Source organism: Tasmannia lanceolata, unplaced genomic scaffold, assembly GCF_043159265.1.
Source record: "Tasmannia lanceolata isolate RefF3 unplaced genomic scaffold, GAP_Taslan_0.1 ptg000007l, whole genome shotgun sequence".
NCBI lineage: Eukaryota > Viridiplantae > Streptophyta > Magnoliopsida > Canellales > Winteraceae > Tasmannia > Tasmannia lanceolata.
In genome coordinates, this window is record NW_027518684.1 from 10659623 (window position 1) to 10796047 (window position 136425).

At 38.9% G+C, this 136425-nt stretch overlaps 5 protein-coding genes, 1 long non-coding RNA gene and 1 pseudogene across 18 annotated transcripts; 4 read left to right on the forward strand and 3 right to left on the reverse strand.

The window, feature by feature from the left end:
* Positions 1–14420: 14420 nt before the first annotated feature.
* On the forward strand, positions 14421–73520 carry LOC143881850 (histone deacetylase HDT1-like). Of its 11 annotated transcripts, none has more exons than XM_077385160.1 (22): positions 14421–14504; positions 16984–17054; positions 17192–17251; positions 17353–17407; positions 17528–17544; positions 17717–17781; positions 18029–18106; positions 18344–18383; positions 19077–19149; positions 58042–58112; positions 58251–58465; positions 58586–58601; positions 58769–58839; positions 59091–59153; positions 59395–59431; positions 68845–68901; positions 69003–69054; positions 69320–69416; positions 69716–69818; positions 70987–71080; positions 71383–71515; positions 71842–72209. In XM_077385160.1, the coding sequence occupies exons 1-22, from the start codon at positions 14492–14494 to the stop codon at positions 71906–71908; spliced, it is 1548 nt and encodes a 515-aa protein (XP_077241275.1). In that variant the 5' UTR covers positions 14421–14491; the 3' UTR covers positions 71909–72209. The 11 variants fall into 11 exon arrangements, with proteins under 11 accessions (XP_077241275.1, XP_077241276.1, XP_077241273.1 ...); XM_077385161.1 differs by lacking the exons at positions 14421–14504; positions 71842–72209 and adding exons at positions 14547–14723; positions 73246–73520; XM_077385158.1 differs by lacking the exon at positions 14421–14504 and adding an exon at positions 14559–14723.
* On the reverse strand, positions 26859–32032 carry LOC143881852 (uncharacterized). The gene is made up of 3 exons (XR_013252030.1): positions 31616–32032; positions 27294–27364; positions 26859–27156 (listed from the first exon to the last, which is right to left on the reverse strand). It is a non-coding gene; the product is annotated as an uncharacterized LOC143881852 (long non-coding RNA).
* Positions 73521–76009: 2489 nt separating the features above from the next.
* On the reverse strand, positions 76010–79666 carry LOC143881853 (F-box/LRR-repeat protein At1g67190-like). Of its 3 annotated transcripts, none has more exons than XR_013252031.1 (2): positions 77621–79661; positions 76010–76040 (listed from the first exon to the last, which is right to left on the reverse strand). XR_013252031.1 is itself a non-coding variant. In XM_077385170.1 (2 exons), the coding sequence occupies exon 2, from the start codon at positions 78695–78697 to the stop codon at positions 77681–77683; it is 1017 nt and encodes a 338-aa protein (XP_077241285.1). In that variant the 5' UTR covers positions 78698–78720; positions 79552–79666; the 3' UTR covers positions 77452–77680. The 3 variants fall into 3 exon arrangements, 2 of the variants coding, with proteins under 2 accessions (XP_077241285.1, XP_077241284.1); XM_077385170.1 differs by lacking the exon at positions 76010–76040 and having other exon boundaries at positions 77452–78720; positions 79552–79666; XM_077385169.1 differs by lacking the exon at positions 76010–76040 and having other exon boundaries at positions 77452–79661.
* A 2818-nt stretch (positions 79667–82484) lies between these two features.
* On the reverse strand, positions 82485–89001 carry LOC143881854 (iron-sulfur assembly protein IscA-like 1, mitochondrial). The gene is made up of 3 exons (XM_077385171.1): positions 88767–89001; positions 83315–83432; positions 82485–83147 (listed from the first exon to the last, which is right to left on the reverse strand). Exons 1-3 carry the CDS (start codon positions 88954–88956, stop codon positions 83030–83032), a joined length of 426 nt encoding a protein of 141 aa, XP_077241286.1. The 5' UTR covers positions 88957–89001; the 3' UTR covers positions 82485–83029.
* Positions 89002–90400: 1399 nt separating this feature from the next.
* Positions 90401–100268, forward strand: LOC143881855 (cell division protein FtsZ homolog 2-1, chloroplastic-like). The gene is made up of 8 exons (XM_077385172.1): positions 90401–90712; positions 91167–91930; positions 93256–93555; positions 93986–94076; positions 97175–97299; positions 97496–97588; positions 99709–99774; positions 99861–100268. The coding sequence occupies exons 2-8, from the start codon at positions 91277–91279 to the stop codon at positions 99996–99998; spliced, it is 1467 nt and encodes a 488-aa protein (XP_077241287.1). The 5' UTR covers positions 90401–90712; positions 91167–91276; the 3' UTR covers positions 99999–100268.
* Positions 100269–103601: 3333 nt separating this feature from the next.
* LOC143880563 (protein BIC1) lies at positions 103602–104009 on the forward strand. Its single transcript, XM_077383559.1, has one exon. It carries the CDS (start codon positions 103602–103604, stop codon positions 104007–104009), a length of 408 nt encoding a protein of 135 aa, XP_077239674.1.
* A 9686-nt stretch (positions 104010–113695) lies between these two features.
* LOC143881856 (ferredoxin, root R-B1 pseudogene) lies at positions 113696–120664 on the forward strand (annotated as a pseudogene).
* Positions 120665–136425: the final 15761 nt, after the last annotated feature.

The window sequence follows — 136425 nt, forward strand, 5'->3', positions numbered from 1 at the left end:
ACTCTGATTTGGCAGGTTCCATTGGAGTTTCAGGGAGTCTTTTAAGTTATATCCTTTTTTTTGTCTCTTGTTATTCTTCGTTGAGGTCACGATGTTTGGGATGTAGCCAGTGCCTTGGTGTTGGCTCTTTTCTAGGCAATGATGTTTGCTAGGACCACAATTGAGCCTCCATGGATTTTGACGGCTTGCTAAATGTAGTCATGTGGGTTCAACAAGGAGAAAGATTTTGTCAGCTGATATTTGGTTAGAGGAGATCTTAGAAGTCGAAGCTCAGGTGGTCTGGTCCTTGCTTTCTACAGTTGAAATGAAAGAAATAAGGCTGAAGGGTTGGCAAGGAAAGTTTTTTTTCTTCCTTTGTGCTAATGGTGGTTTGGCAGGGTCATCTAAACTATCTTTTAATACCAGAAAGGGACGTGGTTAATGAAGATTTTCAAGGCTCTGGCGTCTCACTTATTTTACACGTCTTTTCTTAAACCAGGTGCTTTTCTATAACAGCCCGAGCCTACATTTTCAATAATTGATATTCTCCCGATTCTTAGGTAAAGTAATTTGATATCATTGCATCAACAGGGTGGCGCTTGACCTGGGATTTCTCCTCCAAATTAACTGCCAAGTAGATGCTCCATTATCTCTCGAAGCATTAACAGGTTTGAAATGGCGCTGCGAGGAAAGCATATCCTGAGGTATTTAGTTACTTGTTTGTTGTTGATTTTACTTTCTACTTTTCAACTTTTTCCAAGGCATTCTAATTCGTATGTCATCGATTATATGCTAGCTCTTTTAGTTACCTGTTTCCTTTTTTTTGCTGTTTGAGATGACAATATTTACTACGATATGGAGTCGAACATTCTTTTAGGTTGTGGGCTCTTATTTATGTATGGGCTGATATCCCTTACTGTTGGTTTTAGTTCTTTATCCATGTCATGGAATTTTTTTGGTGTGTCTTGGTGTGGGTGTGGGTGGGTTTTGGGTTCGGGGGAGGGGTGCTCTTGTTTGTATATGGACTGATAACCCTTATGGTTGGTTTGAGTTCTCTATCCAGGTCATGGTTTTCATTATTTAACTTTTTGAGCTATACTAGTCATTTATAAAGGCAGGAATTGCTAAAAGAAAATTCATGAAATCTCATATTGGCCCAAGTAAAACAAAAAGAAACACTCAACAAGAGGAAAAAACAAAAAAGTGAAAATGAAATCAAGAACATGCCATATCTGGGATTGCGCTATTGAAAAAAAAATGAACAAATGGCGGGAGGATTGGCAGTGTCACCATTGCCAGTACCAGAACTTCAGTTGGAGAAAAAAATGCAGAATATGTAATCAAAGTATCAAACCACAAGGAACTTGTTGGTGGGAAGGAAGGGGTTTGATCATAGAAGAAATCAAAAAGCAAGTAATGGGAACTGGTATTGCTCCCCCTGACGGTATCTCAATTTCGAATGGAGGAAAAGCTGTCGCTGGAACAAATTTCCTTCTAGATGGGTGCCACGGCCTTTTGGCCGTTCCCTAGATCCGGACTTGGCCCTAGCTGAGAGCGACTTATGGCCTGACTCTGGCTCCATCTCTCATAGGTCTGAAGGTTCTTCGATCTTGTGTATCTCGTGGAAGGAAGTGGATGTACGAATGAAGACCCTAAAAGCCTGCCTGATTGGGACAAGAAAGAGCCCTTCTGGTTCCCTAGAGGAAATTTGGCTTTGGGCTCAAAAGAGTTGGAATATCCCATCCTTGCAGTGCCCTTGTATCTTGTCGGATGAGGAAATCCTTTTTATGTTTGAATCAGAACTGCAGCTGTTAAGGTTCTGTCTAGTAGTCAAGAGTTTTTGGAACCTCACATACGCTCGCTCACTAACTGGAATAAGGAATTTATTCAAAGTGAGGAAGCCCTTTGGGTTAAATTCTATGGTATCCCTTTACATGCTTGGGCCGTTTCAACGGTGGAGGCGATAGGAAGCCTCTTTGGTCGGGTACTGGAAATAAAGATGGAGGGGAATCACCAGCAATGCATGAGCTTTGTGTCGGCAAAAATTCAAGCCCCTCGGAGGTCCTTCTCAGACTCCTGTGTTAGAATTAGAGTCTTGAACCTTGTCTACAGAATTGGAATTGAAATTTTTGAGCCTTCTGTTTGATCTGCAACTTCTGGGCCATCTGCCTCCTTGGCTCGGCGGTTGCCTGTTGCCCGTTCGGCTTCGGTCCCGGTTGTGGGGCTGAGTCGGGCCCCCGATTTCTCTTCCATTCCTCGCCTGCTTTCAAATTTCAAATCTCCCATCTCTGGCGCTCTGCCCAATGTGGGTTTTGAATCATGTTTTATGCCTGGGCTTGGCAGGCCCTTAAGTCAGGAGAGCCCGTAGGTGGAGCCCGAGGCGCTGGCTTCCCTTGCCCCTAAGCGAAAAGTTAAGTGGTTTGATGATGAGGGCCATCTTGGTTCAAATCCTTTAGTCAGGGTGGGCCCTGATCCTCCGTCTTACATCTAGGGTTGGCTTCTGGAACCTTGTAGGGGTTAAGACAAATTTCTATCCCTTTTGTAGGTAGATTTGACCTTATTTCTGTTTGGCTTGTCCCGTCTCGTCCTTATTTATTATTTAGTCTTTTGAGGTGGGACTCATTGGTTCTATCGCATAGGTTTAATTTTTTTAGGTCTCGAGTAGCGGATAGCGGATAGCTGTACGGTCACTTTTAGGTTTTTATTATTTCTGTTCGGCATATCAGCGAGTGAGCTTCTCGACTTCATTTGTTTGTTTCTTTGGGCGTTTTTTGGTCTCCTGGTTGATTTTAGTTCTGGACATCTAAGTCACTCTTTTGAGAATGGAGGATCAAGGCGACTCTAGTAGCCCATCTGCCTTCTCCGATGGAAGGAGGAGACGCTTATCCATAGAGGTACTGATTGTAGAAAACATCCTTAGGAGGATTAAAGCGATGTCTTATGATGAAGAAAGGGCCTCTATCATGGACCCTTTGCCCAAAGAGATAGCCGATGATCTGCTTCGGAAGCAGTGGGACATTTTTAGACTAGATGCTCAGGACTGCCCTTTCACCTTAACTCGTCTCACTGGGTCAAGTGAGGTCAGGGAAACCCAATCGCCACTTTTTGCGCATTCTTTCTTTAAATTCCTTTTGGCTGAAGAAAGGGATTTGAGGAGGCTGAATTGGGAAGCTAATAAAATCGTTGGTATCCGGCAAGTGGAAAAGAGGATCGCTGATGGAAAAATCTCTAGCAGCTTGGAGCGGGTTCCGGAGGAGCATCTCATAGAAATGCCGGACTTTCTAATCCTGCATATTCTGGACGAATTGGAGAAGTGTGCGTAGGGTTGGCAATGGGGCGGGGCGGGCCGGATGTTGCATTCCGCGTCCCTGTAGGAAGGAAAATACCCCGTCCCTGCTTCGAGGATGGCGGGGAATCCCCGCCCCCGCTCCGCGGGGAATATCTAATCCCCATCCCCGCCCCGCACAAAAGATCCTCACCTTGAAGGCAAAATAAGTTTCCTATTTTGTTGGAGAAATGAGGTTCGACTTCTCTTTGTAAAAAAGAGAGAAACAGTTAATGAAGCAAGCTGAATTCCATTAAGGAGATGGATGATCTTTGAATCGGTCAAACCCTGCTCTCTTTTTAGTTACATTTTGCATCATTTTGTCTATATTTTAAAGTTAATTTCAATCAACTAGAAATTATCTTAACAGCAGGTATGAGAGCCATGTTACGATATCTGTGACTGAGTCGAGATTTTTGGAGATACTAATATTGTTGTGATAGCTGTGATGGAGACGAGATTTGTGTAAATCGCATAAATTAGTTGCGCATAATCATAGAAGCAAATATGTGATAGGTATAGAAAGTCCTATAATTTTGGGATCTGTTTGTATCTTGTATTTATATAAATATCTAGTGGAAAAGGGAAGTAAGTGTTCCCACGTTTTGTACTCTTATGTTTTCCTTTCTTTGGAAATAGTAACAATATTTTTTCTCCTAAAATTCCTAAGAGTTTTACATGGTATCATAGCAAGAGTAAATACGATTTCCACCTTAGGGCCTTCTCATATTCTTCTTCCTGCTTGCGTTTTTCAAATCTGATCTCTTTTTTTGTGTCTTCACATTTCATCCAAAATGGTAGCTCCAACATAAAACATCACTTCGGTGCAGCCTGGATTTGGAGAAAACGTGAGTGGGACTACTACTCTTTCTAACGTTGGAACGACTTCAACTGGATCAACCCTTGACTATTCTTCACCCTACTTTCTGCATCCTTCAGATAATCCATGGGTAAGCCTTGCCCCTCAACCTCTTACGGGAGAAAATTTCCCTTCTTGGAAACGTGCAATCAAAGTTGCTCTTGCAGCAAAAAACAAGCTTTGTTTTGTTGACGGAACACTCCTTAGGCTAGAGTCTCCATCAACTCTCATCATGGCTTGGGAATGCTGTAACAACATGATCATTTCATGGTTACTCGACAACGTTTCGGCTGATATTGGCAATAGTGTTAGTTGTGCTGACACTGCTAGGGAAGTCTGGATTGATCTTGAAGAGAGATTTTCCCAGGGCAATGGCCCGAGAATCTATGAACTAAAACGTTCCATTGCAACATATCGACAAGAAGAATTATCTGTTTCATCCTACTTTACGGCCTTGAAGACATTGTGGGATGAATTGGGTTCTTATGTCAAATTGTCTACATGTACATGTGGGGCTACTAAAGACTTGCAAAATCATTTGCAATCTGAACGAGGCTATCAATTTCTAATGGGACGGAGTGATACTTTCGGTACCATTCGAACCCAAATACTTGCTATGGAACCTCTTCCTAATATTAGAAAGGTATATTCTTTAGTACAACAAGATGAAAAACAAAAGTGTCTCCAAAATTTGTCACAACAATCGAATGAGGCTGCTGCCCTCATAGCTAATCGCCCACGGAACCAGTCCCAACAACATGGAAATTGGAAAGGAAAAAATATAAATAATTCTATATGCGAACATTTGGATTTATGGGTCATTTGGATACGTGAGGATTTTAGAATCTTGGATGTCATCAAAATCTTGGATGGGAAAGAATAGAAGAAGAAGACTATCCGTTTCGCTTCTCTTTAGAATCTTGGATTTTAAGTAATAAAATCCAGGTTTTAAAAATCTCTCACCCATACTGAGATTTCTAAAACTTGGAAACATGGGATATATCCTACTCTCTTGCTGACGGAAACGGATGATGGTCTCCTTGATTTTTAAGAAATCCAAGATTCTAAAATCTTTGTATCCAAAAGTCCCTAAGATTTAGAAATGAAATTTTTCTGGAAAGAAATTTACCGAAAAAACGGCAGTGCCCACAAAAGGGATCGATGAGATGTGTCGTGTGCTCCTCGATGATATAGAGTGGAAAAACATTTCAACTTTTCTCCGTTATTAACCACGTACGGTAAATATGATGCGTCTCATTGTCGGGGCTGTTTTCATGGAATAAAATTGACATATTCTCCGACCATTCTCCACCAAATAACAGTATATTTTCTCCAAAAGTGCCCGAGTAATCTGCAGCGCATTTTCCTTCGATGGGGAACTTTTCGAAGGTAAAATAATCTGGTGTAGCGTTTCTTTGTAGGCAGTAGTGATGAAAATCGATTGTGCGATGTAGATTTTCTTTTCCTTCTTCGTCCATAGCTGAGGGGGAAAAAATAGAGGGCAACAACAGAGGAGAGAGAAGAATGAGTGGGAGGAAATAAAATGAAAGTTCCCTCCTCGCAAAAATGAAAGGCAAAGTGTTACGTGCTTAGAATAGAGATTAGATTAGTTAATCAGTATTTGATAGGATCGTTTTAGGAAGATATGATAAGACTAAGTAGTTAGAAGGACTATTTGTGATAAAGATTGTGGAAAGTTTTCATTGGCTTATATTTTGAGTTGGTCCTAATTTTTTGGAGTGATAGGTTTGACCGTTTGAATCCTAGAAGAGAGAAGAATGAGTGGGAAACATTTTAATGAAACCATACTTTTAATAAAGTGACGATCATCAAAATACATACAGTGGTGTTGATAACATTTTTCCTTTATCATTTAATCAGATCCCTAGTCATTTCGAGAAACTATGGGATAGAAATTTTGTCTGTAAGTCTCAGCATATTGTCTAAGAGAGACTGGGGGTGCAACTCGGGTCGGGTTGAGGCCAACCCTAACCCAACCTGAGATGGCATTCTCTCAACCCTAACCCAACCCGCCTCCAAATTGTGTCGGGTTGGGTTCGGGTTCATCTCGGCCCAAATAAAATAAAATAAATACAAGGAAAAATAGCATAATCCTAGAAAATCATGAGAAAATTAGTCTTGGATCAACCAATGTCTAGGTCAAGCTCCATTCATATGCCTCAAAGGTCGGATCCTTTTTCAGAGTTTGTTTTCAGATCCTAGTTTCTAGTCTGGGTTGTAATACATTTCGAATTGGACAGTACATCCAGTGTATTTTTCAGATCCTACTTTTTGAGAGTTTGTTTTTCAGATCCTATTAACTGAGTCGGTTTAATTAATAAAGAAGTCTTCTTCACGCTTTCCTGATGATTGGCACTTCGTACGGAGTCACAGATAATGATGAAATACACCGAAGGTTAGTGTATAGATGCTCGATTGCAGATTATAGAAAAACAAGGGTTAAATCTCAAACGACTAAAATACCCTGGAAAAGGTCAATCACATGTTTTGTCTTTTTTGAGAAAGTCGGGACATTATTTTAATTATCAAGAGGAAGTGAGGGTAGTTACGTCTTATTCTATGTAATATATTTACATAACAAGGGCTTTTATAATCTACCATACAAGCCTACAAGCTAACAAACTTTACAGTAGCTTAGCTATCATCTTCTTCAAGACAAATTAGCTTATCATGCCACAAAATTAAAAAATAAGAAAAAATCACTGACCAATAAATTGCTTCTCCAATTTTCTAATTTCAATCAAGAAATTGGTAAGCTTTCAAATCACCCAACTCGCAAAAATCACTCACCATGATTTCAAAACAAAACAACTTCATGGATATATAAAACAAGGCAACTGTGAAGCTGTAAATCTAAAAAAATCTAGATACAAGGCAACCTAAAACAGAAGCCAGAAATATCAAAACGGGCGTTGGTTTACATAAAATGGCCCTTTTTATCTTCCAAAGCAGATAAATTATTAAAAAAGGGAGTATACCTTCCAAAAATAAAAGGGAATGACTTGCAATGAGCCATAGAATTCAGCTTAACAACATAGAGAATAATAAAAGGCTACTGATGTTGACACTACCATTTTTTGATAATTGCACAACTCAGCTTTATTATTATGTAAATAGCTGTCAAAGCCAAAAAGTTATTACAGTTCCCACAACGCTCTCAGAAGGTTATTAAAAAGGAAACGACAAGCTGAGTTTCTGCAATTATCAATAACCTACTTAAATAAGAGAAGATTACAAAAACACTCCGGGAGGGAAAGACTGCCCCAGTGATCATAGCCATCTGATCTATGGAACTTTGTCACATTCTTTAAACCTTCTCTGCAGCACTTACTGCACTTTTTTCTTTGCGGAGAATAGAAATAAGCAGGGAGGATGGTGTTTGGCATATCCATCCCGTCCTGCCCATTTCTATAATTTCCACAATCTAACCATCTTTTTACTTTTGGAGCTGTAAATTTTGCAATCAATAAAATTTAGCACAATGCTATGCTAAATATCAAGCCAGGAAAAAAAAATTAGTACATGTGACATACAATCTACATCAAGACGAATGAAAAGATTAATAAGTAACATGTTTTCCAACAATTCAACATCTACAAATAGATGTTTCAGAATTGAGAATGGTCTTAAAGTTTCAAGGGAACTCTGTCGAAGTGACAAAAAGAAAATCTATAGAATGAACAATTCTCTTACACAGAAACTAGGAGGAAATGCAGTAAAAGTGTGGCTAAGGATAAATCAGAAATACATCCCCAGGAGAGCTCATCCAATTGGAACCACCATCAAGCTGAATTTCAACAATAGCTTTTGTGGTAATTGGGCCCTCCTGGGGTTGGTTGAAATTTACGAACTCGGACGGACTGATTATTGAAGACGAGAAGGCTCCAATAAGTGAAAAGGTCATCCGTAACGAGAAAGCATTGGTTCTTTCAACCAGGTTGCACATTTTCAAAGATCATTTATCAGGTCCACTATGGATTGAAGGGTACTAAGTGAATATTACTGCCTGGGCGACCCAAGCTAAACCCTGGTAAGCACATTCCTAGATGCGCTAATGAGATGACCAATAATCTCTACAGAGAAGGGCTGAAAGGACTACACTTATAAATGATCGTTGAAAATGTGCTAATGAAGTTGTTTTGTTTGACATAGATAAAAACAACCAATTGTTGGAAGATAAAAAGGGCCATTTTATGTAAACCAATGCCCGTTTTGATATTTCTGGCTTCTGTTTTAGGTTACCTTCTATCTAGATTTTTTTAGATTTACAGCTTTGCAGCTGCCTTGTTTTATATATCCATGAAGTTGTTTTGTTTTGAAATCCTGGTGAGTGATTTTTGCGAGTTGGGTGATTTGAAAGCTTACCAATTTCTTGATTGAAATTAGAAAATTGGAGAAGCAATTTATTGGTCAGTGATTTTTTCTTATTTTTTGATTTTGTGGCATGATAAGCTAATTTGTCTTGAAGAAGATGATAGCTAAGCTACTGTAAAGTTTGTTAGCTTGTAGGCTTGTATGGTAGATTATAAAGCCCCTTGTTATGTAAATATATTACATAGAATAAGACGTAACTACCCTCACCTCCTCTTGATAATTAAAATAATGTCCCGACTTTCTCAAAAAAGACAAAACATGTGATTGACCTTTTCCAGGGTATTTTAGTCGTTTGAGATTTAACCCTTGTTTTTCTATAATCTGTAATCGAGCATCTATACACTAAAATACTAAAGCATATACACGCTTCAAGTTGCTGCTACCAACCAACTCCTATCTATGGCAACATTCCAATATAAATAAACTTTTATCTAGAGTAACTAAAATAAAATCTTATTGTAGCAAACCAAGTAGAACATTTATCTTTCATATTAGCTTAGATTCTCGCTCTCCTTGTTTGGACAACTTACAAATTAGGAACATTTCCTCCCTTGCAAATTAGGAACATATTCTCCCTTGCAAATTATGAATATATTCTCTCACTCTTTTTGAACATCCTGATTGTTAATTTATCTTTCAAATTTGATTGTTTGGATTTAGTATTTTTATTTCCTAAATTTAATAACTATAGTCTTTATAAGCAGAAAATCTTGACTCTCTCTATATATCTGTTAAAGTATAAAAGATTAAAAACACCTTTCTCCAATAGCTTAAGCTTTTGCAGTAACTGGTTGTTTCACATGGTATCAGAGCAAATGCTTGGGTTCAAACCTCCCGGATAGCAAAATTCCACATGCAATGGCCAAACCCAAAAGAGGGGCCACATATAGGCCAACCCAAGAAAGAGGGGCCACACGTGAGGGGGAGTGTAAAGTATAAAAGATTAAAAACACCTTTCTCCAACAGCTTAAGCTTTTGGAGTAACTGGTTGTTTCACAATATCTGTATGTGTGCGTGTTGGTGATTTAGTTGGTTTGCATTTTCGTTCTTAAAGCTAGTCACTTTAACACTTGAATTTAGCTTGTAAAACTATCTATCACCTAAATCTAAACTGCTAACTCAATTTTGGCCCGTATCTACTAAATCTCATCTGCCTAAATTTCTCTCTTGAATAGCTATACTCACCATCTATTTGCCTTGCATTCATATTTTTCTATTTCAATTTGTTTTCTAATCTTATCATTTTTTAGTATTTTTGTTTGCAATTATTATATTTTTTTGCGAGATTTTCAAGTTCCATTTTTTTCCATAGCATTTCCTTTGATGGAGGCTCCATCTTATCTCGGTTCTCCCTTTGATTGATTGAATTGTCAATTGTGTGGCTTGAAGATTGATTTTTCCTATGGGGATTTCATTTTCCACTTGTAGGTTGGAACAACCATCTTGTATCCGAAAGACGGTATAGGATGATAATCCCGGCACCATCTGATTGGAATAATGTCGATTCCAATCATTTGCTAAGTTCCAACACATGTTTACTACATGGATTGATTCACAGCAATGGCTTCGGCCATCTACTTTATGTCAACGGTCTATCGCCGCAACTACGTGGAAAAGAGATCATGAATATGTGGGAAAGGATATGCACTTAATTTATTAAAGTCAATGTAAGCGAATTTAAAATTACATTATCTTTACAATTATGCAACTGAAATATATGATAAAAATTTTATATCTCCTGTGCAGTTAACATTTTTTTCTTGCTACAGTTCTAATCAAATTTATTCTATTGTATATAGTTTATATGGCTCTATGATGCGTTTAGAATACCAATAAATAGTCTGCTCGCATTTTGTGCACTATAAGGGACCTGACACCATCGATCTTTATGGTGTGCTATAGGTTGAGCAATGGTCTGTTTGTGTGGCCAAGCAGCACTACAAATAATATCAATCTCAAACTCAGGCTTTTGCCTTTAGGTTTATGGGTTATATTGGGAGACTTGGTCGTTGGAAGCGGTTTTTTTTTTTTTTTTTTTTTTGTCTTTTTTTAATGATTGCAGTTGGTTTTTTTAAGAAAAAATCATTATCTTGAACTTTTCCATTAACCATGTGTAAATACAATCATTATCCCACGTGCATCGCATGAGATTTCTTTTCTAGAGAAAAAATTGAATATAATGGTGTTTTATTTTCCAGGGAAATCACAGTTTATGATCATTCGATGAGGAGGGGTATGGCGCTTCGAGTGTTCAACACTATTGCGGAAAGACAATCATGGTTCGGCAAATGGGGATATAAAGTCCTTAGCAATATGGGGACCAATATATATGACATTTCAATCAATAAGCTTCAAGCTGCAAATGTCGAGAAATGCTTAGAAAGATTGACTGATGTATATTTACAGGACAAAATGAGACAGATTCTTGATGATTACGTTAGAATATTAGGAAAGAAAGTGTGTACTTTTCATGATCTGAGAAACTATATAATGGGGGTTTTGGCATTCTTGGACCTATTAATGAGTTGGAGGAGCCATCGCTGAATGCAATCGTATTAACTACAAGGCCTCATGACAATGTACCATCATTATTGACTGATGGCGCAAAGATAATTGCAGCTGCATTGAAAAATTATCACAATCAATGGGTGTCCCAAGATACTGTCCTTGCTTTGGTAAGTCAAAAATTTATGAATGCACGCTGGATTCTCAGTACTATACTAAACAAGAGCAAGAGTAGAGTTGTGGGAGACTACATACTTAGGCAATCACGAATGCAATACAAGATAAAATCTCGTGAAGCCATTTATGAAGATTTGTTATTGTTTATGAAGATTTGTTATTGTTGTATGGAGTTTTAGAGAAAACATGTCAAAATGATACCAATGTGATTCTTGAATATCGACATTTCATTAAAAAATGGGAACCGGTCAACAATAATAGCACGTTACTATTTCAAGTGACTCCAGGAGGGGCAGGGGCGGAGGCGGAGGTGTTCAAACGAGGACCATTACCCCCAGAACTACTCAAGGTTCCAGCAGTTCACTCAGAGGATGAAGTGAAATCGAAAGCTCAAGATTCTCTAAGAAATACCTACATATGCATGGAACATTTTGTAGTGACAGGAGCGAACATGGATGAAGATAACCATTGCATAGTGCAAATAGAGGGGATTGGGATGGGTACAAATTGCAATAGGAAATATGAAGATGGCTTTGATTGTGTATGTAACGACACTGAAGAAAGTCGGGACGGACAGACGAGGATTTGTAGTCAGTGCATGCGCAGGAGCCATCTGGCTTGTCACGAACCGGTGTGGCCAACCCAAGAGCGCGCAAGATGCACAGATATTCTCTTCTAGAAATTGAATGACACTGCGTTAAACCACATCAAGTGGTATCAGAGAAGAGAAAGCAACTCTCTAGAAAGTAAGACGTTCGGACTTTTTAAGGATTCTTATAAATTCTGACTCAGGTGAAGTTTTGTGACTTATCCATCTTTGATTACTTTACTATTTTGACAGTTGGTTTCCATGTTTAAGGATTCTTGTAACCTTATCTCTTTTCGTACATGAACAATGGACATGATTTTTCTCATGAAGCACAAGTTGTTGGTTACCATTGGTACAGATACATGGCATAGTGCATTGGTAAATCAACAATCTCTTGAATCTGTCCGAAAAAATGCCAAGGCCCTGTTCATTTTGGATTTTGAGAATCGATTTCAAGTCCAAAACTGATTATTGGACTTTTAATTTTGAGACCAATAATCAGTTTTCGATTCAAAATCATTTCTCAAAATCCAAAACGAACAGGGCCTAAGCATTAGCATCAGATATCGGTGACCTTGCAATGCAATATTCATATCAACTGATCTGCTATCGCATCAACTGATACTTGGAGGCCCTGTTGGCTACAGGCATTGCTCTAAAAAAAACATACAACAGACTGGGATTAATGGTCATTTGTAGCTCTCCCATTTGTCACATGGTTTTTTAGCTAGCATATTAAAATTGTAGTAGGTCAAATATACATTCAATCTGCTTATGTGAAATCAGTCTCCAGCTTGCTTTACCTGAAAAAAGAAAGAAAATAATTCTAAAGTTAAGGAATGGGTTGTGTTACAGACATGCTCAGAGAGTATTTCCTTTCCTAAATCAGCATAATCCTTGAGCAAAGACCAATAAAATACAGAAAGAACAACCATTTCAAACCAAAGCCAAAACACCCAAAACACAGAAATTTTCTTAAGGGAAAAATACACTTAGACCCCCTGTGGTTTCGAACACATTCAACTTAACCCCTAATGTTTAAAAAGTTACAAGTAAACCCCCTGTGGTTTCAATTTGCGTAAGGTAGACCCCCTCAGCTGATGGTTCGTCCGCAGATTGAAGGGTTAGGATGATCCGATGGAGCTGATTTTTTGGGCACACCCTATCTATGTCAGGGCCCATCAAATGAACGCTTTGGATCATCCAAACAATGTGGGCCCACTTTGTTTTTAGTAGTGTTTGGATTCGGGTATGGGGTTTGGAGGGGTGTATGGGGTCTTCATTAGCATTGATAGTGTTTCAAAAGAGGGGGTCTACCTTATACAAATTGAAACCAGAGGGGGTCTACTTGTAACTTTTTAAACATTAGGGGTTAAGTTGAATGTGTCATAAACCACAGGGGGTCTAAGTGTATGCAGCGACATTAAAGAAAGCATACAAGCCTAATTCCTTGGCGACATTAGCATGTCTTAATGTAGCGAGTCTATGTTCTTGCTTAGCTCCTCCAGTTTCTTCATTCTCAGCTTCTCATTCTCACTCTCACTCTATGGCGACATTAAAACCCACCACACCTTTATGGGGCGAATGGGTGCCTAACACTTACTCCATTTGTAAGCAGGCCCGAACCCATCACTTAGGGGCGTCGACATGGCTTATGCAGTACAAAGTTTATATGAGTCCTAGGCCGTCCATATTAGATGGCGAATCTTTTCTTCAATCCCCATCGGAAATCTTATCCGTGTGGGGACATCATTCAGGTAAGACTTGTTTTCGGGTCACTTGACCCCAAATCGCACCATTGTTCAGATTGTGATAGCGGCAACATTGAGAGCCACACAGAGCTCTCCATATGTGGGAGGCCGAGGCTGCCGCCCTCGTGCGTCTCGTTTCCCTCGAGGTCCCACACTAGCAGACATCTTCACTAAGGCTCTTGGGCGGGATCAATTTCATGGTTTACTTGGCAAGTTGGGCAATTTTATCGTTTACTTCATGCTCCTAACTTGAAGGGGAGTATTGACGTAACTTCTATCCCTACTTATATGGGATTTTCCCTATCCTACTATCTGTGGGATATATGTAACTTATACCACAATGGGTCTCACTGTGAACAGTCAATAGCCCCAAAACCAATTAGACAATCCTCATAAACCAAAGTGGTCCTCCCAAAGGGTCCATATGAAGGGGTCCTGAGGTGAGCTGTGTATGGAATTGGGCATAGATCATAGGACCCACTACATGAAAACATGAAGGTGTAAAATGGTTGGCCCCACTCTTTGTATGGAATTGAGCATAGTACATCAAAACATGAAGTAAAATGGCCCCCCCAAGGCCAATGCAAGGATTTGGGTAGAGGTGGTGGGTCCCACCCTACCAAAAATGTTTAAATTGTGGGCCTTATCATATCAAAGCATGAGCCGTAAAATGGCGTGCCCCACCCTTTTTGTAGCACCATACATTTCTAACCATTTTGATGATCCAAACCATTCATTTAAAATGCCGCATAATGGCTGGGCCATAGCACCATACATTTCTAACCATCCGAATTTTATGATGTTCCTTTTCTCTTCATTGTACAGCCAATACATGAATGGTTAGGATGATGTTTGAGGTGGGATACCACGCATAGAAGGGACTACCTCCCAAAAGATCCTATTCCCCGTCGATGGAGTTTTGGGGTAAACATTTCTTCCCTTTCTGCCTTTTTTCCCATCGAATTTCTCTATTTGTTTTTTTTATTGCTGTTTCAATCTTTGAAATGGTTAACCTATGACGATTTTTGTAGATCTGTTAGGTTAAACAATCCATTTCAAAAAAAATTAAAATAAAATAGATATAAACAAGATCAATGGACTCTATGGGTTTTTTTCTCTTCTTTGATTTACCTTCTATTCGGCGTATGGTCTTTGATTTTGTCTTCTTCCTTATTTTCTTATTTTTATTCTTTTTTCAATAGTATCCACTATTATTTTTTCTTCATACCGTCCGTAGGGTATTCTTGTTCTTCTCTCTTTGGGCTCAATGTTCTTACTTTTATAGATTTTGAAAGGGTGTTCTCACTTATATTTAATTGATTTTCTTTACGTGCCTGCTTGTTTTTATGTTACTGCTTATTGTATTTTGAATTATTCTGTTTTCTTTATGGCTTTTGTTGTTGCTATTATTCTGTTGATGTTTGAGAATGGTTATACTGGTCTCTTCTTCTTTTGATGCATTTCAGCCTCATTTTACTCCTAATTTGCACCTCTGCCTTTTTTCTTCCAACTATTTCATCACTTTTACGCCATCCGGCATCCTTTGTTCGCATAATTTCCCTACTTCTGGTTGCTTACTTCCTACATCGTATGCCTAAGAGTTGATTTTTTCTATTTTTCTCCTTTTCCTCAAAGAAGATTCTTGCTTCTTCCTACACGTCCAATTTGTTTGTGCATTTTATGATTATTTTTACAGTCTTCGTCGATAGGAACATTCTTTTCCCCCATTTCGTAGAGGAGTTTTTTTTACTGCTACTTCATACTGTATTCTCTCTGACTTTCTGCCCTAATTTCCATATCATTGATTGTTTATTTTCTGCTCATCTTTGTTTTCGTTGTTACTCTTGAAATGTGTGCTATTGAGTATCTATTATTTGTTAGCATTCTGCATCACTTCCACATTTTTTGCAGCTTACATTGTTCTGCAATCTGGATTTTGTTGTTGTTACTTTCTGAACCTTATCCCTTGAGATGCATGCCTTTTAAATTGGGGTTGACTTGATGTCACTTCATCTAGTTTCGTTTGTGTGTACACTTGTGATAATGTTGTTGTTATTTGTAAGCTTTAGTCCTCAAACACAAGCATATCTTTTCTTTGTTATTCATTTCATTTTCCATACCTTCATCTACCTTCCTTTGTGTGTGCACTTGTGATAATGTTGTTATTTATCAGCCTTAGTCCTCAAACACTAGCAAATCTTTTCTTCGTTATTCATTTCATTTTTCCTCTTATGCTGTTTTACATATTACCAACTCTCTTTCTAAGTGTTAAGCTGTGTATTTCGGTCAAGTGTCTATCCAGAACATGTGCGTTTCATTGTTTTCTGATGTGGGTTTTCTGCTCAAAATGTTTCATCTATGATATCCTTCTCAATGAATTGTGAAAATGTAGATTGGATTCCATCTATTTCAGTCGTAGAAATGCTTCTCTTCCACTGGAGTTGTAGAAAATGAACCAGAATCTGGCCATTAAAATTAGAATGAGAATGTCAGATTCAATTTTCTTTTCTAAAATGTCCGAAAAAGAGATTCCATTTACATCGTGATTAATATATTTTTGAACGAGTGGATATCTTCATCTAGATTAGGATTTTTTCTTCTTTTATATGTAGTTCATGTTGCTAGAATTGCCGAATTTAATGAAAACTTGGCATATCGTTCATTGACTTGGCCGAGTCGGCTTGGTTTTACTTTGGCTGAGTTTTTGTCTGAGTCCAAGCTTTTATAAACACGACTCTTCCTCAAACTTTACTGCTAGAAGATTTCATAGTAACATTATTTTTCTTTCAGCTTATTTTCTGACTGGTCATGAAGAATCAATGCTTATTGTAAATTTGGCCATAAATATTTCTATATGTTTTCCTACTTGTTTGGGTTGCTTTCACCTCCTGTGCTCAGCTGTCCTTAAATTGGCAACATTAAAGAGCTGATAATAAAACTGTGAGATGTTCGAATGGATTCCTTTTTACTTTCCATGTCTTCAAGTTAGTTCTGTGATATCATTAGTCTGCATTATCTTATTCACCCTATCAAAAATGCTAAGTGCTGTATTATATGTACAAGAAATATTTTGAGAGATATGAATCCCTGAACTCAAAACTTGTGGGTTCTATCAATTTATCTAATAAAACCTAGTTAAGGGCCTGATTGTTTGCTAAAAGAATATTTAAATATATATCTGGGAGCTCCACGTTTGTGCTGCCCTTTCTCGCAGTATGTCAAATATCTGTGGGCTTGGAAAAATCCCATTAATCTAAGGAAGGTGTCCCTGTCTTCTTCTGAAATGATTTGTTTCCTCATGTACATGTAAAATGGAACTTACTGATATTTGTAAATTTATGTTTTTTAGTTATGGTTCTTGTTGCTGAAGCTATTTATCTTGTAAACTTGTTATGATATCTAGGTGTTGAAGTTAAAGCCAGGGAGCCCCTTAAGTGCGAGCCCCGTCTTGATAAATGTGTGCATATCTCACTGGTAGTTATCAAGTCTGACAGTTTTTCTTTGATTCTCTAAATCAGCATTCATTGCCTTTACTAAATATGCGGCCTCCAATTAAACATTCTCCTGGCTATTAGAAAAAAATAATTAAACGTTCTACTGCCATTATGTAGGCATCTCTTGGGGAACCTAAAAAGGAGAAGGAAAATGTGCCCATTCGCCTCTATGTTAAGGTTGGGGATCAGAAGTTAGTCCCTGGAACTCTTTCGTCAGAAACCTGTGCTCAATATTCATTTAATCTGGTCCTTGAGAAAGAATTTGAACTATCTCACAGTTGGAAAAAGGGGGAGTGTCTGCTTCTTTGGTTACAAAACCAGCATTCAGAAAGAATATCCTTCGTATTATTTTCTTCAGTTAATAGTTTTGGTGTCTTAAATACTTACGTTTCACTGTGTACTTCTTTTATTCGTTGATCGGTTTCCTTGACTGTGGTCTCTTCTCTTTGTCACATCTGATGTTTTCACTGGTAAGTCTTGAAATCATGTATCCTATTATTCCAAAGTTCTGCTTTCAATGATACACCATATGCTTTCAATGATACGCCATATAGTAAATCTTTGTCTATTGATTGGATTATGTATATTTAGTGGTAGTTTTTTTTTCTGGCAATAACGTTTGTTTTCTCTTTCACCGGTTAGGGAAGCCCAAATCCAACCAGGAGCAAGAACAATATGATGATAAATCTGTGGAACTTGAATTTGAGGTATACAATTTTTTTTTTCTACAAAAAACAAAGGAAAACCTTTTTGGTTTCAAACTTAGTATTATTACTGGACTATTATAATCACTAATAATCCTCTTTTAAATGATTGTTAGCTGCATTCATCATAAATCAATATCATTCAAGAAAAAACACTTAGCTGGTTCGTTAATTACTTATAATGCCCGTTGAAAATATGAATTGTTCATCTACTAAATGTCTTGCTTTTGATTGGATGAGCGTTGTACAGAGAAATCTTGAAGAGGAACTCCATCGTGATGATGAGGATGATCGTGAGGAAGGAAGCTCTGAGGAAGATGAAATTGAGGTATATAGATTTTTTTCTAGAGAAAGAACAAAAGAAAATCTATTTGATTTCAAGCTTAGTATTATTACTGGACTATTATAATCACTAATAATTCTCTTTTAAATGATTGTTAGCTGCATTCATCATGAACCAATGACTCCCTAGTTAAGCTCCTTGTTAATTGAATATTTGGATATTATTAAAGCTTCTTTTTCATATTCCTGTTTTCAACCTGCTGCAAAAACACCTGTTCCTAAGAAGAAGGCCAAGTTGGTTACACCCGGAATCCAGAATACAGGTATGCTACCTCACCTTGCTTGCATGTGGCTCTTTAACAAGATGTTTTTTTTCTTGAAAGGTAAACAAGATGTTTATTTTATATATTGTAAAAATGTTGCACAATTACCATTTTGCAAGAAGAGTACGCCTATGAAATCTAAGCCTGTGGATGTTTAGGTACTTTTGGTCACTACAATTTTTGGGTATTAAAATTTAAAACCACTTTTAGATATCTGATATTGGGTTTCTATAATGAGAAAAGTGTATCTACTCGATTGAGTAGATAACTTATTTACTCCATCGGCTTAAAATACAGTGGGGTCCCACATTGTTTTGGGGATGCAAACCATTCATCTGATGGGCCCTGACATAGATAGGGTGTGCCCAAAAAATAAGCTCCAACGGATCATCTCAGTTTCTCAACCCTTCGATTTGTGGAGGTTAAAATGGACCGGTATAAACCTTCACAAATCTGCCCATTTTTTACCTCAACTTTTCGAAGGGTTAGGATGATCCTATGGAGCTGATTTTTTAGGCACACCCTATCTATGTGAGGGCCTATCAAATGAATGCTTTGGATCATCCAAACAATGTTGGCCCAATGTGTTTCGGGGCGATGGAGTAGATAAGATATCTACTCATTTGAGTAGATACACTTTTCTCTTCTATAATATGTTCAGTTCAAAGTTATTGACCAACTAATAAACTGTAGGTGGGAAGAACGGTGGTGACAATTGGACGTTTATACCCGGATTTTACAAACATGCTTGCCTTCCTTGTAAAGTGTATGCTTTCATATTCTATTCCTTTTTGCATTTTGTTTGATTGTAATCAAGTTATTGTATTTTAGTGGCTGTTAGTTGCAAAATTCGAGATAATGATTACTGCGAAAGGTTTTGGTAAATCTGTATGGGATTTTGAAGTGACCATATTAATATGCTATAGATATCAAAGAAATCAATATCGGTTGTTTTGCTAAAAGTTCATAATATAGATGGGTGCTGTTATTCAAGTTTCTAAGACCCCAAGTTTCTGAGCCCCCAAAAAATACCCTTATATTTGTCTTAACGCGTCCTCTCAAAAAACATAAGGTTAACGGTAAGTAACTAGCTTCTTATAGAAAACTGGTTGTTCCTGGCAGGAAACATAAGGTTAACGGTAAGTAACTAGCTTCTTATAGGAAACTGGTTGTTCATGGGAGGTTCCTATCGTTTTATTTTGTTTACAATGACTCTTTGATAGGCAAGGGTTTTTGGTTAGTGTTGTTGTATTTGTTGAAATGGATTTCACAGAGTGAGGTTTGTTCTCAGATTTTTAAGATGATCTTGTAATTCCATAGCATTGTTTGCATGTTCAAGTCTTCTCTCTCTCTCTACCAATCTTGAACCCTAGACCTCGTGGCGTACCCTATCAGCATTCCTTTTGGCTGTAGAGATCCTTTTTCTGTATATTTTCATTAATCCACTAAAGAAAACCCTAAAACCAGAAGGCAAATATATAAATTAAGGTTTAGAGAGAACCAAATGTAAGGTTATTAAAGATAACATTCCGAGATTGTTGTAAATGCAGAATCAAGCCAGAACAGCCCGAATGGAGGATTGGCAGTGCTGCGTTTGCTCCTACCACAACTTCAGATGGAGAAAAAGGTGTAGACTATGTTCGTGGGTTAAGCTAGCAATAGCTCCTCTCCATCAACAAGTCAGGATAAGGAAAATACTCAATAATAGGGCTTCCTGGAAAAATAAGAATGATCCTGCTGGGTGGCTGTGCTCTCCGTGCAGATACTTTAACTTTATATGGCGTGATAAATGTTGATGGTGCCATCGGACTGAACAACCATCCAAATGGGTTGCTCGTGATAGATTTAAGATGGATCTGTCGGATAAAGGGGAGGCAGAGGATCGTTGGCCAGATTCAAGAACAATTTCTCGTCACAAGGATAGTGGGAGGCTAGCATTCTCCGTTTTAGGCAAGGAAGTTTTTACTCGCATGGATTCCCTGAAAGAATGTCTAATAGGAAAAACAATTGGTAAATCCCAATCCCTGAAGGCCCTTTGGTCTTGGGCACAAAAAGGATTGGGACTCCCCTTCCTTGCCTTGTCCTTGTATTCTTGCTGAGGACTTAGTTCTTTTCATGTTTGAATCTAAGTCCCAGGTATCTAAAATCCTAGGCATGGGATCTAAAGCCCTGGGGAATCAACTAGTTTCTCTCTTACTGTGGGATAAGGACTTTATTCAAGGGGAGGAAGCTCTCTGGGTCAATTTTTACGGTATTCCCCTTCACGTCTGGGCTGTCTCCACAGTGGAAGCCCTAGGAAATTTATTTGGAAAAGTCCTAGAAACCAAAATGGAAGGTAAGAGTGAGCATTGTATGAGCTTCTCCTCTGCTCCACTGGGAGCCTGACCCCTTCTTCTATCTTATCTACTGCTTTGCTCCTCGGCTCCCTTACTGCTCCAGCCGCTCGCTGTAATAGCTTGCTTCTCGGATGGCTCGCACCCCGGGTGGACCAAGAGGCCCGTCGGCTTGGGCTGAAGCTGGAGCATGACTGACGCAAGATGAAAGCGGTGAACTCAGAAGTTAGGCCTATAGCTGGGTTGGCCAAAGATGCCCTTTGAAGATTGGCGCCTGGTCAGGAGTGGCCAACCTAATGGCGGTACCCATGGGATAGACTAGATGTGATATGGAGCAAGGCTTGGTTAAGGGGATGAATGCTCACAATATGAAGATTGACGAGACCTATTCGACGAATTAAAGAATAATAAAAACGTGTCAAGATTCGAGTTCTGGATAAGGTTTATGCAATTGGGGTAGAGGTTCAGAGACAGAGTAGTGGCTCACAACTCGATAGTTCTTCGGGTCTTACTGTTTCGTGTACCACTCTACCAGGAGGGGATCTACCGCCGATTGGGATCTCCGGGCCGGTTGTGGATAAGCCTCCTGTAGATTCAAATTTCAAATTTACAAAAGGCGTCCACAATGGTTCTGACACAAGCCAGGTGGACCCGGTCTTGATGATTTTGAATCAGAGGAGCAAAAACCAGGACAATATTGCCCCTAGGAAATCAGTGTCTTGGACGGACCTTCCAGGAAAAAGTCCTCTCCATGACACAACATATGGAACCCCTCACTCTTCCTCTAAGATCCGTACTTACACACCTAGACGTAAGAGATAGATGGGGCATAATTATTACGGCGAACCTGCATGGCCCAATGATCTTTTATATATTTTTCCAGTAGTAATTCTAGGTACTATTGCATGTAACGTAGGCCTAGCAGTTCTAGAACCGTCTATTCTTTGGGCACATTCTCCAAGTCGGAGAACCTCCTTTTAAAAATCAGGAAACTGATTATTTCTCGAGAAGGGAGAAGGTATGATGGCACAAAGGAGGTGACTAATCATTTTGGGCCCCACAGAACTATAAGAAGACATCTGATGAGTGCCGTTTGGAATTGATTCGGTGCCCTAGGAGGGGTGGAACACCCAAGATCCTAAAGGCGTTAGGTAAAAGCATTGCGCTTTGATTGGCCTGGTGATTCTATTCAACTAGGTCAGGGCACAGCTTCCTTGGTAATTTTTGGGAAGACGTTTTGTTTTTTGGAAAAGGTTGGGTGGTTGGAAAATAATAAATAGTACTAGTACGCCTTTATTTCTTAGAGCCCTCTGGAACCTGGGGTAGGTACTTATAAGCTTCCAAGACCCTTTTGGTTGAAGATATGGATCCCACCGACCCCCCCTGAAGCCTCTTCTTGCACTGGTAGTCGAAAGCGACACCTCTTCATGGAAATCATGGTATTAATCACGATTCTTCAAAAAATAAGAGGAATGACTTATGTTGAGGAGTTAGCAGTTGCTAACGGTTTCAACTCTAGGCCTGATGATCAGCTTGATCGGCCCGAGGATAGACTGAATCAAATCAGAGTATGGCTTGACACTACGAAGTTGGTAATTTCTGTTTTGGAAAGAGAAATCGCATCTCGATCTTCTCCAGGTTTCAGGGGTAGGCCCTTAGGTGCTGAAGGTGAGTGCTTGCCGATCTCCCTTCTCCAAAGCTTCCTCAATGAACTTGGAAAGTGCTCATACTAGTTTGGAGAGTATCTAAGATAGTTCGGGCTCAACTGATGTTGTTGCAGACATGGCTCTTCAATGTATTTTATATCTGCGGGAATGCTAGCAGGATCCCGATTAATGGAGGGAGAAACCAAATGATAACATGGAGAAAACCCCTGTTTATCTCTCTTGTTTCATCGGTTGAGGATGGGCTTAGGAAGATCTGGATCTTTTTGAAAGGCTGGGGTGGTGGTGGTTACTCGTAGCCTGGTTTCGAAGAATTAACGAACCTTCATGCCCAGGGATATAATCCTGGTTCTTATCTATTGACTCTATGTTATGCTGTAGGGACTCCTGGTCCCCATTGTAAATTTCATAGATTCAATAAAACTGTCATCTTGCAAAAAAAAATAAAAAATGGAGAATCAAGCCATTGCATTATGGATATTTGACCACACATTTCGACTGCATGAATTTCGTCTTTTAGCTCTTGAGAATTGATTGGCTCTGGGAGTGGGAAGAAGCAGATGAAGAGCCATGGCTGTCTTCAGTACTATCTTCTTCCTCTCGTCGGTGCTATCTTCTCCCTATTAATAACTTTAATCAAATGCCCATTAGCTTCCGTGGTTCTTCTTTCGCTTTCACCCAATTCATCAGTGTATATAGTAAATCTCCCCTAGAAATGCCGTACCAGAAAAGATACAACCAAAGAAATGGAAAAGAGAGCACCCTAGTTTTTCTTGAATTTCACTTAAAATCCTTTCGAGGCTTGGTCTCACCTTCTCTTGGATAGTTTTCAACAGAAGAGAAACAAGGTCAAAATTAGTTTCCTTCTTATTTAAACCATCTTCTTGCATGTTATTCTAAGAGTCCCAACTGACTAAGAACTCTACTCTCTGGCTTGAGTTTTTGACTTTTAGTCACGGGTTGTGTTGGATGGATTCGGATTCGCATGTCGGGATCCGACACGGATTCGAGGTGTCGGATTCGGCAAACCCCCAAAAGTAGGATTCGGATTCGGTAATTTTTAAATAAAATAACATTTTCAAAATTTAAAATTTAAATATATATATATATATATATATATATATATATATATATATATATATATATATATATATATATATATATATTGTGTGTGTGTGTGTGTGTGCGCGCGTGCGCACGCGCGCTCATATATATTCATGAAAATTTTGAGGGTAGAGGGTTGCGGTGAGTTTTGTATTAAGAGAGTTGAAGGAGGAAGGGGGTTAATGTTCGAGGGTCGGGGTGCTATGGTTTTTATTAAAAGAGTACGGGTTGTGCCTTCATATAAAAAAAAATTAAGAAGAAAATACGTTGAAAAGGGAAAATATACAGGATTCACATTTCAAAAGAGACAACGATGAATCGGATTCGCCCGAAAAAAGAGAGGATTCGTGCAGGACACGTCTACGACAAGAATCCGGGTGTGTCCCACGTGAATCAATGTCCGATTCGGATGCGGAGACGTGTCGACACGGATTCGGCATAGGGGGGCAAAGAATCCATGCAACATAGGTCACGGGCTAGCCACATTATATTGAACTTCGTTTTTGTTTACATGTATACAATATAAAAGTGAAGAAATATAGATTTTCATTTGCTTTACTTTCAAAGAGAATGGAAAATAAAAGCTGCATATCATAAACTTCTCAGCACCATGCAATCTCACACAGAACATATGCAAATCAATTTTCTGCTGTTGTGAGTTGGCGAGGGTAGGTAGGCAGCCCGAAAAGCATCCGAGTTGGTAGCTTCAGGCGAAGGTTGCCTTTGTCAGCGTCTGCCGTTTGGGGGGGGGGGGGGGGGGGGGGGGGTGTTTGTCTCGCTCCCTGCGTTTGGCCTTCTTTCCCCGTTTTCTTCCCATCTTTCCTCTTCTCCTTCTTCTTCTTCACTTCCTTCCTTATCTGTTTCTGTACTCGCCGAGTCTGAAATCTCTGCTTCCATAATGCCAGCAGACTATTTATTGGTATTCTAAACGCATCATAGAGCCATATAAACTATATACAATAGAATAAATTTGATTAGAACTGTAGCAAGAAAAAAATGTTAACTGCACAGGAGATATAAATTTTTTATCATATATTTCAGTTGCATAATTGTAAAGATAATGTAATTTTAAATTCGCTTACATTGTCTTTAATAAAGTGCATATCCTTTCCCACATATTCATGATTTCTTTTCCACGTAGTTGTGGCGATAGACCGTTGACATAAAGTAGATGGCCGAAGCCATTGCTGTGAATCAATCCATGTCGTAAACATGTGTTGGAACTTAGCAAATGATTGGGATCGACATTATTCCAATCAGATGGTGCCGGGAATATCATCCTATACCGTCTTTTGGATACAAGATGGTTGTTCCAACCTACAAGTGGAAAATGAAATCCCCATAGGAAAAATCAATCTTCAAGCCACACAATTGACAATTCAATCAATCAAAGGGAGAACCGAGATAAGATGGAGTCTCCATCAAAAGAAATGCTATGGAAAAAAATAGAACCTGAAAATCTCGCAAAAAAATATAATAATTGCAAACAAAAATACTAAAAAATGATAAGATCGGAAAACAAATTGAAATAGAAAAATATGAATGCAAGGCAAGTAGAAGGTGAGTATAACTATTCAAGAGAGAAATTTAGGCAGATGAGATTTAGTAGATACGGGCCAAAATTGAGTTAGCAGTTTAGATTTAGGTGATAGATAGTTTTACAAGCTAAATTCAAGTGTTAAAGTGACTAGCTTTAAGAACTAAAATGCAAACCAACTAAATAACCAACACGCACACATACAGATATTGTGAAACAACCAGTTACTCCAAAAGCTTAAGCTCTTGGAGAAAGGCGTTTTTAATCTTTTATACTTTAACACTCCCCCTCACGTGTGGCCCCTCTTTCTTAGGTTGGCCTACATGTGGCACATGTGGCCCCTCTTTTGGGTTTGGCCATTGCATGTGAAATTTTGCTATCCGGGAGGTTTGAACCCAAGCATTTGCTCTGATACCATGTGAAACAACCAGTTACTCCAAAAGCTTAAGCTGTTGGAGAAAGGCGTTTTTAATATTTTATACTTTAACAGATATATAGAGAGAGTCAAGATTTTCTGCTTATAAAGACTATAGTTATTAAATTTAGGAAATAAAAAAACTAATTCCAAACCATCAAATTTGAAAGATAAATTAACAATCAGGATGTTCAAAAAGAGAGAATATTCATAATTTGCAAGGGAGAATATGTTCCTAATTTGCAAGGGAGGAAATGTTCCTAATTTGTAAGTTGTCCAAACATGGAGAGCGAGAATCTCAGCTAATATGAAAGACAAATGTTCTACTTGGTTTGCTACAATAAGATTTTATTTTAGTTACTCTAGATAAAAGTTTATTTATATTGGAATGTTGCCATAGATAGGAGTTGGTTGGTAGCAGCAACTTGAAGCGTGTATATGCTTTAGTATTTTGTTGAAGTTTCCTATTTTGTTGGAGAAATGAGGTTCGACTTCTCTTTGTAAAAAAGAGAGAAACAGTTAATGAAGCAAGCTGAATTCCATTAAGGAGATGGATGATCTTGAATCGGTCAAACCCTGCTCTCTTTTCAATTACATTTTGCATCGTTTTGTCTATATTTTAAAGTTAATTTCAATCCACCAGAAATTATCTTAACAGCAGGTATGAGGGCCATGTTACGATATCTGTGATTGAGTCGAGATTTTTGGAGATACTAATATTGTTGTGATAGCTGTGATGGAGACGAGATTTGTGTAAATCGCATAAATTAGTTGCGCATAATCATAGAAGCAAATATGTGATAGGTATAGAAAGTCCTATAATTTTGGGATCTGTTTGTATCTTGTATTCATATAAATATCTAGTGGAAAATGGAAGTGTTCCCACGTTTTGTACTCTTATGTTTTCCTTTCTCTGGAAATAGTAACAATATTTTTTCTCCTAAAATTCCTAAGAGTTTTACATGGAGTGAATACGATTTCCACCTTAGGGCCTTCTCATATTCTTCTTCCTGCTTGTGTTTTTCAAATCTGATCTCTTTTTTTGTGTCTTCACATTTCATCCAAAATGGTGGCTCCAACAGACAACATCACTTCGGTGCAGCCTGGATTTGGAGAAAACGTGAGTGGGACTACTACTCTTTCTAACGTTGGAACAAATTCAACCGGATCAACCCTTGACTATTCTTCACCCTACTTTCTGCATCCTTCAGATAATCCATGGGTAAGCCTTGTCCCTCAACCTCTTACGGGAGATAATTTCCCTTCTTGGAATCGTGCAGTCACAGTTGCTCTTGCAGCAAAAAACAAGCTTTGTTTTGTTGACGGAACACTCCTTAGGCCAGAGTCTCCCTCAACTCTCATCATGGCTTGGGAATGCTGTAACAACATGATCATTTCATGGAAACCGTCAAGGAAACCGATCAACGAATAAAAGAAGTACGCAGTGAAACGTAAGTATTTAAGACACCAAAACTATTAACTGAAGAAAATAATACAAAGGATATTCTTTCTGAATGCTGGTTTTGTAACCAAAGAAGCAGACACTCCCATTTTCCCAACTGTGAGATAGTTCAAATTCTTTCTCAAGGACCAGATTAAATGAATATTGAGCACAGGTTTCTGACGAAAGAGTTCCAAGGACTAACTTCTGATCCCCAACCTTAACATAGAGGCGAATGGGCACATTTTCCTTCTCCTTTTTAGATTCCCCAAGAGATGCCTACATAATGGCATTAGAACGTTTAATTTTTTTTTTCTAATAGCCAGGAGAATGTTTAATTGGAGGCCGCATATTTAGTAAAGGCAATGAATGCTGATTTAGAGAATCAAAGAAAAACTGTCAGACTTGATAACTACCAGTGAGATATGCACACATTTATCAAGACCGGGCTCGCACTTAAGGGGCTCCCTGGCTTTAACTTCAACGCCTAGATATCATAACAAGTTTACCAGATAAATAGCTTCAGCAACAAGAACCATAACTAAAAAACATAAATTTACAAATATCAGTAAGTTCCATTTTACATGTACATGAGGAAACAAATCATTTCAGAAGAAGACAGGGACACCTTCCTTAGATTAATGGAATTTTTCCAAGCCCACAGATATTTGACATACTGTGAGAAACGGCAGCACAAACGTGGAGCTCCCGGATATATATTTAAATATTCTTTTAGCAAACAATCAGGCCCTTAACTAGATTTTATCAGATAAATTGATAGAACCCACAAGTTTTGAGTTCAGGGATTCATATCTCTCAAAATATTTCTTGTACATATAATACAGCACTTAGCATTTTTGATAGGGTGAATAAGATAATGCAGACTAATGATATCACAGAACTAACTTGAAGACATGGAGAGTAAAAAGGAATCCATTCGAACATCTCACAGTTTTATTATCAGCTCTTTAATGTTGCCAATTTAAGGACAGCTGAGCACAGGAGGTGAAAGCAACCCAAACAAGTAGGAAAACATATAGAAATATTTATGGCCAAATTTACAATAAGCATTGATTCTTCATGACCAGTCAGAAAATAAGCTGAAAGAAAAATAATGTTACTATGAAATCTGCTAGCAGTAAAGTTTGAGGAAGAGTCGTGTTTATAAAAGCTTGGACTCAGACAAAAACTCAGCCAAAGTAAAACCAAGCCGACTCGGCCAAGTCAATGAACGATATGCCAAGTTTTCATTAAATTCGGCAATTCTAGCAACATGAACTACATATAAAAGAAGAAAAAATCCTAATCTAGATGAAGATATCCACTCATTCAAAAATATATTAATCACGATGTAAATGGAATCTCTTTTTCGGACATTTTAGAAAAGAAAATTGAATCTGACATTCTCATTCTAATTTTAATGGCCAGATTCTGGTTCATTTTCTACAACTCCAGTGGAAGAGAAGCATTTCTACGACTGAAATAGATGGAATCCAATCTACATTTTCACAATTCATTGAGAAGGATATCATAGATGAAACATTTTGAGCAGAAAACCCACATCAGAAAACAATGAAACGCACATGTTCTGGATAGACACTTGACCGAAATACACAGCTTAACACTTAGAAAGAGACTTGGTATAAGTTACATATATCCCACAGATAGTAGGATAGGGAAAATCCCATATAAGTAGGGATAGAAGTTACGTCAATACTCCCCCTCAAGTTAGGAGCATGAAGTAAACGATAAAATTGCCCAACTTGTCAAGTAAACGATGAAATTGATCCCGCCCAAGAGCCTTAGTGAAGATGTCTGCTAGTGTGGGACCTCGAGGGAAACGAGACGCACGAGGGCGGCAGCCTCGGCCTTCACACATGGAGAGCTCTGTGTGGCTCTCAATGTTGCCGCTATCACAATCTGAACAATGGTGCGATTTGGGGTCAAGTGACCCAAAAACAAGTCTTACTTGAATGATGTCCCCACATGGATAAGATATCCGATGGGGATTGAAGAAAAGATTCGCCATCTAATATGGACGGCCTAGGACCTCATATAAACTTTGTACTGAATAAGCCATGTCGACGCCCCTAAGTGATGGGTTCGGGCCTGCTTACAAATGTTAGGCACCCATTCGCCCCATAAAGGTGTGGTGGGTTTTAATGTCGCCATAGAGTGAGAGTGAGAATGAGAAGCTGAGAATGAAGAAATTGGAGGAGCTAAGCAAGAACATAGACTCGCTACAATAAGACATGCTAATGTCGCCAAGGAATTAGGCTTGTATGCTTTCTTTAATGTCGCTGCATACACTTAGACCCCCTATGGTTTCTGACACATTCAACTTAACCCCTAATGTTTAAAAAGTTACAAGTAGACCCCCTCTGGTTTCAATTTGTATAAGGTAGACCCCCTCTTTTGAAACACTATCAATGCTAATGAAGACCCCATACACCCCTCCAAACCCCATACCCGAATCCAAACACTACTAAAAACAAAGTGGGCCCACATTGTTTGGATGATCCAAAGCGTTCATTTGATGGGCCCTGACATAGATAGGGTGTGCCCAAAAAATCAGCTCCATCGGATCATCCTAACCCTTCAATCTGCGGACGAACCGTCAACTGAGGGGGTCTACCTTACGCAAATTGAAACCACAGGGGGTTTACTTGTAACTTCTTAAACATTAGGGGTTAAGTTGAATGTGTTCGAAACCACAGGGGGTCTAAGTGTATTTTTCCTTTAAGAAAATTTCTGTGTTTTGGGTGTTTTGGCTTTGGTTTGAAATGGTTGTTCTTTCTGTATTTTATTGGTCTTTGCTCAAGGATTATGCTGATTTAGGTGAGAAAAATCATGTCCTTTGTTCATGTACGAAAAGAGATAAGGTTACAAGAATCCTTAAACATGGAAACCAACTGTCAAAATAGTAAAGTAATCAAAGATGGAAAAGTCACAAAACTCCACCTGAGTCAGAATTTATAAGAATCCTTAAAATGTCCGAACTTGTTACCTTCCAGAGAGTTGCTTTCTCTTCTCTGATACCACTTGATGTGGTTTAACGCAGTGTCATTCAATTTCTAGAAGAGAATACCTGTGCATCTTGCGCACTCTTGGGTTGGCCACACCGGTTCGTGACAAGCCAGATGGCTCCTGCGCATGCACTGACTACAAATCCACGTCTGTCCGTCCCGACTTCATCTTCAGTGTCGTTACATACACAATCAAAGCCATCTTCATATTTCCTATTGCAATTTGTACCCATCCCAATCCCCTCTATTTGCACTATGCAATGGTTATCTTCATCCATGTTCGCTCCTGTCACAACAAAATGTTCCATGCATATGTAGGTATTTCTTAGAGAATCTTGAGCTTTCGATTTCACTTCATCCTCTGAGTGAAATGCTGGAACCTTGAGTAGTTCTGGGGGTAATGGTCCTCGTTTGAACACCTCCGCCTCCGCCCCTGCCCCTCCTGGAGTCACTTAAAATAGTAACGTGCGATTATTGTTGACCGGTTCCCATTTTTTAATGAAATGTCGATATTCAAGAATCACATTGGTATCATTTTGACATGTTTTCTCTAAAACTCCGTACAACAATAACAAATCTTCATAAATGGCTTCACGAGATTTTATCTTGTATTGCATTCGTGATTGACTAAGTATGTAGTCTCCCACAACTCTACTATTGCTCTTGTTTAGTATAGTACTGAGAATCCAGCTTGCATTCATAAATTTTTGACTTACCAAAGCAAGGACAGTATCTTGGGACACCCATTGATTGTGATAATTTTTCAATGCAGTTGCAGTTATCTTTGCGCCATCAGTCAATAATGATGGTACATTGTCGTGAGGCCTTGTAGTTAATACGATTGCAATCAGCGCTGGCTCCTCCAACTCATTAATAGGTCCAAGAATGTCCAAAACACCCATCATATAGTTTATCAGATCATGAAAAGTACACACTTTCTTTCCTAATATTCTAACGTAATCATCGAGAATCTGTCTCATTTTGTCCTGTAAATATACATCAGTCAATCTTCTAAGCATTTCTCGACATTTGCAGCTTGAATTTTATTGATTGAAATGTCATATATATTGGTCCCAATATTGCTAAGGACTTTATATCCCCATTTGCCGAACCATGATTGTCTTTCCGCTATAGTGTTGAGCAACCGAAGCGCCATACCCCTCCTCATCGAAAGATCATAAACTGTGATTTCTCTGGTGGAAAAAAAAACACCATTATATTCAATCTTTTTCCTAGAAAAGAAATCTCATGCGATGCACGTGGGATAATGATTGTATTTACACATGGTTAATGGAAAAGTTCAAGATAATGATTTTTTCTTAAAAAAACCAACTGCAATCATTAAAAAAAAAAAAAAAAACCGTTTCTAACCACAAAGTCTCCCAATATAACCCATAAACCTAAAGGCAAAAGCATGTGTTTGAGATTGATATTATTTGTAGTGCTGCTTGGCCACACAAACAGACCATTGCTCAACCTATAGCACACCATATAGATCAATGGTATCAGGTCCCTTATAGTGCACAAAATGCCAGCAGACTATTTATTGGTATTCTAAACGCATCATAGAGCCATATAAACTATATACAATAGAATAAATTTGATTAGAACTGTAGCAAGAAAAAAATGTTAACTGCACAGGAGATATAAATTTTTTATCATATATTTCAGTTGCATAATTGTAAAGATAATGTAATTTTAAATTCGCTTACATTGTCTTTAATAAAGTGCATATCCTTTCCCACATATTCAGGATTTCTTTTCCACGTAGTTGTGGCGATAGACCGTTGACATAAAGTAGATGGCCGAAGCCATTGCTGTGAATCAATCCATGTAGTAAACATGTGTTGGAACTTAGCAAATGATTGGGACCGACATTATTTCAATCAGATGGTGCCGGGAATATCATCTTATACCGTCTTTTGGATACAAGATGGTTGTTCCAACCTACAAGTGGAAAATGAAATCCCTATAGGAAAAATCAATCTTCAAGCCACGCAATTGACAATTCAATCAATCAAAGGGAGAACCGAGATAAGATGGAGTCTCCATCAAAAGAAATGCTATGGAAAAAAATAGAACCTGAAAATCTCGCAAAAAAATATAATAATTGCAAACAAAAATACTAAAAAATGATAAGATCGGAAAACAAATTGAAATAGAAAAATATGAATGCAAGGCAAGTAGATGGTGAGTATAGCTATTCAAGAGAGAAATTTCGGCAGATGAGATTTAGTAGATACGGGCCAAAATTGAGTTAGCAGTTTAGATTTAGGTGATAGATAGTTTTACAAGCTAAATTCAAGTGTTAAAGTGACTAGCTTTAAGAACTAAAATGCAAACCAACTAAATAACCGACACGCACACATACAGATATTGTGAAACAACCAGTTACTCCAAAAGCTTAAGCTGTTGGAGAAAGGCGTTTTTAATCTTTTATACTTTAACACTCCCCCTCACGTGTGACCCCTCTTTCTTGGGTTGGCCTACATGTGGCACATGTGGCCCCTCTTTTGGGTTTGGCCATTGCATGTGAAATTTTGCTATCCGGGAGGTTTGAACCCAAGCATTTGCTCTGATACCATGTGAAACAACCAGTTACTCCAAAAGCTTAAGCTGTTGGAGAAAGGCGTTTTTAATCTTTTATACTTTAACAGATATATAGAGAGAGTCAAGATTTTCTGCTTATAAAGACTATAGTTATTAAATTTAGGAAATAAAAAAACTAAATCCAAACAATCAAATTTGAAAGATAAATTAACAATCAGGATGTTCAAAAAGAGTGAGAGAATATTCATAATTTGCAAGGGAGAATATGTTCCTAATTTGTAAGTTGTCCAAACAAGGAGAGCGAGAATCTCAGCTAATATGAAAGACAAATGTTCTACTTGGTTTGCTACAATAAGATTTTATTTTAGTTACTCTAGATAAAAGTTTATTTATATTGGAATGTTGCCATAGATAGGAGTTGGTTGGTAGCAGCAACTTGAAGCGTGTATATGCTTTAGTATTTTGTTGAAGTTTCCTATTTTGTTGGAGAAATGAGGTTCGACTTCTCTTTGTAAAAAAGAGAGAAACAGTTAATGAAGCAAGCTGAATTCCATTAAGGAGATGGATGATCTTGAATCGGTCAAACCCTGCTCTCTTTTCAATTACATTTTGCATCGTTTTGTCTATATTTTAAAGTTAATTTCAATCAACTAGAAATTATCTTAACAGCAGGTATGAGAGCCATGTTATGATATCTGTGATTGAGTCGAGATTTTTGGAGATACTAATATTGTTGTGATAGCTGTGATGGAGACGAGATTTGTGTAAATCGCATAAATTAGTTGCGCATAATCATAGAAGCAAATATGTGAGGTATAGAAAGTCCTATAATTTTGGGATCGGTTTGTATCTTGTATTTATTTAAATATCTAGTGGAAAATGGAAGTAAGTGTTCCCACGTTTTGTACTCTTATGTTTTCCTTTCTCTGGAAATAGTAACAATATTTTTTCTCCTAAAATTCCTAAGAGTTTTACATGGAGTGTACGATTTCCACCTTAGGGCCTTCTCATATTCTTCTTCCTGCTTGTGTTTTTCAAATCTGATCTCTTTTTTTGTGTCTTCACATTTCATCCAAAATTGTGGCTCCAACAGACAACATCACTTCGGTGCAGCCTGGATTTGGAGAAAACGTGAGTGGGACTACTACCCTTTCTAACGTTGGAACGAATTCAACCGGATCAACCCTTGACTATTCTTCACCCTACTTTCTGCATCCTTCAGATAATCCATGGGTAAGCCTTGTCCCTCAACCTCTTACGGGAGATAATTTCCCTTCTTGGAAACGTGCAGTCACAGTTGCTCTTGCAGCAAAAAACAAGCTTTGTTTTGTTGACGGAACACTCCTTAGGCCAGAGTCTCCCTCAACTCTCATCATGGCTTGGGAATGCTGTAACAACATGATCATTTCATGGTTACTCAACAACGTTTCGGCTGATATTGGAAATAGTGTTAGTTGTGCTGACACTGCGAGGGAAGTCTGGATTGATCTTGAAGAGAGATTTTCCCAGGGCAATGGCCCGAGAATCTATGAACTAAAACGTTCTATTGCAACTTATCGACAAGAAGAATTATCCGTTTCATCCTACTTTACGGCCTTGAAGACATTGTGTGATGAATTGGGTTCTTATGTCAAATTGTCTACATGAACATGTGGGGCTACTAAAGACTTGCAAAATCATTTGCAATCTGAACGAATCTATCAATTTCTAATGGGACTGAATGATACTTTCGGTACCATTCGAACCCAAATACTTGCTATGGAACATCTTCCTAATATTAGAAAGGTATATTCTTTAGTACAACAAGATGAGAAACAAAAGTGTCTCCAAAATTTGTCACAACAATCGAATGAGGCTGCTGCCCTCATAGCAAATCGCCCACGGAATCAGTCCCAATAACATGGAAATTGGAAAGGAAAAAATATAAATAATTCTATATGCGAACATTTGGATTTATGGGTCATTTGGATACGTGAGGATTTTAGAATCTTAGATGTCATCAAAATATTGGATGGGAAAGAATAGAAGGGGACTATCTGTTTCGCTTCTCTTTAGAATCTTGGATTTTAAGTAATAAAATCCAGGTTTTAGAAATCTCTCACCCATACTGAGATTTCTAAAACTTGGAAACATGGGATATCTCCTACTCTCTTGCTGACGGAAACGGATTATGGTCTCCTTGATTTTCAAGAAATCCAAGATTCTAAAATCTTTGTATCCAAAAGTCCCTAAGATTTAGAAAATGAAATTTTTCTGGAAAGAAATTTACCGAAAAAATGGCAGTGCCCACAAAAGGGATCTATGAGATGTGTCGTGTGCTCCTCGATGATATAGAGTGGAAAAACATTTCGACTTTTCTCCGTTATTAACCACGTACGGTAAATATGATGCGTCTCATTGTCTGGGCTGTTTTCATGGAATAAAATTGACATATTCTCCAACCATTCTCCAACAAATAACATTATATTTTCTCCAAAAGCGCCTGAGTAATTTGCAGCGCATTTTCCTTTGATGGGGAACTTTTCGAAGGTAAAATAATCTGGTGTAGCATTTCTTTGTAGGCAGTAGTGATGGAAATCGATTGTGCGATGTAGTAGTGATGGAAATCGATTGTGCGATGTAGATTTTCTTTTCCTTCTTCGTCCATGGCTGAGGGTGAAAAAATAGAGGACAACAACAGAGAAGAGAGAAGAATGAGTGGGAGGAAATAAAATGAAAGTTCCCTCCTCGCAAAAATGAAAGGCAAAGTGTTACATGCCTAGAATAAATATTAGATTAGTTAATCAGTATTTGATAGGATCGTTTTAGGAAGATATGATAAGACTAAGTAGTTAGAAGGACTATTTGTGATAAAGATTTTGGAAAGTTTTCATTGGCTTATATTTTGAGTTGGTCCTAATTTTTTGGAGTGATAGGTTTGACCGTTTGAATCCTAGAAGAGAGAAGAATGAGTGGGAAACATTTTGATGAAACCATACTTTTAATAAAGTGACGATCATCAAAATGCATACAGTGGTGTTGATAACATTTTACCTTTATCATTTAATCAGATCCCTAGTCATTTAGAGAAACCATGGGATAGAAATTTCGTCTGTAAGTCTCAGCATATTGTCTAAGAGAGACTAGTGGTGCAACTCGGGTCGGGTTGAGGCCAACACTAACCCAACCTGAGATGGCATTCTCTCAACCCTAACCCAACCCGCCTCCAAACTGTGTCGGGTTGGGTTCGGGTTCATCTCGGCCCAAATAAAATAAAATAAATACAAGGAAAAATAGCATAATCCTAGAAAATCATGAGAAAATTAGTCTTGGATCAACCAATGTCTAGGTCAAGCTCCATTCATATGCCTCAAAGGTCGGATCCTTTTTCAGAGTTTGTTTTCAGATCCTACTTTCTAGTCTGGGTTCTAATACATTTCGAATTGGACAGTACATCCGAGTGTCCTAGGTCCTTTTGTTGGGCAGTTAGACCATAGACATAAATGAATGAAAATATGTAGGGTGTTTTCATACATTATTGCCCTCCGCTCGGATCTAAGACTATCATAAATAATTTCGGACCTTAGCATATGGATCCAATGGACACGGATCTGATCCAGCTGTTGTGCCCAGATTATGTCCATTAACCTTCGGAATCTGGGTCCATTGACAGCCCAAATTTCAGGCCATTTAGACTATTATAAACTAAAAACTCACGGCCACTGCTAGAAAGACAATGGGCCGCAGTTGTTGTACTTCAATGGGAAGGCAAAATGCTGTCAATAAAAGAGGTGTATGGAATATGAGAGAGAGAGAGAGAGAGAGAGAGAGAGAGAGAGAGAGAGAGAGAGAGAAATCCCTGCTAGGGACTTTCGTAATAAGACAAAATATGCTAAAAAGTGAGCCTGTCTTTTATTATATTCATCAACAGCCAGCCGCATAATGCTTCCTGCGAAAGTCCCTAACAAATGCCTTGTTTAAATCCAAAATATCGTTCGCATAACAGGTTAAAAGAAGACGATTTTTTGTTTGTTTTTTCCATCACGAAACCTCTGCACTGACAATGACACCCGTTATCATTATCACGACCAGGCCATGCGTACAAAAAGTACCTTTTTGGATATTTGTTATACCGTCTAAAAAACGAGTATTGCATGGAGTAGAGACCAAAGGAACTATTTGGTGGACGTGCGGCCCCCAAAAAAGAGTGTGGCCCAAATTTTTGGGTGATCCAAACCGTTCATAACGTGTGATTTGTGGATGTTTAAAATGAACGGCAGTATAAAAACTTCCATGGATCAGAGGGTTAGGACCATCCTATGGAGAAGAGTTTCTTGGCATACTCATCTACATCCGGACTCAAGAAATGAACGGTTTATTTAGATCACCCATACAATGTGGGACCGACCTTTTTGCAACATATAAATTCTCCTAACGACCCTATATATGGACTCTCCCTTGATTTTATAAGGCACTTGTTGAGTGCTTGTTTAGGGCTCTGACTAAATTAATTAAACATAGTTTTTAAGTATAATAATCACAATCAGTTCTTAAAATCGAAAGCAAACGGGCCTGATTATCTGAGTCGGTTTAATTAATAAAGAAGTCTTCTTCACGCTTCCCTGATGATTGGCACTTCGTACAGAGAGTTACAGATAATGATGAAATACACCGAAGGTTAGTGTATAGCTGCTCGATTACAGATTATAGAAAAACAAGGGTTAAATCTCAAACGACTAAAATACCCCGGAAAAGGTCAATCACATGTTTTGTCTTTTTTGAGAAAGTCGGGACATTATTTTAATTATCAAAGAGGAAGTGAGGGTAGTTACGTCTTATTCTATGTAATATATTTACATAACAAGGGCTTTTATAATCTACCATACAAGCCTACAAGCTAACAAACTTTACAGTAGCTTAGCTATCATCTTCTTCAAGACAAATTAGCTTATCATGCCAGAAAATCAAAAAATAAGAAAAAATCACTGACCAATAAATTGCTTCTCCAATTTTCTAATTTCAATCAAGAAATTGGTAAGCTTTCAAATCACCCAACTCGCAAAAGTCACTCACCAGGATTTCAAAACAAAACAACTTCATGGATATATAAAAGAAGGCAGCTGTGAAGCTGTAAATCTAAAAAAAATCTAGATACAAGGCAACCTAAAACAGAAGCCAGAAATATCAAAACGGGCATTGGTTTACATAAAATGGCCCTTTTTATCTTCCAAAGCAGATAAATTATTAAAAAAGAGAGTATACCTTCCAAAAATAAAAGGGAATGACTTGCAATGAGCCCTAGAATTCAGCTTAACAACATAGAGAATAATAAAAGGCTACTGATGTTGACACTGCCATTTTTTGATAATTGCACAACTCAGCTTTATTATTATGTAAATAGCTGTCAAAGCCAAAAAGTTATTACAGTTCCCACAACGCTCTCAGAAGGTTATTAAAAAGGAAACGACAAGCTGAGTTTGTGCAATTATCAATAACCTACTTAAATAAGAGAAGATTACAAAAACACTTCGGGAGGGAAAGACTGCCCCAATGATCATAGCCATCTGATCTATGGAACTTTGTCACATTCTTTAAACCTTCTCTGCAGCACTTACTGAACTTTTTTCTTTGCGGAGAATAGAAATAAGCAGGGAAGATGGTGTTTGGCATATCCATCCCGTCCTGCCCATTTCTATAATTTCCACAATCTAACCATCTTTTACTTCTGGAGCTGTAAATTTTGCACTCGATAAAATTTAGCACAATGCTATGCTAAACAACAAGCCAGGAAAAAAAAAAGTACATGTGACGTACAATCTACATCAAGACGGATGAAAAGATTAATAACATGTTTTCCAACAATTCAACATCTACAAATAGATGTTTCAGAATTGAGAATGGTCTTAAAGTTTCAAGGGAACTCTGCCCAAGTGACAAAAAGAAAATCTATAGAATGAACAATTCTCTTACAGAGAAACTAGGAGGAAATGCAGTAAAAGTGTGGCTAAGGATAAATCAGAAATACATTGAGCCCTACTGAGGTCCAAAATTACGACGTAAGACAACTCAAACAACATGTCAACACCAATATTGGGCCATATTGAGCCCTGTTCAACAAGAAAATTAGCAAACTTAGTTATGATGATTTATAATGATTCTTATTTATTTTTGGGTAAAGTTTATGAAGGTTTTCGCGGGCGCTGTGTAGTGAAAATGCAAGTAGTATTATATTAAGATGATCCTATGAAGCTGATTTTTTGGTCACACCCTATCTGTGTGAGGGCCTATCAAATGAATGCTTTGGATCATCCAAACAAAGTGGGACCCTTATGTTTTGTGAGCGTTAGCAAACTTAGTAGAGAAAACGGTTTCTACACACAAGTGTAGATTAGTTATCTACACACTAGCTTAAAATACAGTGGGGGCCCACATTGTTTGGGTGATCCAAACCATTCATTTGATGGCCCTCACATAGATAGGGTGACCACAAAAAAATCAGCTCCATAGGATCATCCTAACCCTTCGAACCGTGGAGGAAAAAAATGGACAGATTTGTGAAGGTTTATACACGTCAATTTTACCTCCACAAATCGTAGGGTTGGGATGATCCTATGGAGCTGATTTTTTGTGGACACCCTATCTATGTGAGTGCCAATCAAATGAATGGTTTGGATCACCCAAACAATATACCCTCCACTGTATTTTAAGCTAGTGCGTAGATAACTTATCTACACTTGTGTGTAGAAACCGTTTTCTCAGATATACAATAGTTGAGAAAAGGTTTCTAAGGTATCGCGCAGGGTGAGCAGCCCTCTAAATACCCTATCTACCATAGTTGGTTGACTCATCCACCCCATTAGTTTTGTAGGTTATAGGTAGGATTATGGTTATGGTTAGGGTTAGGGTATAGTTATGGTTATGGTTATGATTAGTGGAGGTTTTTAAATGGATGGCTGCAAATTATTTGGGTTATGGTTTGTTAGGAACACCTAATCTATGTGAGGTCCTATAGGGTGAATGAGTGAAGCTACATGGAGATAGTGTTCTATAGACGGCTGCTCCTCACCCTACGCGATACCTCAGAAACCTTTTGCCCATATATATATATATATATATATATATATATATATATATATATATATATATATATATATATATTGTTCCTGCGCAGCTGCTTCAAAAACTCATGTGGCTCACATTTTTGGGGTGATCCAAAGCATTCATTTGAAAGGCCCTTCCATGGATAGGGTGTGTACCAAAATCAGCCCTATAGGATCATCCTAACCCAATCAAAGGTGGAGGGGAAAATGGACAGACACTGTTTCTGACCATTTTTTCCCTCCACAAATGGCAGGGTTAGGATGATCCTAAAGGGCTCATTTTTGGTACACACCCTATCCATGGAAGGGCCTTCCAAATGAATGCTATACAGTGGGCCCACATTGTTTGGGTGATCCAAACCATTCATTTGATAGGCCCTCACATAGATAGGGTGTGCCCAAAAAATCAGCTCAATTGGATGATCCCAACCCTTCAAACTGTGGAGGCAAAAATGGATAGATTTGTGAAGGTTTTTACACATCCATTTTTGCCTCCACAAATCGTAGGGTTGGGATGATCCTATGGGGCTGATTTTTTGGGCACACCATATCTATGTGAGGGCCCATCAAATGAATGGTTTGCATCACCGAAACAATGTGGGGCCCATTGTATTTTAAGGCATCAGTGTAGCTAAGTTAGGTACACGTATGTGCAGCTACCCTTTTCTCATATATATATATATATATATATATATATATATATATATAGAGAGAGAGAGAGAGAGAGAGAGAGAGAGAGAGAGAGAGAGAGAGGAAATGGTTTGTGAGCAGCTGCTCAGATAAGCTTATCTAAGCAGAGCTTATCTATAGTACTCAAAAGAATATGCATTCATTTCCAACTTCTTCGGCAATATAGTCCACATAGTCATAATGAAGGTAGAACAATCCTCACAAAGACACAACTGTCCCAAAAAGACACCACAAAATCAAGCTTACAGAGAACATAATACCAGATAGATAAGTCCACCATTCCAAATTTCTTTCATGCCCTACTTAGTTGATTCACAATAGAAAGATACAGGACAAACAGTAAGACAAAGCCTACACTTGCTAATATTTTAATCAAAGTATTTTCAAGCTCGAGTCGTTTATAACGGTCTTCGACGGTGCCTCTGTGTCCACTGTCAATCCTTGAGTCATAGTTGCTTTCAAACTGGCTGCCGCGTACACCATGTGGAGCCCAAAGAAAAAACCGGCACTTGGAACCCTGCATTTTTTCCTACATGTTATATTCTTCAGAAAAAAATATAAGTTAGATGTGTAGAATGTTTACTCACGCTTTCACCAGTGCAACGACCTTTGTTACCATTCGTGTTACTTTTTCAGAGCTGCTATATTCCCACAGTTGCATGGCACGGATGATACTCGTGAATTCCCACAATTGTTGCTTGAAGATGTCATTCGTTAAGGTCCCTCCTAAACAAAACAATGGTATTATATGGGCTTCGAAGAACTTCTACACTATAAGGAAAAAAATATTAGTCACGTCACGGATGAAAACAATGCTTCTAAACAGATTTGGATCATTGAATACACATCAAAACTTCAATCTGTATTGAAATGGCATCTCAAATCATTTAATCACCAATTCGATTGAGTCTTGAATCAATCGAATGGATTTACTACGAGTAGTGACGAACATAGGTCAGCAAGATAAGTGTTTATCTTATGAATTAGAAAAGAAGTGAAAATCAGTATGCCGACAGAGACTAAGGCCCTGTTTGTTTTATATTTTGAAAACTTATTGTCAGTCCGAAACTGAGTAGTGGAGTCAAGATTATATGTAAACTTAAGTCCAATAATCAGATTTGGACTAAAAATTGGTTTTGAAAACACAAAACAAACAGGGAATAAGAAAAATTTAGTAAAAATTGCACAATTTGGAGTCAAAATTGGTTCTAAAAACCCAAATCAGACATGGACGAAGAGCAGATTCCATCTTCTAGGTGGAAGACACCACATTATTAAAGATTTGTCATTAGGGTTTTTTCTAACCTCTAAAAGAAGGAATACAAAAAATAAAAAAAAAATCCCTAAATAGAAGGAGTTTGCATCATCCCAAGTAGAAGAAACCCTATACCGTTTTGTTCAGAGAGCCCCAAATCGGTGTAGGGTTTTCTCAAACCTCCAAAAAAAAAAAAGGAAATACAACACAAATCTTGGCTGTAAAACGATGACTCACCCCAAAAATTACCTTCAAGCGAACTTTTCAAGAACTGATATGGGGATTTCGTTTGAAGAAATGCTTACCCAACAACTTCTCTTACGCTAGGAGGCGGCGGAACCCTAGTTCGCCTGGGATGGAAGGAGGAGGCGGAACCGTAGCTGGTTTGCAGAGGAGCAAGAAAACCCTAGTTTCTGTGCGCGATGGTTTTCTCGTTCGGAGAGGAGCAACGAAAACCCAAGTCGATACTTCTTTTTGCGTTTCCAAACATATAGCCAATGAGAGTTTGTTTAACGCTTTTGCGCAGGTAACTTACCTCAGGTATCGCGAAGAATCTCTTTTCCCATATATATACAGTGGGGGCCCACATTGTTTGGGTGATACAAAGCATTCATTTGATTGGCCCTCACATAGATAGGGTGTGCCCAAAAAATCAGCTTCATAGGATCATCCTAACCCTTAGAACCGTGGAGGCAAAAAATGGACAAATTTGTGACGGTTTATACACGTCCATTTTACCTCCACAAATCGTAGGGTTGGGATGACCCTATGGAGCTGATTTTTTGTGGACACTATCTATGTGAGGGCCAATCAAATGAGTGGTTTGGATCACCCAAACAATATGCCCTCCATTGTATTTTAAGCTAGTGTGTAGAAACCATTTTCTCATATCTATGCTCGAGCGCAGCTAAGATTAGCTGCCCTCGAGCATAGAAACAGTGTGGGACCACATTTTGGGTGGGATCCAAAGCATTCATTTGATGGGACCACATTTTGGGTGGGATCCAAAGCATTCATTTGATGGGCCCTTTTTTGGGTGGGATCCAAAGCATTCATTTGTCCACAAATCTGTCCATTTTTGGCCCCACAAATGGACACCCTAAGGTGATCCAATGGAGCTAATTTTTTGTGGACACCCTACCCATGAAAGGGCCCATCAAATGAATGCTTTGGATCCCACCCAAAATGTGGCCCCACACTGTTTCTATGCTCGAGGGCAGCTAATCTTAGCTGCGCTCGAGCATAGATATGAGAAAATGGTTTCTACACACTAGCTTAAAATACAATGGAGGGCATATTGTTTGGGTGATCCAAACCACTCATTTGATTGGCCCTCACATAGATAGTGTCCACAAAAAATCAGCTCCATAGGGTCATCCCAACCCTACAATTTGTGGAGGTAAAATGGACGTGTATAAACCGTCACAAATTTGTCCATTTTTTGCCTCCACGGTTCGAAGGGTTAGGATGATCCTATGAAGCTGATTTTTTGGGCACACCCTATCTATGTGAGGGCCAATCAAATGAATGCTTTGGATCACCCAAACAATGTGGGCCCCCACTGTATATATATGGGAAAAGAGATTCTTCGCGATACATGAGGAAAGTTACCTGCGCAAAAGCGTTAAACAGACTCTCATTGGCTATATGTTTGGAAATGCAAACAGAAGTATCGACTTGGGTTTTCGTTGCTCCTCTCCGAACGAGAAAACCATCGCGCACAGAAACTAGGGTTTTCTTGCTCCTCAGCAAACCAGCTACGGTTCCACCTCCTCCTTCCATCCCAGGCGAACTAGGGTTCCGCCGCCGCCTCCTAGCGTAAGAGAAGTTGTTGGGTAAGCATTTCTTCAAACGAAATCCCCATATCAGTTCTTGAAAAGTTCGCTTGAAGGTAATTTTTGGGGTGAGTCATCGTTTTACAGCCAAGATTTGTGTTGTATTTCCTTCTTTTTTTTGGAGGTTTGAAAAAACCCTACACCGATTTGGGGCTCTCTGAACAAAACGGTATAGGCTTTCTTCTACTTGGGATGATGCAAGCTCCTTCTATTTAGGGATTTTATTTTATTTTTTGTATTCCTTCTTTTAGAGGTTAGAAAAAAACCCTAATGAGAAATCTTTAATAATGTGGTGTCTTCCACCTAGAAGATGGAATCTGCGCTTCGTCCATGTCTGATTTGGGTTTTTAGAACCAATTTTAACTCCAAACTGTGCAATTTTTACTAAATTTTTCTTATTCCCTGTTTGTTTTGTGTTTTCAAAACCAATTTTTAGTCCAAATCTGATTAGTGGACTTAAATTTACATATAATCTTGACTCCATTACTCAGTTTCGGACTGACAATAAGTTTTCAAAATATAAAACAAATAGGGCCTTAGTCTCTGTCGGCATACAGATTTTCACTTCTTTTCTAATTCATAAGATAAACACTTATCTTGCTGACCTATGTTCATCACTACTTGTAGTAAATCCATTCGATTGATTCAAGACTCAATCGAATTGGTGATTAAATGATTTGAGATGCCATTTCAGTACAGATTGAAGTTTTGATGTGTATTCAATGGTCCAAATCTGTTTAGAAGCATTGTTTTCATCTGTGACGTGACTACTATTTTTTTTCCTTATAGTGTAGAAGTTCTTCGAAGCCCATATAATACCATTGTTTTGTTTAGGAGGGACCTTAACCAATGGCATCTTCAAGCAACAATTGTGGGAATTCACGAGTATCATCCATGCCATACAACTGTGGGCATATAGCAGCTCTGAAAAAGTAACACGAATGGTAACAAAGGTCGTTGCACTGGTGAAAGCGTGAGTAAACATTCTACACATCTAACTTATATTTTTTTTTGAAGAATATAACATGTAGGAAAAAATGCAGGGTTCCAAGTGCGGGTTTTTTCTTTGGGCTCCACATGGTGTACGCGGCAGCCAGTTTGAAAGCAACTATGACTCAAGGATTGACAGTGGACACAGAGGCACCGTCGAAGACCGTTATAAACGACTCAAGCTTGAAAATACTTTGATTAAAATATTAGCAAGTGTAGGCTTTGTCTTACTGTTTGTCCTGTATCTTTCTATTGTGAATCAACTAAGTAGGGCATGAAAGAAATTTGGAATGGTGGACTTATCTGTCTGGTATTATGTTCTCTGTAAGCTTGATTTTGTGGTGTCTTCTTTGGGACTGTTGTGTCTTTGTGAGGATTGTTCTACCTTCATTATGACTATGTGGACTATATTGCCGAAGAAGTTGGAAATGAATGCATATTCTTTTGAGTACTATAGATAAGCTTATCTGAGCGGCTACTCACAAACCATTTCCCCTCTCTCTCTCTCTCTCTCTCTCTCTCTCTCTATATATATATATATATATATATATATATATATATATATATATATATATATATATATATGAGAAAAGGGTAGCTACACATACGTGTACCTAACTTAGCTACACTGATGCCTTAAAATACAATAGGCCCCACATTGTTTCGGGATCATCCAATGGAGCTGATTTTTTGGGCACACCCTATCTATGTGAGGGCCTATCAAATGAATAGTTTGGATCACCCAAACAATGTGGGCCCACTGTATAGCATTCATTTGGAAGGCCCTTCCATGGATAGGGTGTGTACCAAAATGAGCCCTTTAGGATCATCCTAACCCTGCCATTTTTTGGAGGAAAAAAATGGTCAGAAACAGTGTCTGTCCATTTTCCCCTCCACCTTTGATTAGGTTAGGATGATCCTATAGGGCTGATTTTTGGTACAGACCCTATCCATGGAAGGGCCTTTCAAATGAATGCTTTGGATCACCCCAAAAATGTGAGCCACATGTGTTTTTGAAGCAGCTGCTCAGAAACTCCATTTTCCTGAGCAGCTGCGCAGGAACACTATTATATATATATATATATATATATATATATATATATATATATATATATATATATATATATATATATGGCAAAAGGTTTATGAGGTATCGCGCAGGGTGAGGAGCAGCCGTCCATAAAACACTATCTCCATGTAGCTTCACTCATCCAACCCATTCACCCTATAGGACCTCACATAGATTAGGTGTTCCTAACAAACCATAACCCAAATAATTTGCAGCCATCCATTTAAAAACCTCCACTAATCATAACCATAACCATAACTATAACCCTAACCTTAACCATAACCATAATCCTACCTATAACCTACAAAACTAATGGGGTGGATGAGTCAACCAACTATGGTAGATAGGGTATTTAGAGGGCTGCTCACCCTGCACGATACCTCATAAACCTTTTCTCAACTATTGTATATATGAGAAAACGGTTTCTACACACAAGTGTAGATAAGTTATCTACGCACTAGCTTAAAATACAGTGGAGGGTATATTGTTTGGGTGATCCAAACCATTCATTTGATTGGCACTCACATAGATAGGGTGTCCACAAAAAATCAGCTCCATAGGATCATCCCAACCCTACGATTTGTTGAGGTAAAATTGACGTGTATAAACCTTCACAAATCTGTCCATTTTTTGCCTCCACGGTTCGAAGGGTTAGGATGATCCTATGGAGCTGATTTTTTTGTGGTCACCCTATCTATGTGAGGGCCATCAAATGAATGGTTTGGATCACCCAAACAATGTGGGCCCCCACTGTATTTTAAGCTGGTGTGTAGATAACTTATCTACACTTGTGTGTAGAAACCGTTTTCTCTACTAAGTTTGCTAACGCTCACAAAACATAAGGGTCCCACTTTGTTTGGATGATCCAAAGCATTCATTTGATAGGCCCTCACACATATAGGGTGTGACCAAAAAATCAGCTTCATAGGATCATCTTAATATAATACTACTTGCATTTTCACTACACAGCGCCCGCGAAAACCTTCATAAACTTTACCCAAAAATAAATAAGAATCAATATAAATCATCATAACTAAGTTTGCTAATTTTCTTGTTGAACAGGGCTCAATATGGCCCAATATTGGTGTTGACATGTTGTTTGAGTTGTCTTACGTCGTAATTTTGGACCTCAGTCGACCCTCTTCTTTTCTCAAATTATCTTTGCTGAATTAGGGGCTTGTTCATGAACTTTGCTCGTATGATCGAGTACCCCATTATAAGTGCAGTCCTTTCAGCCCTTCTATGTAGAGATTATTGGCCATCTCATTAGCGCATCTAGGAATGTGCTTACCAGGGTTTAGCTTGGGTCGCCCAGGCAGTAATATTCACTTAGTCCCCTTCAATCCATAGTGGACCTGATAAATGATCTTTGAAAATGTGCAACCTGGTTGAAAGAACCAATGCTTTCTCGTTACGGATGACCTTTTCACTTATTGAAGCCTTCTCGTCTTCAATAATCAGTCCGTCCGAGTTCGTAAATTTCAACCAACCCCAGGAGGGCCCAATTACCACAAAAGCTATTGTTGAAATTCAGCTTGATGGTGGTTCCAATTGGATGAGCTCTCCTGGGGATGTATTTCTGATTTATCCTTAGCCACACTTTTACTGCATTTCCTCCTAGTTTCTCTGTAAGAGAATTGTTCATTCTATAGATTTTCTTTTTGTCACTTGGGCAGAGTTCCCTTTAAACTTTAAGACCATTCTCAATTCTGAAACATCTATTTGTAGATGTTGAATTGTTGGAAAACATGTTATTAATCTTTTCATCCGTCTTGATGTAGATTGTACGTCACATGTACTTTTTTTTTTCCTGGCTTGTTGTTTAGCATAGCATTGTGCTAAATTTTATCGAGTGCAAAATTTACAGCTCCAGAAGTAAAAGATGGTTAGATTGTGGAAATTATAGAAATGGGCAGGACGGGATGGATATGCCAAACACCATCTTCCCTGCTTATTTCTATTCTCCGCAAAGAAAAAAGTTCAGTAAGTGCTGCAGAGAAGGTTTAAAGAATGTGACAAAGTTCCATAGATCAGATGGCTATGATCATTGGGGCAGTCTTTCCCTCCCGAAGTGTTTTTGTAATCTTCTCTTATTTAAGTAGGTTATTGATAATTGCACAAACTCAGCTTGTCGTTTCCTTTTTAATAACCTTCTGAGAGCGTTGTGGGAACTGTAATAACTTTTTGGCTTTGACAGCTATTTACATAATAATAAAGCTGAGTTGTGCAATTATCAAAAAATGGCAGTGTCAACATCAGTAGCCTTTTATTATTCTCTATGTTGTTAAGCTGAATTCTAGGGCTCATTGCAAGTCATTCCCTTTTATTTTTGGAAGGTATACTCTCTTTTTTAATAATTTATCTGCTTTGGAAGATAAAAAGGGCCATTTTATGTAAACCAATGCCCGTTTTGATATTTCTGGCTTCTGTTTTAGGTTGCCTTGTATCTAGATTTTTTTTAGATTTACAACTTCACAGCTGCCTTCTTTTATATATCCATGAAGTTGTTTTGTTTTGAAATCCTGGTGAGTGACTTTTGCGAGTTGGGTGATTTGAAAGCTTACCAATTTCTTGATTGAAATTAGAAAATTGGAGAAGCAATTTATTGGTCAGTGATTTTTTCTTATTTTTTGATTTTCTGGCATGATAAGCTAATTTGTCTTGAAGAAGATGATAGCTAAGCTACTGTAAAGTTTGTTAGCTTGTAGGCTTGTATGGTAGATTATAAAAGCCCTTGTTATGTAAATATATTACATAGAATAAGACGTAACTACCCTCACTTCCTCTTTGATAATTAAAATAATGTCCCGACTTTCTCAAAAAAGACAAAACATGTGATTGACCTTTTCCGGGGTATTTTAGTCGTTTGAGATTTAACCCTTGTTTTTCTATAATCTGTAATCGAGCAGCTATACACTAACCTTCGGTGTATTTCATCATTATCTGTAACTCTCTGTACGAAGTGCCAATCATCAGGGAAGCGTGAAGAAGACTTCTTTATTAATTAAACCGACTCAGATAATCAGGCCCGTTTGCTTTCGATTTTAAGAACTGATTGTGATTATTATACTTAAAAACTATGTTTAATTAATTTAGTCAGAGCCCTAAACAAGCACTCAACAAGTGCCTTATAAAATCAAGGGAGAGTCCATATATAGGGTCGTTAGGAGAATTTATATGTTGCAAAAAGGTCGGTCCCACATTGTATGGGTGATCTAAATAAACCGTTCATTTCTTGAGTCCGGATGTAGATGAGTATGCCAAGAAACTCTTCTCCATAGGATGGTCCTAACCCTCTGATCCATGGAAGTTTTTATACTGCCGTTCATTTTAAACATCCACAAATCACACGTTATGAACGGTTTGGATCACCCAAAAATTTGGGCCACACTCTTTTTTGGGGGCCGCACGTCCACCAAATAGTTCCTTTGGTCTCTACTCCATGCAATACTCGTTTTTTAGACGGTATAACAAATATCCAAAAAGGTACTTTTTGTACGCATGGCCTGGTCGTGATAATGATAGCGGGTGTCATTGTCAGTGCAGAGGTTTCGTGATGGAAAAAACAAACAAAAAATCGTCTTCTTTTAACCTGTTATGCGAACGATATTTTGGATTTAAACAAGGCATTTGTTAGGGACTTTCGCAGGAAGCATTATGCGGCTGGCTGTTGATGAATATAATAAAAGACAGGCTCACTTTTTAGCATATTTTGTCTTATTACGAAAGTCCCTAGCAGGGATTTCTCTCTCTCTCTCTCTCTCTCTCTCTCTCTCTCATATTCCATACACCTCTTTTATTGACAGCATTTTGCCTTCCCATTGAAGTACAACAACTGCGGCCCATTGTCTTTCTAGCAGTGGCTGTGAGTTTTTAGTTTATAATAGTCTAAATGGCCTGAAATTTGGGCTGTCAATGGACCCAGATTCCGAAGGTTAATGGACATAATCTGAGCACAACAGCTGGATCAGATCCGTGTCCATTGGATCCATATGCTAAGGTCCGAAATTATTTATGATAGTCTTAGATCCGAGCGGAGGGCAATAATGTATGAAAACACCCTACATATTTTCATTCATTTATGTCTATGGTCTAACTGCCCAACAAAAGGACCTAGGACACTCGGATGTACTGTCCAATTCGAAATGTATTAGAACCCAGACTAGAAAGTAGGATCTGAAAACAAACTCTGAAAAAGGATCCGACCTTTGAGGCATATGAATGGAGCTTGACCTAGACATTGGTTGATCCAAGACTAATTTTCTCATGATTTTCTAGGATTATGCTATTTTTCCTTGTATTTATTTTATTTTATTTGGGCCGAGATGAACCCGAACCCAACCCGACACAGTTTGGAGGCGGGTTGGGTTAGGGTTGAGAGAATGCCATCTCAGGTTGGGTTAGTGTTGGCCTCAACCCGACCCGAGTTGCACCACTAGTCTCTCTTAGACAATATGCTGAGACTTACAGACGAAATTTCTATCCCATGGTTTCTCTAAATGACTAGGGATCTGATTAAATGATAAAGGTAAAATGTTATCAACACCACTGTATGTATTTTGATGATCGTCACTTTATTAAAAGTATGGTTTCATCAAAATGTTTCCCACTCATTCTTCTCTCTTCTAGGATTCAAACGGTCAAACCTATCACTCCAAAAAATTAGGACCAACTCAAAATATAAGCCAATGAAAACTTTCCAAAATCTTTATCACAAATAGTCCTTCTAACTACTTAGTCTTATCATATCTTCCTAAAACGATCCTATCAAATACTGATTAACTAATCTAATATTTATTCTAGGCATGTAACACTTTGCCTTTCATTTTTGCGAGGAGGGAACTTTCATTTTATTTCCTCCCACTCATTCTTCTCTCTTCTCTGTTGTTGTCCTCTATTTTTTCACCCTCAGCCATGGACGAAGAAGGAAAAGAAAATCTACATCGCACAATCGATTTCCATCACTACTACATCGCACAATCGATTTCCATCACTACTGCCTACAAAGAAACGCTACACCAGATTATTTTACCTTCGAAAAGTTCCCCATCAAAGGAAAATGCGCTCCAAATTACTCAGGCGCTTTTGGAGAAAATATAATGTTATTTGTTGGAGAATGGTTGGAGAATATGTCAATTTTATTCCATGAAAACAGCCCAGACAATGAGACGCATCATATTTACCGTACGTGGTTAATAACGGAGAAAAGTCGAAATATTTTTCCACTCTATATCATCGAGGAGCACACGACACATCTCATAGATCCCTTTTGTGGGCACTGCCATTTTTTCGGTAAATTTCTTTCCAAAAAAATTTCATTTTCTAAATCTTAGGGACTTTTGGATACAAAGATTTTAGAATCTTGGATTTCTTGAAAATCAAGGAGACCATAATCCGTTTCCGTCAGCAAGAGAGTAGGAGATATCCCATGTTTCCAAGTTTTAGAAATCTCAGTATGGGTGAGAGATTTCTAAAACCTGGATTTTATTACTTAAGATTCTAAAGAGAAGCGAAACAGATAGTCCCCTTCTATTCTTTCCCATCCAATATTTTGATGACATCCAAGATTCTAAAATCCTCACGTATCCAAATGACCCATAAATCCAAATGTTCGCATATAGAATTATTTATATTTTTTCCCTTCCAATTTCCATGTTGTTGGGACTGATTCCGTGGGCGATTTGCTATGAGGGCAGCAGCCTCATTCGATTGTTGTGACAAATTTTGGAGACACTTTTGTTTCTCATCTTGTTGTACTAAAGAATATACCTTTCTAATATTAGGAAGATGTTCCATAGCAAGTATTTGGGTTCGAATGGTACCGAAAGTATCATTCAGTCCCATTAGAAATTGATAGATTCGTTCAGATTGCAAATGATTTTGCAAGTCTTTAGTAGCCCCACATGTTCATGTAGACAATTTGACATAAGAACCCAATTCATCACACAATGTCTTCAAGGCCGTAAAGTAGGATGAAACGGATAATTCTTCTTGTCGATAAGTTGCAATAGAACGTTTTAGTTCATAGATTCTCGGGCCATTGCCCTGGGAAAATCTCTCTTCAAGATCAATCCAGACTTCCCTCGCAGTGTCAGCACAACTAACACTATTGCCAATATCAGCCGAAACGTTGTTGAGTAACCATGAAATGATCATGTTGTTACAGCATTCCCAAGCCATGATGAGAGTTGAGGGAGACTCTGGCCTAAGGAGTGTTCCGTCAACAAAACAAAGCTTGTTTTTTGCTGCAAGAGCAACTGTGACTGCACGTTTCCAAGAAGGGAAATTATCTCCCGTAAGAGGTTGAGGGACAAGGCTTACCCATGGATTATCTGAAGGATGCAGAAAGTAGGGTGAAGAATAGTCAAGGGTTGATCCGGTTGAATTCGTTCCAACGTTAGAAAGGGTAGTAGTCCCACTCACGTTTTCTCCAAATCCAGGCTGCACCGAAGTGATGTTGTCTGTTGGAGCCACAATTTTGGATGAAATGTGAAGACACAAAAAAAGAGATCAGATTTGAAAAACACAAGCAGGAAGAAGAATATGAGAAGGCCCTAAGGTGGAAATCGTACACTCCATGTAAAACTCTTAGGAATTTTAGGAGAAAAAATATTGTTACTATTTCCAGAGAAAGGAAAACATAAGAGTACAAAACGTGGGAACACTTACTTCCATTTTCCACTAGATATTTAAATAAATACAAGATACAAACCGATCCCAAAATTATAGGACTTTCTATACCTCACATATTTGCTTCTATGATTATGCGCAACTAATTTATGCGATTTACACAAATCTCGTCTCCATCACAGCTATCACAACAATATTAGTATCTCCAAAAATCTCGACTCAATCACAGATATCATAACATGGCTCTCATACCTGCTGTTAAGATAATTTCTAGTTGATTGAAATTAACTTTAAAATATAGACAAAACGATGCAAAATGTAATTGAAAAGAGAGCAGGGTTTGACCGATTCAAGATCATCCATCTCCTTAATGGAATTCAGCTTGCTTCATTAACTGTTTCTCTCTTTTTTACAAAGAGAAGTCGAACCTCATTTCTCCAACAAAATAGGAAACTTCAACAAAATACTAAAGCATATACACGCTTCAAGTTGCTGCTACCAACCAACTCCTATCTATGGCAACATTCCAATATAAATAAACTTTTATCTAGAGTAACTAAAATAAAATCTTATTGTAGCAAACCAAGTAGAACATTTGTCTTTCATATTAGCTGAGATTCTCGCTCTCCTTGTTTGGACAACTTACAAATTAGGAACATTTCCTCCCTTGCAAATTAGGAACATATTCTCCCTTGCAAATTATGAATATTCTCTCACTCTTTTTGAACATCCTGATTGTTAATTTATCTTTCAAATTTGATTGTTTGGATTTAGTTTTTTTATTTCCTAAATTTAATAACTATAGTCTTTATAAGCAGAAAATCTTGACTCTCTCTATATATCTGTTAAAGTATAAAAGATTAAAAACGCCTTTCTCCAACAGCTTAAGCTTTTGGAGTAACTGGTTGTTTCACATGGTATCAGAGCAAATGCTTGGGTTCAAACCTCCCGGATAGCAAAATTTCACATGCAATGGCCAAACCCAAAAGAGGGGCCACATGTGCCACATGTAGGCCAACCCAAGAAAGAGGGGTCACACGTGAGGGGGAGTGTTAAAGTATAAAAGATTAAAAACGCCTTTCTCCAACAGCTTAAGCTTTTGGAGTAACTGGTTGTTTCACAATATCTGTATGTGTGCGTGTCGGTTATTTAGTTGGTTTGCATTTTAGTTCTTAAAGCTAGTCACTTTAACACTTGAATTTAGCTTGTAAAACTATCTATCACCTAAATCTAAACTGCTAACTCAATTTTGGCCCGTATCTACTAAATCTCATCTGCCGAAATTTCTCTCTTGAATAGCTATACTCACCATCTACTTGCCTTGCATTCATATTTTTCTATTTCAATTTGTTTTCCGATCTTATCATTTTTTAGTATTTTTGTTTGCAATTATTATATTTTTTTGCGAGATTTTCAGGTTCTATTTTTTTCCATAGCATTTCTTTTGATGGAGACTCCATCTTATCTCGGTTCTCCCTTTGATTGATTGAATTGTCAATTGCGTGGCTTGAAGATTGATTTTTCCTATAGGGATTTCATTTTCCACTTGTAAGTTGGAACAACCATCTTGTATCCAAAAGACAGTATAAGATGATATTCCCGGCACCATCTGATTGAAATAATGTCGGTCCCAATCATTTGCTAAGTTCCAACACATGTTTACTACATGGATTGATTCACAGCAATGGCTTCGGCCATCTACTTTATGTCAACGGTCTATCGCCACAACTACGTGGAAAAGAAATCCTGAATATGTGGGAAAGGATATGCACTTTATTAAAGACAATGTAAGCGAATTTAAAATTACATTATCTTTACAATTATGCAACTGAAATATATGATAAAAAATTTATATCTCCTGTGCAGTTAACATTTTTTTCTTGCTACAGTTCTAATCAAATTTATTCTATTGTATATAGTTTATATGGCTCTATGATGCGTTTAGAATACCAATAAATAGTCTGCTGGCATTTTGTGCACTATAAGGGACCTGATACCATTGATCTATATGGTGTGCTATAGGTTGAGCAATGGTCTGTTTGTGTGGCCAAGCAGCACTACAAATAATATCAATCTCAAACCCATGCTTTTGCCTTTAGGTTTATGGGTTATATTGGGAGACTTTGTGGTTAGAAACGGTTTTTTTTTTTTTTTTTTTAATGATTGCAGTTGGTTTTTTTAAGAAAAAATCATTATCTTGAACTTTTCCATTAACCATGTGTAAATACAATCATTATCCCACGTGCATCGCATGAGATTTCTTTTCTAGGAAAAAGATTGAATATAATGGTGTTTTTTTTTCCACCAGAGAAATCACAGTTTATGATCTTTCGATGAGGAGGGGTATGGCGCTTCGGGTGCTCAACACTATAGCGGAAAGACAATCATGGTTCGGCAAATGGGGATATAAAGTCCTTAGCAATATTGGGACCAATATATATGACATTTCAATCAATAAAATTCAAGCTGCAAATGTCGAGAAATGCTTAGAAGATTGACTGATGTATATTTACAGGACAAAATGAGACAGATTCTCGATGATTACGTTAGAATATTAGGAAAGAAAGTGTATACTTTTCATGATCTGATAAACTATATGATGGGTGTTTTGGACATTCTTGGACCTATTAATGAGTTGGAGGAGCCAGCGCTGATTGCAATCGTATTAACTACAAGGCCTCACGACAATGTACCATCATTATTGACTGATGGCGCAAAGATAACTGCAACTGCATTGAAAAATTATCACAATCAATGGGTGTCCCAAGATACTGTCCTTGCTTTGGTAAGTCAAAAATTTATGAATGCACGCTGGATTCTCAGTACTATACTAAACAAGAGCAATAGTAGAGTTGTGGGAGACTACATACTTAGTCAATCACGAATGCAATACAAGATAAAATCTCGTGAAGCCATTTATGAAGATTTGTTATTGTTGTACGGAGTTTTAGAGAAAACATGTCAAAATGATACCAATGTGATTCTTGAATATCGACATTTCATTAAAAAATGGGAACCGGTCAACAATAATCGCACGTTACTATTTTAAGTGACTCCAGGAGGGGCAGGGGCGGAGGCGGAGGTGTTCAAACGAGGACCATTACCCCCAGAACTACTCAAGGTTCCAGCATTTCACTCAGAGGATGAAGTGAAATCGAAAGCTCAAGATTCTCTAAGAAATACCTACATATGCATGGAACATTTTGTTGTGACAGGAGCGAACATGGATGAAGATAACCATTGCATAGTGCAAATAGAGGGGATTGGGATGGGTACAAATTGCAATAGGAAATATGAAGATGGCTTTGATTGTGTATGTAACGACACTGAAGATGAAGTCGGGACGGACAGACGTGGATTTGTAGTCAGTGCATGCGCAGGAGCCATCTGGCTTGTCACGAACCGGTGTGGCCAACCCAAGAGTGCGCAAGATGCACAGGTATTCTCTTCTTGAAATTGAATGACACTGCGTTAAACCACATCAAGTGGTATCAGAGAAGAGAAAGCAACTCTCTGGAAGGTAACAAGTTCGGACATTTTAAGGATTCTTATAAATTCTGACTCAGGTGGAGTTTTGTGACTTTTCCATCTTTGATTACTTTACTATTTTGACAGTTGGTTTCCATGTTTAAGGATTCTTGTAACCTTATCTCTTTTCGTACATGAACAAAGGACATGATTTTTCTCACCTAAATCAGCATAATCCTTGAGCAAAGACCAATAAAATACAGAAAGAACAACCATTTCAAACCAAAGCCAAAACACCCAAAACACAGAAATTTTCTTAAAGGAAAAATACACTTAGACCCCCTGTGGTTTCGAACACATTCAACTTAACCCCTAATGTTTAAGAAGTTACAAGTAAACCCCCTGTGGTTTCAATTTGCGTAAGGTAGACCCCCTCAGTTGACGGTTCGTCCGCAGATTGAAGGGTTAGGATGATCCGATGGAGCTGATTTTTTGGGCACACCCTATCTATGTCAGGGCCCATCAAATGAACGCTTTGGATCATCCAAACAATGTGGGCCCACTTTGTTTTTAGTAGTGTTTGGATTCGGGTATGGGGTTTGGAGGGGTGTATGGGGTCTTCATTAGCATTGATAGTGTTTCAAAAGAGGGGGTCTACCTTATACAAATTGAAACCAGAGGGGGTCTACTTGTAACTTTTTAAACATTAGGGGTTAAGTTGAATGTGTCAGAAACCATAGGGGGTCTAAGTGTATGCAGCGACATTAAAGAAAGCATACAAGCCTAATTCCTTGGCGACATTAGCATGTCTTATTGTAGCGAGTCTATGTTCTTGCTTAGCTCCTCCAGTTTCTTCATTCTCAGCTTCTCATTCTCACTCTCACTCTATGGCGACATTAAAACCCACCACACCTTTATGGGGCGAATGGGTGCCTAACATTTGTAAGCAGGCCCGAACCCATCACTTAGGGGCGTCGACATGGCTTATTCAGTACAAAGTTTATATGAGGTCCTAGGCCGTCCATATTAGATGGCGAATCTTTTCTTCAATCCCCATCGGATATCTTATCCATGTGGGGACATCATTCAAGTAAGACTTGTTTTCGGGTCACTTGACCCCAAATCGCACCATTGTTCAGATTGTGATAGCGGCAACATTGAGAGCCACACAGAGCTCTCCATGTGTGAAGGCCGAGGCTGCCGCCCTCGTGCGTCTCGTTTCCCTCGAGGTCCCACACTAGCAGACATCTTCACTAAGGCTCTTGGGCGGGATCAATTTCATCGTTTACTTGGCAAGTTGGGCAATTTTATCGTTTACTTCATGCTCCTAACTTGAGGGGGAGTATTGACGTAACTTCTATCCCTACTTATATGGGATTTTCCCTATCCTACTATCTGTGGGATATATGTAACTTATACCAAGTCTCTTTCTAAGTGTTAAGCTGTGTATTTCGGTCAAGTGTCTATCCAGAACATGTGCGTTTCATTGTTTTCTGATGTGGGTTTTCTGCTCAAAATGTTTCATCTATGATATCCTTCTCAATGAATTGTGAAAATGTAGATTGGATTCCATCTATTTCAGTCGTAGAAATGCTTCTCTTCCACTGGAGTTGTAGAAAATGAACCAGAATCTGGCCATTAAAATTAGAATGAGAATGTCAGATTCAATTTTCTTTTCTAAAATGTCCGAAAAAGAGATTCCATTTACATCGTGATTAATATATTTTTGAATGAGTGGATATCTTCATCTAGATTAGGATTTTTTCTTCTTTTATATGTAGTTCATGTTGCTAGAATTGCCGAATTTAATGAAAACTTGGCATATCGTTCATTGACTTGGCCGAGTCGGCTTGGTTTTACTTTGGCTGAGTTTTTGTCTGAGTCCAAGCTTTTATAAACACGACTCTTCCTCAAACTTTACTGCTAGCAGATTTCATAGTAACATTATTTTTCTTTCAGCTTATTTTCTGACTGGTCATGAAGAATCAATGCTTATTGTAAATTTGGCCATAAATATTTCTATATGTTTTCCTACTTGTTTGGGTTGCTTTCACCTCCTGTGCTCAGCTGTCCTTAAATTGGCAACATTAAAGAGCTGATAATAAAACTGTGAGATGTTCGAATGGATTCCTTTTTACTCTCCATGTCTTCAAGTTAGTTCTGTGATATCATTAGTCTGCATTATCTTATTCACCCTATCAAAAATGCTAAGTGCTGTATTATATGTACAAGAAATATTTTGAGAGATATGAATCCCTGAACTCAAAACTTGTGGGTTCTATCAATTTATCTGATAAAATCTAGTTAAGGGCCTGATTGTTTGCTAAAAGAATATTTAAATATATATCCGGGAGCTCCACGTTTGTGCTGCCGTTTCTCACAGTATGTCAAATATCTGTGGGCTTGGAAAAATTCCATTAATCTAAGGAAGGTGTCCCTGTCTTCTTCTGAAATGATTTGTTTCCTCATGTACATGTAAAATGGAACTTACTGATATTTGTAAATTTATGTTTTTTAGTTATGGTTCTTGTTGCTGAAGCTGTTTATCTGGTAAACTTGTTATGATATCTAGGCGTTGAAGTTAAAGCCAGGGAGCCCCTTAAGTGCGAGCCCGGTCTTGATAAATGTGTGCATATCTCACTGGTAGTTATCAAGTCTGACAGTTTTTCTTTGATTCTCTAAATCAGCATTCATTGCCTTTACTAAATATGCGGCCTCCAATTAAACATTCTCCTGGCTATTAGAAAAAAAAAAATTAAACGTTCTACTGCCATTATGTAGGCATCTCTTGGGGAATCTAAAAAGGAGAAGGAAAATGTGCCCATTCGCCTCTATGTTAAGGTTGGGGATCAGAAGTTAGTCCTTGGAACTCTTTCGTCAGAAACCTGTGCTCAATATTCATTTAATCTGGTCCTTGAGAAAGAATTTGAACTATCTCACAGTTGGGAAAATGGGAGTGTCTGCTTCTTTGGTTACAAAACCAGCATTCAGAAAGAATATCCTTTGTATTATTTTCTTCAGTTAATAGTTTTGGTGTCTTAAATACTTACGTTTCACTGCGTACTTCTTTTATTCGTTGATCGGTTTCCTTGACTGTGGTCTTTTCTCTTTGTCACATCTGATGTTTTCACTGGTAAGTCTTGAAATCATGTATCCTATTATTCCAAAGTTCTGCTTTCAATGATACACCATATGCTTTCAATGATACGCCATATAGTAAATCTTTGTCTATTGATTGGATTATGTATATATAGTGGTAGTTCTTTTTCCTGGCAATAACCTTTGTTTTCTCTTTCACCGGTTTGGGAAGCCCAAATCCAACCAGGAGCAAGAACAATATGATGATAAATCTGCGGAACTTGAATTTGAGGTATACAATTTTTTTTTTCTACAAAAAACAAAGGAAAACCTTTTTGGTTTCAAACTTAGTATTATTACTGGACTATTATAATCACTAATAATCCTCTTTTAAATGATTGTTAGCTGCATTCATCATGAATCAATATCATTCAAGAAGAAACACTTATCTGGTTCGTTAATTACTTATAATGCCCGTTGAAAATATCAATTGTTCATTTACTAAATCAATGTCTTGCTTTTGATTGGATGAGCGTTGTACAGAGAAATCTTGAAGAGGAACTCCATTGCGATAATGAGGATGATCATGAGGAAGATGGAATTGAGGTATATAGATTTTTTTTCTAGAGAAAGAACAAAAGAAAAGCTATTTGGTTTCAAGCTTAGTATTATTACTGGACTATTATAATGACTAATAATTATCTTTTAAATGATTGTTAGCTGCATTCATCTTGAATCAATGTCTCCCTAGTTAAGCTCCTTGTTTATTGAATATGCGGATATTATTAAAGCTTCTTTTTCATATTCCTGTTTTCAACCTGCTGCAAAATCACTTGTTCCTAAGAAGAAGGCCAAGTTGGTTACACCCGGAATCCAGAAGACAGGTTTTCTACCTCACCTTGCTTGTCTGTCAGTGTCTCTTTAACAATATGTTTATTTTATATATTGTAAAAAAATTGCGCAATTCCCATTTTGCAAGAAGATTACAACTATGAAATCTAAGCCTGTGGATGTTTAGGTACTTTTGGTCACTACAATTTTTGGGTATTGAAATTTAAAACCACTTTTAGATAGCTGATATTGGGTTTCTATAATGAGAAAAGTGTATCTACTCGATCGAGTGGATAACTTATTTACTCCATCGGCTTAAAATACAGTGGGGTCCCACATTGTTTCGGTGATGCAAACCATTCATCTTATGGGCCCTGACATAGATAGGGTGTGCCCAAAAAATAAGCTCCAATACAGTGGGGTCCCACAAAGTGTATCTTATGGTCCCATATTGTTTGTTGCTTGTTTGCTTGTTCTTTTCTTCGTTTTGTTGTTGTTTCTTTGTATCTTCGGGCGGACCATCTCAGTCTTCCTTTTTAATGAAATCGGTTATCATTCAAAAAAAAAAAAAGCTCCAACGGATCATCTCAACCCTTCGATTTGTGGAGGTTAAAATGGACTGCTGTAAACCTTCACAAATCTATCTATTTTTTACCTCAACTGTTCGAAGGGTTAGGATGATCCTATGGAGCTGATTTTTGGGCACACTCTATCTATGTGAGGGCCTGTCAAATGAATGATTTGGATCATCCAGACAATGTGGGCCCAATGTGTTTCGGGGCGATGGAGTAGATATCTACTCGTTCGAGGAGATACACTTTTCTCTTCTATAATATGTTCAATTCAAAGTTATTGACCAACTAATAAACTGTAGGTGGGAAGAACGGTGGTGACAATTGGACGCCTCAACCCGGACTTGGCAAATATCCTTGCCATCCTTGTAAAGTGTATGCTTTCATATATATATATATATGTGTGTGTGTGTGTGTGTGTGTGTGCGCGCGCGCTCATATATATTCATGAAAATTTTGAGGGTAGAGGGTTGCGGTGAGTTTTGTATTAAGAGAGTTGAAGGAGGAAGGAGGTTAATGTTCGAGGGTCGGGGTGCTATGGTTTTTATTAAAAGAGTACGGGTTGTGCTTTCATATAAAAAAAAAGTTAAGAAGAAAATACGTTTAAAGGGAAAATATACAAGATTCACATTTCAAAAGAGACAACGATGAATCGGATTCGCTCGAAAAAAGAGAGGATTCGTGCAGGACACGGCTACGACAAGAATCCCGGTGTGTCCCATGTGAATCCATGTCTGATTCGGATGCGGAGATGTGTCGACACGGATTCGGCATAGGGGGGCAAAGAATCCATGCAACATAGGTCACGGGCTAGCCACATTACATTGAACTTAGTTTTTGTTTACATGTATACAATATAAAAGTGAAGAAATATAGATTCATTTGCTTTACTTTCAAAGAGAATGGAAAATAAAAGCTGCAGATCATAAACTTCTCAGCACCATGCAATCTCACAAAGAACATATGCAAATCAATTTTCTGCTGTTGTGAGTTGGCGAGCGTAGGTAGGCAGCCCGGAAAGCATCCGAGTTGGTAGCTTCAGGCGAAGGTTGCCTTTGTCGGCGTCTGCCGTTTGGGGGGGGGGGGGGGGGGTTGTCTCGCTCCTTGTGTTTGGCCTTCTTTCCCCGTTTTCTTCCCATCTTTCCTCTTCTCCTTCTTCTTCTTCACTTCCTTCCGTATCTGTTTCTGTACTCGCCGAGTCTGAAATCTCTGCTTCGTAAACATAAGGTTCATCGTCCTCCTCGGTTGTTTCTGATTCAGTTTCTGGTTCTTCATCTGAGTCGGAGTCGGTGTCTGGAGAGTTTACCCAGATATTTGCTCTGCACATGATGGCAGATTTGGGGGTTTTGTCTTGTGGCGTCTGGGAAGAAGGTTGCTGTTCTAGGAGGTTTGAAGGGTCTAATTTGGCTATTCTGGGGGAGGGCTTGAGTATTGTTGGGTAGGTAAGATCTGAGGCGACGGGAGCAAACTTGGTTCTGTTAGGAGAAGGCCTGCGCAATGCTTGGGTGGTAAGATCTGTGGCGACGGGAGCAAATCTGGTTCTGTTGGGTTCTTTTGGTGGCTCTGGTGTGGGTGACCTCCTATGGGAGGGATCCAGTTGAGGCAGGAACTTGGACCTTTGTGAAAAGTAGGGATATTAGGAGATTAAAGAGTGTTTCCCGGAGAAGAAGGTTAGGATCTTTGGGGGATTGGAGATGTTGTAGGTGTGGGTTTCGGAATTTTCGCAAAAGGGTGAGATGCTGGGAATGTAATAACTTCTGGTCCACCTTGGATTTTAATTTCCCCTCTCAATTTATTGGGAAATCGATGGGTGCTGGAAGGAAGGAAAATAAGGGGAAGCAATCAGTGGAAGTTAGGAAGGAGAAGGTTGTTCCTCAAACTTCTGAAGGAGTGGCTTTTAACATTGAGGTGGTTCCTCTTAAGTCTGTAAGCAATGCTGATATGGGTATTTGGGGGAAGATAGGAGAAGGGTTAACCGCAAAAACAGAGTCCTTGCTGAAGTGGTGGTGTGCAAAATTTCTGAGTTGCAGGTGTTGAGCACCCCTCTGCAGGGATCAATAGATCTGAGCTTATATCGGATTGGAAAAATGCCGTAAATTCTCCGTTTGTTAAAATTCTAGTGTGGGTGGCTAAATTTTCAAAGGAGGGTTGTCCTATCTGGTGGAGTATTTCTGAGGTTCCACCTGAAGCTTGGTGTGAAGATAACTTTTGGAGAATTGGGGAGAAAATTGGTAAGGTTGTTAAGTGTGATCCTTCATGTTTTGCTGGTAATGGTTATGGGGTGGCTCGAATCTTGGTAATCTCAGAAGACGAAGTAGGTAATGAGTTATCAATACAAGTCTCTCTTGATGGTGCTAAAAGGTGGGTTCTGGTTCAAAAGGAGTTTAGTGAGGAGGAGCGCAGTGCTGATGGAGTGTCTGTGGACTCTGAGAATCGTAGCTTGGGGAGGGTTTTATCGGTGTTTGAAGGGGAGGAAGATGGATTGACAGTTTCCTCTCTGGAGGGATCTTTGGTAGAAGAGCTTCTAGGTTGGGTCTGGTCGAGTCGTCGGTTCCAGATGTTTTTTCCGGGCCAGGTGTGGGATTGGCTGAGCCGGCGGTGCCAGCGCATGATAGTCCTTCTTCTTATCCTTCGCTGCTTGGGGCGCATGTTAATTTGAATCCAGGTGGCGGATTTTTTGAAATCCAAAATTTGGGTTCCCCAAAGTGTACAGGTGGCGGAGCGTTTGTGGTTTGGTCAGGTCTGACGTTGAGGTGGTGGATCCGTCAGAATATTTGAATAGTCTTGTGGATATCTGCTCAGCGTTTTCTTCGAGGTCCAGTAGACAGCTGGAGAGCCTGAGTATTTTAAGAGAAAAGTCTGTGGATATGGGCCCGTTTTCTTCCCTTTCCCGTGAGCTTGATGGGTGCAAATGGGCTGGGGACTATGTTTCTTGCGAGCCTTTTTTTGGGCCTGGGTCTTTGGTTGACCCGGAGTTTAGTGATGGGCCTGAATTTTTTTCTGCCAACAACTTAGGTAAGTTGATAACCCCTTCTCAAATTCGGCCTCTGGGAGATAGAAGAGACTTTTTATGCTATTCGCCTGGCTTTGACTCTCTGGTTCCTGCCTTTGGGCTCGATGCGCTGCAATCTATTTCTTCATCTCAATCAATAGTGAGTCTGGATCGAGGCTCTAGGTTTGTAGTTGGTAGAGGAAAGAGTCTCCATGAATGGTTTACTTCGAGTAGTATTGTATCCCAATTAGAATTCAATGAAGTCTGGGTGGGCGAGGAGAGTGGGTGATGATTGATCTTTGTGGATCTTTAGGTTGGGTAGGGGCCAAATTTGGGTCCCAGGGAGAGCCTGTTTTCGGCAATTTAGTAAAAATTTCTATGGGGTGTTCATTTCCAGCCAAGCAATCACGTATTCGCAGGAAGCTGGGGTCGCTTCTTTCAAGAGAGGATTTGGCATCCGGATGTTTAAAAGCAATTCATTTTATCAAGGAAGATTCTCAGGGGGGTTCCGCAAGGCAAGGTTCTCAGGAAAATGTTCTCATAAATAACTGTATGGAGGATTTGGTTGGCGGGTGTGCAGCTGCTAAAGGATCATCGGAGGAGATTCATGGCAAGAGACACTGGGAGGGATCCCGAGAGGAGGTTGCTGAATTTATGGTGGACCACACTTTGAAAATTAGTAAGGATTTGGGTCTATTTTATGCGGGGCCTGAGGATGAGTTCAGATTAGGGATTAAATCTGCTGAATTAAGAGACTATGAATATGGGGCTTCATCTAATACTTCAAAGATCAACTTGAGGAGGAAAGAGAGGGAATTGCTCAGGTTAAAATCGAATATTAATTATGATTCTAGTTCTTGTGGGAAGGGCTCTTCCATTAAGGGGAAGGGGAGGATCTCTAGCAGTAGGAAGGGGAAGAGTGCCATCAACAAGGTGGTTTAATGAAGATAATTTCTTGGAATATAAATGGTTTAGGGTCTCAGGAAAAGGGAATTCAGGTAAAGGAAATGGTGAAATTAACGAACCCAGATCTCTTATGTATTCAAGAAACGAAGATGGAATCTGTCAACAGATTTGATGTGAGAAGCTTAGGTGTACAAGCTGATTGGGATTTCTTTTTCTACCTTCCGGGGGACCTCATGAGGTATTTTGATAGCCTGGGATAGTGTAAACTGGATAAATCAGGAGGTGTGGCAGGGAGAATTTTCTTTATCGATTTCTTTTAGAAATGTGGATGACAATTCGTTCTTGCTTTTCTCGGGAGTTTATGGTTCTGTCCTCCGAGTGGAGAAAATTTTGTTGTGGGAGGAATTGGGTAAGGTGAGAGATCTTTGTTCTCATCCTTGGTGTATTGGGGGAGGAGACTTTAATGAAATTAAGGAGGTGGGAGAAAGATTGGGCTGTCAGAGAGTAAGTCAGAATATGTTGGCTTTCTCTGATTTTATTTCTGATCATGAGCTAGTGGACTTACCTCTGTCTGGTGCATCCTTCACGTGGTCTAGAGGTCAGAGCAGAAGCAGAATCGATCGTTTTTTAATTTCTAGTGAGTGGTTGGACTTTCATCAGGATGTGTTTCAGAAGGCTTTAGCTCATTCGGTTTCTGACCACTGTCCGATCCTGTTGGATCCCAGGATGGAATCCTGGGGTCCCCCTCCATTCAGGTTTGAACTAGCCTGGCTGAATCTTCCTCAAATGGAGGAGAGGTTAGGAGGGTGGTGGGATTCTTGCATCTCAGTGGGTCCAGCTGACGTGGTGATTGGTAGTAAATTGAGGCATGTGAAGAAAAAGCTAAAAGAATGGGTGACAGAGAGAGGAAATGTCTGCTGGGAGAAAAATTTGGTTGGAAAATCAAATGCCTGAGCTGAATGTTCTTGGGGAGTGTGGCTTGTGTTCGGATGATGATTGGGAGGAGTTGGGGAGAGTGAAGCAAGAGCATAAAGGTTTGCTCCTTCATGATGAAATACCTTGGCGGCAAAAATCAAGAGTAAAATGGCTTGTAGAGGGTGATAAAAATTCAACATATTTCCACGTTATGGCTAGTGTGCGGAGGAGGGGGAATAGAATAGAATCATTGATGGTGGATGGGTCGAGGGTGACGGGTAAGGAGGTCATATCGAAGGAGATTCTTGATTTCTACAGGAATCTTTATTCGGTTGATGGCGTGGGTCGCCCCATTCTTGAAGAGGTGGTTTTTGGCAACTTAAGTTTGGAGGAAAACGCTAAACTGGAAGCTCTTTTCTCGGAGGAAGAGATTGAGAAAGGATTGTTTTCTCTGGCTCGGGACAAGGCTCCTGGCCCTGACGGCTTTTGTCTTGCCTTTTTTCAAGATTGTTGGGAGTATGTTAAGTCCGATATTTTGCGATTCTTTCAGGAGTTCCATGAAGGTTTGACTCTAGATCGAGGTACTGGGGCCACTTTTATCTCTTTGATTCCGAAGGTGGAGGGGGCATCGATGGTGAAGGAGTTTCTGCCGATTAGTTTGGTGGGGTGTCTTTCCAAAGTATTGGCCAAAGTTTTGGCGGATAGGCTTAAAGTGGTTCTTGGTAAAATCATTTCGGAAAGTCAAAGTGCATTTGTCTGCAATAGGCAAATCCTAGATTGTACTCTCATTGCTAATGAAGCAATTGACTCTTATATAAGAAGTGGTAAGGGAGGGGTTTTGTGTAAATTAGAGGAAAAAGCTTATGATAGGGTGGATTGGGATTGTTTGGATTACCTGTTGGGAAGAATGGGTTTTGGAAATCGATGGAGCGGTTGGATAAGGAATTGCATTTCATTGGCATGGTTCTCAGTTCTCATTAATGGATCCCCTAAAGGATTCTTCAAATCCTCTAGGGGTTTGAGGCAGGGGGATCCTCTCTCACATTTTTTATTTGTGATTGTGGCGGATACCCTTAGTAGATTGATGCAGAAAGAGAGTATATTGGGTTTATTTGAAGGTTTTATTATTGGGAGGGACAAAGTGGAGGTCTCATTATTACAATTTGCAGATGACACTCCTATTCTGTGCTCCGGAGGTGTCTCAAATCTTGAATCTTAAGGCGGTCTTAAGGTGTTATGAGATGGTCTCTGGGCAAAGATCTAATTTTTCAAAATCCAGGTAATACGCAATTAAAGTGGATCAGAGTGTGGCTTCTGGGTTTGCGAAGATTTTGGGATGCGCCTTAGAGTCTTTGCCAGCATCTTACCTTGGCCTCCCTTTGGAAGTGGGAAGACCGAAAAAGGACCTATGGAATCCAATTGTTCATAGAATTGAGAGAAGACTGGAGTCATGGAAACACAATCTGATTTCAAAAGGGGGAAGGCTGGTTCTAATCAAGGCGGTGCTTTCTAGCATCCCAATTTACTTTTTTTCTATGTTTAAGTGCCCGGCGAGTGTGGTTCTGCGGATTGAGCAGATCCAGAGAAGATTTTTGTGGGGAGGATCAGGCAGTAAGGGAGGGATTTCCCTGGTTAAATGGGAATCCGTCTGTATGCCGTTAAATAGTGAAGGTTTGGGTATCAGGAGAGTCAAAGGTTTCAATCAAGCTCTTCTAGGTAAGTGGCTGTGGAGATTTGAGGTGGAGCAATCTTCTTTGTGGGTGAAGGTTATTGGTAGCAAGTACGGGGTTAGAGAAGGAAAGTGGTGCTCGGCAGATGATTACGGTCCAAAAGGGTTGACTGTTTGACGAGATATCTTGAAGGTGGAGCATGATTTTAGTAAAGGAGTCAGATTTAAAGTGTATTTGGGTGACCGGATTCGATTCTGGTCAGATGCGTGGTGCTCGACTGCACCTCTCAAAGAGGTTTTTTCGAACTTATTCTTAGTCTCATCCCAAAAGGAGGCATATGTCTCGGAGTGTTTCAATAGGGTAAACTTGTAGGTGGTATGGAGTCTAAAGTTCAGAAGAGGTTTCTTTGATAGGGAAATTGAATCTGTACAACATTTATATGAGATGATTGAAGGAGGCTATATCAAAAGAAGCGGCTCTGACAGAAGAGTGTGGGTGTGGTGCTCTTCAGGCTTCTTCTCAGTGAAATCTTTTTATTTTCACTTGGTGCCTAGTGTTGAAGTCTCTGTTCCATCTATGATATGCAAATCTCTGTGCCCTCCTAGGGTGGCCTTCTTTGGATGGTCTGTTTGGAGTGGCCGAATTCAAACCATTGAATTTCTAAGAAAGCGAGGAATGTGCTTGGTGGATCACTGCCCCTTGTGTCTCTCTGCGGTGAGTCCATTAACCATTTGTTTATTCACTGTAAAGTCGCTAGAGAGGTTTGGGGCCTCATTTTATCGCGCTTCGGTGTGTGTTGGGTTTTTCCCAACTCCATCTCTGATTTGATTAAAAGTTGGGAGCTGTGTCCGTGGAAAAAGAATGGGAAAGTGCTTTGGAAGATTTGTCTTCTAGCCACTTGGTGGGTTATTTGGAAAAAAATGAATTCTAGGGTGTTTGAAGGGATGTCTAAAACCCCCTATTGGTTGTATGTAAAGATCATAGTTGCTTGTATTCTGTGGGCTAGAAGTCTTCCCCTCTTTAGGTTCGTTTCGGCTTTTGATCTTTGGGAAGGGTGGCAGATTATTTGTAATGAAGGAGGGAGAAAAGTTCAAATATTACAACAGTGGGAAGCACCTACGGCTGATATGGTAAAAATGAATTTTGATGGATCGAGCTTAGGCAATCCCGGTCCAGCAAGTATTGGTGGCTTGTGCAAAGACTCAGAGAGTGCGGTTCTGTGGGCCTTTTCGGGGCCCATTGGCTTCTCGGATTCAAACGAGGCGGAAGTAAGAGCCGCATATTGCGGGATAAAGCATATGGAAAGTGGGTCTTATGATAAGGTAATCGTGGAGGGCGACTCTTCAAATGTTATATCTTGGCTTTCGGGTCTTGCAGCTCCTCCCTGGAGGTTCCTATCTTTAATTGAGGAAATCTCTGATCTAGCGTTGGGTTCCTCGATTATTTTTAAGCATGTAAGGAGGTCTGCTAATAAGGAAGCAAACTCTCTAGCGAGAGCGGGTGTGAATAGGTTAGAGTTTGAGTGGTTTGACATCCTTCCTCCTTGATTTTGTTTTATTTTTTGATCGCCTAATGTAATCTTTATGGACCATCTCGGTGCTGTATATTAATATATTTAATGTTGCCATTTCAGAAAAAAAGAAAAGAGAAAGGAAAGTGGAGCAGCGAAAAAAGGTTTTTATTTGGAAAATTCAGAGCCAACAAGGGCTATGTGAATAGTATATTGCAATCAAATAATGCAAGGAAAATATGTATGTTTAGTACGATTTTTCCAACAGACCTTTATTCTTTGTTTCTTTGCACAAAAGACGGGGATGGCTTAGGATTTTGCTTGGCTTTTGGGTGCCACATTTTGGATGTTTCCTGGTTGTTTCTTGCTTTGTTGTTGTGTCACCCTTGTCTTCTTCTAAAATTCAAGCCAAAAACCACAATAAAGATAATTTTTTGCTTGAATTTCTTGGGAATGATGCTCTCTCTCTCTTCTCTCTCTCTTCTCTCTATATTGGTAATGACACCCTCTACCACCACTCTACAAGTTTGACAACCAAACACTGCTTACAATTATTCTACGAGGTAAGTTCCAGGTAATTGCAAGGCTTGTCTCCTCCCTGTTGACTACTTAGACCACTAATCTACGAGGTAAATACTTGTAACAAAACAAAGCCAGGGTTCTAAAGTCGGGTCTGACATCCTTCACATGAGGAATGGAGTTAAACCCAAGGATTGGAACCTTTTCATGTTAGTCCAGATATTCAATAGGTGTGATTGGATAATAGTGGGTCTTCTTTTGGGAAATCAATATAATTGAAGGAAAAACTTAGCTTGTTCGTTAACCTACAATATTGCCCATTGAAAATATCAATTGTTAATCTACTAAATGTCTTGCTTTTGATTGGATGAACATTTTACAGGACAAGCGTGAATGGAAAGAAAGCTCTGACGAGGAAGACGGTGCTACACCTAAGAAAGTATGTTTACAATGTGCCCCTAGTTAAGCTCCTTGCTTATTGAATTTGTGGATATTATTAAAGCTTCTTTTTCATTTGCCTGTTTTCAACCTGCTGCTAAGACACCTGTTCCTAAGGAGGCCAAGTTGGTTACACTCGGAATCCAGAAGACAGGTATGCTACCTCACCTTGCTTGTACGGGGCTCTTTAACAAGATGTCTATTTTATATATTGTGAAAAAATTGTGCAATTCCCATTTTGCAAGAGGAGTACGACTATGAAATCTAAGCCTATGGATGTTTAGGTACTTTTGGTCACTACAATTTTGGGTATCAAAATTTAAAACCACTTTTAGATACCTGATATTAGGTTTCTATAATATGTTCAGTTCAAAGTTGAAACGTCGCATACATGTTATTGACCAACTAATAAACTGTAGGTGGGAAGAACGGTGGGCACATAGCACCACCTGCAAAGAGTGACAATTGGAGGCCTAACACCACACCTCGCAAATATGTTTACACTCCTTGTAGAGAGTATGCTTTAATATTCTATTCTTTTTTGCATTTTGTTTTGAGTGTAATCAAATTAATGTATTTTAGTGGCTGTTAGTTGCAAATTTTGAGATAATGATTATTGCGAAAGGTTTTGTTAAATCTGTATGGGATTTTGAAGTGACCATATTAATATGCTATAGATATCAAAGAAATCAATATCGGTTGTTTTGCTAAAAGTTCATAGTATAGATGGGTGTTGTTATTCTAGTTTCTAAGACCTCAAGTTTCTGAGCCCCCAAAAAAATACACTTATATTTGTCTTTATCTTTGCCTAACAGAGATTTCTCAACTTTCTATGACTTTCAATACCACAATAAGAAGAATCACGATGTCTCCCAAGTTATAAAGAACGACGTCGACTCAGGAAACCCAAGGTTAACGGTAAGTAACCAGCTTCTTATAGAAAACTGATTGTTCCTGGGAGGTTCCTATCGTTTTATTTTGTTTACAGTGACTATTTGATATGCAAGGGTTTTTGGTTAAGAAATGAGCTTCAGGCTGTGTAGTCTGATGCAGCTGGATGAAGACAGACGGATGGGAGGCAGGAAAGAAAAGAGGTATGACGGGGATAAGATTTTCAGTGTTAGACTAGGTCCTGGACTCAGAAAATACCGGATCCCCACCTACACAAGCAAATTGTTGATAAAACTCCAAAATGGCATTTTGTTTTGTTGTATTTGCTGAAATGGATTTCACAGAGGAGGTTTGTTGTCAAATTTTTAAGATGATCTTGTAATACCATGGCATTGTTTGCATGTTCAAGTTCTCTCTCTCTCTCTCTACCAACCCTGAACCCTAGACCTCGTGGTATACCCCATGACCATTCCTTTTGGCTGTAGAGATCCTTTTTCCGTCTATTATCATTAACCCACTAAAGAAAGCCCTAAAACCAGAAGGCAAATATGTAAATTAACGTCCAGAGAGAACTAAATGTAAGTTTTTAAAGGCAACATTCCGAGATTGTTGTAAATGGGGAATCAAGCCATTGCATTTTGAATATTTGACTGCACTTTTCGACTGCATCAATTTCGTCTTTTAGCTCTTGAATTGACCGGCTCAGGGAGGGGGAAGAAGCAGATGAAGAGCCATGGCTGTCTTCGGCACTATCTTCTTCCTCTCATCGGTGCTATCTTCTCCATTTTAATAACTTTACTGAAATGCCATTAGCTTCCGTGGGTCTTCTTTCACTTTCACCCAATTCATCATTGTATATAGTAAATCTTCCCTCATTAAATGACGTACCAGAAATGATACAACCCAAGATTGAAAAGAGAGCACCTTAGTTTTCCTTGAGTTTCACTCAAATCCTTTCAAGGCTTGGTCTCAACCTCTCTTGGATAGTTTTCAACAGAAGAAAAACATGGTAAAAATTAGTTTCATTCTGATTTAAACCATCTTGCATGTTGTTCTATGAGTCCCAAGTGACTAAGAACTCTCCTCTGTGACTTTGGTCTTGACTTTTAGTCACGGGCTAGTTAAGCTCCTTGCTTATTGAATTTGTGGGTATTATTAAAGCTTCTTTTCATATACATGTTCTCCTTTTGCGAAGGCTGAGTTGAGCAAGAAGAGACCTGCAGAACCTGCTGCTAAGACACCTCTTTCTAAGGAGGCCAAGTTGGTTACACCCAGAATCCAAAAGACAGGTATGGTAACTCACCTCACCTTGCTTGTAGGGCATTTAACGAGACGTTAATTTTATAGGGCATTTAACATCTCTTAACGATTGTTCATTTTATATATTGTGAAAAAATTGTTCAATTCCTCTTTTGCAAGAGTACAAGTAGGAAATCTGTACTTGTGGATATTTTAGTCTTTTGGTCACTATAATTTATTGGCACTTAAGTTTGGAACCCCTTTTAGATTACCTGATATTGGGTTTCTATAATTTGTTCAGTGCAAAATTCAATTGCTACATACATGTTATTGACCAACTAATAAACTGTAGATGACAAGAAAGGTGGACACACAGCTGCTCCTTGCCCTGCAATGCAGGCTGCTAAAATACCTGTGAATAGTGACAAGTCGAAGCCTCAAACTCCAAAATCTGTAGGCCAATTCTCTTGCAAGTCCTGCAACAAGTATGATTTCATATTCGATTCCTTTTTCATTCATATTCTATTCCTTTTAGCATTCTTTTGACTTGCTCCGTTTTGCATTTTGTTTTGTTTAATCTAACCAAAGTAATGCTATTTCCTGACTGTTAGTTGCAGAATTTGAGACAATGATTTTTGCGAAATGTTTTGCTAAATCTTTATGCGATTTTGCACTGACCATTTTAATATATATATATATATATATATATCAACAAATCGATACCTGGTTGGTTTGCTAAAAGCTCACAATATAGATGGGTGCTGTTATGCTACTTTCTTAACTCCCAAAAATGTCTATCTTTGTCTTGCAGGGATTTCAACTCTGATGGTGCCTTGCAATCCCACAACAAGGCTGACCACAATGATGGGGAATGTTGAAGTCCTCATTTCTTTCATGTTTTGAAGGATGTTCTTGCAAGTTATGGAATATAAGGATTATTAAGTACCTCTACATAGAAATTGGGTTGTTCCTATAATATATTTTGTTTCCATATATTGTAATTCCATGAAATTGTTTGCCTTGCAATCCCACAACAAGGCTAAGCACAATGATGGGAAGTGTTGAAGTACTCATTTCTTTCATGTTTTGAAGGCTATTGTTGCAAGTTGTGGAATATAAGGATTAGTAAGTACCTCTACATAGAAAATTGGTTGTTCCTATCGATATATTTTGTTTCCATATCTTGTAATTCCATGAAATTGCCCCTGCCCCCCCCCCCCCAAGAACTGTTGCCAACGTCACGAGTCCCCAAATCCAGATCTCTGAACTGCTCTAATAATTTCCACTCTTTCATCATCAAACAAGCCAATTTAGGATGTTCTTGTCTACTAAGAGCATCCGCCACTACGTTTGCTTTCCTAGGATGATAACTCAAAGTAAAATCGTAATCCTTAAGAAACTCGAGCCATCTCCTCTGGCGCATATTCAATTCCTTTTGATCAAAAAGATATTTGAGGCTCTTATGGTCAGTAAAAACCTCAAACTTCACTCCATACAAATAATGTCGCCATATTCTTAAAGCAAACACTACCGCCGCCAACTCTAAATCATGAGTGGGGTAATTTACTTCATGCCTCTTCAGCTGTCTCGACCCATAAGCAATGACTTTTTCTGATTGCATGAGAACACAACCCAATCCGCTAAAGGAAGCATCAATGTACACAACAAAATCCCCTTCTATAGAAGGAAGCACTAACACTGGTGCAGAAGTTAACTTATGATTGTTTCACTTCTCCCTTCTATTGCTTGTACGTATGCTTATCTTATTTGAACCATTGACTTCAATGATTATCCCCGTAAGCAAAATTCTTGTGATAGAACTTTTTACCTTTAGGCCATAATCTATATATACGGTGTTTTGTGTTGGCCTCATACTAAAAAGTGCGAGAAGGTCTTAGAACTACGTGTGGCCATTTACCGACGGGTATTTGAAGATTCACATCGTGTATATGATTATGAGGAGTTAGTGAAACCATATGATTTATTAAGATGATACAATTACAATTTTACCTTTGGATTCCCTAAGTAGCCCTTGCTTCGTTGAGACATACTTTTATTGGATTCATCTTCATATTGTCGTTATTCTTCTATTGTGTCTTTTTCAATAAGTGAAAATCATGAGAAATGTTATCTTTCAATTACAATCATCTGTGTTGTACTTTTATTACATTTTTCGGTCAAATGACCTTGCTGTTAACTTAGTTTTCTCTACCAGATTTCATAGGTGATGATGTGGTAGAAGATGAGCCTGATAGTGCCTTCGCAGGAGAACAAATTTGGGCGACACTTGGGATGGGAGAGTGTTCGTAGTGGTTTTGGGGAATGACGATATAGTCAAGTCCTCTAGATAATTATTTCTGCTTTAATAGTTTAAATGTTTCGGTTGTTTTAGTAGTTATGGACCTTTTTTGTTATCCTTGTTCAACTCAGTTCAATCCAAGTATAATGGACAATAATTATTTGGAATAAGAATGCTTCTCCATTAGTCTAGACTATTGTAAAAATAAAAAAATAAAAAAAATATGTGATTTTTGGCCTTCCTTATTTCTTTTGCTGGTAGCGACTTCGATTATGGAAAATCGGGTCGTTACAGTATGGATTGCTTCTCAATGAAGTAACACAAAATGCACGGAGTACCCTCCAAAAGAGAGAAATTTCCTCTTTCTCCCTTTGTTGCGAGTTAGGAAATGCAACCGGTATCTATTCGAAAAAATAAAACGAAATGCGGGTATCCGCAGGTTCACCCAACCCAACCCATGTGTTGGTCGGTTGGGTGACCTGCGGGTCAACTTTGACGGGTCACTCATATGCCAACCCATACCCGCAAATTCGTGGGTCGGTTGGGTCGACCAGCAGGCACGGGTCAATTTTGCCAGGTCTAAATGCAAAGCTCATCCAAGGAAAAAAAAATCTAGTTTGCTATTGGCATGGTTGAGAGAACCCCAGGAGCGAAAAATAGAAGAGCCCATAGAGAAATGCATCCTCTTCTGTTTTTTCCCAAGACATGGGCCATATTTGACAGCCATGAGATTTTTTTCCAAGAAATGCTAGGGCGTCTTCGTTAACGCTTCTCATTCTCGCCGAGATAGACGGGCAAGAAACAGATTTACGTAAGTACGCCTCTATTATCACTTGAGGGAATAATATTACATGAATTCTAGAATTCATGATTGCGAAACATGGCCCAGAGGTAATGTTTGGCAGCCACGAAAAAACATTCCATGGACTGTTATCAAGGCCGGTTGGGAGAGATGGGTACGGGAGGGACACATTCGAGATGGTATTAGACAATTAGTGAGGGAAACAAGAAGGCCATGTTAATTTATTATTATTATTATTTTATTTTTTTTATGATAAATTAGTGGTGAGAGGGGCAGGGTGCGTGGGTGGGAGAGGGAAAAGGTATCCTATTTGAGAGGGAATGATTTAGATGAGGGTAAGTGGCTAAAAATAAGGAAAAAGTATCCTATTCTGAGTATAGTGTTTTGTTTCCTAATTTTTAGCCACTTCTCATCACCTAGTTACTAGTTGCCAGATTTTTAGGCACTTCACACGCCCTAAACAATAGTTTATCATAAAAGAAATCATCATGGCAGCCAAAAGTGCCCAAAAAGGCCCGGGAAAAAACACAATTTGAAGTGGGAGAAATTGTATCATGCCCGATCGGGCATGCTCTGGTAAAAGAGTACAGCCCTTGATATTTGATCCAACAGCAGCCCCTTAAAAAGATGAAAAAGGGGGCTGTTGTTGGATCAAATATCAAGGGTGGCGCCTTTTTCAAGAGCATGTCCGATCGTGCATCATATAAAAACTCAGTTGAGTGGTATGTTTTTTTCACTGTTTTTAGGTCTTTCTCATGCCCTCGCCATTCCTCCTCAGTCCCCTCCTAAGTCTTTCCCCCTCTCCAAGCGACTATAAAATATGACTGTTGGAGAGACTAATTAATCACCATTAGTGGCCTAAACGTTTCTCTTCCAACAGTCATATTTGTGACAGTTGGAGATGAAAATGTCACACCATTAATGAGGTGTCAATAACAAAAATGTGAGAGAATAAAAAACAGATTTGATTTTAATGGGAATAAATACAAAGGTTTTTAGCAATAAAACGATGCTCTTAAGTTAAACCCGGACGCAAACACGGCCCGACCTGGCGAGGCAAGGCGCGCACGTGTTTTGTTATGTGAAAATATAGTGTCCTTAAATTTATTCACAAGACGAAATGAATTTAGAGATTTTTTGTGTGAAGATTTTTTTTCCCCCCCTACAATCTTTAAAATTAGTCAATATCCTGGGCTAATAAATGAAAACCCCACCCAGCCCGACCCGACCCAACCCGAGAAACTATCTAGGATAGGGTCGAGTTTACGAATCACGGGTTTTCCTAGAAAAATTAGACTTGACCCAACCCAAGATAATTCTCAGGTAGGGTAGGGTTTTGGAAAACCCAACCCGCTTGACCCGAGTTGCACCCCTAGTAGGACTGGAGAGGATGAAAAGGAGGACAAATAAAGGAAAGAGAAGAAAAATAAGCACATATAAACCAAGAAGTGAAGAAAATTGCATACACAACATGGCATCCACTGCAATTGAGAAAGCAGTGAATAGGGATGCAAAAGATGATAATAGAAGCAAATTGCAAACAACAACAGAAAACTTGTCTGAAATAACCATAGTATTTCGACTGCCAACTACTACTGTCTATGCCTATTTGATCTGATCCTCTCATCGTACATTTTTTGTATCCGAATAGAGGTTGTGAAATCAGTGAGTTGGAAAATAAAGAAGAGAGTTGGAATGCCAAAGACATTGAAAATTATCAAATCGTTTTAGAATTGTTTTCCTAATGTACCGATAAACTATTGTTAATCTATCCCACTATCCCATTCATTTGACAAAAGCTGATTCATTTTTTGTCTCTGTCATATTCATAGTAGGAGATCCAACCATTGATTATCTTTGATCACCATACACATACAATGTTGGCTGCAAAGAGTACTGCAACTTGGATCTGCAATAATAAAAATTGGTAGCATCAAGTTTGATAGTAACCAACTGGGAAAGAAGACCAGGATGGGCAGAATAAATGATGATAGGTAGAAAAGAAACAAACAAGAGAAATTGAGTAAGAAAAAGCTAGGATTGATAGCAGCCCGACTAATTAAAATAGAGAGAGAAAAATAAAGATAGAGAAGATACAACAAATATAACAAACAAATTAAAAAATGCTGAGGAAACAATATGACGAGAAATAAAGAGAAAATATTAGGAGCGGTTACGGAAAGAAGTTATAAGAAAGATTTATGATGTAAATGAATCAAATCAGAAATAAAACAGGCCAGAATAAAGAGAGAAGGATTAGACCAGCTGTAATAAGTAGAAAGATCTAAGACGAAAATATATCACAGCTGAATCAAATTAGATTTGAAATGGGTCAGAAAGAATAAAGAGGGATGGCAAAGAAGAAACGAATAATGGACAAAACAAAGACACGATAAGATGAGAAACGAGGAAAAGCTCTAGGGTTTGCTTATATGAGATGGAAAGAGAATACAATAGAAAAAGAAAAAGAAAAATAGAAGAAGAAACTGAAACAAGAGCTAATTGAATAACTCACCTGGAAAGATAGAAGAAAAGGAGAACACTTTTTGTAGGAGTAGGGTAAAAGAAGGGAAGAATATTGAATTAAGTCTAAATATTCACTTTGTCAATTGACCATCCACGTTCTAGGCAAAATTTACCCACTTAAACGAAGAAAAATAACTCAAAAGTTGAATACCTCTAACTAATTTGGAAAACCTAAATAACCGGTTTTGGAAGAGAGACACTTAAGAGTAAAGTCCTATACAAACTTGCAATTGATTTCTAACAGAACTACAAATCAAATTATAGAAGTTATTCGATCCTCATACTCTCATCACCAAATGCAACTATAAACATTTACCTTATCAGTTATTACTTCAATTGGCTAAACTCATTTTTTATTTCTTATGGATCTTGATACAGCCAAATCAGAAGCTCTTATAAAAATTCACTCATTCTTACATTATTAAAACGGAATTGAATTTCCAAGGTAATATATACAGGGTTGGCAAATGAATTTTTTTGGGTCTCTCTACCTTCACAAAAACCAGGAACTCAAATTCAAAGAGGCAGCTAAATGGGGGAGCACTGATTCTACACAAAATCCAATAGCAGAAAGAAAAGCATAATTTTAATGTTGCATCAAACATCAGCAGCCTGCAATGTCAACAAATTAAATTGATAGCCACACCAGATTCTCCTATCCCATCCACTCAGTTATACAGCCTCAGTAGCTGTCCATGTGAGATGGCACATGGATCACAAGGAACAACATCCATTTGGATGCAGCATAGAATTCTAGAAAAAAATAAATTAGAAAAAAAAAGCCAGACACATAATTAGGAAGCAAAGAAAAACAAAAATTGAATGTAGAAAATGTTCCTTCAACACAAAAATAATATCCGGATTTACAATTGCTTTAGCTACCATAAAATCTGATAAAGAAGGAAAATACTTGGGATATGGAGCAGAAAAGGATGCCCAAATTCTACATGTGGTATGGCTTACCTGAGTATACAACTCTTGCTGTATCAAAACTTGAATGCCCACCAAGGGATTCCTGGAATCTTATTCATACTCAAATTGCACATCAACATGCATATATCTTCTCATCAGCCGTACCATGGATGAAGTAAAATTGGCTAACACACGACATTCTTCGTGAGATTTTGCCTCAGAAACGATGCCGTGGATAACTAACTTCTTAAGATTGGGGCATCTTTCAAGCATTCCTGCAACCCATGGTGTGAAGAGCTCGCTAATTACTGTCCATCCCAGTTCCAATACCACTACATTTTCCAAATCAGACATCCCTTGCAAGCCATAGTGAAGTAATCCGTCTCTTAAATCATAACTCAATGAAAGACGACTTAGTTGAGGGAAGCAAATGGCGATGGTTTCTAAATCCACGATCTCATCTTCATCATCAAATACAACACCCCAAAGACGAAGCCTTCTCAGTTTAGATGATTTCGATATCATCTGGTAGAACTTTGGCCACATAATCGTAAAGTTGCTGACATCTACAACCTCCAAATGCTCAGTACTTTCGCCAATATCTAGGTGAATGACACTGACATCATCAATTTTGAGATGCTTCAAAGACCCCTTTCCAATAAGCTCAAAAAGCTCGAGGGTTGAATCTTTTAAGTGCAAACTTTCCAGACTATCTGCTTCCAGTATAAACTTGTCCAAGCTGATCAATTCGACATAAATGCTCTTCAAAGTAGGACTGGTGAGTTCCATAGTTGCCTGCGCATCTGACATTGCAATCTCCGGATTCACAAGTGATAACGACTCAATCTTTGGGCAGGCACTGAGCAACAGGCTAAGATCCAAGGCTGAAATACTAACATAGCTCAAAGAAAGGGATTTCAGACAAGGGAATTTTTGGTAACTTGGTTCAACCCCAGTGATAGAATTGTGAGCCAATACTAACAATTCCAGCTTCTGCCTACCACATTTCTCCAAAATATTAACATTAGGAGTAGTGCGAACATTATACAACAGATGGCGCAAGGTTTCTCTAGTATACATAAGCCAAGCAATAACAGGAGCTGCCGAGAACTCGTCAACGTCATCCATAAAAATCGACAAACATTGTAGGCCTGTGGTTTGAAATATAGTCTGAGTTATAAGAATCTCTAATCGACTAGTGGTAAGTTCACGATAAACAGGCCAGTCATTGGAATTGAAGGAAAGGGTATGAAGGTGATTCCGGCATGCTTCTCGCCATTTACGGCATGTCGCAGATGCAATCACCACATCTCGAGCAGCTCCTAGCCGTGATAATATGTTTCCAATGACTTCCACAGGTAGATACTCCATACCCAGAAGATAATATCAAGATGAAAATCAATAAGGTTCTATTGTTATAGATCTTATCAGATTCCAGATGATAGTACTTTGGAATTGCTAAATTGGCCTTCTCATTTCTCAGAGTGTATTGTAACGGTCCAAAATTTCATCAGATTCCATTAAAATTGGTACCCATAATTAAGAATCAAGTAAAATCCTTCCCTCAGGAAAACCTCCATACACCATCTTTAATGCCCAATAAACATAAAATCTAGAACCTGGGTTTTAGAAATGCACCAAAATCCAAAAGATTCCAACGACGTTGAAGCCACTCATAAACAAATCTATAAACCCAATTTAAGACAGAAAAGGACTCAACCCATCAAACCCGAATGAAATTTCAATCCAATCATCAGGAAATCAATTCCTCCATAAAGAACAGATAAATCAACACAGACCCAGGTGAAATTTTCCAAGAAAATCCAAAGCAAAAAGATTGGATATTTTATCTGGAAATCAAAAACAATCAATCGAACCACCGAATTCAAACCCCAACTATATAGAAACTATAAAAGAGAAAATAAATGGTTTTGAACCCTTGATTGATAAATGAAGAGTTAGAAGATCGATCGGAGCAGTACCTCTGAGACTGAGAGATCCAAAACCCTTCACAGCGATGAGAACGGAGAAGCGATGAAACTAAGGGAGAGACTTTTTTTTGGGTTGAGTCTGAGGATTTGAGGGGGTAAGATTGGGATTCTGTTTTTATTCGGAAAAATAAGAAAAGGTCAAGACATATGGTTCGCCATTCGCACGTGCGATGCCACGTAGGAACCAGGCTGTATGAGAGAGTCAGCCCTTGCTAACTTGCGCTGTTAGGCTTTCGACCTTTGATACGGTAGACGGCCGTGCATGCACGTGCAGTCCAAAAAAAAATACTATGGGCTCACATTGTTTGGATGATCGGACAGTTAGGATCATCCTCCGGAGAAGATTTTCTGGGCACGCCCTATATCCACATCAGAGCCTAAGAAATGAATGGTCTGGATCACCCAAATAATGTGAGCCCCACTGCATGTCTTGACTTCACGTGCATGCACGGCCATCCACCATATAATTTATCGAGATATGATATTAGTATATTAGCACCCCACGATTAGGCTAGAGTCCAAAAATTGAACAATCGTGCAATCCTAGCCATCCCTCAGTGGCCCTACCTTTATGGTTTCCCAGTTTCTCATACTCATCTGGTAAAATGTTGGAATCTCATCAACCGGTATGTTACGATCATATGTGGGACCCTACCTAAGTATGTGACCAGGTGGACCACGCTGGTAGAGGACAGGTTTAAGGGGGTTAATCTAACGTGTTCCATCAGTCTTGTGACTTTTGGCACATTGGTTAGGTACCTAACACAGTGCATATTTTCATACTTGGGTGATGGATCATAGTAGTTTATGAAGAAATCCTAATATTTTATGAGCAAAGCTAATATCCTTCGCCCAATTGGAACAAGATTAATATTCAACCCTTAACTGTACTATATATTATAAGTAAAACCTCACTCTTAAGGGTTAATTAAATTCAATTTCTTAAGTCTTGGGGTGAAATTCGACCCTCTCACCATCTAATAAAATCATAAAATCTCTCTTTGTGCGCGTCCCTGCATAACTTTTGTTAGTTTCACTAATTAAGGAGGTTGTTTTGATAATGGTTAAACCCACTCTGTTTAACATTATTTAACTAGTTGTCATTTGTCAAAAAGGCTATTATCTCTCACCCACCAATTAAAAACTAAAAGCTAAACCGTTGATTGCCTTTTACCGTTGATCATGAAAGTGACTTTCTACGTAATTTTTCTGTAAATTATATAATTTATCTAAATTCCAATTTTAATTTCTTGATCATGAAAGTGAATTGCTGCAGAATGATTCTCTAGAAATTATACATTTTACATAATTCCAGCTTTAATTTCTCATTATTTGATCCGGCACCGTTGTAAAAACCAGCCGCAAGGGCGCCCCCATTGGATCCACATCACCAAATTACATTTATTATTCCTTTACTTTTATTTTTTTTACTGCTATCACAAATACCCTGGCTTTTGCAAGGGTGCCCTTTAGTTTAACATTCCTCCTATATTTATTTAGAAAACTTGAGTAGCCATTTCTCGGCTCACTTTTTCAAGAGAGAACAGCCACCTAGCAGCAGATTTTGCCTTGCTCATTTAATTCATCTGAGATGGCTGCGAGATATGGCTTTCTGCAAAATTGTCTAGCAAATCCCAATGTAATGTAGATTTTTTTGTAGCTATTAAATAGCTTATGCATGCAGATTTTCCAATAGCTATTAATAACATATAGATGTAAATTTCTTTATAGATATTAAATACTTTATATTGTTAAGTTCGAGCTCTATTTCCACTCTATAACAATTATTACAAAAAGGGATTTGCTAAGCTCCATTGCGAAAGGCTTTTCGCGGCTGGTCTGTTGCACGTCAGACCAGCCACCTCGTGAATGGAGACAAAAAGCTGTTGTCTTCATTAACGAGGTGGCCGGTCTGATATGCGACAGACCAGCCGCGAAAACCCTTTCGCGATGGACGCTAGCAATTCCCTTACAAAAAAAACATGTTTTTGAAATGAATAATGTCTGCACATCGAGCGTTCCGTTTTTTATAGGTATATAACAAAAAGTCGTTTTGTTTTTACTTTTAATGTTTAAAGAGCTTGCCCCTCATTTGTCAGAAAGCAGCAACCAAATGCTCTCTAGAAGATCAAACATTGAAATAGGGCGATGATATTGTCACCCCCCCTGCGTACGCATTCGCCCCCCTTATTAATGCTTTTTGACGTCAAATCAAGCCAAAAGGGGAGCGAATGCGTAAAGTCGTTCTGTTGTATTGATGTTTAACAGAACATCTTCCTATTTAAAAACCATGCCTTGGTTTGTTTTCCCCCTAGAGGATAAGGAATATAGACTAATCTACCAAGGAGAGCATCACAGACACAGCAGAAAAGGAAATGTAGCAACCCAAACAAAGAAGCTAAGGCCATGTTTGGCAACCATGAAATTTTTCAGGGAAAATTAGTTTGCCAAGTGGTGGGGAGAGTAGAATAGGGAGAGAATTTGAAAGGGTAGGAGTGAGGAGATGGTGCTAAATGGCTGGAAAAAAAAGGAAAAATAAAACTCTATTTTGAGTATAGTTTTTCTTTTCCCTTGTTTCAGCCACTTCTCACCCTCTCCTCACGCATGCCCTCACAATTTTATCCCTCACCCACCACTGGATAAACTAATATTCCATGGAAAAAAATTTCATGGCTGCCAACCATGGCCTAAAGAAGAAAAGACAAGATTTCCCTTCTCCATGGATTTGGGGAATCTTCAATTCTCATCTGTGAACATCTGCCAGTCATGATGCAACATTGAATCAGAACATAATCAGCGTTTTACTCTATAATCAGCATTTTACTTTTTCTTCATTTGTACGCATGAAGACCAGTTAAGAAAAAAAAAGAGACCAGTTAAGAAGGGCGGCCTAGTACAAGCACAAGTATAATGCAAGCATATAGTTAAAAAAAACATTAACACAGCTAACAATGGTATAGAAAAAATATAGCAATCATACAGGGAAAATTCTCAACATTTTTTCATATGATTTTTTTTTCTACATCTTCTCCAATGATCTGAAGGAACCAAATGATGAGGAAAGACCCAAATTATTTCAAATAAGCAACACATTTTTAATGACTAGTTTGGTCCACATGAACAGCTGCTAACATGGTGGATGTAGTCATATGTTAGGCATGGATGCGGTGTAGATGTGTCGGATGAGAGTAGTTTACGGTTTAGGGTTTAGGATTTAGGGTTTACTAGGCTTTAATAGCACCCATTTTGAAGTGTCGCAAAAACATCGGTCTCTAAGACAAATATGCAATCTGTAGTAGTATTTCCATTATAGTCTAAGTGTTGGCAATTATAGACTCACCTGCAAATCAACCATCTTGGAACTTGTTAATCTTCAGAATTGGGACTTCAGAAGGAACTCATCAGTATTTGGGTAGGCTAGAAGGCTTTTTAGGATCAGGGTTACAGGTCCATCGTTTTTCTACAAGTTTTAACTACCACTTGACCTGGCCCCACCAGTTCCAGCTCCAGCACTGCTTGTTGTCATAAAGGACTCTCCGCAACCACACTGGCCGTTAGAGTTGGGATTGATAAATATGAACTCAGACCTGCATAACAACAATCATATAAAAACGTAAGGGTGACTAGAATCGAAAAGGGAGAAAATAACAGAAAACCCATGATCGGTGAAACTAAAGAAACCCTGTTGGGAGACCGACAGAAGAGATCTGATACTATATAATAAGCCAAGAAACCCACAACAGAAACAACCTACTTGAGTGTATCGTCGACAAAATCCATCTTGGTTCCTATAACATGCATGAGTGCTTTTGGATCAATCAATACCTTGACACCCTTGTCCTCAACCAACTCATCAAATTTGCCTTTCTCATCTGCAGAATGTTCAAACAGTGATGCATAAGAATGAGTTCTATGACCGGTCATCTATTGTATGTCTATTTATTAGCAATTCAAAAAAAAATGCATTGATTCAAAATGTAGATAGTTAATAATGATTAGTCATTGAGGTTACCCATTACATATTCAAATTATTGAGATGTCTTGACTCTCCACAACCGTAATGCTTGCTACACATTCAGATTTGTAACCACAGCATGGTTGGTATACCCCATGAAAATTACCAATATCACCAAATGGTTCCTCAGGAAACACCTACCAAGGGTACACTTATGAAGAAAGCGACCGTCGAGTTTTCATTATAGACGCTGAAAACTAGAAAGGATGCAATGCATCTCTAGATAAGAATTGCATGGATGTTCCTAGTGCATTTTCATGTGCATATGTTCAACGAGCATGATGTTTTCATGCGCACAAAAGCACCATTCTTCCAACGGCTAGTCATCTAAGAATAAAGCATGTAGGTATGCTTGGTCTAGTTAAGACTTAAAAGATACACATGTAGATTACCAGTGGAAGGGAGTAAGCGAAGAACATTCATATGCATGTATAAACTGTCATCTATTGGTAATCTACATAAGTAATTCTATAAGTCAACATTATCTGATACGTATTTTTCAAAAAATATATATTATCTGATATGTCACTTAACAGTGGGAGGAAGAGTCAAATACTCCCAGAAAATCAGTCACAAAAGATGTGTGCATGTTAAAACTCAGAGTCACATAAAAACTTTAGAACAGGGGTTGAGCCCATCCCCCAATCAGATGGTGTTTTGTGTTGCAACATTCAAGTTGCGTGTTCAGTTCCAGCTTATTACCAAAAATGAGAAGTTCTGGAAATGGAACAATAGGATCAAATTTCAAGAGAGCTGGTTAAAATAAGTTCCTGAATTCCAACAAATAAAAAGCTATTCATTTGTGCATTTGACATGTGCTTCAATAAATAAACACATGCTTCTAATGTCACAAGTGGGCATCGGGTTTCAGGCAGACGTGAAGACATGTTGAATATGTCGGATACTAACTTGTGGTGGATATTCAAAAGAATTTTACTACATCTTGTAGGAGATTAGCAATAGATTATTCACGGGGATGTCAAGACAGTCAAGTATCATTGGCCTAAAGTACTTAACCACTAGGCTGGTCTTGTGCATATTATATTGCCGCAAAAGACTTCACCAACTAGGTCCTAAGTACTTGAACACTAGTACGCTAATGGAAACGTAAACCACAGAGCACCAACGGGTCATTTCCATTTGTTAAGCCTGCCAACTTTTTATGAATATTGATGTCACTGAGATAATTTAGTTGGATCCGCAGATCAATGCCTTATAGGTCCCCTATATCCTCAACAAACAACTAATTAGACATTTTATGCTTTTTCACTTTCGTTTAGAATTTAGTAAACCACAAACCATGAGGATCAGATTTTTTATTTTTTTTTGAAAGATAATGAAATAATATTCCCAATGAGAAAGTAATTAAAACAAGGGGACAAGGTGTCCCTAGCATAGTAAACTGAGCCGACAGGCCTACAATTTCCCCAATTACAGTATCAGGACCCAAGATTTACATAGCCCCATCCCCATTTGACACAATGATGCGTGGCACAGGGATGTCAACACCCTCCTTGGCCAACTGGTCCGAGAAGCCCATGCAATGGTATTTGTCAAGTCTCCTTCGATTATCAGCGCTTCCATATTATTTCGCACATACCATTTTAATCCAAATAGAAGGGCGTTTGCCTCTGTCTCATTAGCATCGCATTCTCCTGCCAATCCAGAGAACGACATGATAACATGTCCGTCAGAATTCCAAACAACTCCACCGATGCCCGCCCGGCCCAGGTTGCCGAAGGAGCTTCCATCGAAGTTAAGCTTGAGCCATCCATCGGGAGGAGGTATCCAGTTGGGAGTAATCCGATGAGACGATTTCTTCTCCAATTGATCTCAACTTTTTTAAGTCATTTAAGCGTGGACCCAATATCACATAGTGTGCATACAGTACTTTTAGATAGTAACATAACCGTGCATTCACCTATAGCTAGGCAAAGTGAATATGGGCCTTAAACAAGAAATCTAGTGAAGCATGAACCATGCGGATCAGACCGGTTTCAACTTTTTAAGCGATTTGAGTATGACCTGGCATCACATAACTTTTAGCCACATAACAGTGCATTAACCAATACCTTGGTAAAGTGAATATGAACCTTAAACGAGAAATCCCATTTCTCTAGAAAGGTTAGTTTTGGTAACTACTTATCATGCATTATCCATTTGCAGTGAAATAATCTCCATGTACATATATATCACTAGTGTCGGGGGTTCCACGCAAAAGCAAGAATCCCACATCGGAAAGTTAGAATGGATGCGGATGGGTTATAAGTGAATGGGCACCCTCCCCTTAACGGCTAGTTTTTAAGGGTGAGTTCTACCGGGTTAAAATCCCCACAAATGGTATCAGAGCTCAGGGCGTGGTAGCCGCAGTTTGCCTCCGAGGGCGGAAATGTCAGATCTCAGAAACCCCGGTGTAGTATCCCGTGGTTCCCACGTTGTTGCCGCATGGAGGGGCGAGATTGTCCATGTTGCTTCCACGTGGAGGGGGAGATTGTTGGGGGTTCCACACAAAAGCAAGGATCCCATATTGGAAAGTTAGAATGGATGTGGATGGGTTATAAGGGAATGGGCACCCTCCCCTTCACAGCTAGCTTTTAAGGGTGATACCCGGTTAAAATCCCTATAGCTAGGACCTACATAAACCAGAGAGTTTCATTGCACACCTCATACTTCCTATGTGAACAATATGTTTTAGAGCTGGAAGTGTTCCAAGCAAAAATAGCCCCCATATCATCACACCAAAATCCAGTGTTTTGAACTCAGAACCTGATCGAGAACTCGGCCATGGTAAAAGAGTGTTGACTCGAGTTAGTCAATGATTGATATGGTCATTTTTTCATTAACTAGGGTGAGTCAAAGAAGTTTTGATTGACTTGGTATGGAAAAACTCATTCTGGAACGAGAACTCCACCAAGTAAAAGGGAATCGACTCGAGCGAGTCAACAATTCCAAGAAGAAAACCTGGGAAAAACTCTCTCTCTCTCTCTCTCTCTCTCTCTCTCTCTCTCTCTCTCTCTCTCTCTCTCTCTCTCTCTCTCTCTCTCTCTCTCTCTCTCTCTCTCTCTCAAGCCTCTGTTCTTGCTGCCACACCAACTGATCGTGTAAAGAGACTTCATACTTAGGTTTTCTAAAAAAACTTAGAACTTCTTTCTATTTTAGGTTTCCCAGTAGAACCGTGGGAAACAAGAAAACCTTCTTAACAATCTCCACCTTGACTTGTTTCCAGACACACTAAGATTTTCCATTGATGTCGCCATCGGTCCGTTGTCGCCGCAAACCACCAATGGCCTTTCGAAGTACTAGCAACACACCATTGAATCATCCTAGTTCTCCTCCCAATTCAATCAATACCGCCAATGCACATGTGTAACTGTCAATCCGTTGACTCACCTAGCAAACCCTAGAGAGTGATCTCGATTCCATTCTCCCCAATGCATGTACTATCACCTTCTCACCATCGTTTGCAACCTCGAAACTTGTCTCTGCACCTACTGCGAAAGAGACCCTTTGAGTGTCATTTTAGATACAATCGGTTGGCCAAGCTTTTTGACATGTAAAGCTTTTCAAACTTCTCCAATAACTTATGCGCTTCTTCTTCCATAACGTTAAATATAACACTATCTGCCAGACATAACTGAATCGTGCTGACCGCCTTCAACCCAATGTCGTCCCACTCGGCATCTGTCATCTCCTCCAGCTTGCTATCATTTCCTTTTAACACCTTAGTTAGTCCCTGTTGATCAAGGATGCCCTTCACCCTCATTTGACATAGGGTGAAACTGTCATTTCCGTCAAACCTGTTGGTGTTGAATCGGGTAGAACTTGATTTTACCTCTATCTCAGATCGCCCTCGATGCAAAGCTCCACTCGAACGAGTATTTCTCGGACAATCTTTCTACCCTCAAAGATCGCTCTAGCCGCGATCCAATCACAACACCCGCGACCACTCCACATGGCCTCAACAATCGCCCCAACCTCATCCGATCGTGAGCAAGTAAACCGAAAAGTAAAACAAGGGAACAAGCCACAAGATGAACACGAGATTTTACATGATTCGGCCAAGATGCCTACATCCATGGGTGAGAACACGATCTTCCACTGTGAGAAAAACAATGTACAAGGATTACAATGGATTAACCTAAATCCACAAACCTGCAACCCTTTCCTTCCTCTCAACCAAGACTGTACCCGAGAGTAAACCCCAAGAGAAAACACTGAGAAGAAAAACACCCTTCTCTCTCTCTCTCTCTCTCTCTCTCTCTCCTCTCTCTCTCTCTCTCTCTCTCTCTCTCTCTCTCTCTCTCTCTCTCTCTCTCTCTCTCTCTCTCTCTCTCTCTCTCACGCACCTCAAGCGCAAACCTCCACTCTTGCCGACACACCAACTGATCGTGTAAAGGAAGAGGCTTTATACTTAGGTCTTCTGAAAAAGCTTAGAAAATCTTTCTATTTTGGGTTTCCCACAGGAACCGTGGTAAGCATGGCAACCTTCCCAACAATTATCATTCTCTGCGACGGAAAACTTCAGCCTAGAGTCATCACCTTTATAAAATTTTAATTCCAACGCATAAACAACCAAAAAGTATAATTTAGACATTGCTGGTTTGTGAGATGAAGGAATTCAGACCGTCCATATGAGACCGTCCATATGGTTGTCTCATCCCGGATTAGCCATGATACATAAACATTACCGACTAATCAGTGGCCTTCAAATAGAAAGTTGACAACAAAAAGGCCAAGGGATCACATTCAAGTATTCAACAAGCATAAACACAAGAACTGGACAATTAGGATTGTCGACATATGAACTAGAGATAATCTATCTCACATAAATAAACAGAAAACGTTGATAATTTTAAAAAAACATACTAAAAATAGAAATCAAATTGAGGGGAAAACTCGCACACAAGAAGCTGTAATTCATTCAGAATTTCCAAATCGATACCAAGTTAAAATGATAAAAATTAAAGAGGAAAAAATCGCATTCACAAGAATACGTAATTCGTGGAATGAATAGAAAATTCGACTGCGTCTTAATTAAGAAGTTCAAAAGATGGTGCGATTCTTTTTCCGCTATTTGTGAAATGATGATACAAAACCCTAAGAAGAAAAAATTGAAACACAGGCATGAGAGAGAGAGAGAGAGAGAGAGAGAGAGAGAGAGAGAGAGAGGGGGGGGGGGGGGGGGGGGAACCGGCATAATTGAGGGTGTAGGATAAGCCATTGCAACCGCGAGCCTTGACACCGAGCTTCAGGAACTGACGCTCGCGCATTTGCAGGAGGTGGCGTATTCTAGCAGCGGCGGCGTCCGTTAGGCTCAGAGCTTGCCGCCTCATAGCAGGGCCCACCCTTTCCGCCGCTTTTGAAAGGAATGAAGAAGCCATCTCTCTCTCTCTCTCTACAAAACAGCCCCCGTTTCCAAGTGAGACCGAGAAAAGAACAGTTGCGTCATTATGAAACTTGATAAAATAAATAAGGGCATTCTCGTTGAGAGGTGAATACGCGCGTGTACCACCCACATATTTGGATGGTCCGAAGTCTAACAATCTATTTGTTGGCCCCGGCCATAGATAGATCGTACCATAAAAAAATCGTCGCTATAAGATGATCCTAGCCCTTTGTGTCGGTTTTTATACCCCATTTTCTGAACTATTTGATCCGCTCATTTTAGAAGAAAATGTATCCGAGTGTTGGACTTAGGATCATCCCCTGGACGGTGGGACTAAAAAAATGACTGGCTTTCATCATCCAAACAAATGGGCTCCTTGTAGTTTTAGGTTGTGCACCTTTGACAATTCACCTTATTCTCATTTAATATAGAGAAATGATAAATGCGCCCCTCTTCATTACTTGGGACACCTAGGTCCAGTGTGCGGTGGCAATCAAATCCCTTCCATCCTTCCCATGGGACGTACAGTGTCCCAACAAAATGAAAAGGGACGCATTTATCATTTTCCTTAATATATCATCATAAGGAGTGGGGCCGTAATGCCCCTACTCCTTACGATGATCCAAACCTGCTTATTAGTTTGGCCACAATGTAACTAGGCTGTCCCCATAGATCATCTCCATAAGCTGATCCTAACCCTCCAATTTCCAGAGAGAATGCACTATAGAGGCTTTTATTGATCGGAGGGTTAGGATCATCCTATGGAGATGATCTATGGGTACATTATCTTATGTACAGTGTGGCCCAACTAATAAAGTTTTGGAATCATCATAACAAGTGGGCCCACTGAAAAATACTGGTCTTCAAGCTGAAAAATACTGCTCTGTTTGGTTGCTGGGTTTTTTTTTATTCCCAGGATTTATGTGGGTAAAGGTTTAGTGGTCACATCAACTTTTTCTTGCTGACATCAGCAAAATCTTATCTTGAAAAGGGTGTTCTCTCTTTCTCTCTCTACCTTCTCTCTCCACTCATCATAATATCTTTCTCTAATTAATGCTTGTCCCCTCTTTTGTCTCCTACCTTTACCCACATAAATCCCAGGAAAAAAAAAAAACCCGGCATCCAAATAGAGCGGTTAAATAACAGTGTGCAGAAGAAGTCTTGCATTTTTCCAAAACAATGAAGTCCAGTTGAAAGGATGATCCAAATTGTTCATTTATTGGGGGACAACAAAAATAAGTTGTTCCCATAGGATCATCCTATGGGGATTATTTATGGGCGCAGCCTATTTACTCTGTGGACCAACAATTTACGGTTTGGAGGCAGCACTGTACTACTGGAAAAATATTGGACTTCACGCGCACACACCACAAAAGCAAACTCGAAATGGCGAAAAATCCTCGAAAAGTCAAAATAAAGATTGGATTAACATTTCATTTTCACCCGAGCACTAAAAAACACAGAGATGTTAGTGTAGTGGTTTGGCTGAGAACATGGGTCGAAGGGAGGAACCAATCACCAAAACACTCTCCTTATCGGGGATCCTCAAAAGTTTGCTGTTTTTATGTGTTCCCTTGGAGCCCACCTCGGAACTCTCTGTGTCAGATTAAGTGTTACTTTCTGTTTCATTTTGTAAGAGGACCAAATAAAATCAAGTGTTCCACACCACCATTGAGCTGTGCCTTTTCACCACTGTTTCTATCCAAATCATCCCTGCTAATGTTTCCTACAATTCTGGAACTCTTTTTCAGGTACCTTTTTTTTCTTATTTTCTTCATTTTATGAGGGACCCAGATGCTCTTTTCTTTTCTTTTTGTGCATTATGTTACTGTTTTGGCTTGTAGTGATGATTTAGGCTTATTTTGGTTCTAGGGTTTTTTCTTACTTTTAAATTCATGAAATGGGGTTCGTTTAGGTGAGCTTTATGCTTGAATTGTATCCGTCTTTGTTACATTGAATGTGGTTTTCATGGAGTTTTGCCTTCCGAATCTTTTGGAATTATTTTTTTTGTTGGGTTTGAACTTAAAATGTGTTATTTTCTGGATTTATCTTTGATGGATTTGTTTTGATTTTACTAGGTGCTATGATTGCTTGGTTTCAATTAATAGGTGTTGAAAGAAATGTTTATTGAAAGTTGTATTCTTGTATTTTTCCATTGACTCTGTTGTGATTTTGTTGGTGACATTGTGTGGTTTCAATGAATAGGTATTGAAAGAAAGGTTTATGATGTGATTACAGACATTTGGGAACTAGGGTTTCTGTGGCAATTGAAAACCCATATTATTGATATTGGTTACTGAGATTTTGGTCTTACCATGGCCACACATGTACCCTGTTATATGTCCTCTGACAGTCGAAATTCAGTTGGAGTGTTAGCCATTCATGGAGGGCGAGTTTTGACCGAGAAGCGAACGACTAGAGCAATCTCTCTGAAAATGATCGAAGAGCGAAATGGGATTTTGGGTGTCAGCCAAAAGATCAATTCAAGCTCTCACAGTTTTAGATGTTCAGCGAATTCTCACAGCATCAGCCCAAATCACAGTAAAGACCCTTTCTTGAATCTACATCCTGAAGTCTCAATGCTCCGGGGAGAAGGCAATGACATGGTTATCAGTCTGAGAAACGAGAACTCGGGTGCGAGCTCCACTGAGAGCTCAAGAGATTCATCTGTTCCAACTAATTACAGTGAGGCCAAGATTAAAGTTATTGGTGTTGGAGGCGGTGGTTCCAATGCTGTTAATAGAATGATCGAGAGTTCCATGAACGGTGTGGAGTTTTGGATTGTTAACACGGATGTTCAGGCATTGAGGATGTCACCCCTGTATGCTAACAACCGTCTGCAAATTGGCCAAGAGTTAACTAGAGGTCTTGGTGCTGGTGGGAATCCGGATATTGGTATGAATGCTGCCAAGGAAAGCAAAGAGTCAATAGAGGAGGCCGTTTATGGTGCTGACATGGTTTTTGTGACAGTAAGCTTATCATATGCTTGCTCATTACAATTTGTCATCTGTAAAACAAATGATTATATAGTATGGATTTCCAACTTTGGTCACACTCTAGTTGGATTTTTTATTGGTTCTATAGTTACTTGCATTTGCTACTTTCAATTGTTTGTTGAGGTCGAGGAAAAATTACATGTCGTATGTTTTTTTATAAACCTTAAACAAACTTGAATCCGAATATTTTTGAATGAATCAGTGTCCATATCTTGCAACTATGGTTATTTTTCAGCGTTTGTTGAATCCTGCTGTATAATTTTGTGGAATTTTCCTTGGCCTGCTTGCTTAGACGATTAGGCCCTTTTGTCTTACAATAGGCAAATTTGTTTATGCTAACTCTTTCGCTAAAATTTTAATAATTAAGACGTTAGGCTGAAGAACTTGTATGAAATTTAGTTTTGCAACAAGAGAGAATGTTTCTCTATTGTCGATCTTGTATAGCTAAGTGAACTCTTTTCCTACCAATTGAACCTCATACAGTTCTATTGAGCCATCATGTTTGTGCTTGGCATTGCAAACCTATTTGCACCCAACCAAATGCTTCTATTTTGGTAGCCGAACTCGGTCCCAATCTTAGTTTTACAATTCATTTTGTTTTGTCGGGTAAGTCAAATAATTCTGGAGTATAACAAGGAAAAGGAGTTGTACTTTAGTTCTGACTGTTTAGATTGATGATGAAATTATTAGATGTTGGTGGAATTATCTTCTTTCTCCCTTCTAGCATAGACATGTAGTTGCTTTTTGGTCTCATTAGAAGGCACATTTTGTTTAAAAGAGAAGGAACAGTCAACATTAGGGAGAACAGGAAGTGGGAGACAATTTTTGCAATGATTATTTTCAAGGATAGCCTAAGGGTCTATTTGGTTGCACAAATGAAGGGATGTCTTAGGGGTTTTGCTTGCCATTTGGGTGCCACGTCAGAAAACCCCCTTGTTTGGTTGCCAATATAGCATTGAAATCCCTGGAGACTACCAGGGATGTCTCCTTATTAATCATTGCATGTGTGCTGATGTGTCACCCTTGTCTCTTCCCAAAGAAATCCAAGCCAAAAACCACAAAATTGTGGGGTTTTCCTTCTTTTTTCCTCTGTCATAATTTCTTTTCCAGCCAGTGGCTCTATATTCCCCGTTTTTCTATCATAAAAGGCCATATACTATGAGGAGCTTTGGATTGTCTTTCTGAAAATCCTGCACTATTCATACCTCTTTGTAAAGGGAGTTGTCATCGATAGTCCGAAATATTTCCGAAAATTGGCTGCGCATACAGTGAAGTTTATGCATTAATTGTCTCTGCAGGCTGGAATGGGTGGGGGAACCGGAACTGGTGGTGCTCCCATAATAGCTGGAGTTTCAAAGGCAATGGGTATTTTGACTGTAGGTATTGTTACAACCCCTTTTTCTTTCGAGGGACGAAAGCGAACAGTTCAGGCACAGGAAGGAATTGCAGCTTTAAGAAACAATGTTGACACTCTGATTGTCATTCCAAATGATAAGCTGTTGACTGCTGTTTCCCAATCTACTCCGGTGACGGAAGCATTTAACTTGGCCGATGATATACTTCGACAAGGTGTTCGTGGTATCTCTGATATAATTACGGTATGAGTATCTGACACAATTGGTATAACTGAAGTACTTGATTTTTATTCTTAACCATTTTATCTTTTCAAAATAGGATACATAGAAGTATTCTGTTTTATTCTATTAAAATCTCCTTGTCAAACTCCTTAGCATTACTCTTTATTTATTATGGCAATTGTAACCTGACATTTAGAATCTGAACTGCTTGTGATTAAGCGAAAGTATTTGTCTAATAAATTCGTATCTAATGAATAGTTTGAATAAATTCTCTTGATTGAATGCACTTGAAATTTAGATAAGCTGGCTACATGTATATGCCTGATAGTTGCTGCTTTTCCTTTTTGAGTATATGCCTGATAGCTGCTGCTGCTGCTGCTAATCCTTGTAAAGCATTTGTGAGTTGACAGGTACCATTGGGTGTCTAATGAGTGGATTAAGTTGATTGCAGGTTCCAGGTCTGGTTAATGTTGATTTCGCTGATGTGCGAGCTATTATGGCGAATGCTGGTTCTTCTCTAATGGGAATAGGAACTGCAACAGGTAATGATAGGAAGCGTTGTAAGGTTTTGAAATTTAGGGGCCGTTTGGATATGCGGATTTAGAATCTTGGATTTCCTCGAAATTGTAGATGGGAGACGAGAGAAGGAGACCAGCCGTCGTTTTATGATTTCTTACCCTTCTTTCCGTCAGCAAGAGAGTGGGAGATCATCCCATGTTTCCAGGTTTTGGAAATCTCAGGGGGGGGGATTGTAATTTCTAAAACCGGGATTTCTTATTTAAAATCCAAGATTCTAAAGAGACGTGGAACGGACAATCTCCTTCTTTTCTTGTCTCCCATCCAGAATTTTGAGGAAATCCAAGATTCTAAAATCCGCATATCCAAACGGCCCCTTATTGTCCGTGGATTGTATAGCCTTTTTTTTGCTATAAAGAGTTTAGTGGAATACAATGTGGTTAAATCCATTAAGCTCACTTGAGAAAAGAGGGCCTTTGTCTTGTCTAGGGAATGAGACAGATGATGGAAATTCCTGTAACATTTTTCTTTAATTTTTTATTTATTTTTGTATATATTGGGGTTGAGCTTCAAGCTCAATTGGCCAAGGCCTCGTTCTTCAACCATTTAAGTCAGAGGTTCAATCCTAGTTTGTGATGCAAGACGATCTAGCTCTGATACCAAATCTGATGTAGCACGATCTAGTAAAGGGAATATCTTTCAAACATTAGTTTCAAATTTTAGTCTACTAATGTGAGGAGTAAGGTATGGGCAAAAGGAAATAGGCTATGAATGCTGTTAGGATCTGAATTTAATCTTTCTCTTCTATGCTGTTTTGATCTCATTTTTGTTTCTTCTCACTTTTTCATTGTTATTTTTTCAATAACAAATACTTTTTAAGTTTGTTTTATATATTTTTTTGTACCTTTTAGCATACTAAATGAGTATATTGTCCATTACATTAGCTATTCACTTATTTTCTGGATTTTTTTAGTTCTTGGGTAGATAGAAAAATAAACCAGCAAAGAATTGAAATCCTGACATCCTTGCTAGTATACTCATACTTGAAGTTGAAACATCATATATTACATTACAATGGTAATAACAAAGATATTTTGTTATTGGAAAGGTGTTATATAAAGTTAGAAGTGGAAGACAAGAGAATTTGGGTCTGGAACTCAGGTGGGGAATTCTCTGTAAAATCATTCTATCACCAACTCCTACCTTGCCTTGGTACCTCCAAAGTTGCGAAAGTGTGGGGCATTCAAGCACCGCCGAGGGTATGCTTGTTTGGTTGGACGGCGATCCTTGAAAGGATCCAGACTATTGACTTCCTTAGACATAGGGAAATGATGATTATTGATCACTGCGCTCTATGTATAGGAGCAGGGGAATCAGTGGACCATCTGCTAGTCACAACAAGTTGACATTAGAGGTATGGAGCAGATTATTGTGTAGATTTGGGATCACATGGGTGTTCCCAGCAACCTTTACGGAGTTATTTGAAAGTTGGGCCATGGCACCAAGGGAGCGGAAAGGTAAGATTCTTTGTTATGTTTCATTTCTAGCCACCCTTTGGGTTTTATGGAAAGAGTGCAATGCTAGAATCTTTAAGGGATTCTCAAAAGGAGCCCAATTCCTATTCAATAAGGTGAATTGCTTCAACCATTTCCTGGGTGAAAAGGTTAGAACCTTTTAGGCTTTTATCGGCATATGACTAGTGGCATGGTTGGAGAGAGATATGCTTCTAGCAATATTCCTAAAGTGATCCAAGCTTGGTCCCCTCCTCCCCAAGGGACTCTTAAAATAAATTTCGATCGCTCAAGTATGGGGAATCTGGGACCTGTAGGCACTGGTGGGCTTCTACGAAATGAAGGTTGTGATTTGTGGGCATTTAGTGGTCCAATAGGGATGGCAGACTCTAATGAGGCAGAAGTTCGAGCAATTCACCAAGGTATCAAATTGCTTCAAAATGAAGACATGAATAGGGTAGTGATATAATGAGACTCTATTAATGTAATTAGGTGGTTAGAGGTTCACTCATCGCACCGTGGAGATTTGCTGCATTATTTGATGAGATCCAAGATAGAATAGGTTCTTCCCGGATCACCTTCAATCACATAAAGCGGCTAGCAAATGGAGACTGAATAGGGTAGTGATAGAAGAGGACCCTATTAATGTAATTAGGTGGCTTAGAGGTTCACTCATCGCACCATGAAGATTTGTTGCATTATTTGATGAGATCCAAGATAGAGTAGGTTCTTCCTCGATCACCTTCAATCACATAAGGCGGTCAGCAAATGGAGAGGTTGATAAACTTGCTAGAGAGGGTGTACATATGGCAACGTTGATAAACTTGCTAGAGAGGGTGTACATATGGCAACGGGAGCTTTTCAACTTTCTTCCTCCGTAGCTGTCTGTACCCGTTTTCTGCTATTTTTCGAGATCATATGCTATCTTTCTCTTTGTAATTTTACGGACCTCCTCGGTCTCTGTTTGCTTTTAATGAAATTCACTCTTACCATTCAAAAAAAAAAAAAAAAACAAAGATATTTTGTTATACAGAATAAGCCAAAATCATAAAAAATAGAAGTACCTGTTTTAGACTTCTAGTTCTAGTACTAGATAGACAAATACACAGACCAACAGAAACTGGCATCTTACTAAGCTCGCCAACACACTAGAAATATGTAAATTCCATTAAATGATCATAACATAGATATACGATAAACAAAATGAGAGTTCATAGCAATCTGTGGTAGAAACCACATGTATTACTTTGTTTTTGGGGCCATGCGAGGAGAAAAATAAATAAATTTGGCCAATTTTATCGGCCAATACCATACCGGTTCAGGCATCTGGATCCTTGGTTGCAAATCCATCTCTGTTTTTCTTGGTCTTATGTTATATTATCCAAAAAAAAAAAAAAAGAAGCAAAAAGGTAGCTTGCATACCCCTGTTTGATACATGGTTCGTGAGCCATTTTCATGGAGAAAATGTGTTAAGTATCAGGTACTGTATGGCTGAGATGCCAAAATCTTACCTCTCGGTTGAATGATGTTCCAAAGACTAGCTGCTTATTTCTGGTGAAGGTTTACTCGTGACATACTGTGAATGATTTTTTGTGATAATTGTTCAACTGTAGGCAAGACGAGGGCAAGAGATGCTGCATTGAATGCCATCCAGTCACCTTTACTGGATATTGGCATTGAGCGGGCTACTGGGATTGTATGGAATATCACTGGAGGTAGCGATTTAACTTTGTATGAGGTAGGATCACTATACCATTTTGTATTTTATATCCTTACGCTTTTTGTTTTTTTTATATATTTTATATCACTTTACCACATTCACACATACTTTCATCCAGGAATTCCACTGATACGTATCAATGGCAGTGATTGTCTTTGTTTCCTATTTTAAGTTCTCTATGTTATTAGTCAACATGTCCTAAAATGGATTGCAGGTAAATGCTGCGGCAGAAGTTATATATGACCTAGTTGATCCAAGTGCAAACTTAATATTTGGAGCTGTGATAGATCCGTCACTCAGTAATCAAGTAAGTTGTGGAGAATTAAGAATTGTCTTGCCATTCAATTTTGAACTAATGATTGCTTATTTTAGTCCATTCACAGATGACAGATCATTCTCTGTTCATTTATCAGAAGGAACCTAAATTTTTCTTTAAATGTATATGGATTCCAATCTTCTCATCAGGCTAACATCCATGTGTGTGTATGCAGACATTTCTTTATGTTTCTCTTTGTATTAATACAGATGCAAATGGGATTTATTTGGTTTGGTTCATGTGAATTGTAATTATATTTCTGGGAGTGTTGACTTTGTCCCTATTAGTTGTAGCTTTGGCAATCATTATTGATTTTTGAGATTCTCCCCTAATCTTCTGAAGCATGTGGAGTTTGGTTGGATTGCCTATGGAATTATTTTTTTGAAGTTTCTCTGCCCACTTTGTTCAAATGCAATTCCAGCGGCCTTCTGAATTGAGGAGTGCAGAAATTTTTGAGATCCCAGTTAAGGACATTTGTGAAACTTGGGAGGCTCTCTCATCAAATAATGGCAACCTTTACCCCTTGTATGTTTGTTTACTAGTCACTAACTTCTTTTTGGCACTGTGGTTGTTCTCACGTATGTGAAGGGAAGAATGTAGAATCTAGTATGTCCATGGTTAAGAAATTGTCTACCCCTGGTGCCGTTATCGCTTTGAAATCTCACTCCTGCTCCCACTTGAACCTTCTGTTGCGTTGCAGTGCTTTTCATCAAGGATGCCTAAGTTTTAACTCTATCAATTTTGTACTATGTCATTTCTGAAATTAAATATTCTAAGTTTCTACAAAACTTAATAGCTGAATTTGGTTATTTTTGATATTTATTGTATATAATCCCCTAATTAAATTCTCTATTGAATTTGGTTATTTTTTATATTTATTGTATATAATCACCTGACTAAATTCTCTAAATTATTGTCCTAAACACTCGGGTACTTTCCTTACCTTTTCTTCTTGTTGTTGTTATTTTTACTATTATTATTGTCTTCAGAATTATCAGTTCCCTGTTCCTGCACTCAAATCCTATACTGCTCCTGCTTTATGGACTAATGTCTGATCATCGGCCAAAATTCCTTATAGCATCATAGGGATACTATAATGGCCCACCAAATAAACCCCTAATCTTTTTATGTTCCCATTGGCTGTCCTATATCTCTTATCCCATTGGTCAGCCTAAATGGTCCACCACTCAGCTACACCCCTCATCTGATGTAACCTCTCAAACACCCTCACAACCCTAATTTTGTAGATAAAAAAGAATACCCTGCCACCCCCCGCGTTTGGGTTATCCTCTCTCCCTATTTCCTTTGTTCTTGTTCCATCTTTCTTCGTCCCTTCCCCTCATGGCTAGGGTGAACAACAGCCTCATCTCTCTCTCTCTCTCTCTCTCTCTCTCTCTCTCTCTCATGGCTTGGTGAAGAGCCGCCACCCTTTTCTCCATCCTCTTTCTATTTCCTCCCCCTTTTCTTCTCCCCTCCTCCTTTTGCTGAGACCAGCCCCCCCCCCCCACCCCCTCAGATATTGCCAGCACGACGACCAAGGCACGAAGCTTGTCACGCCACCCCAGGTAGATCATCTCTATTTTTTGTTGCCCATCCTATAAACCTTTTCCCTTGAAACCCTTTCCATTACCCTTTCAACTCTTACCTAAGCTCCCTTAGTTCATCTAGTGGCCTCCAGGTACGGATCCAATCATCTCTATTTTTCGCAGTCCATCCTATAAACCGTTCCCCTTGAAACCTTTTTCATTACCATCACAACCCTTACATAATTATTCCCTAACCCTTGTCACTTGATTACCTATTACATAAGATTTGTTTTCTAAGGGAGATTTGAATTAAGATCTACTGTTTTTTATTAATTAGGTATTCTCCTTGTTTAGAACTTGTAGTATGGAAAATTTAATTTCCATTTGATAAATGACTTCTAAAGCTCTAAATTTCCATGAAAACTCTAGCTTTTTTATTGCCTTGTCATGTTTATCTGATTTGGAATGCATGTTGTTTTTATTGAACTAAACTCTCATTTATCCCCCAAAGCTCCCAGTAAATTCACCTAAGAACCCTAGGTTTGCATAAGGAAAACACGTTACCTTGCAATTCTTTGCATTCAGGTGAGCATAACTCTGATTGCTACTGGATTCCAACGCCAAGATGTAACAGATGGAAGGCCTATGCAGGTACCCTTTTTCCGGATATATCATTTACAATGGAGTCTCATTCCTTTTGCCATAATTCTACTTTTTTTAAATCTCGGTCAATGCAGGGAACCCATCAACTAGCACATGGAGATGTCAATCTTGGAATCAACCGTCGCCCATCTTCTTCTTACACTGATGGGGGTTCTGTGGAGATCCCCGAATTCCTAAAGAAGAAAGGACGCTCACGCTATCCTAGAATTTGAGATATTCATTTTTTGCAATATATTGAGGCTCAGAATTGGTATGACTGGGTCATGTTTGTCCTGTCAAAAATCATTTTTCTCATGTCAAAATCCTAATAAAAAAAATTTGTATCAGATTGTGAGGCCCAATTGGTTTTGCACCCAATCATGTTTGGTCTTATTTTCATAAGGTGTCTTGTTTTCAAGAGAGAGATGTAGATCTTTTTAGTTAAATGAAGACAGATGTGTGCATCCTTTTTCAATATATATACTACCATTTTATGGCTTTCATCAGTGTATGTCTTGCTATATAAGGATGTTCTTGCATGTTGAGTAGTATATATGCTCATTCGCCATTGAAAATTTCAAGGATTATGGTTTTTGAGTTCTCCTGCTTGCTCACAAGAATATTGCTCTCGCATAGGCTCTATTCCTTTAGTCTTAGCCTTGGAATTGAAATAATCTAGTCCTCTTTCTACAAGCCGAGCATGACTACAAGCCTTAGAAAGGCTAATGAACGTAATGACATTCTATTTCATTCCTTTTGAAACCATTTGATCAAGTTGAAAATCGAGAGATCTCTAAACGAGAAGTGAAAAAACAGAAACACAAAGAAAGAAAAATACAAGATTTAGTGATTTATGGGGTTCACTAGTGTTCCAACGTCCCCATGATGGGTGAGTTTCATTATTTTGGCTAGGGTTACAAACTTTGTTTTTTCCACTCGACCAAGAAAAGCACAAAATCCTCACTCCGTAACCCTTTTTATATTTCTTACATATTAATGCCACTACATCAAGAAATTTATCTAAGTTTCCTTATAGAGCAAAGCAAAAATTAAAATTTTCTTCTGGAGCGCTGCCCCTTACATCTCAGCGAGCTGAATGCGCAGCTCAACCGTCGCGTGTCACACACATTAGTCCATCAGGGTGATGAATCACTACCAGAATACAAGACATCTAGATCAAAAGCTTTTTTAGTCTCCTTTCCAAAATCATGCTCAGGAAAGACGTTCACCGTCGAGTTCCATGTGATTTCCAACGGTTGTGAATCCCACCGAGTACCTGAATTGAGGATTCCAGCAACCTACATTTTCCAACATTTTCCATACACACCGGCAAGGACGAAAGAAAGAAATGAATTTTTTTGAAAAGGGGTCTTGAATCTTGATCACTTGTACATGAAGATGGATCCTTTCTTCAAGTATAGCTTGGTCAGCACAGCCATTGATCAAAGAACTGCAAGACATTCGTTTCCATTCTCTGAATCAATTCCAAGACATTACGTTTCCAGTTTTCTTAACTGTCCCATTCATAGGCAGTTTATTTTGAGATAGCAAGCTTGGGTTTATTTTATCTTTGGATATGCTTGTATATTGAACCTCTCTTAGGATAAAATATTGCGAGAAGAAATTTGGCTAACAACATACAAGATAATTTCAAGATAACCCTATCTAAGAAGGGTAATCAATTTCAGGAATAGCTTTCTTAGGATTTATATCCCCGTGGCGAACAGTCCCTTGAAAAGTAAAAGATTTGGGTACGATCATATATTGCCAACCTCAACTTAGATGGCTGATCGTGATGATCTAAGCCCTTCATATGACTAATTATGATTAATCTAAGCTATTGATGTGGTCGACCTCACCTTAGATTGTTCAATCCCAAACTATCATTATGATCCAACGATTCTAACTTTCCGATCAAGATTGCAAAAGAAACAGTACAGAATATAAACATGCAAAGATTCGGATTGAGTGGCCACAAAAAGTTATACCTAAATGCTTTGTCAAAAATCTCCAAGAGTCACACACCACATGTGTGCAATCACCTTACAAATGCCTTGATTGATGATGTCTACTTCATTGGAGTTCACGAAGGACAATGCCCGCACTCAAACCTATATGGGTTCACCCAAAGAGAGGAGGCACCGTATTCGGTCCAAAGAAAGGACGCACCCATGTGGGTTGGTGTCACTCTAGAGGACCCATTCCCATCTTATCAGAGGAAGAATTGTCAATTAATTTCTTTACAAGAATGTGATTTGGGTGTCCATATCCTACTAATTCAAGTGGACTAACACCCTTTTGCCTTTATTTATCTTCTGTGTGTGGTACCAAAATGATGAAAATCGACCCCTTAAAATCTAACCCCTTGGAGTTTTGCACTGTTAACATCCAAATCGAAATAGTATTCTAAGAACATCGACATGACAAATTAAGGGACTTAATTCTTTCTAGGACGAGTATGTTCAATAATTTTCACGACCCTGACCCTACACATTTTGAATTATTATGTGTTAGAGAAAGACTCTCAGGATGATAATTTGTCCATAACTAATGCTCTCTCTCTCCAAGAGCCCACATGCCCTATTCTGATAATGGCACTACTCAACTTGTTTCACTTTTTTAAAATTGGATGTTGACAGCATTTTCAGTATTGTAGCAGACATTAAAGCTTATTAAAAAGCTGTAGGTGCAAACAAAAGAAGATATTTTTATCCCCGGGGGAAGAATACGAACAAAAGAAGCGGCTGCAACCATTCTTAGGAAAAGACAAACAAGAATAAAAATGATGGAAAAGATCGTGGGAAAATAATTTCCCATATAATATAAGTGGGATTTGCTAGGCGATTTTGAAGAAAGCCATTTCGCGGCTCACTTTTGCTGAGAGAACAGGTTCAGTTTTTAGCAGATTTTGTCTGATTCATTTGAGTCATGTCTGGCGCTTGTTCTCTCCTGCATAAGTGAGACGCGAAATGGCTTTCCCCGAAATTGCATAGCAAATCCCACTATATGTATATGTATATGAGGAGGTTTTATAGGATGTGTGGCTGCATAACTGGCAATATTTATCAGAAACCATCGTACGGCCCACTTCGTAGGATGATCTAAGCCGTTCATTTGTGGAGCCAAAGCGTAAATAGATTGTGCCCTAAAAATCATTTCCACAGGATGGTCTTAGCCCTCCGATCTGTAGAGAGATATGTTCAATCTCTCTATTAATCAGTGGGTTAGGATCAACTTATGGAAATGATTTTTAGGGCACAATCTATTTACGCTGTGGCCCAACAAATGAATGGCGTAGATCATCCGGGCCATACAGTACTTTCTGAAAAATACCGGAATACACGGCCACGCACGATATAATTTTGTGTGTTAGATAGATGAGCATGTGATTGTACTAGCGTGTATACATTATAGCCAAGTGAGCTTTTTAAGAGCATGGAGTAAATGCGAAAAGAAATACAGCACCAAAATATCTGTTTTGTCTTCTATGTCTACATCCATCCAATTGAATCCACACCACGCAAAAATCAAATCCTCCAAACCCATTGGCCAAATCCCCAAAACCACTCTTCAAATCCCCATTGGAACTTTCCATGATGTCAGCCAAGTCAAGCCACAACACCCAAACGTGCCACGTACCCATATCCGACACCATACAAATAAAACCTCCTCTTCTCACACGTGTCAATCATAGCCTCACTCATTTCCCCTCCTAACTTTGTTCCCACATATACAAGTTCATATAATCTTCTCACTTCTTAGACTATCAACAAGCTGTGGGGAAGAAGAAGAACACCAACCCATCTTTCAATTCATTCACCAAAGAGAAAATTAACATGATTAGCCGGAATTATAGTTCAATTGACCGGATTCCAGTCACCCTGCCAGAACCGGCGAAAACCAATCAACCAGACGGCGAGAAAGTTGAATTACAACATCCCACAAGAGCTTCTCCTCTTACTCTTGGCGATTTTCGAGTGGAATTTGAAGAGGAACAACCCATTACTCTTGATAAGTTCGAAGATTCGGGCCGAGAGAAGCTAAAAAGACATAGGACCAACGTTGCAGGCCGGGTTTGGATCCCGGATATGTGGGGCCAAGAGGAACTTCTGAAGGATTGGATCGATTGTGCAGCCTTTGATCGCTCCCTCGTCCCCACCAACATTGCATCGGCCCGTGAGGCATTGGTCGAAGAATGCCGACGAAAGAATTCCGGTGGGATTCGGATAGAGAACCGCTGTTAATCGCGTGGGTTTTCCTTTAATTTCTCTTATTTTTCTCACAGTATATTGTGCAACTATAGTTGCTAATACCCAAAAGACAAAATAAGTTGTTTCTATGTTTCATTTGGGAAGACATTGATAAATTGAGTTTTGTTATGCTGATGAATCTTAATTTCAATTCTCTCCTTCAGTTATTATGTATTAAGTGATTTAGAACAAGTCATCCTTTGTAGAATTTGTTAAGCTATATACTGCTTACATGTAAACAAAGGATATTTACTACTGAAAAATGCAAAAAAGATCCATTTTTGGGCACATTCGCGCGGGTGACATGGACATGACTGGATCCCTTGATCTAATCCCATTGCTGTTGACCCCACCTTGACAGTGTGATCCTGTCCCTTGACCCAACAATCCATGTTTTAGGGTTTTGCCAGGAAAATACAAACCATTGATTTTCGTAGTTCATACTTCTTTATCCAACGGGATGACATATCCATTCGGCATGAGATCAGGACCATTGGATTGTCTCAAAGTAGTCTACAGGATCAATGGTCTCGATTAGATATTCTTTCAACTCGAAACTCAGCTGAGTTCACTCGACTCGTTAGTAACTCTAGTTGATTTGCAAATTTTGAGTCTAGTTTCTTATAGTATAAGAAATTTCAATTTACCTGAAGTATAGGCATATATGAAGAGGTGATTACACTCGCTCACTTTTGAGTCTAGTTTCCAAGCTTTTATCAAAAACTATTGAGTTTTTGATAAATTCAATTACATAGTAGTTGAGTTAACTCAGTCGAGTTGATGATTGATGAGTTTTGTAATATTAATAGTTTACAATTGCTTGTATGTAGATAAATATACTGCAACTGCTTGTTAAACTTTGGAATAGTATCAAACTTCTCCTACTTTGAAAATTTTATCGAACTCTCTAGATTTTGCTTAGGCTATTTTTCTTTCGACGTAAAATGACACCCATTTTGCATCGAAAGAAGCTGAGCCTAGAACTGCAGAAAATTTGTTTTACCCACATCAAAATATAGAGGGAAATGATATCGTTATGACTTATTTAGGGGGATATTATTATAAATTGAATCTCCTTATAAATAAAACTTGAACTGTGGTGGTTCAAGTTACTCTTCCTCATGGTTTTTTTAAATGGGTAAGCTGTGGTTTGGCGGGGACCTCCCCGATTTATTTGATAAAGAGAGAACAGATGCATTCATGATCACAATACGCCATCCCTAACTCGAAATATATGAGGAAGGGAGATCCATAGCTCAAGAAAGAGGAACTCTAAAACCTAGGAAATTGAACTACTGAATACTTATGAGTTACATAATCAACTAACTTGGCGGGTCTATACTGGGGTCTTTGGGAGCGCATCGGACAAGTTTTCAGTGGCACTTTCTGCCATGATTTGTTGGAGTCCTCCAATTCTGGACCCTCTTCTTCGTTGTCCTCTTGCTCTACTTGGATTAAATTGACTAGATGATGGTCATCCGCCCATATTACTTTCTTCCTTCGAGCTTGTTTGGAAACTTCTGTGGCATCTGTTGTTGAGATATTGAGGGAGTTTTCTGATTTTTCATCTTGATTCTCTTCCGGGTACTCTGCTTGTAAGGCTGTTTCATATGAATGGTTTCCATCCGTGTATGATTCATCTTCAATTTCTTCATCTGATTCTTTCTCCTCATCCCATTCTTGGTCAACATTCGTGGCAAAATCTGGGGCGCGCCTCTGTGCCAGGGCAGGGGGATTGGGCAGGGTTACTTTCATCTTCTTTCATCTTCTGCGTCCTCCGAGTGGTCTAAAGTTGAGTAACTATTCTGCAGAGTGATGGTGTGAGGAGTGAGTAGTCTGCCGGCAACTCAGGTTCTTGGGATGATCTGCCACTCTTCTTCATGTGTAATTAAAGAATAAAAATGTAGGAAATTCTGTGGGTGGGGGGGGGGGGGGGGAGGGGGGGGGAATTCCAAGCTTTACCAAAAAAATTCATGCAATATCCAAACAAGGCCTCAGTGAGTGTCTAGCCACAATTTGGCAAAAGCAATTTTGCAGCCCCTCTTTTTCAAAAGATAAGCGCCACTTCATATGAATTACATGAATATGACAAATTCAGCTATCAAGTAGCTCCTCTCTCTTGAAAAGAGGAGCTGATAAATGGCTTTCCGCTGAATTGCCTGGACACTCCTTTAATTTATGATAATATTTTAATACTAGAAAAGAAATGATATGAGCACCCCCTTTGTAATAATGGCATTACTTTCTTCATTTCACACTTGTATAATAAATTGTTAAAAAATAAAACTTTTATGATCCGGGAAAAGTGATCAATAAGACAAGAACTAACTAAAATTTGTATATACAAAGTGAGGAGTTTCATCATAAAAATAAAAAAAGTAGTGCAGATACCATTTCCCACCAAAGAATGGTATTAGTGTGGAGCACCATGATCATGGAGGCATGTAGAACCCAAACGGCCACGTTAGTGCTACGTTAAGGAGTTGTTCATTAATTTTGGGCGCTGATATCTCCCCCGCCCCCGTCCTTGACGGCTGGCTAACGTTTTCCCACCATCTGACCGGTCTCTCTCTCTCTCTCTACCCACACACAACAGGAACAGTTGGTGGGCCCAACAGAAACCGTTGGTGAAATGGTGGGCCCATCTTTGAACAACGTAGGCCCCGCCCATACCACACCATAAGATAATCCAAACCGTCCATTTGATGGGCCATAAACGTAAGTAGGTTGCGTCCCAAAATATTATTTTCATAGGCTGATCCTAGCCCTCCGATCTAAATAGAAACTACATCTTATGCAACCTCTATAGATTGTATGGTTGTGATCAGCCTATGGAAATGATATTTTGGGACGCAACCTATCTACGTTTATGGCCCATCAAATGGACGGTTTGGATTATCCTATGGTGTGGTATGAGCGGGGCCTATGTTGTTCAAAGATGGGCCCACTATTCCACCAACGGTTTCTGTTGGGCCCACCAACTGTTCTTGTTGTGTGGAGAGAGAGAGAGAGAGAGAGAGAGAGAGAGAGAGAGAGAGAGAGACCGATCAAATGGTGGGAAAGTGACATATACGTTAAATCCTAATGTTAACGTTAGCTAACGTTAGCCAGCCCCGCGGCCGCAGGGGGGTGGGGGGGGATATCAGCGCCCTTAATTTTTCCTTTCTATTCTCTCAAGTGATATTTTCACGAATTCCCATCATTTTCATTTACTTTTTTTGTCATTTCATGAAAATGACTTCATTTTCAAGGTTTTTAGGAAATGAAGGTAAAATTACTAAAATATCAACATTGGTATGATATATTATTGATATATTTTTATAATTTTCATAAATTTCAAATTTAGAAAATAGTAACACTATAAATAGGATATCAGCTTATATATCAAAGTCCGATATATCGGAGTTTTGACTGATATTTGAAAATATCCGAAAGAAAAAACAGTGTAGATTCTTAGAAAAATATAAGACAATTGTAAAAAAAAAATGAATGGTCCCTCCACCACATGATGTATCACACATGTGGAAAAAAGAAAACCATTTGTAAAAATATTATGGTAACCCCACCACACCAATGGTAGACTCGCACCCATATATGGTTACCAAATGAAAGCAATGGCAGACCTACCCATAGTACCCACTTGTGGAAAAAAGTAACATACTTGAAAAAAATGTGACACGTACATTTATAGAATAAAATAAATGATGGACCTACACGTTGTGGGCGACCGTTTGGATACATGGATTTTACAAGCTAAAGCTTGTATTTTGTAAGTTAAAACCTGGATTGTATGGCTAAAACTTGAACTTTACAATCCTAAAAATGTACAATCCAGGTTTCCCCCCCTGATGGCTGGCTAACGTTTTCTCTCTCTCTCTCTCTCTCCACACACACAATAGGAACAGTTGGTGGGCCCAACAGAAACCGTTGGTGGAATGGTCGGCCCATCTTTGAACAACGTAGGCCCCGCCCATACCACACCATAGGATAATCCAAACCGTCCATTTGATGGGCCATAAACGTAGATAGGTTGCATCCCAAAATATCATTTCCATAGGCTGATCCTAGCCCTCCGATCTAAATAGGAACTATATCTTATGCAACCTCTATAGATTGTAGGGTTGTGATCATCCTACGGAAATGATTTTTGGGACACAACCTATTTACATTGTGGCCCATAAGATGGACGGATCGGATCATCCTATGGTCTGGAGTCTGGACAGTACACTTCATTTTCAAAAATATGGGTGGGGCCTAAATTGGTACGAACCACACCATAGGATGATCCAAACCATGGACGGCTTGGATCATCTTATGTTGTGGAAGGTACGCTTCAATTTGAAAAATATCGGTAGGGCCTACGATTGGGACTTAATGTTAGTGTACGACCAACTCCATAGGATTATCCAAACCATGGACGGCTTGGATCATCCTATGTTGTGAACGGGCCTTAATGTTACTGTACGACCACCGGATGATCCAAACCATTCATTTGATGGGCCAACCCTTTTGGGGGCACAACCCATTTACGTTATGGCCCATCAAATGGACGGCTCGGATCATCCTATGGTCTGGACGGTACACTGCATTTTCAAAAATATGGGTGGGGCCTAAATTGGGCCTTAATGTTACTGTACGAACCACACCATAGGAGGATCCAAACCATGAACGGCTTGGATCATCCTATGTTATGGACGGTACGCTTCAATTTGAAAAAATATCGGTGAGGCCTATGATTGGGCCTTAATGTTACTGTGCGACCAACTCCATAGGATTATCCAAACCATAGACGGCTTGGATCGTCCTATGTTGTGGACGGGCCTTAATGTTACTTTACGACCAACTCCATAGAATAATCCAAACCATTCATTTGATGGGCCACAATGTAAATAGGTTGTGCCCCAAAAATCATTTCCATAGGATGATCACAACCCTACAATCTATAGAGGTTGCATAAGATGAAGTTTTTATTTAGATCGGAGGGCTAGGATCAGCCTATGGAAATGATATTTTGGGACGCAACCTATTTACGTTGTTCAAAGATGGGCCCACCATTCCACCAACGGTTTCTGTTGGACCCACCAACTGTTCCTGTTGTGTGTGTGTGTGTGTGTGTTGAGAGAGAGAGACCGGTCAAATGGTGGGAAAGTGATATATAAGTTAAATCCTAACGTTTAACGTTAGCCAGCCGTGTCGTCGGGGGGAGGAATATCAGCGCCCTAAATTCATCGTATCCAACTACCCCTTATATAATTATGAAACGAAAGCAAAGGTGACCAACTCATTATGTGTCAAACTTGTGGGAAAAGTAATATGTTTTTCAAAATCCTCCTGTATGCTCACAAATACATGTCACACTTAACGAAAAAAAGTAAAATAATTGTGAAAAATCTATGGTGTGCCCAACCCTTGTGTTGTTCATTCATGATAATAGAGATCTTATATGTTACACGGTTGCATTCCCACAAAAATACACGCGCAAGCACAGAAAAGTAAAGGAGGCCCCACCTCTTTAGATGGTGGTCTCCCCCCAAAATCTTGTCCATAATAGGATCCTAATGGTCTAATATATTTGTTATAAAATCGACAGCTCAAAAGGTTCAAAAAAAAATAAAAAAAATTAGGAACCTCCACAAATTGAAGGGTTAGGATCATCCTACAGAGAAGATTTTGTGGAATATATGTTCTAATATAAGCCCATAGACAATGGACTTGGTGTATGAGCCCATATGGGCTGAAGCCCAAGCCCATAACCTCCTCTCTTATTTCTCATCTTTATCCCTTCAATATTTATACAAAGTATAGATAGGGGCTGGAGGCAACGTGTCTGTCATTCCACTTAGATGCCTTAGGCGTAATGCTTCAAGCATCAATCTCCCACCGCCTCCACAGATTTTTGGGGCATTGCCGACAGGAACCACCAAATTAATGGATCTTCTGGGGAAAATGATATAAGTGCAAGTATGCATATAAGATGATATAAAAGAGAAATGTATGGAATTTTCACTAAATTAGTTTTGGATCTTCCAACAGGGGGGCCACTATACTTTTTTGAAAAACAATACGTACGAGTTATGGGTGGACATCATAAAAAATGATAAATAAAGGGAAATGGTATTTCCACTCCGCCCTCTTTTGTTTCTCTTTGCCTGGAAACAAAGTCATTTACAGTAAGGCTCTGTTTCTTTTTATACATCTGTGTGTGAAACAAAATTTACACTCATTTATAATTGTAAATTTTGGTTTATGCACATTTTATGTTAAAAAAGCAAAGCCTAAGAGACAAACAAAAGGGATGGAAATGCGGAGAATAGGAGTGGAAATGTCATTTCCCTACTTTATAATCACCAGTCTAAATTAAAAAAAGAAAACCTCTTTAGACAATATTAGTTTATGGGTGAGTCAGGAGACCATGTAATATGGAGAGATAGATGAGCAAAAAAACAAAGGGGCTTTCCATGACTAAGGTAGGCCATGTTTCGCTTTTGTTTTTAGGAAAATGGCGAGGGCTTTCAGTAAGATCGCCAGGCCGTGACTTATATTGTTTTTAATCTCAGCCTTTCCGAAAGTTGGAATATCTTATCAAGAATGGAGAATGAGAGAGACATTTGTTCTTCTCTGGACTCTTTCATTAGTACTTTTATACTCTGTTTGGTTGCTTGATTTTGGCTGGGAGATTAGTAGAAGAAGTCAAAGGGAAGAAGACAAACATGAAAGATGCAGAGAAAAATAGTGGAAAATTGGTAAGTAGTGTTTGCTTGCGCGGCAATCCGCGAGAAGATTAGAGGAAGATTTAGGGGTGTCATTACCAAAATAGAGAGTGGAAGATAGAGAAAGGAAAGAGAGAGAAAGAGAGAAAAGGGGATAAGGGAAGAATTAGAGGAGGAGATTAAAGGAGGGAATATTACAGCCACGTAGGAAAAATAATAATAATGACGTCTAGAGGATGTCCGGTGGTCAAAGGGAGTTTGGGAAACCAAACATGCTTTGGGCCGATGATCTCCCACATTTGAGCAACCAAACAGGGCAGGGATTTGCTAGGGACCTTCGCAGAAGGCATTTCGCGGGCGGGCTGTTGCATGAGAGAGCAGACACATAGGCACAGATTTTGTCTTATTAATTTAATGCATCTGATGTGGCTGCTCTTTCATGCAACAGCCTGCCCACGAAATGCCTTATGCCATGGTCCCTAGCTAATCCCACCCATGATAATATCTATCATGAAACTTTATCTACAAAAGTTGAGGATGTGTAATTTCCAGTAGAAGGTCCAATTCTACTTATCCTTAAATTTTTTTGAAAATAAAGGGTTCTTCCTAGATATGAGCATTTGATTAAAACTTATCTTAAATGACTTATCCACGAAAAAACTATCCTGCAATCAAATGGCCACTACATATACCCTACTACGCTACTACAAATATTCCAAATTAATTTCCAAAACATATTCATAACTACTGCAAATGTCCATAGATGAGACGAATACACGATTTTAAATGGTGTTCTCATGTAAATGAATATTTTTCAATATATATATATATATATATATATATATATATATATATATATATATATATATATATATATATATATATATATATATAGTGGGTCCCACTCCATAGGATGATCCAGATAATTATTGGTTGGGCCCAACGCAGATAGGAACATAGATAGGATAGGATGTGCCCCAGAAATCATCTCCATGGGATGATACTAACCTTCCAATCTAAAGAGAGGCGACACATAGAAAAAAACCTCTACAAATCCGACATAAGTAGGTTGTGCCCCAAAAATCATCTCCATAGGATGATACTAATCTTCAGATCTAAAGAGAGGCGGCACATAGGAAAAAGGATCCTCTACAAATCAAGGGTTAGGATCATCACTGGATCTACTTGTTCAATCTTTGACTCTGGTCGAGTACGGTGGGAACTGAGAACAAATAGGATCTCTACGAATTATATATCTTTTTTGCCACAGAAACCTTTTATGAATACCACCTTAGTATCGAGATCATATCTAACGTGATTCTAATAACAAATTATATAGAGCCCACAATGTCTCATTTAAAAGTTAGATCAAATTAAATTAACCTTCTCCACCTCATACAAAACAAGTGCCTTTTCCATGAATCATGCTCACAAAAGCGACTGCTGTTTTGCTGATTTTCTAATTATTCGTTAAGAGTAATAGCAAGTTAGCAACCCCTTGAAAACCTATCAACAGTCAATCAAAAAAGTGTATGCTAAGGACTGCCGTTTCTAAATGGAGTGCAGATATCATTTCCCTTTTATACTTCTTTATGAATTAGTGACCATTTCCCTTTCTTAATAGGAGTAGTAATACAATGGTGCCAATATTTTATGGCTAATACTAGTGGCACTACCACGTTTTGATAAATATGCAAACTCATCTTTCTCATCTTGTCAAATGTTAGAAGCCCATTATAAAAGAAAGAAAAGCTGATTCTGTGCAATTATTAAAACATGGTAGTGCCAAAATCAGTGGCCGAATCTTTTCTTAATAAGGATCTTTTCCAGGTAAAGACAAATATTATGGGTGCCAATAGATGGTTCTTCACAATTTTCATTGAAAGTTTGAGGTTGTTGATATCACCATTGTCACAGTTTCGAGCCTTTCCTGACAATGACATACACTGAAAGGAACAAAACTTGAATTGAGACCGGTCTGGAGGAACTTCCTCCAGCCCCTCTAATCTCCAGCCAAGTTTTATTCCACTGAAAGGACCTTTAAATTTAGAAAAGATAAAATTACTTTAGACCCCATTGTAAGATCCCTTCCATTTTTATATCAAGCGATGATTTCAGCCTACTTATAAAAACTAGGTGCTTGATCGCCTCTGCGAGAACAATTTAGGGGTGCAACATGGACCGGGTTTGGTTGGGTTGAGGCTAACCCTAGTTTAACTCAAGGACCCAAAATCTAAACCGTAGCCTGATCCAACCTGGGCCTACGGTCAAGGTGCGCCAAACCTAACGAATCCCACCTTGAAATCACTCAACCCCTAACTTAACGCATCCAATACAATGCCCCACCCCCCCCCCCCCCCCATGACGTGATTTGACGTCAAAAAACGTTTGCCCACTATTTACATCAAATCACGTCATAAAGGGGGCACATGCATACTGGGGTGGAAAATATCCGAGCCCAAGTTGGGTTCGATTGAGCCCGATCCAAGTTGCACCCCCTGCCGATCAATTTGGCTAGCAATTGTAAAGATGGGACCCATAGTTTGATACCAACCATTTATTTGGTGGGCCCTACTATAAATTAAGCCATCTTCAGAAGAGGGGTGTATTTAACTATTTATGAGTTATGAGTTATGACTACGCTCTTAATAGTTAATACTACACGCGGGTGGCACAAGGAAGAAAATTGGGCGAATTAATCATTTCTCATTTCCCTTTTCGGAAAGTCTCGCCTACGTAGAAAATGTTTCAAATCGAACGGTTGGGATTCTTTCAAATGATGGCCCCACATATATTTATACTCCCATCAGACGATTTAGGGCTCGCGCCGTCTCGAATTCTCTATGAGGGAGAGAGAGAGCAAGCTCCCAAAATCAATCGATCTTTTGGGTATGATCTCGTTTCTGCTCTCATCTTTCTCATTTGATTCTTTCATTTTGATCTCTTTTTTTCACCACCAGCTGTAGTTTCTGTTTGTTTGGAGGTTTTTTCTCTCGATTTCTTGTGTTTTTTTCTTATGAGTTTTGGACTTTCAAGCTTCAACCCTCTTGCATGTCTATGGAAGGATTATCAGGTGTTCTTTTTTGTTAATTTATTGATTGATTTCGTTGCTGATGAGCTTTGATAACTCGAATCATGTTCGAGGTTTTTTTTTTCTTGGTTGAATTGGCGTAGTTTTATTGATGTTTAAAAAGTATAAAAGGTCATCTAATGAAACCCTAACCCTAAACCCTAAATGCCTAAATATAGTTTCTTTTGTTACAACATTAGGAGTGCCGACTACTTTTGTTTTGAATCATTTGATGCATTGTATGTAATTGCAAAGGTGGATTTTTTAGTCTATAATTTGTTTCAGTTCTTTATGTTTTAGATTCTTCTTTCTTCCCATTGTTTTCTGTTCTTCAATTTCTATATATATATTTTTAATTTATCAAATCCGTTGTTTCTTACATTAAGTAGAAACCATAGAGAAAATTGCCATTCAAAAAAAGAAAAACCATATAGAAAGTTATGGACATAAACTTGTTTTATTGAAGCCCTTTGGCTTTATTATGAAAGCTAAGTTTATGATTAAAATTGGAGAGACAACCCTGAAAATTTCTATATTATACGTCTGGTATTAATGCTTATCTTCATTATTTGCAATATTGCATATTGTATTAGTGTAGAGTTTAAAGTATACACTGCTGTTTGTTTATGTTTGTTTCCTTTCTCTTCATTTTAACAATCGGAATTTAGACCTCAGAAGTACAGATCTTAAGGCTGAGAGTTGAGACAATTTGTTTCATTTGCTCATAGGTCGCATCCCCATAACATCCGTGCATGTGCCTCTCTCTCTCTCTCTCTCTCTCTCTCTCTCTCTCTCTCTCTCTCTCTCTCTCTCTCTCCGAATGCACAACGCAATCTTACCAAAATCATTGAGAGTAATACTCTTATTCACCCAAAACCAATAAACAGACTTAAGCGTTCTACCAAAAACTTCTCTTTCCTACGCGTCCAAGATTTCCTAAACAAATATCTATTCGTAAAAATTATCCCTATAAAATTCACCTCACCCAAAAAATCTTCTCAATTAACTTTTGGCCAACACTCCAATTCCCATTCTATCTGTCATGTACAACTCAATCTAAACCTTCAAAATAATTTCCTAAACTCTCTCTCTCTCTCTCTCTCTCTCTCTCTCTCTCTCTCTAAACAACTTTCTGGAACTCTTTACTCGAAAATAGCTGCAAGGCTGTGTGGGGATCTTTTCGCCCGCAACAAAATCTCTCTTTTCTTTTGCCTTTTTTATTTAAAAATAGATTTCAAGAACCTCCTCTAATTTTATCCAATTAGAACCCTTTTTTTCAATCAACTTCCCTAAAAACTCTCTCCAACTCTCCTATTGGCCAAAATTCCTCCTGTCATCCTTTCACACGTCAAACCAAGGAAGCAGGATTCTTTCCTGGGAGCCTTCGATTCCCGCTTCGATTCCCGTTTCGATTCCCGTTTTCGATTCCCGCTCTGTCAACCTTGAATAGGATTCTTCCCTGGGAGCCTTCGATTCCCGCTTTCGATTCCCGTTTCGATTCCCGCTCTGGCAACCTTGCGTCAAACTCTAAATAAGACTTTGGGCCATATGCTGCAAAAAAACCAACTAAAACACTAATAACAATAATAACAACAATAATAAGTATATAGCTAAAACAACTAATCTAGGACTCTTCTAAAATCGAAGATAGGCGTTGATCTCTGTCGGTGCCCCTATCTTCTGATAATCTAGGGATCCTTGGCCGTTGGATGGTTCTATCCCTCGATGCATTGGGCTTGATCGACGATCAGGATCATTGGTTCGTCAATCTAATAATCTTAAGTGATCTGATCATTGATCGGTAGCTTTCGGCCCTTGATATGCGTAAACTGATCAATCTGATTACTATTGTCAACCACAGGGCCCTTGATCGGTTGGGATGCACATGCATCACTGGCCTAAGGTGAGGCTTGATGTTACAATGAGTATATTCCAATTAGTCTTTAAAATTCACGATTTTATAAAAAGTCTCTTAAAAAGTAATTTCCAAAATATCTTTTAAAATAATTTCCGTCACTAGGTTTTAATGATTACATTGCAGATTACTATTTTATCCTTGTTTAAAGTCTCTCATTCTTCCGCTCCTCATACGTCCCCGAGAAAAATAAAAATATTTAACTATGTTCTTATGATTTTTTAGGGAATAAGGTGTGGAAATTTCATAAAAAAAAATTCTAGAGGAAAAGAAGTTTATAGGAAAATCCATTAATCTGTTTAGAAATTTCCATTGTTTTTCTCTTAGCTATCATCTCCGTGGATCACATTCTACTGCAATATTGGCATTACCAATGTCGTTCCTAGGACAATTTGATTTCTCTGCTAACTCAACCGTCCCAAAACCACAACTATCAGATATTCACTGCTGAAATCCAGACGTAGTTGGGAGACTAAACCTACTGGCTTCATCAAGAAATTCGTCTCCTCATTGTCACGATCGGCATTGCTCACAACATGCAATAGATTCGAGTCTCCAATTCATGCCGATTACTTTTCGTGGGTCGCTCATGGATAGAGAAATTAGATCAGTTTGGTTCTGTAATCTATTTTTAATTAAATTACATTGTCTAAGTTCGAATTTAACATTTATTCACTGCATTTCAAATTGTAAGCTGTTCAGAACTTGCTTTGAATCAATTTTTTCTAACCTATTTCAACTGAAGATATTCATCGGACCTTCTATTTCCTTCAAGTCAGCTACATTGGCTCTCCTTCGTTGGTGCAATCCTTTAGAACGCTACCTTATTTCAAAACTCTAAGGGGCCGTTTGGATACGTGGATTTTAGAATCCTGGATTTCTTCAAAATTGTAACTAAGAGACAAGAGAAGAAGCGGACCAGCCGTCGTTTTTTACTCGATTTTGACTTCTTGCCCTTCTTTCCGTCAGCAAAGAGAGTAGCAGATCCTCCCATATTTCCAGGTTTTAGAAATCTCAGGATACAGGAGAGATTTTTAAAACCTGAATTTCTCACTTAAAATCCAAGAAACGCTGTCAGGACAGCATACAACAGCTTGATCATGAACCCTCTTTTACACTGTTTTCAAACTAAAAACCTGGATTCTAAAATCCGCATATCCAAACGGTCCCTAAATGAAATATCCCATCCTCTATATGCTTTAAAACCGTAGTTGCCATAGTGGGAAATGACCGCGAGAAGTGGTGCAGGAAGCGTGGGGTTTATAAAGGAGAAAATACAAGAAGCAAATAACCCTAAAGAAAGTAAAGAGAAAATGTGTGAGAAGCGTCATTAAAAGTTAACACAAGGCATGTAAGAAGCCTCATTGGAAGCAAAAAAGAAGTAAAGAAAGAGTAGGATTTGAGAAGGTTAGGGAGGAAGGGTTAATATAGATAATGATTACAAGTAGAAATGAATGCTTCACCACTAAATCGGATTACAAGTTTTAGGAATTTACAGTTCACATGTTTTATTCATGTATATTTAAAGTTAAGTTTTCGGAAAAAGATTCTATAATTCTATTTGAAACTTAAGATGAGTTTTCAACTTTTAAATGTACTCTTTTTTAAATACGCTCATTCAGCATTATCAAAAGGAGAAACTATTCATTAAGGAAGAAATAATCATTTACATGGGAAGTGTACTCTTAACTAAGAGGAAACACATGGGAAGCATCTGGGACACACACTTCCCAAAATTTGAGAATAAAGAAGAAACTTAGCTTGCGAAACGAGTTTCCGGGGAAGTGAGCTTCCCATCCATCTAGGTAGTTTCCAATAACTATGCATTAAACTGGTCGGGGTCCTCCTAACCCCTGCTTACTTACCAAAATAAAATAAAAACTATGCATTAAACTTTAATTTTCATTATTTTTCTTCTATCTTGTCTAATTTTAACACTTTCAAGCTCCATAGGGAAGAAGACAAAAAAAAGGAAAAAAAAAAAGAATAAAATCAAGAATCCAACTAGGAAATCTCTATATTTGTAGAAATTCGACTTGCGTGTTTCTTTCTTTATTTAGCTACTTATATCCTTTTTATCTGAATTACTCTACCAAAACCAAATTCTGCATTCACACAACGTAGGATATTGAAAACTGATCTGGATTTGTTTATGGTTTGTTTTGGAGTTTCTTGTAGACTTGTAGTTTTTGGATCTGATAATGTTCAGATCTTGATTGTTTGAATCCAAGTCGGATTTTGGCACAAAGATTAGGTCCAAATCCAAATCCTAAACCCTACTTATCGTTTATTCCATATGAATCTTATACCTGTTTTGGACCGTCTTTTTTCCATTTGCTTATGGATCCGTTTGGAGTTCAAATCCAACTCGGATTTTGTAGCTTTTTCATTTGTTATGGATCCAAAATCTTGTAGTTTTTGGAACTGATAAATGGTGGGATCTTGACTGTTCAAACCCAACTCGGATCTATGCACAGTGATTAGATTCAAATCCAATTTTTTGATCTGATAAATCGTCGGATCTAGACTGTTATAACCCAACTCAGATCTAGGCACACTGATTAGGTCCCAATCCAAATCCAAATCCTATACCTACTGATAGTTAGAAAATGCTAGTATAATTATAACAGTTTGGAATTCATTCTCACATGCCTTCAGGGTGAATCCGTCTCAGATCTTACAAGGCCCCATGATCATCAAGCTTAATATTTGCCCTTTATTGGTTATGTAGTTAAATGACGGAGCCTCGAGTGAAGGGCAGATAGCCACTCGCTTGCCTCTTCTCATAGAGCTCCGAACATTGATCTTGCCTTTTATGGGAGAGAAATGGATGCATCTAATCCTTTCCCGTCTAACCATAATGGGGCATATATGTTCGTGTTCGTTTCTCATGGATTGTGAATCCGCACACGGCCATGATTCTATGAACATGGTTTAACTAAGTCCTAATGCTATGCATAGATCAGATGGCATATATAAGAAACCAATATGCTATGAGTAGATCAGAATCTGAATTGGATAACATGGATGTTTTCAAGAATCTGATAGTATAATTGCGTCTCTTTCAGAAAGTCATTGTTCTGTTATTAGAAATTTCATCTAGATAAACGGTTCATAATGGTGGTAGTCGTATTATGGGGATAACATGTTTTCAAGAAGTCAATAGTGTAAGTGTGTCTCTTTCAGAAAGTCATTGTGCTGTTATTAGAAATGTCATCCAGATAAACTGTTCATAATAGTGGTAGAGGTAAGGTTACCACTCTTGTGATGAATCGTCAGATATTCAAGATTGCCCACATCCTCGGAAATGTTAGCTCTTGTTAAAGGTTTGATAAATTGGAACTCACATGAGTTTCCAATTTGAGTTGACTGCCTTCTCAGTCAGTACACTATTGAGTCAATCGTGCATTCTGCTTTAAAAAATTGAATTGATATAAAAATTAATATGTACAATATCGTTTGAGTGAAAAATGTAACTTTTTTATGTGTTTAACTAAAACATTCAGAGTAATATTACAATGGAAGATTCATAATAAACTAAATAACTATATTCCTAAATCACTACAATGAGGGTACAGAATAGAGTGTGATGGTATTAAAGCTACAAGAGATGACTTGTTTTTCAAAACTTGAAAATATGAATTGAAATTTACAGATCTCAGCTTGAAAGAGGGGGTACAGAATAGAGTGTGATGGTATTAAAGCTACAAGAGATGACTTGTTTTTCAAAACTTGAAAATATGAATTGAAATTTACAGATCTCAGCTTGAAAGAGTAAATAGGTAGAGGAAGCATTTGGACTTTTTAATGGTGTTAAACAAGAATCTTATCTGTTCCTAAATAACTCAGAGAAACCTAGCAAGAATTCATTTTTTTCACATTCTGCTGGAGTTCTTTAGGCCCCGTTTGGATTGCAAGAATTTTCTGGAAGAGTTTGGTAAAGAAAACCTTTTCCAGAATTTCCTGCTTTTACATTATATGATTGCTCATGAGGAAAAAAAGTTAATTGAACCGCCGTAGGTCACATTTTATTCATGGGAACCTTCAATCTGTATTGATATTTTTCTAAATAAGTCATAACTATATTATTATTATTTTTCTGAATAGTGGAAACAAATAATTTTCCAAAAGAAATGTTTTTCCTGTAATCTAAGCATTAGGGGAAAATGTAAAACTCAATGGACTAGTAAAACCTGCTGAGTCAATAAAAACTTGACAGAGTTTCCAAATATTCAAAAAAGTTTTTTGGGGTTTAGAAATACTTGGCTGTTCCTAAAACTTGATTCGAGTTCTCGAATTACTCTGTTCAACTCTTGCAACTTTCTTCGAAATATTCACAATTGTGTACCTTTACAGATTCCAAGGTTTGTAATGGCGTCTATAACTCTCCCCACTTCATGCACTTTCACAAACACTGCCTACAACAGAACCACCAGTGCCCTTACCATGAGCCCAACTGCTTTGGGTTCTGTAAGGTCTGAAATCATCTTCCAGCTTCCGGGTATCGTCAATGGCGGTGTACAAGGTGAAGCTGATCGGACCAGAAGGCAAAGTAAACGAATTTAAGGCTCCAGATGATGTTTACATTCTGGATTCAGCCGAGAACTCGGGCTTGGAGCTCCCATACTCATGCCGTGCAGGATCTTGCTCTACGTGCGCAGGGCAAGTAGAGTTGGGGTTTGTCGATCAATCGAACGGATCCTTCCTTGATGACAAGATGATGGAGAATGGATATGTGCTCACCTGTGTCTCATTTCCCCTTTCAGATTGTGTCATCCACACACAAGGAAGCTGAACTCTATTGAGTTTTGTGATGTTTGTGGTAGATGGAATGTTAGATAAAGGAGAACTTTGTTTGCTTCATGTGGATGTTGGTGTAGGAAAGTGTGGCAAAGAAAGGGTTTGGACTCTTCCATTCCTTGCTTTTTATAGATCATTTTATTTTCTCTAATAATGCTGTTTTAGTTTGTTGAATAGTTGAAAAGTATATTCTTCCCCCAAATACCAAATTGGTTTGGTAGAAAATAGGTTTTAGATCCACTTTGTGTGTTATTTTCAGGGGTTTTCATCCATTTTTGTGCATTTTTCTTGTGATAAATAATACAATCAATAAGGGTTAGATAATACGATAAATAGGGTCTTTTTTATTGTATATAACATCCACACCCTATTCTTTTAATAATGGCACTCCTCTATATCATGTTACTTAGGGGTGTAAATGGATATTCAGAAATTCGATTACCGTCCGCATCCAAATCTGTTTAAAGTGAATATTATCCGAATCTGTTTCAAGCAGATATTATCCGAATCCGTTTATGAGATATCCGGCTCATAGCGGATGCGAATCTGGTAAATGGTATATCCGATCCGTTTAACATCCAAATCCTAGAAGTAAATTTTTTTTATTTATTATTAATAATATTATAAATATTTATTTTTAGTAATGACACAGTATATTTTGTTTCTAAAAGAAAAGTGAAATTTCTTTTTAGGAAAAAAAAAACAAAAATAGCCCAAACCCATTTCATCATATAAAAAAAAAAGGAAAAACCCAAAGACCACTACCAACACTATCATCCATCCTCACTCCCTCCCTCTCTCTCTCTGCCTTTGTTTTAAAAGGAAGAAGAGGATCTCATATATTTTAGGGTTTGAGAGTTAATTTTGTGAAGAGAATGTAGAGGTCTAATTTTAGGGTTTGGAAAATTCATTCGATTAAGAAAGAGAAAAAATATAAAGTGCTGCAATAAAATGTTCGAATTTACCGGATAAACGGATACGGATAATATCGGAATTCGAACAATATCCGGCGGATGCGAATTCGGTAATAAATATTAAATATCCGTCGAATCCGAATCCGAATTCGGATAGTGTATATTGTAATCGAATTCGGATATAGCCATATCCGCTCCGAATTCAATCTGTTTACACCCCTAAATGTTACTCTTATTCAAATGGTGGTTACAATTCTCTGGAAGCCTACAAGCAATCAAACAATTTCATTCGGAAAAATAAAAAAGAACAATCAAACAACTGTTTATTAACTGAGGAGTGCCACTGTTAGAACAAGTTAGCACGATGTTTTTTTTTGAGACCCTTGCACTTATATACGATACTTCAGTACGTAACAGTGGGCATGTCTCTTTGAGCTATAATAAAGTCCCAACCTATCAAATAACAACGTTAACTTATAGGGATTTGCTAGCAACCTTCGCCAAAGGCTACTCCGCGTCCATCCTTTGCAATTGCATGTAATCATATGATGATAACCATTTATGTTGACTTCTTTTTTCTTTTCTTTTTTCAGATTTTCTTTTTTATTGACGTGGTACAAACCCCAAAGGATGGGGGAAGTACGTTTCTGCAAAGGTGGCTAGCAATAATAATTAGGGGTGGCAAAATTGGCTGAACCGAACCGGAACCGAGCCGAAACCGAACCAAAAATTTGGTTTCGGTTTGGTTCGGTTTGGGGATCAAACCGAACCGAAACTGAATATTTCCAATGATTATGAGCAAGGGGTGGCAAAATTGGCGCAACCAAACTGAAATCGAACCGAAAATTCGGTTTTGGTTCGGTTTCGGTTTGGTAAAACCAAAATGATTTAAATTTCGGTTTGGCTCGGTTTGGGGGTCGAACCGAACCGAATCATTGCCACACTTAATAATAATCATGCGGTTAAGGTACTAAGTTTTGGAGAAAAATTAAGAAAAAAATGGCTTCAAATTAAAAAAACTACAAAAAAAAAATACCGAAAGAAGGTACTTCTGTAGAAAAGTTACAGAAAAAACTACCAAAAAATGCATGAAGATATGAAAACTACGGAGAAGGCCCAAAATAAAATGTTGTTTCACTTCACTCTCTACGGCACTCATGGGTCCACCCGGACCAGCCCAGTTTTTACGGGCCGGCGGGTCATTTTCAAACGGGTCACAAATGAGTGACCCAGACCCAGAAAATACGGGCGGGCCGGATCGACCCGCAGATCCGGGTCACTTCTTGCCTCGGTCTGTATACAAATGGGCCCAAAGATTGATAGTTAGGATTGGGAGCTGTGAGGAATCAAGACAAAGGTGTCCAAGTAACTAATCCACGTCATGACAAAAGTAGCCTTGTTTTCTCAAAAAATTGACAGAAATACCCTTATTTTGGTAAATATGACACCATCAAGGCATCAAGTCAAGGATTTCGGACCGTCCAAAATCAAGTTGTTCTTTGTATAATTTCTTGTCGTCACATTTAGCCGCAGTGACGCTACGAATAGGGCTGCAACTCGGGTCGGGCGGGTCGGGTTTTGGAGAACCCAACCCTACCCGAGAAATATCTCGGGTCGGGTCGGGTCGGGTTTTTTTTCGGAAAACCCACGATTCCCAAACCCGGCCCTACCCATGATAAATCTCGGGTCGGGTCGGGTTTATTCACGTTGACGCAAATTTTTAAGGAAAAGTCTTGTTTGGCAAGACAACTCAACTCATAGAAGCAGAAATTACACTCACATTACACTTGAATGAAGCAATGATGTAATTACACTCACATCACACTTGAATCAAACAATGCTGTAATCAAACAACGTTGTAATTACAATCAAACAATGCTGAATCAAACACTTGAATTAACTCAACTCATAGAAGCAGAAATTACACTCACAGCGTGGGTTTTCACTTTTAACTTTGGGATAATTACATTTACACCCCCTCTAGTTTCTGACACATCCACTTCCACCCCTATAGTTTAAAACGTGACAAATACACCCCTGTAGTTTCAATTTGTTTAAGGTTTGCCCCCTCAGCTGAAGGTTCATCCATAGATTGAAAGGTTAGGATGATCCGATGGAGCTGATTTTTTGGGCACACCATATCTATGTCAGGACCCATCAAATGAACGCTTTGGATCATCCAAATAATGTGGGCCCCTACCCGAATCCAAACACTACCAAAAAATCATCCAAATAATGTGGGCCCACATTGTTTGGATGATCCAAAGCGTTCATTTGATGGGTCCTGACATAGTTAGGGTGTGCCAAAAAAATCAGCTGAGGGGGCCTACCTTAAACAAATTGAAACTACAAGGGTGTATTTGTCACATTTTAAACTATAGGGGTGGAAGTGGATGTGTCAGAAACTAGAGGGGGTGTAAATGTAATTATCCCTTTAACTTTTAACTAACAATAGAAAAAAATGTACATACTATAACTTATGTAACTCGGGTCGGGTTGGGTCGGGCCCCTTCAAACCCGGCTCGACCCGAGATTCATGCGGGCTTTAGAATGCTGAACCCGGCTCGACCCGAAACCCATGAAACCTGAACCCGACCCAGGCTATTTTCGGGTCGGGTCGGGTTTTACCCGGCTCGAGTTGCAGCCCTAGCTACGAAGACTCTAGCTTCCCTGTGATCTCTTTTAGGAAACTTCCCTGTGATCTCTTTTAGGAAACTTGAGGGCATTTGAGGTAATTTTTCAAACCATCCAACTTTGCAGAGCACAAACGACGGAGGAGGACGTCGGAAGAATAAAGTGGCTTCGTAAGAAGAAGACGAAAAATGAGATAACAACTAATTTAAAACTTAGTGAAAAGAAAATTGACAAAATAAAAAAGAGACTAAAAAGTTAGGTCGGCAGCATTAGAAATTCTATTAACAATTGAAAAACAGAAGGAAAGAAAATCCCCCCTCCTCAATTGAATAATTAATTATAATTTCTTTGACTTTAGGGCGTGTTTGGCTGCAACACTTTTTTTTTTTTTTTTAATACTGATCTTAATTGCCAAATAATTTTGTACGCTAATAATATTGGCAATACCATATTTCAATACTTGCACAAACTCTGCTTGTTTTTTTCTTTTTTAATTGGCTTATGAGTGCTTTTTAGTTAATGTTAGGTACCTAAAAAGCTAACCAATATGCCAAAAAACTCCAGAGCCGATGGAACGTGTTAGGCTGGGCCCTATAAATATATTCCATACGAGGCTGGTTCTCACCTAGTCAGGCCCCTCCCTCTTAGAACTGCAACATGTAAATAATGTTTTTTTTTTTTGTTACAATAAAAAAAGGCAGGATGAGTGAGTGCATTAATTAGGTAGTGCCAATATCGTTACCTTTTTTAGGGAAGTGATATATTCAGCATTTTTTACTCGGGGTAGTGCCAATATCGGTAATCTTTTTTTTTTTTTTAGGGAAGTGATATATTCACCATTTTTTTTTACTTGGGACAGTCCCCTCTAATGTATTTATGACTACGTTTTTAGACTAAAAGGGACTGTCCCAAGTAAATAAAGGGCTAATATATCATTTCCCTATTTATATTCTGCTTTGTTTTTCTCCCTATTCGCAAGAGAAGCTCTTCGATAGCCGACAGGCCCAACACGCCCTATGTTTCCAAATGTGGCGGCGTATAATCCATGTCTAGTCCTTTTCAATGACGTGGGTGTTTTAGTCATTTCGCTCTCTCTCCCTATTACTCCTCTCATTGAGAGCGAGATTGCGGTAGAGGAGTGGGAACACAGGTAATCCTGACGTGGGTGCTGAGCTGTCACCACCCAACTGACGTTGTTAGACACGTGCGGACTACTCAGAGCCGTGTCAGCACAGACAGTTCAGTTTGCCCTATATGCTGTACTACTATGACCGTTAACCTAATTCTCAGGGATTTCTTCAACGACATACATCACCCCCCTCCCGAATGGCCACGTGTTATGATTTGATTTGCTGAAACGAGGTAATTCAATGGCCTGCGTTATATTGCGTTGACAGCAGACATGCGGAAAACGACAGACGTTGAAAAATATTTAAAGAGGAAATTACCACAATATCCGCACGAGTTTTTTGGAGGCCAACCCAAACCCTAAACCTAACCCTCACCCAAGCTAGCATTACCTCAACCGGCATCCGATTCATCTCTTCAACTCACCCTAACTCAACCTGCCTTTAAATATCTCAATCCTTTGAGTACAGATGGATCAGCTGAACGTATTTATATCAAAATCTGATTGTATAAAGGGGCGAGCTTACCCGATTTTTCAAATCTAGTTGAATTGGGTTCGTGTTGGGGATGAAAAAGAAAAAGAAAATACAAAAAACTAGCTAGATATGGGATTTGGGTTCGAGATTGGGTTGCAATAAAAGTGCGATAAAATTAAGAGGGTGTGGCTGGGTTCGGGTCGAGTCGGGTTGCCCAAGGCCTCAGTCCTAACCCAACTTGGAATTAAATCATGTTGGCTTTTCCAAACCCAATCCAAGGCTAGGCTAACCCAACATGGGATGAAATTGTGTTAAACTCGTCGGCTCAGTTTGGTTGTAGGTGTTTACCTTGTAGAGTAGCGGTGTAAGTAGTCAACAATGAGGCGACAACCGTTGGATTTACCTGGAACTTACCACGTAGAATATAATGGTAAGAAGTGTTTGGCCGTCAATCTCATAGAGTAGTAGTAGAGGAAGAGACGGAGGAAAAGAGAAGAATTTTTGCCACTCCATAATTTCCAAACAAAATACTGCCCGCCCCTTGGATTTTTCCGAAATGTCCGCCTCTCTTTAATCTCCAAATGAAATCTTTAATTTCCAAATGAAATCTTGCCCGCCCTCCCTGGGATTTTGCGGAAAAGTCTATCCATCTTTAATATCCAAACGAAATCCTGTTTTGGAAATGATTTCCTTTCAAGTTTATCTCTCCTAAGATATCTCTCCTAATCTCTCATTTTCTTAGAAAATTTATCAAGTATTTAAGGCATTTCACCTTGTTTCAAAAAACAGCTATTTTTTGTGACACTTTTAAAGCATTTAAGATCTTCATCTCTACCATTCATTCTAAATTTCAACACCTAATATGTCTAGGCCTCTAGGGTCCAAAAGCAAGGTACATTTGGACTAGGAAGGAAGGGGAGACAAATATATAAAGGGAGAAAAATAAGTGTATAACTGTATCCATTTTTTATGGTGTGGGAGGGAGTAAAGTCTATTATTTTTTCAAAAAGTAAGTTGGGCCCACTTCATAGGATGATTCAAACCGTTCATTTGTTGGGCAACAACCTCAATAAATTGTACCTGTAAATCATCTCCATAGGATGACCCTAAGAGCGCGTTTGGATCGTCGGAATCAGGAATCGGTATTGGTATCACATTCCAATCCAATTCCAATTCACCCTGTAAACGGATAATGATTCCAATTGTAGTATTTGTGTGAGCACTGGAATTTATCCAGGGGATCAATCGTGATTCCGATTCTAGCGTTTGGTATGGTCCAAACCGACACCGGAATGGAATCGAATTTTCAATAATTATTTCAATCAATAATAAAAGAATAATCAAGGGGAAATGATATCAACACTAGCATGTTTTGGTATCTACACTAAACATCTTGTCTTTTATTTGAAAATCTGTTGTGAGGCTGCTAATACAGTTCCCAAAATGCTCTCACGACTCACAAGCCCATTAAAAAAGAACACACAAGCTGAACCGTGTAACTATTAAACTGTAGACACCCCATTTTGACCGTGCCCTGCACCTCCTTGTTTTGTGCATAATTTTTTCAAATCAGTGTGTATGGACTCCAAATTTAACCCCAGCATAGGTTAGGGTCCCACCAAGGTCCCTGTGAAATTTCGTCAAGATCCGAGCACGTTTGCCTGGCGAACGAGCCAGGGCAGTGTCGTGGTGCAAGTTCAGAAGGGCGGAGGTGAAATACGTCATTTCTCATGTAAAAGAGGGCATTCTTGGGAATTTATGTTGCTTCCCTCGCAAGCAATCTTTTGTGGCCATTAGATCAGATCAGAGGGTTAGGGATCATGTAGCTGAGTCAATTTTCGCCTTGTTTTCTCCTTGGGCCACCCCTGCTAACAAAAATGAATAGTTGCAAATATACCAAAGGGGGTTGTCTCGGAAGAAAAGGGGCGTATAAAATTTTCATTTTCTGCATTTAAACCCGAAATCGATTAGGGTTTGGAGGAGGAGGTTTTTTTTTTTTTTTTTTTTTTTTTAGAATTTTCGTCGAAGAGGAGCGGCTGCAGAGAGGAAGAGAAAAACAAAGGCAAAAGGAGAGGGAGCTGGGCAGCCATCACCCTCCACCTTCGACCCATCATCACCCTCCACCTTCGACCCATCTTCTCCACCAACCCATTCCCGCCGGCCAACCCATTTATTCCGGTCACTTCACCGGAATCTGGCCGGTTCTCACCACCCAAACCCTCTCTTCTTCTCCACCAACCCATTCCCGCCGGCCATCCCACCCAAATCCACTTCAAAAACCCACTTCTCCACTTATTATTTCCTTCATTCCCCACCATTAACACCACCATCAACCTCCATTCGGCTACCGTCCATTGCCAGCCACCGCACCTCCATCTCTCATCTTTCCCCCATTTTTATTGAGAAAACAGAGAGAGGGAGATTGCAGAGAGGAAGATAGAGAGAGCCGGAGCAGAGAGAGAGAAGGGTTTGAGCTGTTTCTCCGGCCAACTTCATGGCTGCCGGCCGGAGCTTCACCCTTACCGTTGCACCCATATCTCCCCATCATCTATTACCATCACCCTCTTCCACTTAATCCGGCCAAAACCCACTTTCTCCGGTAAGCTTCCATCAATTCCGGCAAACCTTGCTAATCCCCGACCATCCTCTAGCTTCTGCAAACCCTAACCGCCATTAATTCCGCCAACTCCACTCTCTAGCCTCCACCACCTCAGCCGTCATCTCCCCCATCCTTATCTTCTCTATTTTTTCTCACAGACCCTTCTCCATTTCCCCCCATTATCCCACCATCATACCGATCGCCTCTTCATCTCGACTATCCGCACCATCCGCAACCTAATTCCGACAAAAACCCTCTTCACAGATCACTCCATTTTACCCAAACCCATCCAATTTCCATCTCACCTCCATCTCTATCCCAGCTACAAATTCCCAACCCACCTCTGCAATCTCCGGCAAACCCCATCTGCTCTGGCGGTTTTGACGGAAATCCCATCATCCCTACATCACTAAACCCTCTTCTTCCCCTTCATTTTCTGCGACCTCCATTTCTGTCCCTCTAAAACCCTATGCTCTGATTATCATCTCTTCCATTCTATATCTCTGAGATTGCTTGGAGATGCTAAGGTAGAAAAGGAGAAAAGGAGAAGCAAGGTGCAATCGGCTCCATTGCTAGTTTCGGGTTTGGTAGATCTTTGCAATCGGTCAAGAGCTCCAATTTCTTCATAATTCAAAGGCTCAGGTAACTCATTTTCATTGTACAAGTTACATAATTATATGGTGTCTGTGATGGTGCTTTGTTACATAGTTTAACTGATTTTGATCGGGTAGCAGTTCTACATGTAGAACTTTACAGGATTTCTATGAATTCATCATTTTTTAGGTTGGCTTATTGTAGTGGATCTTAGTCCTTAGCAGATTATTAGATCATCTGAAATGGAGAGCTACATATGAATCTGCTGACTTTAGAATTTACATTCTTTTAAACAGACAAATGGTTATGCTATAGTTGAATTTAAGAGAATATGCTATGTGAGAATTGCTTTGTACCATCACTAAAAGGCTTAAGATTCATTTCTTCTTAGTATCTGTAAATCCCTTGTGCCTAAAATGCTCACAATATCTTGGTGTATCAGAAGGGTGTTATTGTTTCTTGTTTATTTCTTTTAGTAACAAAGGTCTAAATAGTTTATTTTCCTAAAAATTTGCTTGCGTGCCTCATCATTTTCACCATTATATAGTCAAGGATGCATAATAACATTGCAGGGATCAAGAGCATTATAGGAAATGATATATGTAGCCAATTTTATATTTGCTGCGAGATTGTTATGGTAATGGTTAATAAGTGTAAGAATAAAAGGGAAAGGAGATGATACAATTATTAGAATACTATAGTATGGGCATCTCTTCCGTGCTTACAGTTGTGTTTAAAAGAATCGAATTGTCAAAGCAAGTTGTAAAATGTTCACATACCCCTGATGATGGTGATGGCAGTATAATTGATATTCTTCTTATAGATATCTTTAGTCCCTGTATAGACTGATTTCAATGGATACCTTCATATGACACCTTGGGAAAATTTATTAATTGTTCAGACTGTCTCACCTTTTAGCAGACAAATTTTGTTTCATTGGAAGTGTTATATCTTTAAGAGACAAGCTCTGTCTCATGAGACTATCAAGCTCTCATAGCTTGTCCCCCCATTGGTTGAAGACCAACTTGGTCTAGTAATTGCCTATCCCTTTCTTATTATTGCAAGGGCGATGAAGGCGATAGCCCAAGCCCATCTTTAGGGGACTCGCTCAATCTAAGTAGCGCTCCCCTCTTCTGTTTAGTAGGCGTACTCAACCTTTCAGATATGCCCCCTGTTATGCATCAAAATTTATAAAAATCAGAAATATCATTGCATGCATTTGTATAATCTATTAAAAATTTTAATATTCTTCTCTTGTACTAAACTTTGAGTTAGGTTCTGAAGATGAATGGACTGTCCAGGTGAGATTATTTTGAAAGCTTATTTTACTTAGGCTACCCAGCGGCTGGTCTGGGCTAATTAATTTTATTTCAATAAATTGTTTAATTGAAGGAGGAAATCAGATGACTACTCTATTCGATATTATCGACATGAGTACTGTCTGATTTCAAGGCGGTTTGTAGGAATATTATCCTGTGTATTTGTGATATCAGATGATTACTTTAGCATCATCTGATTTCACCCCCATATCGGGGCAGTGGTACTTGTGGTTGGGCATAGAAGTGTTTAATGTTGTTTCTTGCTTTATTAGGCTATCCAGCGGCTGGTCTGGACTAATTAATGTTGTTTATCATTGTATGATTGCTATTATTACAGATTGTGCACTCTTTAGTTGTAGATCATATTTTGCTGATATTTGATTTGTTTTTATAATAATTGATTGGAATTTGCGATTATCTGGTAGTATTTTCCTCTCTCTTTGATTAGACTAGCACAGTCTTTTAGATTTCTGTTAGATTTCTTTAGATACTATAACCTGTGCTAGGAGACATACTCTGTCTCGTTAGGCAATCCTCCTTTGGAGGCAAGCCTCATTTGTAGAATCCTCTCTGAGTTTGTACTTCAGTTTGTTCCTTTGTTAATTAGAGACCAATTTGGTCAATTAGTTGTCTTAGCCTCGCTTCCCCCTTTGCAAGGGCAATGATAAGGTTGCTTAGAGCCCATCTTTGTGTGTTTGGGAGACCGGTCCGGTCTCATTCTCTCGTTAATCCTCTTTGTGTGCTTTTTGATTTTGGGAGAACACACTACTCGGCTTGGCTTCATACCCCTACCCTTATGGGTATTGGGTTGCACATTTGTTGCACCCTGAGGGCTAGGTAGCTGTCCGGCCCGGTTGGTTGTTTTACCTTTGCCAAATATGCACAAAGTCTCTTATTTCCTTTTAGACCCGCCCGGTCTCATTCCCTTGCTAAACCTCCTCTTTGTGCACCGTTTGGTTTTGGAAGAACACCCTACTCGGCTTGGCTTCATACCCCTACCCTTATGGGTATTGGGTTGCACATTTGTTGCACCCTGAGGGCTAGGTAGCTGTCCGGCCCGGCTGGGTGTTTTACCTCTGCCAAATGTTCAAATTCGTGTTTCATTTTCTTTTAGAGAGTCTTTGACTCATTTATCTTTAGTGGGTGTTAGCGGAGTCTTTGACTCATGTTTCCATTTCTTTTAGAGTCTTTGACTCATCTATCCTTTAGTTGATGTTATTGGAGTCTTTGACTCGTGTTTCCATTTCTTTAAGAGAGTCTTTGACTCATTTGTTTGTGTGATGTTGTTATCAGTGGAGTCTATCCTTGTGTTGTTGTCAGTGGAGTCTTTGACTCGTGTTTCCATCTCTTTTGAAGAGTCTTTGACTCTTGTATCTCTCAGTTGCTCCTTTTGAAGAGTCTTTGACTCTTGTATCTCTCAGTTGCTCTTTTTGAAGAGTCTTTGACTCTTGTATCTCTCAGTTGCTCCTTTTGAAGAGTCTTTGACTCTTGTATCTCTCAGTTGCTCTTTTTGAAGAGTCTTTGACTCTTGTATCTCTCAGTTGCTCCTTTTGAAGAGTCTTTGACTCTTGTATCCCTCATTTGCTCTCTTTTGAAGAGTCTTTTACTCTTGTATCCCTCAATTGCTCTTTTTGGAGAGTCTTTAACTCTTTTATCCTTCGGTTGCTTTTATTAGAGTCTTTGACTCATTTATTCGTCAGTTACTGCTATTAGAGAGTCTTGGACTCATTTGCTCTTATAATGGTATTATTAGAGCCTAGTTTCTCCTTTTGACTCTAGGGTTCGTCCCTAGGTTGTTGTTTTGTATTTTCCCTCCGGTCTTTGACCAAAAGGGTGAAAACATCAAAAACCTTTAAAAAAATAAATCTAAAGTGTTGAGTTTATAGCGTAGTTTGAGAGTTCGTTTCGAACTACGTTGGCTTGATCCTCTTCCACGAGGTACGTAGTGCAGCTTGAGATTCTTATCTCAGGTCCAGCCAAACTTTGTAAATAAATATACTTTAACCCTTCAACTTTAAAACCTTGTTTTTAACAAAAATCTTCCTCTAGAGTTAGGAGTTTGTCCTAGATAGAGAGTTTTAGAGTTAGGAGTTCGTCTTTGATTTGTTGTGTGCTTGTTTGTGTTTGTTTTAGAGTTAGGGGTTTGTCCTAGCTAGGAGTGCCTCCGTCCGGTTAGTTGGCGATTCACATCGCCGACTGATGACTAGGTCTTGGATACGTTAGCAATCCTATTGTTTTCCTTAGGGCATGCAGCCTAGTTACACGTAGGTTGTAGGAACCACCTGCATTAGCTTAAGGTTAACTTGCATTTAGTTAGGGCATATAGGGTGTCCTAAAATCTACAATTCACTGGAATTTAAATAATCGTTCGAGAAGCTTTAATAACTAGTCCGGTCTTTTAGATCGAGTCTAAGATAGAGGTCTAGGTGTCTTAGGCATCCTAGCTTAGAATAGACGCAAAGAACTACGTTGCCTTGATTCTCGTGGAGGCGGGGATACGTAGGCTTCTTTGGATGAACATCAGACCATCCGAGGACTCGGGCTAAATCATTTAGAGTCTTAGGATTTGTTGTGTTGTTATATTGTATATTTTGTTGTGTTTTCTTACTTTCTTGTGCAGACCTTATACCTGTAGTTGTAGCATGCATGTGTTCGTCCACCAGAACTTAGACACCAGTTAGGTATGTCACTCATAACCTAGCAATCATTAGGCGACACATCTTTTATTTTATTTTATGGGTGTTTATTATCTTTATCCTCAGGAAATGCATGCTTAGGTAGACGACTCCTGAGGATTGTTCCCATTTCACATGATTTTCGCCTAAAACTCTTCAAGGTTAATAATAAATGGCATAAGAGACCAAGTGTTCGCACTCGGGCGAATTGGGGGCGCTCTTCGGACCTTCTCCATTCGTCATCAGGCACGGACCTTTTGTATCTCTGGTTATCCATTGCAAACAGAGCATTTGTTTTGGTTCCATGGCGTGTCCATGGATGGCGACTCTGAGTTATTTTTCAGATACATCTTGGTTTCGAGCCCTGGCTCCTGATCAGGATGTATCTCTTTCTTTTTATATCGCCACTCATGCTATGCTGTGAGGGTGGCATCCGTTTCGAGAGTTCCTTGGCAGAGCTCTCTTCCGTTGTGGAGATCTTAGAGGATTGCAGGAGGGATCTCGTGTCCCTCGGCGCTCGTCCTCGGATCGGGGTCCACATAAACCTTGGTTGTTCTTTTAGTATTTGAAGAGCTTACATAAGGTTATGTTCCCACAATGCTCTCACAAATAAGTAACAAGCCCACTAAAAAAGAAACAACAAGCTGAATTGTGCAACTATTAACCATGGTTGTGCTGATATCTGTTAGAATATGTGGGATCCAACGGTTGGATTGTGTTTAGATCTCACCGTTGGATCTTCTTGGAGGTAGAATGGGTATGTTGGCTAAATGAGGAGACTATATAAATTAGGCAAGTGGATATGAAGAGGCAAGCGAGAAATATTAGGAAAGTAGATTTAATTAGGTAGATTTGATTAGGATTCTTCCTTCCATAGTTATCTTGATTTCCCTTCTATCCATATCATGTAAGTGCTCTATATAAGCACTAACCTACTCTTTGTAATTTATTCAAGAATAATAGAAATTCTCTAAAATTCTTCATGGTATCAGAGCGGGTCGATTGGACCTAGTCCTGAGCACAACACAAGAAGCTTCCGTCTCCGGCGGACGGCCGATCTCTCTAGCCGTCCGCCCGGTCTCTCTCCACTAATACCAACAATTGCAACCCTTGCTTCTCTTCTGTACCTCTCTCATACTCTTGTCATATGGCTTCTTTACCCCATGCCCGAAATCCTCACTGTTGTCGTCACCATCCATTTCAGCATGTCTTTAGTACTCCGATCTTCATTGTGTCTCTCCACTGCCCACTCAAGCTAGAGATGAATGTCTTTTAGGAAGATGAAATTGTCGATCATCCCAGGCCATTTCATTTGATCGAGTAACTCTTTACTATTTATTTTTCTTTTCATCATGACAGTCCATTAGGGCTTATTTTATTCATCATAAGAACCCTCTGTCACACTCCTTTCTTTGTGTTAATCAAACCCCAATCCTTGTCATAAGAGCAAACTTTCACCCCCTTCGATTGATAGTCACAGCCCCATTTGATTCATGTGGGTGAAAGGGTTTCTGTTTACATAAGCGATGACAAGGTGCTGTGTTGAGAAAATCAAATACATAAAAGGGGTAAGAGTCTTGCCAATGGGCTTCTTAGATAAGATAGAAAAGGGTGAAAATCATCCAACAGTGTTGAGACATTTCCCCAAGATTGATATAGACACCCCTTTTCATCCTAATTTTAATTGAACCCTTTTCTTGCAAAACCTTCCCTATGTGAAATCCCCAAATTGATATCAGCATTCAGCACACACATACACACACACAAAAAGTCTTACACTCCCAAAATTTTTAGAATTTTCTTTTCCAGTTACCCTATCATTGCCGCCCAACTCTTTGTTTTTTTTTCTCTTCTTTGTCGCCTATTCCGACATTGGTCCATTGTGACCCTTTTCTTGCCGATTTCGGCAATTGGTCCATAACGACCCAATTCTTGCATAGTGACTCAATTCTTACTCATTCCGACATTGGTCCATAGCGACCCAATTCTCACCCATTCCGGCATTGGTCCATAGTAACCCATTTCTACTCGCCCATCAAGGGCTTGAGTATCATCTAGTCCCATCGAGGCTATGGTCTATTGGCTTTTAAGCTCTCTTCGTGACAAAATGTCAAGTGGCATCTTCTTCGGCAACCATCATCAATGATCATTGGCAGCAACAACAGTCTTCAGCAAGGATCATCGTCATTGACTTCCGGAAGTGTGCATCAAATCAGTTGATTTTGATTACATTTGTAATTTGGGGAATTCTATTATATTGCGAATTTTTTTATTATTGTCAAACGTATATTGATTTTCAATCCATATGCGTTTGAGGGGGCATGTTAGAATATGTGGGATCCAACGGTTGGATTGTGTTTAGATCTCACCGTTGGATCTTCTTGGAGGTAGAATGGGTATGTTGGCTAAATGAGGAGACTATATAAATTAGGCAAGTGGATATGAAGAGGCAAGCGAGAAACATTAGGAAAGTAGATTTAATTAGGTAGATTTGATTAGGATTCTTCCTTCCATAGTTATCTTGATTTCCCTTCTATCCTTATCATGTAAGTGCTCTATATAAGCACTAACCTACTCTTTGTAATTTATTCAAGAATAATAGAAATTCTCTAAAATTCTTCAATATCATTTCCGTGAATCAAATAAGCCAAATAGCAAAGTAAGAAAAGCATTAAAATGATCAAGAGAGCATCTGCTACCCCAAGACAATAGTACACCTCTCTGGGTTTTGACCAAAATGAGACAGAGGAAGAGAAACCCATCTCAGGAATCCGACCAAAAACAGAGGGGAGAGAGACCTCTGGGTTTCGACAAAAATGAGGGAGAGAAGGAGGGAATAGAAACCCATCTCTGGGAATCGACCACAACAGAGGAGAGATAGAGACTGGCTTTCGGCAAAAGTCAGAGAGAGAGAGAGAGAGAGAGAGAGAGAGAGAGGAGAAACCCATCAGAGAGAGAGATGCACACCTTATTCCTTGCTATTGATTTGCAGAGCTGCCGGACAGGAGAGAATGGTGTCGATTTGCATAGAGAAAAAAGAGGACAGGAGACGAGAGTGGTAAGTTTGTTTAGTGGGAGGAAATACCTAGCGTTTATTAGAGCCAAAATCGATACGGAATTTGACGCCTTTTTTTTCGCTCGTTTCGGGGAATCACAATACCACCCCACTGGACGAGTATCAAAAAGCGCCTAATATTCCCCTGTTTTTTCCGACGGGAATAAAAAAATTGTTTCCCATTCTAATTAGAAAATGCAACCAAACACGGGAATCCCCTAGATTGGTATCAAATACCGATTACCTATTCCCGATTCCAATGATCCAAACGCACCCTAAGCATCTGATTTGTAGAGGGACTGATTTAAGGAGGGACTGCACATAATGGAAGATATATAAATCCGAGGGTTAGGATCATCCCATGGAGATGATTTATGGGTACAACCTATTTACATTGTAGCCAAATTCAACAAATAAATAGATTGAATCATCTTATGAAGTGAGCCTAGTGTACTTTTTGAAAAATATTGGACTTAACCTCAAACACAGTGTAAAATTTCCTCTTGTTCTACCCATGAATC

Bases quoted from the DNA above. Each gene is read 5' to 3' on its own strand.
- LOC143880563 (XM_077383559.1), top strand. From the start codon at position 103,602: ATGATTAGCCGGAATTATAGTTCAATTGACCGGATTCCAGTCACCCTG.
- LOC143881854 (XM_077385171.1), bottom strand. From the start codon at position 88,956: ATGGCTTCTTCATTCCTTTCAAAAGCGGCGGAAAGGGTGGGCCCTGCT. The intron at 83,433-88,766 runs GTTCCCCCCCCC...AACATTCTGCAG, and splicing joins CTACACCCTCAATTATGCCG to ATGAGAAAGGCAAATTTGAT. The intron at 83,148-83,314 runs GTAGGTTGTTTC...GTTGTTATGCAG, and splicing joins TTTGTCGACGATACACTCAA to GTCTGAGTTCATATTTATCA.
- LOC143881853 (XM_077385169.1), bottom strand. From the start codon at position 78,940: ATGGAGTATCTACCTGTGGAAGTCATTGGAAACATATTATCACGGCTA.
- LOC143881850 (XM_077385158.1), top strand. From the start codon at position 14,675: ATGGACTCTATGGGTTTTTTTCTCTTCTTTGATTTACCTTCTATTCGG. The intron at 14,724-16,983 runs GTATGGTCTTTG...TATGATATCTAG, and splicing joins TGATTTACCTTCTATTCGGC to GTGTTGAAGTTAAAGCCAGG. The intron at 71,081-71,382 runs GTATGGTAACTC...AATAAACTGTAG, and splicing joins ACCCAGAATCCAAAAGACAG to ATGACAAGAAAGGTGGACAC.
- LOC143881855 (XM_077385172.1), top strand. From the start codon at position 91,277: ATGGCCACACATGTACCCTGTTATATGTCCTCTGACAGTCGAAATTCA. The intron at 93,556-93,985 runs GTATGAGTATCT...AGTTGATTGCAG, and splicing joins GTATCTCTGATATAATTACG to GTTCCAGGTCTGGTTAATGT. The intron at 97,589-99,708 runs GTAAGTTGTGGA...CTTTGCATTCAG, and splicing joins ATCCGTCACTCAGTAATCAA to GTGAGCATAACTCTGATTGC.